The sequence below is a fragment of the Acipenser ruthenus genome, chromosome 32, assembly GCF_902713425.1.
Source record: "Acipenser ruthenus chromosome 32, fAciRut3.2 maternal haplotype, whole genome shotgun sequence".
Taxonomy (NCBI): domain Eukaryota; kingdom Metazoa; phylum Chordata; class Actinopteri; order Acipenseriformes; family Acipenseridae; genus Acipenser; species Acipenser ruthenus.
This window is the reverse complement of record NC_081220.1, coordinates 10193727-10316604: the sequence shown is the minus strand read 5'-3', so window position 1 is coordinate 10316604 and position 122878 is coordinate 10193727. Positions and strand designations below refer to the sequence as shown.

General features: G+C 40.9%; 3 protein-coding genes, 2 long non-coding RNA genes, 38 other non-coding genes and 1 pseudogene across 43 annotated transcripts; 20 read left to right on the top strand and 24 right to left on the bottom strand.

Moving 5' to 3' along the window:
- Positions 1-8375: 8375 nt before the first annotated feature.
- On the bottom strand, positions 8376-11848 carry LOC117395300 (uncharacterized). The gene is made up of 12 exons (XM_059006025.1): positions 11755-11848; positions 11615-11673; positions 11435-11524; positions 10871-10998; positions 10647-10793; positions 10452-10532; positions 9627-9797; positions 9426-9522; positions 9114-9332; positions 8888-9038; positions 8586-8794; positions 8376-8487 (listed from the first exon to the last, which is right to left on the bottom strand). The coding sequence occupies exons 1-9, from the start codon at positions 11778-11780 to the stop codon at positions 9181-9183; spliced, it is 951 nt and encodes a 316-aa protein (XP_058862008.1). The 5' UTR covers positions 11781-11848; the 3' UTR covers positions 8376-8487; positions 8586-8794; positions 8888-9038; positions 9114-9180.
- Positions 11849-22516: 10668 nt separating this feature from the next.
- LOC131703136 (reticulon-4 receptor-like 2) lies at positions 22517-24810 on the top strand (annotated as a pseudogene).
- Positions 24811-32068: 7258 nt separating this feature from the next.
- trnas-uga (transfer RNA serine (anticodon UGA)) lies at positions 32069-32150 on the top strand. The gene has a single exon. It is a non-coding gene; the product is annotated as a tRNA-Ser (tRNA).
- A 488-nt stretch (positions 32151-32638) lies between these two features.
- On the bottom strand, positions 32639-32720 carry trnal-cag (transfer RNA leucine (anticodon CAG)). The gene has a single exon. It is a non-coding gene; the product is annotated as a tRNA-Leu (tRNA).
- A 677-nt stretch (positions 32721-33397) lies between these two features.
- On the bottom strand, positions 33398-33613 carry LOC131703307 (small nucleolar RNA U3). The gene has a single exon (XR_009309772.1). It is a non-coding gene; the product is annotated as a small nucleolar RNA U3 (small nucleolar RNA).
- A 2176-nt stretch (positions 33614-35789) lies between these two features.
- On the top strand, positions 35790-35871 carry trnas-uga (transfer RNA serine (anticodon UGA)). Its single transcript has one exon. It is a non-coding gene; the product is annotated as a tRNA-Ser (tRNA).
- A 170-nt stretch (positions 35872-36041) lies between these two features.
- On the bottom strand, positions 36042-36115 carry trnai-aau (transfer RNA isoleucine (anticodon AAU)). The gene has a single exon. It is a non-coding gene; the product is annotated as a tRNA-Ile (tRNA).
- Positions 36116-37175: 1060 nt separating this feature from the next.
- LOC131703319 (small nucleolar RNA U3) lies at positions 37176-37391 on the bottom strand. The gene has a single exon (XR_009309783.1). It is a non-coding gene; the product is annotated as a small nucleolar RNA U3 (small nucleolar RNA).
- Positions 37392-39567: 2176 nt separating this feature from the next.
- On the top strand, positions 39568-39649 carry trnas-uga (transfer RNA serine (anticodon UGA)). Its single transcript has one exon. It is a non-coding gene; the product is annotated as a tRNA-Ser (tRNA).
- Positions 39650-39819: 170 nt separating this feature from the next.
- trnai-aau (transfer RNA isoleucine (anticodon AAU)) lies at positions 39820-39893 on the bottom strand. Its single transcript has one exon. It is a non-coding gene; the product is annotated as a tRNA-Ile (tRNA).
- A 298-nt stretch (positions 39894-40191) lies between these two features.
- On the bottom strand, positions 40192-40273 carry trnal-cag (transfer RNA leucine (anticodon CAG)). Its single transcript has one exon. It is a non-coding gene; the product is annotated as a tRNA-Leu (tRNA).
- A 680-nt stretch (positions 40274-40953) lies between these two features.
- On the bottom strand, positions 40954-41170 carry LOC131703401 (small nucleolar RNA U3). Its single transcript, XR_009309862.1, has one exon. It is a non-coding gene; the product is annotated as a small nucleolar RNA U3 (small nucleolar RNA).
- A 3237-nt stretch (positions 41171-44407) lies between these two features.
- Positions 44408-44480, top strand: trnak-cuu (transfer RNA lysine (anticodon CUU)). The gene has a single exon. It is a non-coding gene; the product is annotated as a tRNA-Lys (tRNA).
- Positions 44481-44827: 347 nt separating this feature from the next.
- On the top strand, positions 44828-44938 carry trnal-caa (transfer RNA leucine (anticodon CAA)). The gene is made up of 2 exons: positions 44828-44865; positions 44893-44938. It is a non-coding gene; the product is annotated as a tRNA-Leu (tRNA).
- A 715-nt stretch (positions 44939-45653) lies between these two features.
- LOC117969636 (small nucleolar RNA U3) lies at positions 45654-45859 on the bottom strand. Its single transcript, XR_004662623.2, has one exon. It is a non-coding gene; the product is annotated as a small nucleolar RNA U3 (small nucleolar RNA).
- A 2153-nt stretch (positions 45860-48012) lies between these two features.
- trnak-cuu (transfer RNA lysine (anticodon CUU)) lies at positions 48013-48085 on the top strand. Its single transcript has one exon. It is a non-coding gene; the product is annotated as a tRNA-Lys (tRNA).
- Positions 48086-48432: 347 nt separating this feature from the next.
- trnal-caa (transfer RNA leucine (anticodon CAA)) lies at positions 48433-48543 on the top strand. Its single transcript has 2 exons — positions 48433-48470; positions 48498-48543. It is a non-coding gene; the product is annotated as a tRNA-Leu (tRNA).
- Positions 48544-49259: 716 nt separating this feature from the next.
- On the bottom strand, positions 49260-49465 carry LOC117969634 (small nucleolar RNA U3). The gene has a single exon (XR_004662621.2). It is a non-coding gene; the product is annotated as a small nucleolar RNA U3 (small nucleolar RNA).
- Positions 49466-51607: 2142 nt separating this feature from the next.
- trnak-cuu (transfer RNA lysine (anticodon CUU)) lies at positions 51608-51680 on the top strand. Its single transcript has one exon. It is a non-coding gene; the product is annotated as a tRNA-Lys (tRNA).
- Positions 51681-52027: 347 nt separating this feature from the next.
- trnal-caa (transfer RNA leucine (anticodon CAA)) lies at positions 52028-52138 on the top strand. Its single transcript has 2 exons — positions 52028-52065; positions 52093-52138. It is a non-coding gene; the product is annotated as a tRNA-Leu (tRNA).
- A 716-nt stretch (positions 52139-52854) lies between these two features.
- On the bottom strand, positions 52855-53060 carry LOC117969635 (small nucleolar RNA U3). The gene has a single exon (XR_004662622.2). It is a non-coding gene; the product is annotated as a small nucleolar RNA U3 (small nucleolar RNA).
- Positions 53061-55208: 2148 nt separating this feature from the next.
- On the top strand, positions 55209-55281 carry trnak-cuu (transfer RNA lysine (anticodon CUU)). Its single transcript has one exon. It is a non-coding gene; the product is annotated as a tRNA-Lys (tRNA).
- A 347-nt stretch (positions 55282-55628) lies between these two features.
- Positions 55629-55739, top strand: trnal-caa (transfer RNA leucine (anticodon CAA)). The gene is made up of 2 exons: positions 55629-55666; positions 55694-55739. It is a non-coding gene; the product is annotated as a tRNA-Leu (tRNA).
- A 716-nt stretch (positions 55740-56455) lies between these two features.
- LOC117395780 (small nucleolar RNA U3) lies at positions 56456-56661 on the bottom strand. The gene has a single exon (XR_004662620.2). It is a non-coding gene; the product is annotated as a small nucleolar RNA U3 (small nucleolar RNA).
- A 2153-nt stretch (positions 56662-58814) lies between these two features.
- Positions 58815-58887, top strand: trnak-cuu (transfer RNA lysine (anticodon CUU)). Its single transcript has one exon. It is a non-coding gene; the product is annotated as a tRNA-Lys (tRNA).
- Positions 58888-59234: 347 nt separating this feature from the next.
- On the top strand, positions 59235-59345 carry trnal-caa (transfer RNA leucine (anticodon CAA)). The gene is made up of 2 exons: positions 59235-59272; positions 59300-59345. It is a non-coding gene; the product is annotated as a tRNA-Leu (tRNA).
- A 1647-nt stretch (positions 59346-60992) lies between these two features.
- trnaw-cca (transfer RNA tryptophan (anticodon CCA)) lies at positions 60993-61064 on the top strand. The gene has a single exon. It is a non-coding gene; the product is annotated as a tRNA-Trp (tRNA).
- Positions 61065-62783: 1719 nt separating this feature from the next.
- Positions 62784-62856, top strand: trnav-uac (transfer RNA valine (anticodon UAC)). The gene has a single exon. It is a non-coding gene; the product is annotated as a tRNA-Val (tRNA).
- Positions 62857-63364: 508 nt separating this feature from the next.
- trnaw-cca (transfer RNA tryptophan (anticodon CCA)) lies at positions 63365-63436 on the top strand. The gene has a single exon. It is a non-coding gene; the product is annotated as a tRNA-Trp (tRNA).
- A 1716-nt stretch (positions 63437-65152) lies between these two features.
- On the top strand, positions 65153-65225 carry trnav-uac (transfer RNA valine (anticodon UAC)). The gene has a single exon. It is a non-coding gene; the product is annotated as a tRNA-Val (tRNA).
- Positions 65226-74809: 9584 nt separating this feature from the next.
- On the top strand, positions 74810-74881 carry trnae-uuc (transfer RNA glutamic acid (anticodon UUC)). Its single transcript has one exon. It is a non-coding gene; the product is annotated as a tRNA-Glu (tRNA).
- Positions 74882-77060: 2179 nt separating this feature from the next.
- Positions 77061-77132, bottom strand: trnaw-cca (transfer RNA tryptophan (anticodon CCA)). The gene has a single exon. It is a non-coding gene; the product is annotated as a tRNA-Trp (tRNA).
- Positions 77133-77531: 399 nt separating this feature from the next.
- trnae-uuc (transfer RNA glutamic acid (anticodon UUC)) lies at positions 77532-77603 on the bottom strand. Its single transcript has one exon. It is a non-coding gene; the product is annotated as a tRNA-Glu (tRNA).
- Positions 77604-79411: 1808 nt separating this feature from the next.
- Positions 79412-79484, bottom strand: trnak-cuu (transfer RNA lysine (anticodon CUU)). Its single transcript has one exon. It is a non-coding gene; the product is annotated as a tRNA-Lys (tRNA).
- Positions 79485-80108: 624 nt separating this feature from the next.
- trnaf-gaa (transfer RNA phenylalanine (anticodon GAA)) lies at positions 80109-80181 on the bottom strand. Its single transcript has one exon. It is a non-coding gene; the product is annotated as a tRNA-Phe (tRNA).
- A 1264-nt stretch (positions 80182-81445) lies between these two features.
- Positions 81446-81517, bottom strand: trnal-caa (transfer RNA leucine (anticodon CAA)). The gene has a single exon. It is a non-coding gene; the product is annotated as a tRNA-Leu (tRNA).
- Positions 81518-81993: 476 nt separating this feature from the next.
- trnae-uuc (transfer RNA glutamic acid (anticodon UUC)) lies at positions 81994-82065 on the bottom strand. The gene has a single exon. It is a non-coding gene; the product is annotated as a tRNA-Glu (tRNA).
- Positions 82066-84110: 2045 nt separating this feature from the next.
- trnak-uuu (transfer RNA lysine (anticodon UUU)) lies at positions 84111-84183 on the bottom strand. The gene has a single exon. It is a non-coding gene; the product is annotated as a tRNA-Lys (tRNA).
- A 623-nt stretch (positions 84184-84806) lies between these two features.
- On the bottom strand, positions 84807-84879 carry trnaf-gaa (transfer RNA phenylalanine (anticodon GAA)). The gene has a single exon. It is a non-coding gene; the product is annotated as a tRNA-Phe (tRNA).
- Positions 84880-85777: 898 nt separating this feature from the next.
- On the bottom strand, positions 85778-85849 carry trnaw-cca (transfer RNA tryptophan (anticodon CCA)). Its single transcript has one exon. It is a non-coding gene; the product is annotated as a tRNA-Trp (tRNA).
- Positions 85850-93940: 8091 nt separating this feature from the next.
- On the top strand, positions 93941-97135 carry LOC131703137 (uncharacterized). Its single transcript, XR_009309676.1, has 5 exons — positions 93941-94518; positions 95418-95483; positions 95834-95902; positions 96122-96151; positions 96918-97135. It is a non-coding gene; the product is annotated as an uncharacterized LOC131703137 (long non-coding RNA).
- A 10591-nt stretch (positions 97136-107726) lies between these two features.
- Positions 107727-108409, bottom strand: LOC131703135 (uncharacterized). Its single transcript, XR_009309675.1, has 3 exons — positions 108272-108409; positions 107935-108028; positions 107727-107848 (listed from the first exon to the last, which is right to left on the bottom strand). It is a non-coding gene; the product is annotated as an uncharacterized LOC131703135 (long non-coding RNA).
- A 33-nt stretch (positions 108410-108442) lies between these two features.
- LOC117965094 (zona pellucida sperm-binding protein 4-like) lies at positions 108443-110329 on the bottom strand. Its single transcript, XM_059005991.1, has 7 exons — positions 110195-110329; positions 110003-110117; positions 109709-109878; positions 108972-109024; positions 108769-108896; positions 108508-108691; positions 108443-108461 (listed from the first exon to the last, which is right to left on the bottom strand). The coding sequence occupies exons 1-7, from the start codon at positions 110327-110329 to the stop codon at positions 108443-108445; spliced, it is 804 nt and encodes a 267-aa protein (XP_058861974.1).
- LOC117965226 (uncharacterized) lies at positions 110306-113965 on the bottom strand. Its single transcript, XM_059006024.1, has 13 exons — positions 113893-113965; positions 113752-113810; positions 113575-113661; positions 113008-113135; positions 112784-112930; positions 112589-112669; positions 111757-111927; positions 111556-111652; positions 111242-111462; positions 111016-111166; positions 110714-110922; positions 110481-110598; positions 110306-110394 (listed from the first exon to the last, which is right to left on the bottom strand). The coding sequence occupies exons 1-13, from the start codon at positions 113916-113918 to the stop codon at positions 110351-110353; spliced, it is 1539 nt and encodes a 512-aa protein (XP_058862007.1). The 5' UTR covers positions 113919-113965; the 3' UTR covers positions 110306-110350.
- Between the last annotated feature and the right edge of the window lie 8913 nt (positions 113966-122878).

Sequence of the window (122878 nt, the reverse complement as noted above, 5' to 3'; positions counted from 1 at the left end):
ATTTAATATATTTGCTATTTTTTTATTTTTTCATCTATGATTTTGCCATTTGTATCTCTTAGACATTTAACCTCCTCTTTGAATGTTCTCTTGCTGTTATAATATTGGAAAAACATTTTGGAATTGGTTTTAGCCCCCTTAGCAATGTTCATTTATATCTATCTCTCTTGGCATTTCTAACTTCCTTTTTGACTTGTGTTTGCAGTTCCAAATAGGAGGAGTGGCAAACACTGTTGCAGCAGCAGAGGACATTCAAAGTGATCTAGACAGCTTTCAGAACTGGGCAGACACATTTCAAATGACATTTAATAGAGAAAAGTGTAAGGTACTGCACACAGGCAATACATTTCTCCCCCCTTCCTTTCTATATTGGTTAATTGTGGGCTCTATTTTCTTTTTTTTAACATCACTGAGTCCCTTGTCCCTGTGCAACCACAATGTAGAAACATATAGAGAATGTATGGGAATGGACAATAAACATCACTGCTGTTTCTCTTAAAGCGTGTTTATTTATTTATAATACTGGACCCTGTCAATACTGTATTACATTATGAATATGAATATAGGTGAATTATTAATTGTAGATAATACTTAGAATACCAGATACATATTTAGCATTAAAAAGCAATACATGTGATTTATTTAACAGTCGTTCGTTATTTTGTGTATCAGCCACCACACAAAGCTGAGCGCAGTGCGGTATACTGTAATGATGCTCCAATCAGTCTGTCCGGACTGCACCTGAACCATCTTAAAAACACGAAGCCTCTAATAAGCTAAATTGAAAAAATTAGGAAAAAATTGCGCAGATATAACGAAGCTAAATTTGAACCCCTAGCTGGAGCAACGAGAGAAGACGAGAGGGCGGGGCAGAGAAGGAGGGGGAGACGCTGCTAGGCAACCGGCTCGTGAACTTTCCACTCAGCTGAGCAGAGACCGTTAGGATTTAAAAATGCGAACGTTCCGAGCAGCGTTAGGCGCTTCGTTAAATTAACACACCGTTGCTGGTATTTTAATTTTGAAGAAAACAATATTTTAACTCAAACAGCACTCTATTAAAATAATACTTTACTAGAAGTTCCAGACCGTTTTCCAACAAATAAAAGGTGATACGTATTTATAATAAGTATATTTGTTATGATATTAAGACTAAAGAAATGTGCTACAGTTTGGTGTATTATTTATTTATTTATTTATTTATTAAATGTTGTATTTCTTTTTTAATATTGTATTGTTTTCACAAAATAACATCCATACATTATCAGTTCATCTGCTAGAGTAATCAAATCACAAATATTACTCGTCAGTAATTCATACACAGACACACTGTGGTAACTTCAAGAAGTTAAAATCTAAGGCTGGATTAAAGTTTAACCAAATAAATAAGTAAATACATGTTTATCTCTTGCTGGTGCCACGGCTTGTCTCTGTATCAATTCAGTGATATTTGAGGTTTTGTTTAGTACACACTAGCAGGTGATCTGATAATCTTATTGATGTTATTTTGTGAAAACAATAACACGTTAATACTGTGCTACAAAAAATGACTCGCCGTGTTGTAACTTGTGCGGGTGATGTCACGGGTTGTCATGGCAGCGCCGATCATCACGGGAGGGGTTATCAGTGGTTGTCGGAGAAACGCTGGAGTTCCGCTGGCTTCTGAGGTATCCAACCCGAATATCTAAATCATATCTAAACATTTGATTTTAAACCGTTTTGTATAATATTTTCTTTTTCGGGGCTTCGCTAATAGTTTCTTGTTTAGTCTTTGTAGATATTGAACTGGATCATTGTTTTAATGTGCATGTCTGGGTTTTGTCCAGTAGATGGTGCTGCTGCTGCTGTTGTGATGTTTTGTTTAGCAGAATGCAGTTCACGTACCGTGTTACAAACGGGACGGCGCTGCACAGAGCGGTACAAACTGTGCAATTAAAATCTCCGGTAGTACTACAGACGGGCCGCCGATAGTCATCTCTGATTAACCCAACATGAATATAAATACGAACTCAGTCTGTTTCAAAGAGCACTCAGAGTGACGGCGCCGGAAAGTCTGATAGCAGGTTTAATAATATGAATGTGCCTGTGTCTGATCGAGTCTTGCATCAAACTCAGCGTCCTCTGTATAATATAAACACATTACACCCCCCCCCCCCCCCGTACTACACACGGGGTTTCCAGTGTAGTGAATTCAGTTTCAATAACTCACACACTCAAACATGAAGAGAACAACATGTTGTTAAGTAGCACTTTTTTGTGATGCTAGAACAAGGTATATATAAGGAGTGTTGATAATTTCACCCTAAACTTGCATATTGAAAGTAGCATGTCAAAGCAAGAAGGAATCTAATAAGTAGATTATGCCTGTGTAATCACAACTCATCACTACAGATGTCAGGACTGCCCAGTCCCTGACCACATTCCGGCGCCTCCTTAAGACTCACCTCTTCAAAGAGCACCTGTAGAACTCCTCTGTTTGTATCCTGGGACACTATCACCCTTCATGTAAATGTGCTTTATTTTGCTCTTATCTGCCCACTATTTTACTGCATTTAATCCTGTACTTCAGAATACTGTAATCTGCCAAGTTTTTAACCTGTAGTACTTTGTATTTAATCACATCCTGATGTAACTATCACTATTTAATCATATCCTGATGTAAGTATCACTATTACCTGCTGTATTATTGAATTGTGGTTTGTCAAACTTGTACTTTACTTGATCAAAAGTTATTGTATTTCTTGCTCTTATTGTATTACTTGTATTGTAACGCTTGAAATGTTTTTGCTTACGATTGTAAGTCGCCCTGGATAAGGGCGTCTGCTAAGAAATAAATAATAATAATAATAATAATAACTCAGAGGCAGCCAGACCTATGGCATCACACACGGGACTACAGAAACTGGCAAGGGATTCTGGGAATTGTAGTTTGTTTGCAGTTTTACCGTTTTGTGGCTGAACGCTGGAGGCTGCATTAGCCACTGTATTCGATTTTTTTTTTTATCTAACGGGAGTAATACAAACTACACTAAGCAAAAATGTAAGAGATATATTAATGTTTTATATTTTGCATGTATTTGGATTAATACTTAATATACTTAGTTTTTGTGAACACGATCACCCACAGAACTGTATAATAAAGTTTGTTTCTAGAATTCTGTTCTTTGCATGTGTGTGTTTTATAATATGTACACCTGTCAGCACTGAGCTTTCAAAATAAGGGAGACTGCATGGGGCAGAACTCTGAAACAGACCTTCACGGGCAGGGTTACCATATGACTTCATGCACACTAGAACACACTAGGATAGTTTAGGCTCTTCAACTCACACGCCAAAAGATTGTGGGAAGTGTAGTCCTGCTTTGAACAGTGCCCAAGAGGTGTAGAATGTACCACAATGCATTGCAATTGGAAAAGCCTGAATTGTCCCAATGAACAAGGAGTCACATGGTAACCAGAATGCATGCCTGCCACAGGCTTCCCAAGGGCCCTAAAGTATGACCAATACAGACAGGAAGGAACTGCACTGCTGGAAATAGTGATTTTAGAACCCAAAATGTTAGCAAAAATAATTGCTTTTGCAAAAACGTATGTAGGAGCTGAACTGGAATTTTGATTATTAAAAAAAAAGGAATTGTCACGGATAGCAGAGTTGGGTGGAGGTGTAAAAATAATCAAGTCCAGACAATGGTATGATGTGACAAGTTGTTTTCTTTTACTTTATTAGTGTCTGCAAACAGTGGTAATCAGGACAACAAAGAAAAGAAAATGTCCAAACAAAAGAAAATGTCCAAACAAAAGAGAAACGCTAACTGAAATGTGGAGAGACAAAACAAACAAACAAAGTAAAATTATCCAGACTCTGGGTGGCTGTCCTTGCCTTTCTGGTGTCCACCCTCCTGGTTGGCTGTCTCTCTTTTGAATTAGTTTGTTTATGTCTGTCAAAAAAGTCACAGTGAGCATTTGTTTGGTTTTATCCCTCAGTACCTCTCCCACACTCCTTTGTGCTTTCAGATACCACCCTCGACTGCTACAACACTGCCCCCTTTTATGTGCCGCGGAACGCCCCCTAATCAGCAGAACACCAATCAGCAATTGGCATTTTAATCTCCTCCCAATTCTGGGACTTTGCAGGACATTCCGTGTTGTTGCCCTCAACAAAGATGGTGACCGTCCTTTCGGGACTTCTGCCCCAAAGGTAGAACTGCCACGTCACACCATCTCTGTTGGGGCCTTCTAGGCTGGCTCACAGCCCCCTGGCGGCTGGGAGGATGGCTTACAGCACGGGATCACTTTATCTCGTCACAGGAATGTATTCTTATTTTAGTTTATTTAGGTATGTATAATTATTATGGTTTATGGATTGGTATGTGCTCCTTTTCTATGCACTGCACCCTCAAGTGGTAGTTTTCTTTATAGCTAATGAATTATAGAATTCAGTGTGGAAAGTAAACAATAAAGAACACAGATGACACAGTGAGGAGGAGCAGCAGCAGCAAATACAGTTCAACTGAAGACAATTAGTTTCTACTTTTGAAAGGAGTTCCTGGTATGGAATATATTGCTGTAGTGGAAGGATTTTCCACTAGTTTTATTATTGGATGTAAGTTAATAAAAGTTTACTGTATTCTGAAGATTGGGAAGTTTACACACCTGGAATTATTCTAGAAGTTAAGAGCTGGAAGTGATGTGAAGCACAGTGACTGTATGATGAGTCGTAATGTAGAGGATACCTAGTCTACAAAAACTAAACAAGTGGGAAAATTATTTATGAAGCCACCACAATGTAAATTTAAAAGAGACAAGAGAATCTGGTCAGGGAGAAGGGCCCAACATAAGGGAAAGTGGACAAGCCTGGCTTTGGTGGACAGCTTTTAACTTTACACCAGCTTTTGTTTTCAAATGAACCCCCCTCCTCCATTACTATTTCAACACACGAGGCTTCAAAATAATTAACAGTTAAACATATATTCTTAAATCAGTGAAGCCGGGTTCTAGTTTATTTCTTGTTGATGCCTGGTTCAAGACAATGTATAAATTGTATACTGAAATAGAATTTATATGAAAATTGTTACCCAATACATATTTAATAAAAGGGACAAATGAGGGGGTGGGGGGGGGGTTCTTCCTTAAATTGTATCATGCTAAATAACTGAAGGTATAGTAAATTGCCCTGTTAAATATAAAAATAGGGTTACAGCTCAATGGAGGAGGAAAGTCTTTGCCCCCGGGTTCACACAGTGAATTAGTGAAGGGTCCTTGAGTAACACACCATATTGAGAATTTCCCTGATCAGGGCAAAACAAAGCATTTGATACAGCAAGGAGGAGGAAATCCCATTGACATGGCCATTCTGACAAATCAAGTGTAGAATTAGTCAAGCACAAAAAAAATAAGCTTTTACAAGCAAGATTTTTATTTATCAATACACACTTTTTGGCAGTTTCCAGAAAGATACAACTCCAGCTATGAAGATAACCACTGAACACACACCCATTGCAGCTCCCAGAAGGGACCACACATTGAATTTGCCTGCAAGAGAAGAAAGAAATAGTTAGAGGAATAAAAAGGAGATAGTTATATAATTTTACTTTAACTGCAATTGTGTTCACATCATGCATATTACCACTTCTAGGCATAAAGTGAAGTGATCCATCTCTCTTCAGCTCAATTGGGCCAGAAGACACAAACACCTTTACTGCACCACCATCCATCCCTTCAGCACTGCGACCTACAGGAGGAATTAGGAGTCCATCAAAACAAATGGACAAAAATGCATGCAAAATGTCCCCCCCTCCCCCCCCCCCCCCCAACAGACAGAGCTCTTACCAAGCCTCTGTTTCCCTGGAATGCACCGTCTGCTACAGAGGCTGTCTGATGGCCGGTTTGAATCACATATCACAACACCGCAGTGGAAGTAAATCTGAAAGACAGCACACCTTGTCAAGCAAAACTAGCATCAATAGATCAGGCAGGACCATCATCCAATGAGGATTACTGAATTGAACAACAAATATATTGCATCATAAGTGTTTCTTGCAAAAGTTTAGTTACATGTTTTCATTCCAACTCACTAAAGATTTGAGAACAGCGACTATTTGCTGCTTGCAAAGCAATCCAAACCATGCATTGTGGTACAAAATCCCCATCCCAACACTCCACTGTACCTGTCCTTTCAGTGCATCCCGGCCGCTTGTGAAGGAAAACATTTTCACTTCAAACCTCTTCAGATGGTATGGGAACAGCACTCTTGCATTGCTGGACACTGGGTGAAAGATGGTCAAGTACTCATCTGCAGAGTTCTCACAGCTAGAAAGAGAAAGTAGGTCAGGAGCACGTCAGCCACAACTCCAATTCCTAGGTTTTGTAGCAACAATATCATATTCCAGCATCTACCTGTCCACAACAACATCCCACTTTGGAGAGCTATTCCTGTCAGCAGAATAGGTTGCCCAGCAGTTCTCCAAAAACAATTCAGCCTGTGGATCCCTGCTGTACAGGAGCTCTACCTCAAAATACAAGGGTCTTCGCAAGTACTTCACAACAGGGTAATCCCGAGCGCCATAGAAGTCATTGTAGGTTGAATCTGCAGAGATGCAAGGGATAATTTTATAGGTGGAAACACGCTACTAGAGCATCTATATTATTTCAATTGCCAAGTCCTACCCAATGCAAGCCGCATGATGACTGCAAGGTCCCCCAAGCCAGGCTGGACTACAGGTGCAGGATTATTCTGGTACAAGAACTGTACTACCTTGGTGTCATTGACCAGGTAGTGACAGGCAACTCTCAACCTGGAAAGAGGAGATGGGGTTAGGAGAGTTTCAGGCTCAACCACAAGGATACTAAATTTGATTGCAATCCTTACCGGTAAGATGTGAACAGCACTTCATTCTCATAAGTCAGGAGGTTGTTGTCAAACTGGAAGAGAAAATCACAAAAGGCTCAGGTTGCAATGAACTTGTAGATTTAGTATGGAGCTGCATACCAAGTTGCAGACTAGCTAATATGGTACTCAGGATCATCCCCAGCTGTGTACTAACTTTGTACCAATTTAAAAATAAAGTGTTGATTATGAATATTGCAATTTCATAATTGAACACTTTATTGGGACCTCATGTTTGTTACAGTTAGTATGATACCACAAGTCTGTCTACAGAAACTGCTAGACTAATTTAGTATTGTTTTAGTAACCTCTAGGAGGGCAACAGCAGTTATTTTGGATTTGTTGCAAATACACAGCTGGCAACTTTTGAGTTGCAATTGTCATTAACTCGTGTACTAGTTTAGTCCCATCCTACATACTAACCACGGGATCTTCCCCAATTAGTACGCTCCTTCCAGTTCACTGCCATTGACCCAAAAGGTCTCTAGGCAGCACATGCAATGCCATAACCAAGAGTCATGTGTCGCAGCACCTTTGTCAACTGGACAAGCAGTTCAATACAAGGTGGCATCCTTCAGGATGTACACAATTCATGCAAGTAATTCAGCCGATAGAAACACCGGTCACCATGGCTCCCCAGATTGATCCAGGGGTGTTGTGGCCAACTTGTCAATATGTTGAACCTCCTCAAAATATGGTTTTAAAATGTGTCAATACTAACCCTTCTAGTTGTGCCACAGGAGTTGACATTGAAGTAGAAAACCGCATTGATAGCATCAGACTGAAGAGGCCGGCAACTCGGATCCCTTAGGGTTAGTTGACTTGGAGACAAGCTGGGGACAGATTCCACTTTCACAGCAAGAGCTGCCATAGTTCCATTGGTGAAGCAATCTGAAACACAGCATTTGGATCCAGGTTAAGGAAACAGATTATAGCTTCAATACCACTCCATGCAACCTTTGGCCAATCTCAAAAGCAGCTATTCTAAATAATGTTTGCAGGAGAGTTACCAATCATCTTTGTAGGGAAACTGCAGGACAGAGAAAAGTCAGCCACCACAACCATGGTGCCAACATCCTTCAAGGTCAAGTCAAGCCTGCTTCTGATGCCCGAAGAACTGATCACCTACAGAGACAATACATCAGGTCAGTAATGTGTTGAACCCAAGACAACTAAAAACACATTAAAGTTCCATCACTTACTTCATATGTGGCATCAACTGAATTGTATGGCACAGTCATCCAGAAATTGGTAGCATTGGCATTATACTTGTACAGGGCAAGCAGACTTCCACCAAGTTCTCTTGAGCCCACAAAAGGAACCCAGTTGCGACCCATGTTGCCATATGTTACCATGGTATAGAATGCAGCACCATCACAGTAGCCAGTTACTGTAGGTAGAACTGCAAGAGGAAGAGCAGTTGTCAGGGCAATGGACTGGATTGTCAGAAAAGGGTAGTTGTAGACCACAAATAGTAAGGCACTTACCAATGTCTTTGAGAATGGCTTCAACTACAGCAGGATGAGTAAAGGGTGTATTCTCTGGCACTATATTCAGCAAGTAGGTCAGGGGCAGAATGTAGGTTCTGGTATCTGGAGGAGTTACCTGAAAAGAGCAAGGGTTTGTAGGATTAAACCCAAAGTCAGACAGCAAGCAACACGTCCACAGGAAGCAAGTGTTTTCAAAGGGCAATTGGATGTTACCTTTTGCTTCACATTGGGGTCCTCAAATGGCACCTGGAGAGTGTAGGCCTTGGATCCATTGGGAAAGACATGCTCCTGGACATTATAACCTTTTAGGTTGGCTTCTGGCACAGTTAACGTCTCTGATCCAACTATAATTTTGACCAGCTCCACATCAGGCAGGAATGTCCCCAGGGTCACATTGAACACTCTGGCTTTAGGAACAGTGTCTGAAATTAAAGCATGCAGTTAAATGAAGGCTATGAAGTGGAGCACTGCAACAAATCCCTTTGATTTACTGCATGTGGACAAGTTCTACATACTGTTTGTGACAACTGGTGGCCGAGGCATGAAAGGAGTGGTTATTGGATGAAGTACGGTGTACTTGGTCTTCTCAGGCCCATCTTGCCAGGTATGCTCCAGCATTGGTTCAATAGAGTAAGAGATCACATAGGTGTTGTCTAATACATGGCTCTGAAAGCACAGAAGCATCTTAGGAAGCAAGCTTTAAAATGAGAAGGATTTAGAAGATGTTGAACTTCTACATACCTTGTAATATCCACCATCAGCTCCCACAGGAATTTTTACAGTGATTATCTGGGGACCGACATCCAGTTTATAATCTATTATGAATCGTTGCAGGGTCAAGCTTGCGGCCATCAACTCCCATTTGAACATCAAGGGTAGTAATTTGTGGTGTTGGAACAAGAGAAGGTAGAACACGGGGAACATTCCATGTAATCATCTGTTCTGTGAAGGCTGTTCCATCTGACAGAAAGGAACACCATAGACTTGGTATAGAAAATTCACTTGAACGTAGAACAGTTCTTGAGCACCATTACCCTCCATAAGCTTACTCACCAGTAGGACATGTAACTGCAGTGTCCACCATCATGACCATCCATCTTTGCTTATAAAAGGTGGTTGACCTTAGCACAGCCATTGGTACAGTTTGGATCTGTTAGAGGGGAGGGGGAATTTTACTAAAACAAAAGCAAGACTCGTCTACCTTCACAGTCTGTATATACTGTACTAGAGAACAATGAAGCCTAGACTACTTACCACCTGAGGCTGGCTTTCTGTGGAGTTGTATGCAGCTCTAACCAGAATTCGAGTTGGTGTAGTATTTATGCCATAGCCATTTGTCATGGCCTGAGCAACAGTCATAGTTGTCTTTCTATTTGCTGGGAGATGGAACACAATTTTCCAGATGCTGTTGTCAGCAGCAGTTGCCTAGCAAAGAAAAAAAAAAACATTAGAATAGGGAGTTTGAACACAAGGCATCCCCAGTCTAAAGGATTTGCCACAGCAGATGGCTTGTTTAATAAAACATGAACTAAAACTGAAGGGTGAAATTAACAATGTATCACTGAAACTGTTATATGATCACCAAACGTCTAATGGAACAGAGTAAATCCTCAAATACAACTGCGTACGAAAGAGCCTACGTGAAAGCATGTGGTCTTGATCGGATACAGGCAGAGTTTGTAGCCACTCATTTGTACTGGACCTTAATATATCAGTGTACCAAAACTTTAGGACAATACTTGAAATTGCTCCTATACAGCAGACTTCAAAAAGGTATATCATGAAGGGTTTTATAACCCTGCACACATGAAGCCACTACCTCAGTGGTTGAAATACAAGGCTTACACACTGACAAGAGATTGTTAACTTCACCACAATCATGTTTTACCAAAACAAATCACAGAATATATGTACACAAAGCCAATGCCTTAAATGTTACACAATTCCAATATGACCACCCTCTTGGGAGACAGGTTAAAGTTAAGGGGGCCGTTAGATTTTGCTTCAACTAGATGAGACCTCAATTAGGCAAGACCAAGGGGATGTGAATGAAGCAAATGAAAAGTCACATGATTCTACCTCAGGGTATGCAAGGGACCAATCAGGATCATCTTGAACAAAGTTTGGCTCAATAAGTGGCACACCTCTTCTCACAGAAACCTAAAGAGAATTCACATTAGTCATGAGTGAAGCACTTCTGTAATGACAATTAAAATACCCACACAACCCAACAAGTTATACTGAACAGCATTATCACATCCTGAAAGCCCTTACCTCCATGTAGTTTCTTTCACACAGAATCTCCCTCTCTGCCCATGGAGAATAGCGGCATGTCATGCTCTGAACATAGGAGGAAGCTGAAGTCATAGCACTGTTTGAGAAGACACTGATTTGTACTGTCAGCTTGTAGGTCTCATCATTCTGGAAACAAAGGCTAAAGTTAGTCCCAGCATGTCACCATTAGAAACAAGTTTACAAGAAATAAAATGATTACTCACTGTGTTCTGAGCAAAGCAGCTCAGCACAGAAGCAAGGAACTTGGCATTTCCCAAGAAGTCAACAGTTAAGCTATATCCACACTGTGCAGCCAGTCTTGGAGAGAGGGAGACAAGCGCCCCCTTATTGTCTATGGAAAGAAATTCAGTTGGCCTTTTAAGAAACTGTACACATGATCAAACAAAGCAGAGATATAACAAAGTGAACACCCCCACCACCCCGTCCCATCTACTTTTCGCGATTTTTTTAAAAAACTATTTATATTTGTAGAATTATACGCCCATTCAGAACAATAGGTTTAGAGTAAATTATTTCTAATTCTGCACACTTGCAGTCAACAAATCTGACTAAGGTTGTAGCAGCACAGGTCTATTATTTAGTGTGATCAGCAACACACTTTTAAAGCCAACGCAAGAGTTTCATACCCTGTATTTGAAAAAAAAAAACGAAGCCTGGTTGATGCCATACAGCGCAGGAGTGCTCTGTACTTAATTCAGGTTATTACATTACGAGTCAACAGGCTTGAGACATCAAAAGCTTTCCATTCAAGAAAAATGATCACTCACCAATCACATTGATACGAAAATACTTTCCAACAAAAGACTTATCCAACATCATCATCATAACACTCCCTTGACATTCTGTCCTCACCGAGCCTGCAGAAGACAACGATACATGAAAACACACAACCGGCAAATAAACAGCAAGCTAAAAGAACAGATGTGCTGAAGCGACCGTTATCGTACCTAGAGGCGGGTTCTGCGTCCAAACTTCAGTGACTAACACTGCTAACAGCAATGTTATTCTGCATTGAAAAAAAAACACGCAAGTGAGAAACACACAATAAAATGAACGTTTCTAAAGTAGAGAAAAGATCAACAATTACCCAAATCTAAGACAACACGGCATCATTAAATCCAAGGCAGTCACAACCGTGCACTTCTTTCTCCGTTATAAAGAAACAATAATAAAAACAAACCCGTCTGTAGTTGAGTTTGGTGTTTCTTAGAGCGCAATGGGTTTATAAAGACGTTCAGGTGCTAATGGGAGCTGATTAGCTGCAATTGATGCGCGCACCTCTTTCATATTAGTCCTCTAATTTTCAATCAGTACGTTAATTAAAATAAATAAATAAATAAATAAATAAATAAATAAATAAATAATAATAATAATAATAATAATAATAATAATAATAATAATAATAATAATAATAATAATAATAATAATAACCCATTTAGAAGATTGTACTTTGAATTAAAGTTTGGCAGAAGTACGTGCGGAACAAACTGGACTGTCACCGACAAGGACTGTCTGATTAAAGTCTCAGCTATGGAGGCATGTAGTAAACAAACCCCAATGAATAATAAAAAGCAGGCCGCGCAAATGAAGAAACACATTTATATCATGCAGGAATCCAGGCAGATGTGTTGCCTGCGCCAGTTTGAGGGGACGAGAATGACAGCTCGAGTTCTGATGTGAACATCCACAAGTCAATTACCCATTTTTACAATATCCCCAGACTGATAGGTAGGCTATGCAGATATTAAAGTAGACAATTTATTTGAGGCCACTTGATTTAAGAAACAGTGCAAAGCATCTCTTTAGCATATCAGATTTGCCATGACAGGGGCAGTCCCGGGGAATAGAATGACCAAGTGGCAAATGGAAAGCACAGCGCTTAACCTGAAATACAACGCGCAGTATTGATTTAGAACAGACTAAACACAAATCGGAGGGCGTGCTGGAAATTTGAATTGTAATCAATTTATTTAAGATTTGAAGTTCCCATTTCAATTATTGAGCTTAATTACATTCATTATTTTATGTATAATTAATTCAATTAGTGTGTTGAACATTTTCAATTTGATATATTATCTTCGAGTGTTGAGCTTTGTCTATTTGACAGCTGTTATTTCAATTCAAATGTTGAACCTTGTCGTTGATGTTTGACGCTCCGGCTTTTGCAGTGAACATTTTTGTTACATTCCACCTCTCATAGGGTTGAACACAGACGCGTTTATTTGGGAAATTGTCAGATTGTTTATAGTGTATCCAGCGATCTTCTGAACTAACTGGTTCAGTAGTCTGTTCCCGTGAATAGACAGCACATGCCTGAGGGGGTGTGTTCTGTGCAGCTGTGCATTTGAGTAAAGTTTGTCGCGGAGTTTAAAACGTTCCCATGGCAACTGAGTCAACAAAACCAACATCATCACGCATTGAGACGCAAGCTAAGGGCTAAGAAGTAAATGGTAAAAAGTGAAAGCAGTGTGAGTCAGTGGAATTTTTTCATTTTTTGATTTTATCAAATGTTCACGATAATCATGTATGTTCTGAAAATGCGGAATGCAATTAGTTGATATGTAAAAGCATGAATAAATGAATGGTGTCTATTCCTAACGCATCGGTAAAGTTCAGTATAGTGCCGCTTTTGTAGCAGCAAGCAGGCTTGTTCCGTCGTCTTGATATCACTATGTAACACCATTTTTGTTCCTGGGTAGTAGGTGTTATTTCCTAATTGCTTATGCCTCAAAAGTATAGAAAATGGCTACTATGCCCCACAAACTTTGCTTTTGTGACCAGGACAGTGATATTTTGAAATTTACCTTTTTCCAATGAGAAAACGGACGAATTTGTGTCTTTTGGTTCACATAAAGTCAGAAAAAAACAACATATGAATCCAAATTAACATGTATTTATACTAAAGTAATACAAAAATGACTACAAAAGATTTAGAAGTGAGTAGTTTTTCGAGATTTACAAAGTCCATTATATCCTGGTGGAAGCGCTCGCCTTGCTCCTCCGAGTACGCTCCCATGTTCTCCTTAAATTTATCAAGATGAGCATCAAGGATATGGACTTTGAGGGACATCCTACAGCCCATTGTGCCGTAGTTCTTCACCAGAGTCTCAACCAGCTCCACATAGTTTTCGGCCTTGTGATTGCCCAGGAAGCCCCGAACCACTGCGACAAAGCTGTTCCATGCCGCTTTCTCCTTACTAGTGAGCTTCTTGGGGAATTCATTGCACTCCAGGATCTTTTTTATCTGTGGTCCGACGAAGACACCGGCTTTGACCTTTGCCTCAGACAGCTTAGGGAAGAAGTCTTGAAGGTACCTGAAAGACCCTTCTCTTTACTTCTAAAGACGGCTGCTCTCTCTCCGGAGGAGTGGGTACGGGGAGCTCATGGCAGTGTGGCACCGGGGCGATGGATGAAGGAAGGTCCGGATACGTGATAGCAGGTGCATTCTTGCCAGTCCGACATTTGGAAGGGTCCACCATGCAGAAGTAGCAGTTGCTTGAGTGGTCAGTGGGTTCCCGCCAAATTCTTGGGATAGCGAACTTCATGGCTCTCTTTTCCCCTCTGTACCATCCTACAAAAAAACATTTATTTCACCCATGACTAATGTGTAAGAGATTCTCGCAACATTTTTCATATATGATATATTTATTCAATAACATTGAAAATTGTAAAACATTTTAAAATTAAAAACTTTTACAATTTTAAAAATTTTAACAAATTTTATAACATAAAATTCCGAGCAATAATTGTCCATCTTACCTTCCAGAGTTTTTTTGCAGTGCTCGCAGGTGAAATGAGGTGCCCAGGGTTTTTCTTGATCCCCGACAGGCATGCCTAAATATGCCTTGTAGGTCTCACACATCTTAGCAGATGCTTCCACGGAGTACTTTTTCACTCTTGTCTTGATAAATTGGCCACAGACATAGCAAAATGCGTCTGCCGGTTGCTTGCTGCCTCTTGATGCCATCTCAGAAAAATGCAGATATGTATCCACTTAGGCAGCTGGAACTAAACTGAACTGGTGGGCTTAAGGCCCCTGTATTGATACTACTATTTATATTACTGGAAAGTTCTAGAAAGTTCTAGAAGTTACTCCAAGTTTACTCAGCACTGAATCTATCTGGAATGTTCTGGAAAATAGGTACATTTCAAAATATCACTGTCCTGGTCACAAAAGCAAAGTTTGTGGGGAATAATAGCCATTTTCTATACTTTTGAGGCATAAGCAATTAGAAAATAACACTTACTACCCAGGAACCAAAAAAAAAAAAAAAAAAAAAAAAATGTTACACGGTGATATCTGCCTCCGGTGGCTTCTTTGAGGATTGCGAACAAATTATGACTGAAAAAAGATCAAGAATGTACCAATCTGGCGCGAAGAAGCATAAAAACTGAGGAAGAAAAACAACATGAGAAAGGTATTGTATTATTTGATTTAGCTCCGTTTTTATTGCTGTAGCTTGCTTGCATGCTGGCTGTGCCCAGGCGCGTAGTCACAGTGTACACATTGAGGCAGCCGAGGCCCTCGGTAAAAATCGACTCAATTCTTAATTGTGAAGACCAAAATAATAAAAAAAAAATGTACTCACTTTCTTTTTTAAGAGTGTAAAATTGATATATATATATATATAATGTTATTTTTAATTTCTTCACATTACTATAATCTCGGGTTGTGTATTTGCATCTATAGTGACCCGTCCTGTGCGCCAGGCAGCACCGGGACCTCTGCGACCGGTTTCCCCCGCCTGAAGTACTGTACTACTTCCTATCATCGATTTATACAGACAAAAGAATATTAGAATTGAGTGAGAAACTGTGTGCTAAACTCGTTCAAAGCACGAGTCACAGTGTCAGCACCAGTCCCAGTGTCAGCACCAGTCCCAGCAGTATCAGCACCAGTCTTACCGGTCAGCAGCAGTTACCAGTCCCAGCAGTGTAAGGCAACTTAAGTAGCAGTGAACCAAATGCAAGTCAATAAAGGTATGAACCCATCTACTTATTAATAGTGATGTTATATTTTTGTCCTTTTAAAATCACATATTTCTGACAGTGTGAATATGGTCATTGTAGGTTGCTGTGGTTTTGCTGGGAGACAATTAGTTTTAATCTTTGAAATAATATGGGTCATCAAATTTTAACATTAACATCATCATCCAAGAGACTTAATATTGCTTTGCAGTTTACATGAACAGTCTCCAGGCTTTGTAAGATGATAACTTTTACCTTTGTAACATGAACAGGATCTGCAAGAGGTTTGTTCAACTTTTTTTTTTTTTTTTTTGCCTCAGTAAAAATCTAAATGTTTATTTGTACATTGTATGTTTGCTTGTACATATGTGTGCTCATACAAACCAAATCCTGCTTAGGGCCCCCAAAAGGCTAGAAACAGTCCTGTCTATTACCAGTACAAAACACACACACACACACACACACACACACACACACACACACACACACACACACACACACACACACACACACACACACAGAGGCAGCAGTTGTACAGTGTTATACAAGGAAAATAACAAGATATACTCATGACACGTTAAGTGTTGAGATGACGATATCACATTATTTTTACATTAGTAGCCTATTATTTATTTTACAGTTGTCACACACAACCTACATAAAATAATAATAATAATAATACACATTTCAAGAATCACAAATGTATACACATTCTGCCACCCTTTTATACAGTTGGGTTTTTACTGGAACAATCTAGGAGGTAAAGTAGTTGCTTGCTAGCTGTCTGTCTGTCCATCCATCTAGTGCAGGAGTTGTTAACCCATGGTCCTAAAGAGAGCCTCAATCCTGCAGCGGCTCCCCTATAACTTTCCTGCCGTATCGGAGCGCCTGTCAGTCTGCGAGTGAACGGCGGTGTGAGCCGTGTCTTAGAACGCAGAACCTTCAAAGTAAAAAAAAATAAGATTCGTATTAATTTGGAAAAGCATTAAAAAATGGACGCAGACGTCATCTTTTCATCCTTTCTTCATTCATCCCTTCCTCTTTTCTTTTGATATTTAGCGGAGAAATTGAACTTTTTATAGACCTCCTCGGAGTCTCCTCCCCACTCCCTCCCTCGCTTCTGAGCTCCGTCAGCGGGCACAGTGCCGGGTTTTGTCCCACGCCTTTGGCGCACAATGCCCCGGCTTGGCCCGTGTGGGTTTCCCGTCGCAGCCCCCAAGTGCTTCGTAGGCAGTTGCCCTCTATAATAGGCGCAGTCGAGCCGAAAGAGAGCACCAGACTCCAGCGGAGAGATAGCAGCAGAATAGAATACACCCGGCACAGAGTAGAAATGGGGACTCGGTCGAATTTACGAAGCGGTTCCCGTGCTCGAAATGTCAAAGGTAAGTAAAAATAAATACTGAATCTTATAGCAGTATGGATTTACATTGACAATGATGTGTTTTATTTATTTATTTTTTGCCATTTATTTTAAGTCTTTGTTAAGTTTAACACGCAGTGAGGAGCAACTAATGACATAAATGAGCAGATAGACTTCGTTTGTTTATTTTTTCATCTCTTTTCAAATATTCATTTATGTACTTTGAAATGTTATATATTTGATCATTCACATATATATATTCAACAAAATCTATATTATATTATTAAATATACGGGTTTAGTCTATGTATGTATTTCTTTGTATCGCTTGTTTTGAGTTTGCGAACATGGTCCTTTTAGTATTCCTTATTTTTAGTCGTTTTTCCGTTTGATAGAAATGTCAGAAATGCTCAATCCATATCAGTATCTGCTGCTGTGTATTATAAAGAGATTTCAGATGTCAATCAATATCAGGGTCTGCTGCTGTGTATTATAAAGAGATTTCAGACATGCTCAATCAATATCAGTATCTGCTGCTGTGTATTATAAAGAGATTTCAGATGTCAATCAATATCAGGGTCTGCTGCTGTGTATTATAAAGAGATTTCAGATGTCAATCAATATCCGGGTCTGTTGCTGTGTATTATAAAGAGATTTCAGACATGCTCAATCAATATCAGTATCTGCTGCTGTGTATTATAAAGAGATTTCAGATGTCAATCAATATCAGGGTCTGCTGCTATGTATTATAAAGAGATTTCAGATGTCAATCAATATCCGGGTCTGTTGCTGTGTATTATAAAGAGATTTCAGACATGCTCAATCAATATCAGGGTCTGCTGCTGTGTATTATAAAGAGATTTCAGACATGCTTAATCAATATAAGGGTCTGCTGCTGTGTATTATAAAGAGATTTCAGACATGCTCAATCAATATCAGGGTCTGCTGCTGTGTATTATAAAGAGATTTCAGACATGCTCAATCAATATCAGTATCTGCTGCTGTGTATTATAAAGAGATTTCAGACATGCTCAATCAATATCAGGGTCTGCTGCTGCGTATTATAAAGAGATTTCAGACATGCTCAATCAATATCAGGGTCTGCTGCTGTGTATTATAAAGAGATTTCAGACATGCTCAATCAATATCAGGGTCTGCTGCTGTGTATTATAAAGAGATTTCAGACATGGTTAATCAATATAAGGGTCTGCTGCTGTGTATTATAAAGAGATTTCAGACATGCTCAATCAATATCAGGGTCTGCTGCTGTGTATTATAAAGATATTTCAGACATGCTCAATCAATATCAGGGTCTGCTGCTGTGTATTATAAAGAGATTTCAGACATGCTCAATCAATATCAGGGTCTGCTGCTGTGTATTATAAAGATATTTCAGACATGCTCAATCAATATCAGGGTCTGCTGCTGTGTATTATAAAGAGATTTCAGACATGCTCAATCAATATCAGTATCTGCTGCTGTGTATTATAAAGAGATTTCAGACATGCTCAATCAATATCAGGGTCTGCTGCTGTGTATTATAAAGAGATTTCAGACATGCTCAATCAATATCAGTATCTGCTGCTGTGTATTATAAAGAGATTTCAGACATGCTCAATCAATATCAGGGTCTGCTGCTGTGTATTATAAAGAGATTTCAGACATGCTCAATCAATATCAGGGTCTGCTGCTATGTATTATAAAGAGATTTCAGACATGCTCAATCAATATCAGTATCTGCTGCTGTGTATTATAAAGAGATTTCAGACATGCTCAATCAATATCAGGGTCTGCTGCTGCGTATTATAAAGAGATTTCAGACATGCTCAATCAATATCAGTATCTGCTGCTGCGTATTATAAAGAGATTTCAGACATGTTCAATCAATATCAGTATCTGCTGCTGTGTATTATAAAGAGATTTCAGACATGTTCAATCAATATCAGGGTCTGCTGCTGTGTATTATAAAGAGATTTCAGACATGCTCAATCAATATCAGTATCTGCTGCTGTGTATTATAAAGAGATTTCAGACATGCTCAATCAATATCAGGGTCTGCTGCTGCGTATTATAAAGAGATTTCAGACATGCTCAATCAATATCAGGGTCTGCTGCTGTGTATTATAAAGAGATTTCAGACATGCTCAATCAATATCAGGGTCTGCTGCTGTGTATTATAAAGAGATTTCAGACATGCTTAATCAATATAAGGGTCTGCTGCTGTGTATTATAAAGAGATTTCAGACATGCTCAATCAATATCAGTATCTGCTGCTGTGTATTATAAAGAGATCTCAGATGTCTCAATCAATATCTGGAGCAGCAGTGTGGAGTAGTGGTCAGGGGGGCTCTGTACTCTTGACCGGAGGCTCTTGTGTGGGTTCAGTCCCAGGTGGGGACACACACACTGCTGCTGTACCCTTGAGCAAGCAGGTACTTTACCTAGATTGCTCCATTAAAAAACCCAACTGTATAAATGGGTAATTGTATGTAAATAATAATATCACAATTGTAAGTCACCCTGGATACGGGTGTCTGCTAAAAAATAAAATATCAGAGTCTGCTAAACAGTAGAATGTATGCTGTGCCATAGGAGTCTCATTGAAACTGCTGTGCCTTAGGAGTCTCATTGAAACTGGCAGAGTCTTTTTTTACTGAAGTTTTGCCATAGGAGGGAGTCTCATTGAAACTGCTGTGCGATAGGGAGTCTCATTGAAACTGCTGTGCAATAGGGAGTCTCATTGAAACTGCTGTGCAATAGGGAGTCTTATTGAAACTGGCATATTCTTTTTTAACTGAAGTTTATGCCATAGGGCTTCATCAGCAGGTTACGAGCTGACAATCTAATTAAGTTGTATACCCTCTGTGTGTGTGAGTGTGTGTGTGTGTGTGTTTCCCTGTGTGTACGCGTGTTCATGTCTCTCTGTGTGTCAGTGTGCGTATTTCTCTGTGCATGTGTCACTGTGTGCGTGTTTCAGAATGTGCACCTGTGTCTCTGCGTGTCTATGATGTAAACGAATCATTCTGGTTTTCAAACAGCTTGCAGGGCAATAGTGAATCACTCAAATTGTGAATGAATGTGTAAATAAATAAATTAAACAAACTAATGAGAGAGTGGGAGGGAGAGGGAGGGAGGAAAAGGAAGTGAGAGAAAGCGAGAACGAGTGACTCGTTTGGAAGTGTAAAGGGATGAACTAATGAATGAATCAACAAATTAATCACTGGAATTCTGGAGACTGAAAGATAGATAGAAGTTTATAACCGTTTGTCTGAGGGATGCTGTGACAGGAAATGACCGAGGTTGAGACTCAGATACAGTTTAAACGTTCAAAAATAAAGTTTTTAATAAACAAAAATACAAAATAAACCGACACAAGGGCCAAACAAAAAGGTTTTAAACTTAAAATAAACACAAAACAAAAAAAGCAAAACTTACAAAAATAAAGGTTTCCAGGCTGGGCATTGCCTTCACTGGAATCAAAAACAAACAAACAGAAAAACAGCACACACAAAACACTCTTGTTTCTTCTCCTTCTAGAACACTCCCCCTAGCCAGGGCCTCTCCCCTGGCTTTTATCCCCTGTGGCTGGAGCCCAATTAATCAATAATTGCTGATTATTCAATTAGGGCTCCAGCCACATTCTCACATGTTTTCCTGGCACGGAGGAATTTAACCCCCTCCCTGCCAGTCCCAACCACGTTCTTAAAGACGGGGCAGTCCCCCGTCACAGATGCCTTTTCAAGCAGTCACCCCCTCAAATGTTAACATCAAAGCATATCAAAGTTTAGTTTCTTTTTTTTTTTTGGAATCCTCAATTATTTTTACCCCGTGATTTCTCCCCAATTTGGAATGCCCAATTGTTTTTAAGACAGCCCCTGTCTCACTGCTTCTACAACCCCCCCCCCACCTCCACACCTCCCACACTCACTGGAACACACACACATTGAGAGAGAAACACACCAATACACACATTGAGACACACACACACATTGAGAGAGACACACACTGAGACACACACATTGAGAGAGAGAGACACACACACACACATTGAGAGAGACACACACTGAGACACACACACACATTGAGAGAGAAACACACTGAGACACACACACATTGAGAGAGAAAAACACACTGAGACACACACACACATTGAGAGAGAAACACACTGAGACACTGTGGCAAAGTGCCCCCCCTGTGTATGTTATATGTTACGTGTTGTGTGTAAATGTGGGTGTATAGGCATTGGTACACGGGATATAAGCGGTCTGTGTTTCACGTGTGTGTAAATTGTATATTTGTATTTAGGCACGGGGATGGCACATCACATCACGTGCAAGTAAAAAGTAATATGTGAGCACGGGGAATTGCACTTTAATTAATTCACGTGCAGTTGTACCGAGATTCCAATTGAATGATTGACTAGCAATCGAATCTCGGTACAACTGCATAAAAGCTGCATGTTTTCACTCACTGGGGGTTGGTGTTCGGTGAGTGGAGAACGGGTTAGGAGACGGAGGGTAGTATAAAGTAAAATAATAGTAAAAGAAGCTCACCGTGTTTGTCTGTGTAGTTCGTTTTGTCTGTCTGGTTATTTTGGCGTGTAGTGCCGTGTCCTGTTTTGTGTTCTGTTTGTTAAACCTTTTTATTTTTTTGTTAATAAACGCTGAGTGCAGCCATTGCACTCAGCTCAGCATCACCACCGTCTCTGTCTGTGTGTTTCTCTCTCTGGTCTGAGTTCCTCCCTGCAGCCATCTTTGTCACAGACACACACACACATTGAGAGAGAAACACACTGAGACACACACACACTGAGAGAGAAACACACCAAGACACACATTGAGATACACACACACATTGAGAGAGACACACACTGAGACACACACATTGAGAGAGACACACACACACACACACACACATTGAGAGAGACACACACTGAGACACACACACACACACAGAAACACACCGAGACACACACACACATTGAGAGACACACACACACACATTGAGAGAGACACACACTGAGACACACACACACACACATATACACACACATTGAGATAGAAACACACCGAGACACAGACACACATTGAGAGACATACACACACACACACACACACACATTGACAGTGTTCTCCTCTATTCATTGTCTTCCCTGAATTATAGAAGGCGTTCCTGTTTTTCCGAGTTTTCGGGTTCCTCTATAAATGTCACCAAAGTTTCCGTGCCTCTCTCTGAGTGACTGTTCGCCCAGTCAGTTCTGTTATGTGCTGAGAATATTATATCATTGGGTCACTCGGGGTCAGGGGTCACTCTTAGAGAGATCTATGACAGACAACTGAATAAATGTTCATTGAGACATGACTTCAAATCTGTCTGTATATTGGTTTATCTGCCTTTCTGTCTTGTCTGTCATTCTGTTTATCTATCAGTCTATCTCTCTCCCCTCCCTTCTCCTCTCTCACACTCTCTCCTCTCTCTCCCCACGCAGACTCGGTGTCTGTCTGGCTGTCTGCTCCCCTAGCCCTGCCTATTCCTGCCCCAGGCTGTGTGTCTGTTACCCCTCCCCGATGATGGTCAGCTGCCAGTCTCAGAACTTCTCGGCGGTGCCGGCCGGCATTCCCTACGACAGCCAGAGAGTGTTCCTCCAAAACAACCGCATCACAGAGCTGCGGGCGCAGTCCTTTTGCTTCCAGACACAGGTACCGTCTTGCCCTGTTCACACTTCACAATTATTTGTAACCCCCTTTTCTCCCCCAATTTATAAATTGTTTTTAAGACTATGTCTGCCTCACCACTGCTGCTGCTGCTGCGATCTCCCCCGCAGTGACTCCTTCTCGGCTGGGAGAGGCTGGAGATAGACAAACACACTCAAGCTTTTGTCCTCCGAAACAACAATGTGCAAGCCCACACAATAATCTAAATGTAATTCAATTCCAGTACTTATTTTGTTCATATATGTAGTCTTTTACAGAGTTTTTTAAACATACATATATAATTACAGGAAGGTAGGATGTCGGAGACAAATAGAAAATGTATGGGGGGGTCCCTCTTTTAAGAGACACTATTTGACTGTCCCTTGAGTGCAGGTCTCTTAATACAGGTTTGACTGTAACTCGAAATTGAGCTTGAAAATGATCTTCCTCTCCCTCCCCCACCTCTCTCTCTCCCTCTCATCAGGTCCTGTGGCTCTACTCCAACAACATCAGCTCCATCAAACCCGATTCCTTCAGTGACATGCGAGACCTGGAGGAGCTGGACCTGGGGGATAACCCCTCCCTGCGCACCCTCCATCCTGACTCCTTCCGGGGACTGGACAAGCTGCAGAGCTGCACATATACCGCTGCCAGCTGGGGACCCTGCCCGGAAACATCTTCAAAAAACTCTACAGCCTGCAGTTCCTTTACCTGCAGGACAACCTGCTGCAACACATCAAGGTGAGAGAGAGAGAGAGAGAGAGAGAGAGAGAGAGAGAGAGAGAGAGAGAGAGAGAGAGAGACCTCCTATCTAATACAGTGTGTCTCCAACCCTGCTCCTGGAGAGCCCCCTCTATCCTATCTAATACAGTGTGTCTCAACCCTGCTCCTGGAGAGCCCCCTCTATCCTATCTAATACAGTGTGTCTCAACCCTGCTCCTGGAGAGCCCCCTCTATCCTATCTAATACAGTGTGTCTCAACCCTGCTCCTGGAGAGCCCCCTCTATCCTATCTAATACAGTGTGTCTCAACCCTGCTCCTGGGGGGGAAGGGGTGACAGGAGGCAGATACATACAGGAGAGCTATAACACAAATAATTTTAATTTCATAATTTAACATACAACTTTTTGGTAGTACTGAATTTTCATGTGCCAAATATCAATCTCTGTCCCTCCCCTTCCCCCTCCCTCTCTCTCCCCCTCTCAGGACAATCTCTTCTCAGACCTGGTGAATCTCACTCACCTCTTCCTCCACGGCAACCGAATCCGAGTCCTGTCTGAAAATGTCTTCAGAGGGCTGGGCAACCTGGACAGGCTCCTCCTCCACGAGAACCGAGTGCGACAGGTCAACCGCAAAGCCTTCAGGGACCTGGGTCACCTCACCACCCTCTTCCTCTTCAACAACGCCCTAACAGACCTCCCTGCTTCGGCCCTCTCCGATCTCTCGTCCCTGCAGTTCCTCAGACTCAACGGAAACCCCTGGAGCTGCGCCTGCCAGGCCCGTCCTCTCTGGGAATGGTTCCGTCAGGTCCGGATCTCCAGCTCCAAGCTCCTCTGCGCCGGTCCCGAGGAGAGGAAAGGTCTAGATTTGAGGTTCTTGAGAGAAATCGATTTCGCTCCCTGCCCCATGATGCCTTACTATCCGAGAGCCCGCGTCACTTACACCTTTAGCACCAGAACGAGATGGTGGTTCCCCAAATCGGGCAAGGCAAGCGGGGGGAATTCGGACAAATCTAAAGGCTTGGATGGAAAGAAAGGACAACAGCAAGACAACAGTTACATCAGTCCAGATAAAAGTCAAACCAAAAGTTACGAAGCTGAGTCCACATTGATGAAAGTTAAAGAGCAAGACTACTGGGAGAAATATGAAAACGAAGACTCCACTATTCGTTGTTACAAGTTGGATTGTTTGAAAGAAGCAAACGGGAAATCCAGAGGCGTTTGTCCAGACGTGTCCCTCTTTCTCCTCTCTCTCTCCCTCACTCTCACCCTCTCCCTCTCTCTCACCCTTCACTTTCTTTTTCCTGAAACCATGTGAAGAGCATTTGTGAATTTCCCCTTAAAGTCTATATTGAAAAGATATTACGATTCAATTACTGCTCTGCAGTGTTGAGTTTCCTATAGACCAGCTCTGCTCTGTGCGATAATGAGTCTTATTGAAACTACTGTGCGATAATGAGTCTTATTGAAACTGCTGTGCAATAGGGAGTCTTATTGAAACTGCTGTGCATTAGGGAGTCTTATTGAAACTGCTGTGCAATAGGGAGTCTCATTGAAACTGATGTGTGATAGGGAGTCTCATTGAAACTGCTGTGCGATAGGGAGTCTCATTAAAACTGCTGTGTGATAGGGAGTCTCATTGAAACTGCTGTGTGATAGGGAGTCTTATTGAAACTGCTGTGCAATAGGGAGTCTCATCGAAACTGCTGTGCGATAATGAGTCTTATTAAAACTGCTGTGTGATAATGAGTCTCATTGAAAGTGTTTGAGAGAGACCCAGGGAAATCACTGTTTTAAAAGGAACCAATCTAAAAAGTTATAAAAAAAAAATGAAATTATGTCTTTCCTATAGACTCGCTCTGTACAGCTCTGCAGTGTTGATCTCTCTTTCCTTTTAACCTGCTCTGTGCAGCTCTGCAGTGTTGAGTTTCCTATAGACCTGCTCTGTGCAGCTCTGTTGATAATGAATTACAAATTACACTTCTTTTAAAGTGTTTTGCCATTTTTTTCCCAGTTATGTCTCTCTCTCTCTTTGACTTTCTTAATTGCTACGAAAATCCCTACAAAATATTCTGCAACTGTTTTAAGATGTTTAAGGGAGTCTTATTGAAACTGCTGTGCAATAGGGAGTCTCGTTGAAACTGCTGTGCGACAGGGAGTCTTATTGAAACTGCTGTGTAATAGGGAGTCTCATTGAAACTGCTGTGTGACAGGGAGTCTTATTGAAACTGCTGTGCAATAGGGAGTCTCATTGAAACTGCTGTGCGATAGGGAGTCTTATTGAAACTGCTGTGAAATGGGATGTGTCTCATTGAAACTGCTGTGCGATAATGAGTCTTATTGAAACTACTGTGCGATAATGAGTCTTATTGAAACTGCTGTGCGATAATGAGTCTTATTTAAACTGCTGTGCAATAGGGAGTCTTATTGAAACTGCTGTGCATTAGGGAGTCTTATTGAAACTGCTGTGCAATAGGGAGTCTCATTGAAACTGATGTGTGATAGGGAGTCTCATTTAAACTGCTGTGCAATAGGGAGTCTCATTAAAACTGCTGTGTGATAGGGAGTCTCATTGAAACTGCTGTGTGATAGGGAGTCTTATTGAAACTGCAGTGCAATAGGGAGTCTCATCGAAACTGCTGTGCGATAATGAGTCTTATTAAAACTGCTGTGTGATAATGAGTCTTATTGAAACTGCTGTGCAATAGGGAGTCTTATTGAAACTGCTGTGCAATAGGGAGTCTCATTGAAACTGCTGTGCGACAGGGAGTCTTATTGAAACTGCTGTGCGATAGGGAGTCTTATTGAAACTGCTGTGAAATAGGATGAGTCTCATTGAAACTGCTGTGTGACAGGGAGTCTTATTGAAACTGCTGTGTAATAGTGAGTCTTATTGAAACTGCTGTGCAATAGGGAGTCTCATTGAAACTGCTGTGCGACAGGGAGTCTTATTGAAACTGCTGTGTAATAGGGAGTCTTATTGAAACTGCTGTGTGATAGGGAGTCTCATTGAAACTGCTGTGCAATAGGGAGTCTCATTCAAACTGCTGTGAAATAGGATGAGTCTCATTGAAACTGCTGTGTGACAGGGAGTCTTATTGAAACTGCTGTGTAATAGGGAGTCTCATTGAAACTGCTGTGTGACAGGGAGTCTTATTGAAACTGCTGTGCAATAGGGAGTCTCATTGAAACTGCTGTGCGACAGGGAGTCTTATTGAAACTGCTGTGTGATAGGGAGTCTCATTGAAACTGCTCTGCAATAGGGAGTCTCATTGAAACTGCTGTGCAATAGGGAGTCTCATTGAAACTGCTGTGAAATAGGATGAGTCTCATTGAAACTGCTGTGTGACAGGGAGTCTTATTGAAACTGCTGTGTGATAGGGAGTCTCATTGAAACTGCTCTGCAATAGGGAGTCTCATTGAAACTGCTGTGAAATAGGATGAGTCTCATTGAAACTGCTGTGTGACAGGGAGTCTTATTGAAACTGCTGTGTGATAGGGAGTCTTATTGAAACTGCTGTGCAATAGGGAGTCTCATTGAAACTGCTGTGTGATAGGGAGTCTTATTGAAACTGCTGTGTGATAGGGAGTCTTATTGAAATTGCTGTGTAATAGGGAGTCTCATTGAAACTGCTGTGTGATAGGGAGTCTCATTGAAACTGCTGTGCGATAGGGAGTCTCATTGAAAGTGTTTGAGAGAGACCCAGGGAAAGCACTGTTTTAAAAGGAACCAATCTAAAAAGTTATATAAAAAAAATGAAATTATGTCTTTCCTATAGACTCGCTCTGTACAGCTCTGCAGTGTTGATCTCTCTTTCCCTTTAACCTGCTCTGTGCAGCTCTGCAGTGTTGAGTTTCCTATAGACCTGCTCTGTGCAGCTCTGTTCATAATGAATTACAAATTACACTTCTTTTAAAGTGTTTTGCCATTTTTTTCCCAGTTATGTCTCTCTCTCTCTTTGACTTTCTTAATTGCTACGAAAATCCCTACAAAATATTCTGCAACTGTTTTGAGATGTTTAAAGATTATATAAACACAAAATATATATATATACACAAAATGTGTTTCAGGTGTTACAATTTGAAACTGTTTTCTTTTTAGTTTGAAATTGCGTGTATTTTATTTAATTTCAGTGGAAAATGACTTTTTTTTTTTTTTTTTTTTTTTTAAGGGACTGGTCCATTTAGGTGCAGTCAAAGAGAGGGGTGAGGGAGTTTGGACTAGTAATAATACTAAAATAATAATAATAATAATAATAATAATAATAATAATAATAATAATAATAATAATAATAATATGCACAATAGCCTTAGACCAATCACCCCCTATACTAACTATAATGGACTGTTCCGTGTTACTTTGTACTTTTTTTTTTTTTTTTAAAGGTGTTGGATTGACTGAATTTGTGTAATTTTAGGAATTTGTTTATAAAGTTGTGTATTGATTTTTTTCATTTATGTATTTTTATTTGTTTATTTTGTTCATTCATTTTCATAAGTGTTAGATATCAGGAATTTAAGATTTTATGGATTTTAAAAACAGCACTGTACTGTACTGTGGATCTGAGAGCCAGCTAAATCAATACAATCCTGTCTAATCTAACAGCACGGTACTGTACTGGAGATATGAGAGCCAGCTAATTCAATACAGTCCAGTCTAATCTAACAGCACTGTACTGTACTGGTGATCTGAGAGCCAGCTAATGCAATACAGTCCAGTCTAATCTAACAGCACGGTACTGTACTGGTGATCTGAGTGCCAGCTAATTCAATACAGTCCAGTCTAATCTAACAGCACTGTACTGTACTGGGAATCTGAGAGCCAGCTAATTCAATACATTCCAGTCTAATCTAACAGCACTGTACTGTACTGGGGATCTGAGAGCCAGCTAATTCAATACAGTCCAGTCTAATCTAACAGCACGGTACTGTACTGGTGATCTGAGAGCCAGCTAATTCAATACAGTCCAGTCTAATGTAACAGCACTGTACTGTACTGGAGATATGAGAGCCAGCTAATGCAATACAGTCCAGTCTAATCTAACAGCACGGTACTGTACTGGTGATCTGAGTGCCAGCTAATTCAATACAGTCCAGTCTAATCTAACAGCACGGTACTGTACTGGGGATCTGAGAGCCAGCTAATTCAATACAGTCCAGTCTAATCTAACAGCACGGTACTGTTCTGGTGATCAGAGAGCCAGCTAATTCAATACAGTTCAGTCTAATCTAACAGCACGGTACTGTACTGGTGATCTGAGAGCCAGCTAATTCAATACAGTCCAGTCTAATCTAACAGCACGGTACTGTACTGGGAATCTGAGAGCCAGCTAATTCAATACAGTCCAGTCTAATCTAACAGCAATGTACTGTACTGGGGATCTGAGAGCCAGCTAATTCAATACAGTCCAGTCTAATCTAACAGCACGGTACTGTACTGGTGATCTGAGAGCCAGCTAATTCAATACAGTCCAGTCTAATCTAACAGCCCTGTACTGTACTGGTGATCTGAGAGCCAGCTAATGCAATACAGTCCAGTCTAATCTAACAGCACGGTACTGTACTGGTGATCTGAGTGCCAGCTAATTCAATACAGTCCAGTCTAATCTAACAGCACTGTACTTTACTGGGAATCTGAGAGCCAGCTAATTCAATACATTCCAGTCTAATCTAACAGCACTGTACTGTACTGGGGATCTGAGAGCCAGCTAATTCAATACAGTCCAGTCTAATCTAACAGCACGGTACTGTACTGGTGATCTGAGAGCCAGCTAATTCAATACAGTCCAGTCTAATGTAACAGCACTGTACTGTACTGGAGATATGAGAGCCAGCTAATGCAATACAGTCCAGTCTAATCTAACAGCACGGTACTGTACTGGTGATCTGAGTGCCAGCTAATTCAATACAGTCCAGTCTAATCTAACAGCACGGTACTGTACTGGGGATCTGAGAGCCAGCTAATTCAATACAGTCCAGTCTAATCTAACAGCACGGTACTGTTCTGGTGATCAGAGAGCCAGCTAATTCAATACAGTTCAGTCTAATCTAACAGCACGGTACTGTACTGGTGATCTGAGAGCCAGCTAATTCAATACAGTCCAGTCTAATCTAACAGCACGGTACTGTACTGGGAATCTGAGAGCCAGCTAATTCAATACATTCCAGTCTAATCTAACAGCACTGTACTGTACTGGGGATCTGAGAGCCAGCTAATTCAATACAGTCCAGTCTAATGTAACAGCACTGTACTGTACTGGAGATATGAGAGCCAGCTAATGCAATACAGTCCAGTCTAATCTAACAGCACGGTACTGTACTGGTGATCTGAGTGCCAGCTAATTCAATACAGTCCAGTCTAATCTAACAGCACGGTACTGTACTGGGGATCTGAGAGCCAGCTAATTCAATACAGTCCAGTCTAATCTAACAGCACGGTACTGTTCTGGTGATCAGAGAGCCAGCTAATTCAATACAGTTCAGTCTAATCTAACAGCACGGTACTGTACTGGGAATCTGAGAGCCAGCTAATTCAATACAGTCCAGTCTAATCTAACAGCAATGTACTGTACTGGGGATCTGAGAGCCAGCTAATTCAATACAGTCCAGTCTAATCTAACAGCACGGTACTGTACTGGTGATCTGAGAGCCAGCTTATTCAATACAGTCCAGTCTAATCTAACAGCACTGTACTGTACTGGGGATCTGAGAGCCAGCTAATTCAATACAGTCCAGTCTAATCTAACAGCACGGTACTGTACTGGGGATCTGAGAGCCAGCTAATTCAATACAGTCCAGTCTAATCTAACAGCACTGTACTGTACTGTACTGGACATTTTGGTAGGGAATGTGTTCACATGCCACAATTGACAAGCTGTTACCAAGATGGCAGCCCAACAACAAACAGAAAACAAAACGAAAAAATATTTTAACTTTTGTCATTTTTTTAACAAAAAAAAAAACATTCCGTGTTGTATTGTGTTGTATTTTTATGTATTTTTGTAAAAAAAAACAAACATGTTGAATAAATGCTTAATTAAAAAAAAAAAAAACCTAAAAAAACACCTTTTGTGTTTCCTCTTTTCAAGCAAAATCCAATGGGACTTTATTTGATTTCATGCCAAACACACATACATCAAATATATTTCTGTCAATAAAAACATAATTCTTAAAGGTTATTAAATTAGTTTTGTCTTTTCTTAATGAATGTCTTTTAAATTTGTAAAATTATAACCCATTAAAATAGAACAAATCGACAGAAATTAATGCATTTGTCGCTCGTTACCCTTTTTCATTTTTTTATTATTATAAAGTCCAGCCACTGTAAAATATCAGAAATTATCGCGATCGCTAAAACCCAGCCCATCACAGATGCATCATGGGAACAAAGAACAGTCGTTTGAAATTGAATACGAATATATTCAATATTTGACCAAAAAAGAGGGGATATGGCAGGAAGACAAGTAAGAGAATAATCTTTTTTTATTGTATTTTCTTAATTAAACAGGAAATAGGAAACTTTTTTTTTTCTCAGCGTCTTTTCTGTGTTTTCAACGTGTTGTGTTGTCAGGATACCGTACACACTTAACTCGCTCAGTCAAAAATAGATTTTTTGAAGCTTAACTATTTAATTTATTTTTTTGTAATATTTTTAAAAATTCTCCCAATTTGGAATATCCAATTGTTTTTTTTTATGGCGCTGCTGCAGCTTCCCGTATCGACTCGGGAGAACGAAGACTCATCATGCGCATCCTCTGAAACAAACGCCGTCAGCCACCCTCCTCTTGTCACACTGCAACAGCAAAGCCAGCCGCACCTGGCTGTAGCGGTGTTTGAGGAAACGCAGTTCTGCCCACAACTCGCAGGAGACCGGTCGCCACAGGAGTTGCTGGAGCTTGTTGAGACAATGATTACCAAGCTGACCTAAACCCTCCCAACCCGGGTGGCACTCTGCCAACTGTGCGCCGCCCCCTCGGCGTTCCTGTCGGCGATGGCATAGTCTGGATTGGAACCAGCGATCTCCAGGCTATAAGGCACACCTTGCAATTCAGATGAAGCGCCTCAGCTGGATGCGCCACGCTCCCCCCAACAATTCAGCAATTCAGTAGGCTACGTTTGACCCGTTCAGTTAATCAGTGCAGTGTTTTTCACTAGTTTTCTGTTAGGTTATCATCTGTTTTCTTTCTCAGTATTAGCCGTGATTTCCTGGAAAATGTGACAGTGGCGACCTGCAAGTTTGGTCCATCCATAATTAAATACTCTACTGCAGTTACTGCTTGCTCTTAAATATAACTCTATTTAATGTATTGCAGCTGCTCTTATTTAAACTGCCTTTACATTGATTTCCACATTCCATTTTGCACTCGTTATTCGTCCGATTTGATCTCCATTCTGCTTCCAAGCTGATGGCTGGGAAGCCTATTGTTTCTGTTAGGATTAAATAGCTACGTATTTTGAAATAAAGATGTATTCATTATTATGAACGTTAACAGAAAGTATATTGTATTTACTTTTCCCATGTGTGCTTGCCTTGTACAAATCTGACAGTTTCAACAAAGGCATTTGACTTGGGTTCATTAGTTAGCCTATACTGCCATCTACAGCATCACTGCGGGAGCCGTTTACTTCTTTTGGATATTTTCACAATTAACCGTGCGAGCATGTAGTCGTGGCCGAGTGGTTAAGGCGATGGACTTGAAATCCATTGGGGTTTCCCCGCGCAGGTTCGAATCCTGCCGACTACGTAAGCTTTGTTTTTAATTGATTGTATGTGTTCATTGTTAATACATGTTTAAAGCACAGGAAGTCTGAAATATTACTGGTTGTACTTCATATCGCTTCGGTTCATTTTGTTAAAGAATGTTCATTTTGGGGATCAAACCCGCAACCTTGGCGTTATTAGCACCATGCTCTAACCAACTGAGCTAACCGGCCACACACTCAAAACTTGATACTAGAACCCGAGGAAAATAAGTCCTGCGGACATTATGATTGTTCTACCAAGATGTTCTCATGTTAAACTGAACAATAACACATTCAAAGTATTGGAAAGGCATAATTAGAGGCCTCGTCATAATGAGGCAGTTTAACAGTGTGAAGGATGTGGTGAGGTGCAGGCTTGCGGTGACTTTCTCTCATTTAACGACCTTGTGATTTGAATACTAACAAGAAAAACAAATCAAATTACCAAGCATTCGGTGGACGTTTTAAGAAATAAATGAACAAAAAGGTTTGTCAGAAGTGGGATTCGAACCCACGCCTCCAGAGAGACTGCGACCTGAACGCAGCGCCTTAGACCGCTCGGCCATCCTGACTTACACCGACGACTTTGCACAACACTGCAGTACACTGTTGAACCTCCAATGTCTGACGCTACAGTAAATCACCTGGTGTGTGCGTGAACTTATTCTTTTTCTGTTTATATTAAGGAGGGCGACCTGTTTCGTCGCATTCTATATGGGATCACAAGGACACTCCTCTTACAGACAGAAAATTTACGGCAAACAGAGCGATCGCTTCACGGTTAGAAACAAATCAGAACAGTCTGTTAGCAAATTAACTTCATGAAAAAAACACACAGGACTTACATACATGTTACAGATATTTTCGTAGACACAAAAGTTGTAACATAATTGAGTACATTTGTAAACTATCCGCCAGTAACAGACATTATCTCACATTATCTCTAGTTTCAAACGCATTATCACAGGCGGCACAATTACGACATGGAAAAAATCCAGTATATTTGTCCAGTACACCGAGATCTCTCGAACGTTTCAATGAGTCAGCCCTTAATAAACACACTCCGTGTTCATTTCTGTGTATATGACATTGTCTATACACAATACCTGCCATGTAAGCCTATTGGTATCAAACCGATCACAATTAATGTGATCCGTGTTTTCAGTCAGAATGATAGTTTTAATCAATCGTCGAAAAAGCAGCAGTGCTTTGCAACTGTAGTTCGTCTTGCGTACCTTTAGGAAAGATACCCACTCAGAACGTGTCCGCTTCCTCCAGCCCCCTAAGGAACACTGGAGCGGTCATCAATAACAGGGAGCAGTTGGCCAAAAAACAACACTCACTGCCTCCTTCACGCTCAAAAGTGAACACTCTCACTCTTCCTCGTGGATAGCGAGTCCAAACACTTTAAAAACGCATTTCGCTAGCAAATCGCTATAGAAATGATCCCTGAAAGTATTGTTTTATGGGCAAGTGGCCGACCGTCTCCCTCCAACTCTGAGTGGCACCGGTAGCTGTGCCGCTGAGAAATTAACAGGAACTTTCATATAATGCAATTGCTGTTGCCCAGTGAGGTGTTACAACAACATTTCAAACTCATTCCAAACTGCAGGCGGTTAAAAGCTTAATTGGGTTCAAGTTTCTCGTATGATTTAAAAAGTAGGAGCCAGTTGCCTCATTTGCATTGTCTGCCTTCCTCCTTTGCACTGTGAAGTCTATCAAATTTGTGCTTAAAATCTGAATACGATTCCCATTTGAATCGTGTATATTTGGTTTCCATTTTAGCAATATGCATACACACTGTTCTGTTGAGACTCCCAGGGTGTTATCTAATAAAACACCATAATCGGTTAGCACGTTCGGCTGTTAATCGAAATTTTGGTGTTTCAAGCCCACGCAGAGATGATGCTTTTTGCATTTCTTTATCGCATTAGAAAATGGCACTATAATACGTTTTTATTTCCTCCAATTACACTAAAGAAAAAGTGTGCTGTTTTTTTAATTCAAAAAATTAATTAAGAACAAATAACCCTAGTCGTGCTGTTTACAAAAACCCGGTATCGAAGCAGGGACCGTTACAGTCTAACGCTCTCCCAACTGAGCTATTTCAGCTTGACGCGATTTTGCTATCGAGACAGCATTCTTTTCGTCAATCGCCTTTTTGTCAAGCCAGTAAACCTGCATGTAATGAGAAACGTTCAACAGTTCGGAAACACCACAATAGAATCCAATGCCTTTGCAAATGTGTTTCCAAACTGTTAGTTTTTCTCCCAAATGCGGTTTCTCAAAAAATGGTTTTGCCTACTTTTTATTATTATTATTACTTTTTCCAGAGTAAGACCAAAAGGCAAACATCCAGGAAATAGTTAAACACTGCTACAGCGCTTGAACTGTCTCAACAAACGTTTAGCTCTAAAACGTGTACATTAAAAGTCTATTAACATCTTTAACACAATCATCTGTGTTCCAATAGCGGTTAATCCACATGGTGATCAATAAAGTGAATGCTGGCTTTGTTCAGATATTCGCAAGACGTTTTCACGATTCACGCATATTCTGAACAAGCACACTAGAATATGGTAATGAAAGGACAGGAAAATAACTGCTTTATTGGCTCTGGTCTTGTATCGTCACCTTGATTACTGTCCGTAAGAAAGTGGCATTAATCAAAAACCTAATTATGTAAGGTTCCCAATGCGCAAATACGCAGCATACTTAAACTTCTTCACAATCTTAAATCTTCCCACATGAATGTCAAATACGTACTGACAAGTACGGCCCTTTCCCAGTGTAACACTCTGCTGTGTTTGAACACCAACGATGGCTTGGATATGATGTATTAAACCACGATACTATTGTTCCCACTTTCTTTATTACTACCAAATGTGCTTTTCGTGTCAGCCCTTGTGGCCTAATGGATAAGGCACTGGCTTTCTAAGCCATGGATTGTGGTTTCGAGTCCCATCTGGGGTGTGATTTTGTTATAGGAGGCTGTGTGGTCCAGTGGTTAAAGATAAAGGGCGTTTAACCAGGAGGTCCCCCGGTACAAATCCCACCTCAGCCACTGACTCATTGTGTGACCCTGAGCAAGTCACTTAACCTCCTTGTGCTCCGTTTTTCGGGTGAGATGTAAATGTAAGTGACTCTACAGCTGATGCATAGTTCACACACCCTAGTCTCTGTAAGTCGCCACGGATAAAGGCGTCTGCTAAATAAATAATAATAAAATGAACATAATTATGGTAAGTTTTATTGGCATGTGATATTTTGTAGATCTTGTTATCTGCTTAGTCCGCTCAAGCTAGCCAGAACGTTCTTGAGTGCTCTGGCAGCAGCCATGAAGCAAGTCAGTTTTTCAGTTGAAATAAATAACTACTTTGTTTTTGTGGATGGGGGTGGTTTGAAAAGATCAGTTAAATAGCTACGTATTTTGAAATAAAGATGTATTCATTATTATGAACGTTAACAGAAAGTATATTGTATTTACTTTTCCCACGTGTGCTTGCCTTGTACAAATCTGACAGAGTTTCAACAAAGGCATTTGACTTGGGTTCATTAGTTAGCCTATACTGCCATCTACAGCATTACTGCGGGAGCCGTTTACTTCTTTTGGATATTTTCACAACTAACCGTGCAAGCATGTAGTCGTGGCCGAGTGGTTAAGGCGATGGACTTGAAATCCATTGGGGTTTCCCCGCGCAGGTTCGAATCCTGCCGACTACATAAGCTTTGTTTTTAATTGATTGTATGTGTTCATTGTTAATACATGTTTAAAGCTCAGGAAGTCTGAAATATTACTGGTTGTACTTCATATCGCTTCGGTTCATTTTGTTAAAGAATGTTCATTTTGGCACCATTACAAATGCTGTGGTTTCTTTAAAGAAGAAGAGCCGTGGCCCGTACGGGGATCGAACCCGCGACCTTGGCGTTATTAGCACCACGCTCTAACCAACTGAGCTAACCGGCCACACGCTCAAAACTTGATACTAGAACCCGAGGAAAATAAGTCCTGCGGACATTATGATTGTTCTACCAAGATGTTCTCATGTTAAACTGAACAATAACACATTCAAAGTATCGGAAAGGCATAATTAGAGGCCTTGTCATAATGAGGCAGTTTAACAGTGTGAAGGATGTGGTGAGGTGCAGGCTTGCGGTGACTTTCTCTCATTTAACGACCTTGTGATTTGAATACTAACAAGAAAAGCAAATCAAATTACCAAGCATTCGGTGGACGTTTTAAGAAATAAATAAACAAACAGATTTGTCAGAAGTGGGATTCGAAGCCACGCCTCCAGAGAGACTGCGACCTGAACGCAGCGCCGTAGACCGCTCGGCCAGCCTGACTTACACTGACGACTTTGCACAACACTGCAGTACACTGCTGAACCTCCAATGTCTGACGCTACAGTAAATCACCTGGGGTGTGTGTGAACTTATTCTTTATCTGTTTATATTAAGGAGGGCGACCTGTTTCGTCGCATTCTATATGGGATCACAACGACACTCCTCTTACAGACAGAAAATATACGGCAAACAGAGCGATCGCTTCACGGTTAGAAACAAATCAGAACAGTCTGTTAGCAAATTAACTTCATGAAAAAAACCACACAGGCATTACATAAATGTTACAGATATGTTTCGTAGACACAAAAGTTGTAACATAATTGAGTACATTTGTAAACTATCCGCCAGTAACAGACATTATCTCACATTATCTCTAGTTTCAAACGCATTATCACAGGCGGCACAATTACGACATGGAAAAAATCCAGTATATTTGTCCAGTACACCTAGATCTCTCGAACATTAAAATGAGTCAGCCCTTAAAAAAACACTGTCCGTGTTCATTTCTATGTATATGACATTGTCTATACACAATAACTGTCATGTAAGCCTATTGGTATCAAACCGATCACAATTAATGTGATCCGTGTTTTCAGTCAGATTGATAGTTTTAATCAATCATCGAAAAAGCAGCAGTGCTTTGCAACTGTAGTTCGTCTTGCGTACCTTTTGGTAAGATATCCACTCAGAACGTGTCCGCTTCCTCCAGCCCCCTAAGGAACACTGGAGCGGTCATCAATAACAGGGAGCAGTTGGCCAAAAAAAAACACTTGCTGTCTCCTTCACGCTCAAAAACGAACACTCTCACTCTTCCTCGTGGATAGCGAGTCCAAACACTTTATAAACGCATTTCGCTGGCAAATCACTATAGAAATGATCCCGGAAAGTATTGTTTTATGGGCAAGTGGCCGACCGTCTCCCTCCAACTCTGAGTGGCACCGGTAGCTGTGCCGCTGACAAATAAACAGGAGCTTTCATATAATGCAATTGCTGTTGCCCAGTGAGGTGTTACAACAACATTTCAAACTCATTCCAAACTGCAGGCGGTTAAAAGCTTAATTGGGTTCAAGTTTCACGTATGATTTAAAAAGTAGGAGCCAGTTGCCTCATTTGCATTGTCTGCCTTCCTCCTTTGCACTGTGAAGTCTATCAGATTTGTGCTTAAAATCTGAATACGATTCCCATTTGAATCGTATATATTTGGTTTCCATTTTAGCTCTATGCATACACACTGTTCTGTCGAGCTCCCAGGGTGTTATCTAATAAAACACCATAATCGGTTAGCACGTTCGGCTGTTAATCGAAATTTTGGTGTTTCAAGCCCATGCAGAGATGATGCTTTTTGCATTTCTTTAACGCATTAGAAAATGGCACTATAATACGTTTTTATTTCCTCCAATTACACTGAAGAAAAAATGTGCTGTTTTTTTAATTCAAAAAATTAATTAAGAAAAAATAGCCCTAGTCGTGCTGTTTGCAAAAACCCGGGATCAAAGCAGGGACCGTTACAGTCTAACGCTCTCCCAACTGAGCTATTTCAGCTTGACGCGATTTTGCTATCGAGACAGCATTCTTTTCGTCAATCGCCTTTTTGTCAAGCCAGTAAACCTGCATGTAATGAGAAACATTCAACAGTTCGGAAACACCACAATAGAATCCAATGCCTTTGCAAATGTGTTTCCAAACTGTTAGTTTTTCTCCCAAATGCGGTTTCTCAGAAAATGGTTTTGCCTACTTTTTTATTATTATTATTACTTTTTCCAGAGTAAGACCAAAAGGCAAACATCCAGGAAATAGTTAAACACTGCTACAGCGCTTGAACTGTCTCAACAAACGTTTAGCTCTAAAATGTGTACATTAAAAGTCTATTAACATCTTTAACACAATCATCTGTGTTCCAATAGCGGTTAAACCACATGGTGAATAATAAAGTGAATGCTGGCTTTGTTCACATATTCGCAAGACGTTTTCACGATTCACGCATATTCTGAACAAGCACTCTAGAATATGGTAATGAAAGGACAGGAAAATAACTGCTTTATTGGCTCTGGTCTTGTATCGTCACCTTGATTACTGTCCGTAAGAAAGTGGCATTAATCAAAAACCTAATTATGTAAGGTTCCCAATGCGCAAATACGCAGCATACTTAAACTTCTTCACAATCTTAAATCTTCCCACATGAATGTCAAATACGTACTGACAAGTACGGCCCTTTCCCAGTGTAACACTCTGCTGTGTTTGAACACCAACGATGGCTTGGATATGATGTATTAAACCACGATACTATTGTTCCCACTTTCTTTATTACTACCAAATGTGCTTTTCGTGTCAGCCCTTGTGGCCTAATGGATAAGGCACTGGCTTTCTAAGCCATGGATTGTGGTTTCGAGTCCCATCTGGGGTGTGATTTTGTTATAGGAGGCTGTGTGGTCCAGTGGTTAAAGATAAAGGGCTTTTTACCAGGAGGTCCCCCGGTACAAATCCCACCTCAGCCACTGACTCATTGTGTGACCCTGAGCAAGTCACTTAACCTCCTTGTGCTCCGTTTTTCGGGTGAGATGTAAATGTAAGTGACTCTACAGCTGATGCATAGTTCACACACCCTAGTCTCTGTAAGTCGCCACGGATAAAGGCGTCTGCTAAATAAATAATAATAAAATGAACATAATTATGGTAAGTTTTATTGGCATGTGATATTTTGTAGATCTTGTTATCTGCTTAGTCCGCTCAAGCTAGCCAGAACGTTCTCGAGTGCTCTGGCAGCAGCCATGAAGCAAGTCAGTTTTTCAGTTGAAATAAATAACTACTTTGTTTTTGTGGATGGGGGTGGTTTGAAAAGATCAGTTAAATAGCTACGTATTTTGAAATAAAGATGTATTCATTATTATGAACGTTAACAGAAAGTATATTGTATTTACTTTTCCCACGTGTGCTTGCCTTGTACAAATCTGACAGAGTTTCAACAAAGGCATTTGACTTGGGTTCATTAGTTAGCCTATACTGCCATCTACAGCATTACTGCGGGAGCCGTTTACTTCTTTTGGATATTTTCACAACTAACCGTGCGAGCATGTAGTCGTGGCCGAGTGGTTAAGGCGATGGACTTGAAATCCATTGGGGTTTCCCCGCGCAGGTTCGAATCCTGCCGACTACGTAAGCTTTGTTTTTAATTGATTGTATGTGTTCATTGTTAATACATGTTTAAAGCTCAGGAAGTCTGAAATATTACTGGTTGTACTTCATATCGCTTCGGTTCATTTTGTTAAAGAATGTTCATTTTGGCACCATTACAAATGCTGTGGTTTCTTTAAAGAAGAAGAGCCGTGGCCCGTACGGGGATCGAACCAGCCACCTTGGCGTTATTAGCACCACGCTCTAACCAACTGAGCTAACCGGCCACACGCTCAAAACTTGATACTAGAACCCGAGGAAAATAAGTCCTGCGGACATTATGATTGTTCTACCAAGATGTTCTCATGTTAAACTGAACAATAACACATTCAAAGTATCGGAAAGGCATAATTAGAGGCCTCGTCATAATGAGGCAGTTTAACAGTGTGAAGGATGTGGTGAGGTGCAGGCTTGCGGTGACTTTCTCTCATTTAACGACCTTGTGATTTGAATACTAACAAGAAAAGCAAATCAAATTACCAAGCATTCGGTGGACGTTTTAAGAAATAAATAAACAAACAGATTTGTCAGAAGTGGGATTCGAACCCACGCCTCCAGAGAGACTGCGACCTGAACGCAGCGCCTTAGACCGCTCGGCCATCCTGACTTACACTGACCACTTTGCACAACACTGCAGTACACTGCTGAACCTCCAATGTCTGACGCTACAGTAAATCACCTGGTGTGTGTGTGAACTTATTCTTTATCTGTTTATATTAAGGAGGGCGACCTGTTTCGTCGCATTCTATATGGGATCACAACGACACTCCTCTTACAGACAGAAAATATACGGCAAACAGAGCGATCGCTTCACGGTTAGAAACAAATCAGAACAGTCTGTTAGCAAATTAACTTCATGAAAAAAACCACACAGGCATTACATAAATGTTACAGATATGTTTCGTAGACACAAAAGTTGTAACATAATTGAGTACATTTGTAAACTATCCGCCAGTAACAGACATTATCTCACATTATCTCTAGTTTCAAACGCATTATCACAGGCGGCACAATTACGACATGGAAAAAAATCCAGTATATTTGTCCAGTACACCTAGATCTCTCGAACATTAAAATGAGTCAGCCCTTAATAAACACTGTCCGTGTTCATTTCTATGTATATGACATTGTCTATACACAATAACTGTCATGTAAGCCTATTGGTATCAAACCGATCACAATTAATGTGATCCGTGTTTTCAGTCAGATTGATAGTTTTAATCAATCATCGAAAAAGCAGCAGTGCTTTGCAACTGTAGTTCGTCTTGAGTACCTTTTGGTAAGATACCCACTCAGAACGTGTCTGCTTCCTCCAGCCCCCTAAGGAACACTGGAGCGGTCATCAATAACAGGGAGCAGTTGGCCAAAAAAAAAACACTCGCTGTCTCCTTCAAGCTCAAAAACGAACACTCTCACTCTTCCTCGTGGATAGCGAGTCCAAACACTTTATAAACGCATTTCGCTGGCAAATCACTATAGAAATGATCCCGGAAAGTATTGTTTTATGGGCAAGTGGCCGACCGTCTCCCTCCAACTCTGAGTGGCACCGGTAGCTGTGCCGCTGACAAATAAACAGGAGCTTTCATATAATGCAATTGCTGTTGCCCTGTGAGGTGTTACAACAACATTTCAAACTCATTCCAAACTGCAGGCGGTTAAAAGCTTAATTGGGTTCAAGTTTCACGTATGATTTAAAAAGTAGGAGCCAGTTGCCTCATTTGCATTGTCTGCCTTCCTCCTTTGCACTGTGAAGTCTATCAGATTTGTGCTTAAAATCTGAATACGATTCCCATTTGAATCGTATATATTTGGTTTCCATTTTAGCTCTATGCATACACACTGTTCTGTCGAGCTCCCAGGGTGTTATCTAATAAAACACCATAATCGGTTAGCACGTTGGGCTGTTAATCGAAATTTTGGTGTTTCAAGCCCACGCAGAGATTATGCTTTTTGCATTTCTTTATCGCATTAGAAAATGGCACTATAATACGTTTTTATTTCCTCCAATTACACTGAAGAAAAAATGTGCTGTTTTTTTAATTCAAAAAATTAATTAAGAAAAAATAGCCCTAGTCGTGCTGTTTGCAAAACCCCGGTATCGAAGCAGGGACCGTTACAGTCTAACGCTCTCCCAACTGAGCTATTTCAGCTTGAAGCGATTTTGCTATCGAGACAGCATTCTTTTCGTCAATCGCCTTTTTGTCAAGCCAGTAAACCTGCATGTAATGAGAAACGTTCAACAGTTCGGAAACACCACAATAGAATCCAATGCCTTTGCAAATGTGTTTCCAAACTGTTAGTTTTTCTCCCAAATGCGGTTTCTCAAAAAATGGTTTTGCCTACTTTTTTATTATTATTATTACTTTTTCCAGAGTAAGACCAAAAGGCAAACATCCAGGAAATAGTTAAACACTGCTACAGCGCTTGAACTGTCTCAACAAACGTTTAGCTCTAAAATGTGTACATTAAAAGTCTATTAACATCTTTAACACAATCATCTGTGTTCCAATAGCGGTTAATCCACATGGTGATCAATAAAGTGAAAGCTGGCTTTGTTCACATATTCGCAAGATGTTTTCACGATTCACGCATATTCTGAACAAGCACACAAGAATATGGTAATGAAAGGACAGGAAAATAACTGCGTCACCTTGATTACTGTCCGTAAGAAAGTGGCATTAATCAAAAACCTAATTATGTAAGGTTCCCAATGCGCAAATACGCAGCATATTTAAACTTCTTCACAATCTTAAATCTTCCCACATGAATGTCAAATACGTACTGACAAGTACGGCCCTTTCCCAGTGTAACACTCTGCTGTGTTTGAACACCAACGATGGCTTGGATATGATGTATTAAACCACGATACTATTGTTCCCACTTTCTTTATTACTACCAAATGTGCATTTCGTGTCAGCCCTTGTGGCCTAATGGATAAGGCACTGGCTTTCTAAGCCATGGATTGTGGTTTCGAGTCCCATCTGGGGTGTGATTTTGTTATAGGAGGCTGTGTGGTCCAGTGGTTAAAGATAAAGGGCTTTTAACCAGGAGGTCCCCCGGTACAAATACCACCTCAGCCACTGACTCATTGTGTGACCCTGAGCAAGTCACTTAACCTCCTTGTGCTCCGTTTTTCGGGTGAGATGTAAATGTAAGTGACTCTACAGCTGATGCATAGTTCACACACCCTAGTCTCTGTAAGTCGCCACGGATAAAGGCGTCTGCTAAATAAATAATAATAAAATGAACATAATTATGGTAAGTTTTATTGGCATGTGATATTTTGTAGATCTTGTTATCTGCTTAGTCCGCTCACGCTAGCCAGAACGTGCTCGAGTGCTCTGGCAGCAGCCATGAAGCAAGTCAGTTTTTCAGCTGAAATAAATATCTACTTTGTTTTTGTGGATGGGGGTGTTTTGAAAAGATCAGTTAAATAGCTACGTATTTTGAAATAAAGATGTATTCATTATTATGAACGTTAACAGAAAGTATATTGTATTATTATTTCCCACGTGTGCTTGACTTGTACAAATCTGATAGAGTTTAAACAAAGGCATTTGACTTCGGTTCATTATTTAGCCTATACTGCCATCTGCAGCATTACTGCGGGTGTCGTTTGCTTCTTTTGACAATAATACGGCTGTTTTCACGGAAAACCATGAGAGCATGTAGCCGTGGCCGAGTGGTTAATGAACAAACAGAGCTGTCAGAAATGGAATTCGAAATCACGCTTCCAGGGTGACTGTGATCTGAACGCAGCGCCATAGCTCGCTCAACCATCCTGAATTACACACGTCTTTTTACAACATTGCAGTACACTGCTGAACCTCCGATGTCTGACGCTGCAGTAAATCAACTCGTGTGTGTGTGTGTACTTATTCTTTTTCTGTTTATATGAAGGAGGGCGACCTGTTTTGTCGCATTCTATATGGGATTGTAGCAGTCACACCCAGTGATGCCCAGTGAGAGTCCTAATACCGACACTACTAAAAACAAATTAAAAGGTTTGGAATAGGAATGACAACAGAATGACAAAGGCAGAATAACAATTCACAAAGCTATATTACAATGATCCAAGATTCACATAAATCAGTTCAAATAACTATACAATAAAATGTATTAAAGTTGTACTAAAAACAAGGAGGGGAAGTTGAATAAAGCCAGCCAATAGCCACATTTTAAAAGCATGGGGTATTAGACCAACATATAGCAGCGATTACACTTCTCATTAAGAGTGCTAGGTGATTGGAAACAGCTCTTCCCAGCAAGGGTTCAACAACAAAAGCCAGATTGTTAATACACACAAGTTTTAACAGTATTAGGGAACGTTAGCTGCAACATTGCAGGCTTAACTATATTAGAGCAATTCAACAGCAATACAAGTTTAGTTAAGATAATTAGCAGCAACGTTCAGGTTTAGCAGCGGTGTAGCATAAGTAAACAGAACCAAAAGGTGTGGGGACATTTACCTGCTGCTGGAACACTTTTAATCTAACAAAACAAAATTGATGAGAACGGGATTTAACCACACGTCTCAGAGCTTTATTCAACAGACTAGCTCTCGAATTATCCAACACTTTACTTTTGGAATATACTCACACGGCTGTAACACCGCAGACACAGAAACAGCGCGTCTCCAGAACACTCATCTACAGCAGCAGCACACCGAATCTCAGGTCCCACGCACCTGTCGGTACTTCCTCTCTCGCCCCGCCTGAAACAAAGAAACTTTCTCCTGTCAGCCCGGCTAGCTCAGTCGGTAGAGCATGAGACTCTTAATCTCAGGGTCGTGGGTTCGAGCCCCACGTTGGGCGTCCTTTTTAAATACAAATTGTAGATGTTTCTTCGAGGCAACGGAGCAATGTCTGATTCTGTTCACATTGTATAAAGTATTGCAACACAATTACTTATTGGTCATTGTCATATAGCAATTGCTATTGTAAAATGCGTGCATCCTTTAAAGCTATACCGATATTGAAATAAAGAATCTTTCTTTCGTGGGTTGGCTTCAATCTGTTTCTTTTTTTACACTTGTCATTACATCATTCATGGAGCAAGTTTGTATGTGCGTAATAAACCCAATCGGGCCTTGATACAATAGACAACCCTAGTCTGTGCTGAAATGAAATAATGCGGTTTTCTACTATCGCAAACGCAGCTTGTCAGAATGGCCGAGTGGTCTAAGGCGCCAGACTCAAGGACTCTATCTTTCCAAAGAATTGTGTGTTCTGGTCTCCGAATGGAGGCGTGGGTTCAAATCCCACTTCTGACAGTTCACTTTTACTTATTTTTTAAATGAATAAATATGTTCATTTTACTATAAAAGATTGTTTCAAGGAAATCAACAGCTGATACCAAACTCTTGTCAGCACTCAATACCATTTTAATTTCCATTTTAAATCGGACTAAAATAGCGTTCTAACACAGATTGCATTTTTGCTGTAAACTGGCTACTTGTTGAAGTCACTGAAAAATATTTTGTGTAGAAACATGTGTTATTTAACTAAAGATTGTTTTAATATTTCAAATAACACATTACTTTGAAAAACATCTCCGACTGCCACTGGATCGTGGTCTCAGTTTGGGATCCGGACCATTGAGAACAGTACAAACGATCTGTTAGTGGAAGTAGCTTACATGAGAAATGCCCTCGTTTAACATGCTAGGATGATCGACTTCGGTATTCTCCAACTGCTGTTTACATTTTCTAACACGTTATGAGGACGAATACAAAGGTTGACAGCTTCCTTGTAAGTGGGGGTAAGCACAAGTTATTTTCAGATGTAATGTCTATTTTAAACTCAATCTAGTCCTGCGTAGTGCAAAAGACATTGCTATATTTTTATATTAGTCAAGCCCTATTTAAAATGTTCTTAAATTGTTTTAACATTAGCAATGATCAATTTAAATTTGGTTATTGATTTAAACAACTGAACAATTGTGGGCTTGATGGTTTCTTTTTTCTACGTTTCTACCGGAATGAGATACGCACTCAAAATGTGTCCCCTTCCTTCAACAATCCCCGACTGAAGATTGAAGTGGTCATTACTTGCAGCGAGTAGGTTCCCGATAACAACACTCATTGTCAGCTCGGTGCTGAGAAGAAAACACTGCCACTCCTCCTGGTGGATACCGAGACCAATCCCTTCAAAACATGTTTCATTCTAGAAATGATCCTTGCAAATATAGTCTTAACTTTTATTAGCAGACCTTCGCCCCCAACTGGCAAGCTCTACTTCATATGAAACAATGACTGGGCAACAACGAGGTGTTACATTAACAATACAAACTAACTCGAGACAGCCAAGCCGTTAAAGCATACCTTAAGTTTGTCGCGTGATACAAAAGCAAGTATTGGCATTTTTGCATTGTCTGCCTCGTCAAACAAGCTCGAGCCACAGCACACAACGCTGCTGCATCGGGACACAGATTGTGGATTTATAAGCGACTGAATAAACGAGCTGAGACTACTTTTTAAAGAAATTGAAAACATACCTCTAGTCGAAATATTTGCTATTTAGTTAATTCAATTATGTTTTAAATTTGCAAATCACAGACTACATTGCCAAAATAATAATAATAATAATAATAAAAAAAAAAAACTAATCTGATTTGCTCGTATCAAGCTGCGATGAAGCCAATGAGAATCGGAGGCTCCATTAAAGGGGAATTAGCTCAAATGGTAGAGCGCTCGCTTAGCATGCGAGAAGTAGCGGGATCGATGCCCGCATTCTCCAAATAATTTTAAAGTATCTGCGTATTTTGTCCAGGCGCATTATGGAGATAAATACAAAGTGTGACAATTCTTTGTAACAGTGACGCCCACCCTACATGTGTATTTTAATGCACAGTCTGCTAATTTGTAATAATCCACGGACTGAAAAACTGCAGCGCGTGATATTTTGTAGGTCTTCTTATCTCCTATGTCCGCTAACGCTAGGCACAACGTGCCCGAGTGCTGTAGCAGCAGCCATGAAGCAAGTTAGTTTTTCAGTAGAAATAAAGTTTTTGTGTATGGGTGTTTTGAAAAGCTCAGTTAAATAGCTACGTATTTTGAAATAAGGATGTATTCATTATTATGAACGTTGGCAGAAAGGATATTGTATTAATATTTCCCACGCGTGCTTGACTTGTACAAATCTGATAGAGTTTCAACAAAGGCATTTGACTTGGGTTCATTATTTAGCCTATACTGCCATCTACAGGATTACTGCGGGTGTCGTTTGCTTCTTTTGACAATAATACGGCTGTTTTCACGGAAAACCGTGAGAGCATGTAGTCGTGGCCGAGTGGTTAATGAACAAACAGAGCTGTCAGAAATGGAATTCGAACCCACGCTTCCAGGGTAACTGTGATCTGAACGCAGCGCCTTAGATCGCTCAACCATCCTGAATTACACACGTCTTTTTACAACATTGCAGTACACTGCTGAACCTCCGATGTCTGACGCTGCAGTAAATCAACTCGTGTGTGCGTGTACTTATTCTTTTTCTGTTTATATGAAGGAGGGCGACCTGTTTTGTCGCATTCTATATGGGATTGTAGCAGTCACACCCAGTGATGCCCAGTGAGAGTCCTAATACCGACACTACTAAAAACAAATTAAAAGGTTTGGAATAGGAATGACAACAGAATGACAAAGGCAGAATAACAATTCACAAAGCTATATTACAATGATCCAAGATTCACATAAATCAGTTCAAATAACTATACAATAAAATGTATTAAAGTTGTACTAAAAACAAGGAGGGGAAGTTGAATAAAGCCAGCCAATAGCCACATTTTAAAAGCATGGGGTATTAGACCAACATATAGCAGCGATTACACTTCTCATTAAGAGTGCTAGGTGATTGGAAACAGCTCTTCCCAGCAAGGGTTCAACAACAAAAGCCAGATTGTTAATACACACAAGTTTTAACAGTATTAGGGAACGTTAGCTGCAACATTGCAGGCTTAACAATATTAGAGCAATTCAACAGCAATACAAGTTTAGTTAAGATAATTAGCAGCAACGTTCAGGTTTAGCAGCGGTGTAGCATAAGTAAACAGAACCAAAAGGTGTGGGGACATTTACCTGCTGCTTGAACACTTTTAATCTAACAAAACAAAATTGATGAGACCGGGATTTAACCACACGTCTCAGAGCTTTATTCAACAGACTAGCTCTCGAATTATCCAACACTTTACTTTTGGAATATACTCACACGGCTGTAACACCGCAGACACAGAAACAGCGCGTCTCCAGAGCACTCATCTACAGCAGCAGCACACCGAATCTCAGGTCCCACGCACCTGTCGGTACTTCCTCTCTCGCCCCGCCTGAAACAAAGAAACTTTCCCCTGTCAGCTCGGCTAGCTCAGTCGGTAGAGCATGAGACTCTTAATCTCAGGGTCGTGGGTTCGAGCCCCACGTTGGGCGTCCTTTTTAAATACAAATTGTAGATGTTTCTTCGAGGCAACGGAGCAATGTCTGATTCTGTTCACGTTGTATAAAGTATTGCAACACAATTACTTATTGGTCATTGTCATTTAGCAATTGCTATTGTAAAATACGTGCATCCTTTAAAGCTATACCGATATTGAAATAAAGAATCTTTCTTTCGTGGGTTGGCTTCAATCTGTTTCTTTTTTTACACTTGTCATTACATCATTCGTGGAGCAAGTTTGTATGTGCGTAATAAACCCAATCGGGCCTTGATACAATAGACAACCCTAGTCTGTGCTGAAATGAAATAATGCGGTTTTCTACGATAGCAAACGCAGCTTGTCAGAATGGCCGAGTGGTCTAAGGCGCCAGACTCAAGGACTCTGTCTTTCCAAAGAATTGTGTGTTCTGGTCTCCGAATGGAGGCGTGGGTTCAAATCCCACTTCTGACAGTTCACTTTTACTTATTTTTTAAATGAATAAATATGTTCATTTTACTATAAAAGATTGTTTCAAGGAAATCAACAGCTGATACCAAACTCTTGTCAGCACTCAATACCATTTTAATTTCCATTTTAAATCGGACTAAAATAGCGTTCCTAACACAGATTGCATTTTTGCTGTAAACTGGCTACTTGTTGAAGTCACTGAAAAATATTTTGTGTAGAAACATGTGTTATTTAACTAAAGATTGTTTTAATATTTCAAATAACACATTACTTTGAAAAAAATCTCCGACTGCCACTGGATCGTGGTCTCAGGCTGGGATGCGGACCATTGAGAACAGTACAAACGATCTATTAGTGGAAGTAGCTTACATGAGAAATGCCCTCGTTTAACATGCTAGGATGATCGACTTCGGTATTCTCCAACTGCTGTTTACATTTTCTAACACGTTATGAGGACGAATACAAAGGTTGACAGCTTCCTTGTAAGTGGGGGTAAGCACAAGTTATTTTCAGATGTAATGTCTATTTTAAACTCAATCTAGTCCTGCGTAGTGCAAAAGACATTGCTATATTTTTATATTAGTCAAGCCCTATTTAAAGTGTTCATAAATTGTTTTAACATTAGCAATGATCAATTTAAATTTGGTTATTGATTTAAACAACTGAACAATTGTGGGCTTGATGGTTTCTTTTTTCTACGTTTCTACCGGAATGAGATACGCACTCAAAATGTGTCCCCTTCCTTCAACAATCCCCGACTGAAGATTGAAGTGGTCATTACTTGCAGCGAGTAGGTTCCCGATAACAACACTCATTGTCAGCTCGGTGCTGAGAAGAAAACACTGCCACTCCTCCTGGTGGATACCGAGACCAATCCCTTCAAAACATGTTTCATTCTAGAAATGATCCTTGCAAATATAGTCTTAACTTTTATTAGCAGACCTTCGCCCCCAACTGGCAAGCTCTACTTCATATGAAACAATGACTGTGCAACAATGAGGTGTTACATTAACAATACAAACTAACTCGAGACAGCCAAGCCGTTAAAGCATACCTTAAGTTTGTCGCGTGATACAAAAGCAAGTATTGGCATTTTTGCATTGTCTGCCTCGTCAAACAAGCTCGAGCCACAGCACACAACGCTGCTGCATCGGGACACAGATTGTGGATTTATAAGCGACTGAATAAACGAGCTGAGACTACTTTTTAAAGAAATTGAAAACATACCTCTAGTCGAAATATTTGCTATTTAGTTAATTAAATTATTTTTTAAATTTGCAAATCACAGACTACATTGCCAAAATAATAATAAAAAAAAAAAACCTAATCTGATTTGCTCGTATCAAGCTGCGATGAAGCCTATGAGAATCGGTGGCTCCATTAAAGGGGAATTAGCTCAAATGGTAGAGCGCTACCTTAGCATGCGAGAAGTAGCGGGATCGATGCCCGCTTTCTCCAAATAATTTTAAAGTATCTGCGTATTTTGTCCCGGCGCATTATGGAGATAAATACAAAGTGTGACAATTCTTTGTAACAGTGACGCCCACCCTACATGTGTATTTTAATGCACAGTCTGCTAATTTGTAATAATCCCCGGACTGAAAAACTGCAGCGCGTGATATTTTGTAGGTCTTCTTATCTCCTATGTCCGCTAACGCTAGGCACAACGTGCCCGAGTGCTGTAGCAGCAGCCATGAAGCAAGTTAGTTTTTCAGTAGAAATAAAGTTTTTGTGTATGGGTGTTTTGAAAAGCTCAGTTAAATAGCTACGTATTTTGAAATAAGGATGTATTCATTATTATGAACGTTGGCTGAAAGGATATTGTATTAATATTTCCCACGCGTGCTTGACTTGTACAAATCTGATAGAGTTTCAACAAAGGCATTTGACTTGGGTTCATTATTTAGCCTATACTGCCATCTACAGCATTACTGCGGGTGTCGTTTGCTTCTTTTGACAATAATACGGCTGTTTTCACGGAAAACCGTGAGAGCATGTAATCGTGGCCGAGTGGTTAATGAACAAACAGAGCTGTCAGAAATGGAATTCGAACCCACGCTTCCAGGGTAACTGTGATCTGAACGCAGCTCCTTAGATCGCTCAACCATCCTGAATTACACACGTCTTTTTACAACATTGCAGTACACTGCTGAACCTCCGATGTCTGACGCTGCAGTAAATCAACTCGTGTGTGCGTGTACTTATTCTTTTTCTGTTTATATGAAGGAGGGCGACCTGTTTTGTCGCATTCTATATGGGACTATAGCAGTCACACCCAGTGATGCCCAGTTACAGTCCTAATACCGACACTACTAAAAACAAATTAAAAGGTTTGGAATAGGAATGACAACAGAATGACAAAGGCAGAATAACAATTCACAAAGCTATATTACAATGATCCAAGATTCACATAAATCAGTTCAAATAACTATACAATAAAATGTATTAAAGTTGTACTAAAAACAAGGAGGGGAAATTGAATAAAGCCAGCCAATAGCCACATTTTAAAAGCATGGGGTATTAGACCAACATATAGCAGCGATTACACTTCTCATTAAGAGTGCTAGGTGATTGGAAACAGCTCTTCCCAGCAAGGGTTCAACAACAAAAGCCAGATTGTTAATACACACAAGTTTTAACAGTATTAGGGAACGTTAGCTGCAACATTGCAGGCTTAACTATATTAGAGCAATTCAACAGCAATACAAGTTTAGTTAAGATAATTAGCAGCAACGTTCAGGTTTAGCAGATGTGTAGCATAAGTAAACAGAACCAAAAGGTGTGGGGACATTTACCTGCTGCTTGAACACTTTTAATCTAACAAAACAAAATTGATGAGACCGGGATTTAACCACACGTCTCAGAGCTTTATTCAACAGACTAGCTCTCGAATTATCCAACACTTTACTTTTGGAATATACTCACACGGCTGTAACACCGCAGACACAGAAACAGCGCGTCTCCAGAACACTCATCTACAGCAGCAGCACACCGAATCTCAGGTCCCACGCACCTGTCGGTACTTCCTCTCTCGCCCCGCCTGAAACAAAGAAACTTTCTCCTGTCAGCCCGGCTAGCTCAGTCGGTAGAGCATGAGACTCTTAATCTCAGGGTCGTGGGTTCGAGCCCCACGTTGGGCGTCCTTTTTAAATACAAATTGTAGATGTTTCTTCGAGGCAACGGAGCAATGTCTGATTCTGTTCACATTGTATAAAGTATTGCAACACAATTACTTATTGGTCATTGTCATATAGCAATTGCTATTGTAAAATGCGTGCATCCTTTAAAGCTATACCGATATAGAAATAAAGAATCTTTCTTTCGTGGGTTGGCTTCAATCTGTTTCTTTTTTTAAACTTGTCATTACATCATTCATGGAGCAAGTTTGTATGTGCGTAATAAACCCAATCGGGCCTTGATACAATAGACAACCCTAGTCTGTGCTGAAATGAAATAATGCGGTTTTCTACGATAGCAAACGCAGCTTGTCAGAATGGCCGAGTGGTCTAAGGCACCAGACTCAAGGACCCTGTCTTTCCAAAGAATTGTGTGTTCTGGTCTCCGAATGGAGGCGTGGGTTCAAATCCCACTTCTGACAGTTCTCTTTTACTTATTTTTTAAATGAATAAATATGTTCATTTTACTATAAAAGATTGTTTCAAGGAAATCAACAGCTGATACCAAACTCTTGTCAGCACTCAATACCATTTTAATTTCCATTTTAAATCGGACTAAAATAGCGTTCCTAACACAGATTGCATTTTTGCTGTAAACTGGCTACTTGTTGAAGTCACTGAAAAATATTTTGTGTAGAAACATGTGTTATTTAACTAAAGATTGTTTTAATATTTCAAATAACACATTACTTTGAAAAAAATCTCCGACTGCCACTGGATCGTGGTCTCAGGCTGGGATGCGGACCATTGAGAACAGTACAAACGATCTATTAATGGAAGTAGCTTACATGAGAAATGCCCTCGTTTAACATGCTAGGATGATCGACTTCGGTATTCTCCAACTGCTGTTTACATTTTCTAACACGTTATGAGGACGAATACAAAGGTTGACAGCTTCCTTGTAAGTGGGGGTAAGCACAAGTTATTTTCAGATGTAATGTCTATTTTAAACTCAATCTAGTCCTGCGTAGTGCAAAAGACATTGCTATATTTTTATATTAGTCAAGCCCTATTTAAAGTGTTCATAAATTGTTTTAACATTAGCAACGATCAATGTAAATTTGGTTATTGATTTAAACAACTGAACAATTGTGGGCTTGATGGTTTCTTTTTTCTACGTTTCTACCGGAATGAGATACACACTCAAAATGTGTCCCCTTCCTTCAACAATCCCCGACTGAAGATTGAAGTGGTCATTACTTGCAGCGAGTAGGTTCCCGATAACAACACTCATTGTCAGCTCGGTGCTGAGAAGAAAACACTGCCACTCCTCCTGGTGGATACCGAGACCAATCCCTTCAAAACATGTTTCATTCTAGAAATGATCCTTGCAAATATAGTCTTAACTTTTATTAGCAGACCTTCGCCCCCAACTGGCAAGCTCTACTTCATATGAAACAATGACTGGGCAACAACGAGGTGTTACATTAACAATACAAACTAACTCGAGACAGCCAAGCCGTTAAAGCATACCTTCAGTTTGTCGCGTGATACAAAAGCAAGTATTGGCATTTTTGCATTGTCTGCCTCGTCAAACAAGCTCGAGCCACAGCACACAACGCTGCTGCATCGGGACACAGATTGTGGATTTATAAGCGACTGAATAAACGAGCTGAGACTACTTTTTAAAGAAATTGAAAACATACCTCTAGTCGAAATATTTGCTATTTAGTTAATTCAATTATTTTTTTAAATTTGCAAATCACAGACTACATTGCCAAAATAATAATAATAATAAAAAAAAAAAACTAATCTGATTTGCTCGTATCAAGCTGCGATGAAGCCTATGAGAATCGATGGCACCATTAAAGGGGAATTAGCTCAAATGGTAGAGCGCTCGCTTAGCATGCGCGAAGTAGCGGGATCGATGCCCGCATTCTCCAAATAATTTTAAAGTATCTGCGTATTTTGTCCCGGCGCATTATGGAGATAAATACAAAGTGTGACAATTCTTTGTAACAGTGACGCCCACCCTACATGTGTATTTTAATGCACAGTCTGCTAATTTGTAATAATCCCCGGACTGAAAAACTGCAGCGCGTGATATTTTGTAGGTCTTCTTATCTCCTATGTCCGCTATCGCTAGGCACAACGTGCCCGAGTGCTGTAGCAGCAGCCATGAAGCAAGTTAGTTTTTCAGTAGAAATAAAGTTTTTGTGTATGGGTGTTTTGAAAAGCTCAGTTAAATAGCTACGTATTTTGAAATAAGGATGTATTCATTATTATGAACGTTGGCAGAAAGGATATTGTATTAATATTTCCCACGCGTGCTTGACTTGTACAAATCTGATAGAGTTTCAACAAAGGCATTTGACTTGGGTTCATTATTTAGCCTATACTGCCATCTACAGCATTACTGCGGGTGTCGTTTGCTTCTTTTGACAATAATACGGCTGTTTTCACGGAAAACCGTGAGAGCATGTAGTCGTGGCCGAGTGGTTAATGAACAAACAGAGCTGTCAGAAATGGAATTCGAACCCACGCTTCCAGGGTAACTGTGATCTGAACGCAGCGCCTTAGATCGCTCAACCATCCTGAATTACACACGTCTTTTTACAACATTGCAGTACACTGCTGAACCTCCGATGTCTGACGCTGCAGTAAATCAACTCGTGTGTGCGTGTACTTATTCTTTTTCTGTTTATATGAAGGAGGGCGACCTGTTTTGTCGCATTCTATATGGGATTGTAGCAGTCACACCCAGTGATGCCCAGTGAGAGTCCTAATACCGACACTACTAAAAACAAATTAAAAGGTTTGGAATAGGAATGACAACAGAATGACAAAGGCAGAATAACAATTCACAAAGCTATATTACAATGATCCAAGATTCACATAAATCAGTTCAAATAACTATACAATAAAATGTATTAAAGTTGTACTAAAAACAAGGAGGGGAAGTTGAATAAAGCCAGCCAATAGCCACATTTTAAAAGCATGGGGTATTAGACCAACATATAGCAGCGATTACACTTCTCATTAAGAGTGCTAGGTGATTGGAAACAGCTCTTCCCAGCAAGGGTTCAACAACAAAAGCCAGATTGTTAATACACACAAGTTTTAACAGTATTAGGGAACGTTAGCTGCAACATTGCAGGCTTAACTATATTAGAGCAATTCAACAGCAATACAAGTTTAGTTAAGATAATTAGCAGCAACGTTCAGGTTTAGCAGCGGTGTAGCATAAGTAAACAGAACCAAAAGGTGTGGGGACATTTACCTGCTGCTTGAACACTTTTAATCTAACAAAACAAAATTGATGAGACCGGGATTTAACCACACGTCTCAGAGCTTTATTCAACAGACTAGCTCTCGAATTATCCAACACTTTACTTTTGGAATATACTCACACGGCTGTAACACCGCAGACACAGAAACAGCGCGTCTCCAGAACACTCATCTACAGCAGCAGCACACCGAATCTCAGGTCCCACGCACGTGTCGGTACTTCCTCTCTCGCCCCGCCTGAAACAAAGAAACTTTCTCCTGTCAGCCCGGCTAGCTCAGTCGGTAGAGCATGAGACTCTTAATCTCAGGGTCGTGGGTTCGAGCCCCACGTTGGGCGTCCTTTTTAAATACAAATTGTAGATGTTTCTTCGAGGCAACGGAGCAATGTCTGATTCTGTTCACATTGTATAAAGTATTGCAACACAATTACTTATTGGTCATTGTCATATAGCAATTGCTATTGTAAAATGCGTGCATCCTTTAAAGCTATACCGATATTGAAATAAAGAATCTTTCTTTCGTGGGTTGGCTTCAATCTCTTTCTTTTTTTACACTTGTCATTACATCATTCATGGAGCAAGTTTGTATGTGCGTAATAAACCCAATCGGGCCTTGATACAATAGACAACCCTAGTCTGTGCTAAAATGAAATAATGCGGTTTTCTACTATCGCAAACGCAGCTTGTCAGAATGGCCGAGTGGTCTAAGGCGCCAGACTCAAGGACTCTGTCTTTCCAATGAATTGTGTGTTCTGGTCTCCGAATGGAGGCGTGGGTTCAAATCCCACTTCTGACAGTTCACTTTTACTTATTTTTTAAATGAATAAATATGTTCATTTTACTATAAAAGATTGTTTCAAGGAAATCAACAGCTGATACCAAACTCTTGTCAGCACTCAATACCATTTTAATTTCCATTTTAAATCGGACTAAAATTGCTTTCTAACACAGATTGCATTTTTGCTGTAAACTGGCTACTTGTTGAAGTCACTGAAAAATATTTTGTGTAGAAACATGTGTTATTTAACTAAAGATTGTTTTAATATTTCAAATAAAACATTACTTTGAAAAACATCTCCGACTGCCACTGGATCGTGGTCTCAGGCTGGGATCCGGACCATTGAGAACAGTACAAACGATCTATTAGTGGAAGTAGCTTACATGAGAAATGCCCTCGTTTAACATGCTAGGATGATCGACTTCGGTATTCTCCAACTGCTGTTTACATTTTCTAACACGTTATGAGGACGAATACAAAGGTTGACAGCTTCCTTGTAAGTGGGGGTAAGCACAAGTTATTTTCAGATGTAATGTCTATTTTAAACTCAATCTAGTCCTGCGTAGTGCAAAAGACATTGCTATATTTTTTATATTAGTCAAGCCCTATTTAAAGTGTTCTTAAATTGTTTTAACATTAGCAATGATCAATTTAAATTTGGTTATTGATTTAAACAACTGAACAATTGTGGGCTTGATGGTTACTTTTTTCTACGTTTCTACCGGAATGAGATACGCACTCAAAATGTGCCCCCTTCCTTCAACAATCCCCGACTGAAGATTGAAGTGGTCATTACTTGCAGCGAGTAGGTTCCCGATAACAACACTCATTGTCAGCTCGGTGCTGAGAAGAAAACACTGCCACTCCTCCTGGTGGATACCGAGACCAATCCCTTCAAAACATGTTTCATTCTAGAAATGATCCTTGCAAATATAGTCTTAACTTTTATTAGCAGACCTTCGCCCCCAACTGGCAAGCTCTACTTCATATGAAACAATGACTGGGCAACAACGAGGTGTTACATTAACAATACAAACTAACTCGAGACAGCCAAGCCGTTAAAGCATACCTTAAGTTTGTCGCGTGATACAAAAGCAAGTATTGGCATTTTTGCATTGTCTGCCTCGTCAAACAAGCTCGAGCCACAGCACACAACGCTGCTGCATCGGGACACAGATTGTGGGTTTATAAGCGACTGAATAAACGAGCTGAGACTACTTTTTAAAGAAATTGAAAACATACCTCTAGTCGAAATATTTGCTATTTAGTTAATTCAATTATTTTTTAAATTTGCAAATCACAGACTACATTGCCAAAATAATAATAATAATAATAAAAAAAAAAAAAAACTAATCTGATTTGCTCGTATCAAGCTGCGATGAAGCCTATGAGAATCGGTGGCACCATTAAAGGGGAATTAGCTTAAATGGTAGAGCGCTCGCTTAGCATGCGAGAAGTAGCGGGATCGATGCCCGCATTCTCCAAATAATTTTAAAGTATCTGCGTATTTTGTCCCGGCGCATTATGGAGATAAATACAAAGTGTGACAATTATTTGTAACAGTGACGCCCACCCTACATGTGTATTTTAATGCACAGTCTGCTAATTTGTAATAATCCCCGGACTGAAAAACTGCAGCGCGTGATATTTTGTAGGTCTTCTTATCTCCTATGTCCGCTAACGCTAGGCACAACGTGCCCGAGTGCTGTAGCAGCAGCCATGAAGCAAGTTAGTTTTTCAGTAGAAATAAAGTTTTTGTGTATGGGTGTTTTGAAAAGCTCAGTTAAATAGCTACGTATTTTGAAATAAGGATGTATTCATTATTATGAACGTTGGCAGAAAGGATATTGTATTAATATTTCCCACGCGTGCTTGACTTGTACAAATCTGATAGAGTTTCAACAAAGGCATTTGACTTGGGTTCATTATTTAGCCTATACTGCCATCTACAGCATTACTGCGGGTGTCGTTTGCTTCTTTTGACAATAATACGGCTGTTTTCACGGAAAACCGTGAGAGCATGTAGTCGTGGCCGAGTGGTTAATGAACAAACACAGCTGTCAGAAATGGAATTCGAACCCACGCTTCCAGGGTAACTGTGATCTGAACGCAGCGCCTTAGATCGCTCAACCATCCTGAATTACACACGTCTTTTTACAACATTGCAGTACACTGCTGAACCTCCGATGTCTGACGCTGCAGTAAATCAACTCTTGTGTGCGTGTACTTATTCTTTTTCTGTTTATATGAAGGAGGGCGACCTGTTTTGTCGCATTCTATATGGGATTGTAGCAGTCACACCCAGTGATGCCCAGTGAGAGTCCTAATACCGACACTACTAAAAACAAATTAAAAGGTTTGGAATAGGAATGACAACAGAATGACAAAGGCAGAATAACAATTCACAAAGCTATATTACAATGATCCAAGATTCACATAAATCAGTTCAAATAACTATACAATAAAATGTATTAAAGTTGTACTAAAAACAAGGAGGGGAAATTGAATAAAGCCAGCCAATAGCCGCATTTTAAAAGCATGGGGTATTAGACCAACATATAGCAGCGATTACACTTCTCATTAAGAGTGCTAGGTGATTGGAAACAGCTCTTCCCAGCAAGGGTTCAACAACAAAAGCCAGATTGTTAATACACACAAGTTTTAACAGTATTAGGGAACGTTAGCTGCAACATTGCAGGCTTAACTATATTAGAGCAATTCAACAGCAATACAAGTTTAGTTAAGATAATTAGCAGCAACGTTCAGGTTTAGCAGAGGTGTAGCATAAGTAAACAGAACCAAAAGGTGTGGGGACATTTACCTGCTGCTGGAACACTTTTAATCTAACAAAACAAAATTGATGAGACCGGGATTTAACCACACGTCTCAGAGCTTTATTCAACAGACTAGCTCTCGAATTATCCAACACTTTACTTTTGGAATATACTCACACGGCTGTAACACCGCAGACACAGAAACAGCGCGTCTCCAGAACACTCATCTACAGCAGCAGCACACCGAATCTCAGGTCCCACGCACCTGTCGGTACTTCCTCTCTCGCCCCGCCTGAAACAATGAAACTTTCTCCTGTCAGCCCGGCTAGCTCAGTCGGTAGAGCATGAGACTCTTAATCTCAGGGTCGTGGGTTCGAGCCCCACGTTGGGCGTCCTTTTTAAATACAAATTGTAGATGTTTCTTCGAGGCAACGGAGCAATGTCTGATTCTGTTCACATTGTATAAAGTATTGCAACACAATTACTTATTGGTCATTGTCATATAGCAATTGCTATTGTAAAATGCGTGTATCCTTTAAAGCTATACCGATATTGAAATAAAGAATCTTTCTTTCGTGGGTTGGCTTCAATCTGTTTCTTTTTTTAAACTTGTCATTACATCATTCATGGAGCAAGTTTGTATGTGCGTAATAAACCCAATCGGGCCTTGATACAATAGACAACCCTAGTCTGTGCTGAAATGAAATAATGCGGTTTTCTACGATAGCAAACGCAGCTTGTCAGAATGGCCGAGTGGTCTAAGGCGCCAGACTCAAGGACTCTGTCTTTCCAAAGAATTGTGTGTTCTGGTCTCCGAATGGAGGCGTGGGTTCAAATCCCACTTCTGACAGTTCACTTTTACTTATTTTTTAAATGAATAAATATGTTCATTTTACTATAAAAGATTGTTTCAAGGAAATCAACAGCTGATACCAAACTCTTGTCAGCACTCAATACCATTTTAATTTCCATTTTAAATCGGACTAAAATAGCGTTCCTAACACAGATTGCATTTTTGCTGTAAACTGGCTACTTGTTGAAGTCACTGAAAAATATTTTGAGTAGAAACATGTGTATTTTAACTAAAGATTGTTTTAATATTTCAAATAACACATTACTTTGAAAAACATCTCCGACTGCCACTGGATCGTGGTCTCAGGCTGGGATGCGGACCATTGAGAACAGTACAAACGATCTATTAGTGGAAGTAGCTTACATGAGAAATGCCCTCGTTTAACATGCTAGGATGATCGACTTCGGTATTCTCCAACTGCTGTTTACATTTTCTAACACGTTATGATGATGAATGCAAAGTTTGACAGTTTCCTTGTAAGTGGGGGGAAGCACAAGTTATTTTCAGATGTAATGTTTTTATTTAAGCTCAATCTAGTCCTGCGTAGTGTAAATCACATTACTATATTTTTATATTAGTCAAGCCCTATTTAAAGTGTTCTTAAATTGCTTTAGCATTAGCATTGACCAATTTGAAATTTGCTTATTGATTTTAACAACTGAGCAATTGTAGGCTTGATGTTGTCTTTTTTCTGAGTTTCTACCAGTATGAGACCAAACTTTCTAGCCGGGGGAGGTTTCAGTCCCCGCCCACCTACATAGTATTCAGGAGGAGGAAGGCTCTGGTGATTTCAAGAGTTTTGCTGCAAATGTCTTTCGTACCCGTTAAGTGCCATTGTCCTAATCTTAGACTACTTTGTCATTTTTGGCGCATTTTTAACTGGCATGTTATTTGAATTTTCTTTTAACTCTATTGTTATGATAACTTACTCTAATTTTGTTAACCGATACAGTTAAGTCTATATGTAAGGTATCAGATTAAATAAACACACCTTGTGTTCAGATTTTTTTTGTTTTAATAAATGTATTGGTCCTCTATGGGTAGAGGCAGGTAAACTGCATACCTGCCGTTTCTACACCTTAACATTTACAAAATACACACACTAAATTGAAAAGTAATAACACAAAGTCTTGCCTTCAGTTAATATTTTAGAAAATCTATTTTGCTAACAGAAGACAAAGTCTCTCTGGGGTTGGCCTGTCATTAGATTGCCGATGTAAGATCCCTGGTCCCATCGTAGAAGCAGGATAGTTTATTCACAAATAAATACATACACGTTTGTTTATGTTTCTTTTGTTGGTAAATTAACCCAATACATTATTGCATTCTGCCACGTAATTAGACGATCAAAGCCCATTTGTGCCAGTGCGCATTCAAAGGAGACGCGCTGAGAGAATCCTAGTTAAATACTAGTTTTACTGATTTAAACTAGTTGTTTAATGTTTTCTTTACTTTTAAAGCTGAGAATCAAACACACTTGCGACAACTTCATAGCCCTGCTGGCTACGAACACGTATCGAGTCGGCTGTTTCCTATAACCCTGGTGATACCGAGTGTTTTCCAAGTATCAGCATCGGCATTACCATGCGTTTGGCATGCTTGCTGTGCACTCTAGAATTGCATAACAAGCATGTAGTATGGCCGGACTTCGTGGCACAACGGTAGCGCGTCTGACTCCAGATCAGAAGGTTGCGTGTTCAAATCACGTCGAGGTCAAAGCCTTCTTTGTTTCTATTCCGCACTATTTTGTTTTTTAACGTGTTTGGATTTGAATTTTTCCGTGCATTTATTTAAACAATTTAGCCTACACAACATATCGATTGTATAGCGATCAAACAGAGATTTATTGTATTGTGATTCTTTTTTATGTTTCATTTGATACTGCACAATAAATTAAAGTGACTCCCAAATTAATGTTGGCCAGTCTTCAATGACATAGTTGGGTAATAAAGTCATATTAACACTTCCTTGCATGTTATATTGAAAACAGCTCTACAAATACTAGTTTTGAAGAAACTTAAAGTACAGCAAGTAATGATTGATGCCTTAAAGCTTAACAGACCTTTACAAATTAACAAAGAAAACATAAAAAAGGGGCACATAGTCGGCAGGATGTGAACATGAGCTGGGAAACTCCAACATCTTTTAAGTCCATCACCTTAACTACTTGGCCAAAACTACTTTGTGTAAAGTACCAATTTCTATAAACATATCACAGACCAAGAACAAATACACACAGTTTGTTTTTAATAAAACATTGACGAAACCACAATCCCTGGTTTAGGAGGCTAGTGCCTTATCCTTTAGTTGACTGCGGCACTTTCATTTGGATAGTAGTCAGCGTGACAAAATACGACCAGAGGGAAAAAAGCAGTGGTTTCCCTGTCATTCCATTGCCATATTACATTGTGCATGTTCAGAATATGCGGGAATCCTGAAAACAGCATTGTAATATGTGAACAAATCAATAACTGAATTTAATTAACGCATGGATTAAACGCTATTGAGTGTTACGGTTGTTAATTAACTTGCAAAGCAAACGTTTTAGAGCTCAATTTTTAAGAGAGTTCAAGAGCTGACATATGCAGGAGCTGGCAATATTGACGTATTCCCAAGGGCTTTATCTTTTGGTCTTTCTGGGAACAATTTAAAAAGAAAAGAAAGCAATGTCATTTGTAAAGAAACGAATTTGATAGAAAACCTAACGTTTTCGAGGTCAGTTGTCGATTTAAATGTGTCCAGTAATGTGCACATTTCCCTGATTGCGAATATAATACGAAGTCTTGCCTTCAGTTAATATTTTAGAAAAACTGCTTTGCAAACAGAAGAAAAACAAGCTAGCAGAGGATGGTTTCGATCCATCGACCTCTGGGTTATGGGCCCAGCACGCTTCCGCTGCGCCACTCTGCTGCTGTTGCAGCATAACTGAATTACCAAGCAGCAGAAAAAAAAACTGAACTCATCGTTTTAACCAGCCACACGGCAGTGGCCGGGCCAAACCATGGAAACGTCGTAAATCAGAGATGATCCGTTTTCTTTTCTCCCAAATACGTTATGCAAAGTATGCAACTTTTCTGCCCACTTTGATCACAGGCAGTTTTATTCCCCAGTTTCGGCGGCCAATTCCAATATTCTGTCTCTCGAAAGCATCTTAAATCGTGGAAAGCGCTCTCTTTGTTTAAAATTACACAGAAGACTTCTTTTGTTCGACCAGGCTTACAATTAGATATTTTCTTGTTTTCAAATAGATTTTTTGAAGCGCATATGGGGCGCTATAGAAAATATATATGATTCATTGATTGAATGTTGGCCTGCGTTCGGTCTGGCAGGGTTAATTCTTAAAAAGACAACGCCGAAGGGTCTGATAAATGATTGCAATTATTTGAGATGCTGCATGTAGACAATAATGTAGGAGCACCACCACAGTTCCGACAAGGTTCCATAGTGTAGAGGTTATCACGTCTGCTTTACACGCAGAAGGCCCTGGGTTCGATCCCCAGTGGAACCACTGCAGTTTGTTTTTAAATTATATCAATCCCTGGTCAAGACAAAGTCTCTCTGGGGTTGGCCTGTCATTAGATTGCCGATGTAAGATCCCTGGTCCCATCGTAGAAGCAGGATAGTTTATTCACAAATAAATACATACACATTTGTTTACGTTTCTTTTGTTGGTAAATTAACCCAATACATTATTGCATTCTGCCACGTAATTAGACGATCAAAGCCCATTTGTGCCAGTGCGCATTCAAAGGAGACGCGCTGAGAGAATCCTAGTTAAATACTAGTTTTACTGATTTAAACTAGTTGTTTAATGTTTTCTTTACTTTTAAAGCTGAGAATCAAACACACTTGCGACAACTTCATAGCCCTGCTGGCTACGAACACGTATCGAGTCGGCTGTTTCCTATAACCCTGGTGATACCGAGTGTTTTCCAAGTATCAGCATCGGCATTACCATGCGTTTGGCATGCTTGCTGTGCACTCTAGCATTGCATAACAAGCATGTAGTATGCCGGGACTTCGTGCCGCAACGGTAGCGCGTCTGACTCCAGATCAGAAGGTTGCGTGTTCAAATCACGTCGAGGTCAAAGCCTTCTTTGTTTCTATTCCGCACTATTTTGTTTTTTAACGTGTTTGGATTTGAATGTTTCCGTGCATTTATTTAAACAATTTAGCCTACACAACATGTCGATTGTATAGCGATCAAACAGAGATTTATTGTATTGTGATTCTTTTTTATGTTTCATTTGATACTGCACAATAAATTAAAGTGACTCCCAAATTAATGTTGGCCAGTCTTCAATGACATAGTTGGGTAATAAAGTCATATTAACACTTCCTTGCATGTTATATTGAAAACAGCTCTACAAATACTAGTTTTGAAGAAACTTAAAGTACAGCAAGTAATGATTGATGCCTTAAAGCTTAACAGACCTTTACAAATTAACAAAGAAAACATAAAAAAGGGGCACATAGTCGGCAGGATGTGAACATGAGCGGGGAAACTCCAACATCTTTTAAGTCCATCACCTTAACTACTTGGCCAAAACTACTTTGTGTAAAGTACCAAGTTCTATAAACATATCACAGACCAAGAACAAATACACACAGTTTGTTTTTAATAAAACATTGACGAAACCACAATCCCTGGTTTAGGAGGCTAGTGCCTTATCCTTTAGGTGACTGCGGCACTTTCATATGGATAGTAGTCAGCGTGACAAAATACGACCAGAGGGAAAAAAGCAGTGGTTTCCCTGTCATTCCATTGCCATATTACATTGTGCATGTTCAGAATATGCGGGAATCCTGAAAACAGCATTGTAATATGTGAACAAATCAATAACTGAATTTAATTAATGCATGGATTAAACGATATTGAGTGTTACGGTTGTTAATTAACTTGCAAAGCAAACGTTTTAGAGCTCAATTTTTAAGAGAGTTCAAGAGCTGACATATGCAGGAGCTCGATATATTGACGTATTCCCAATTGCTTTATCTTTTGGTCTTTCTGGGAACAATTTAAAAAGAAAAGAAAGCAATGTCATTTGTAAAGAAACGAATGTGATAGAAAACCTAACGTTTTTGAGGTCAGTTGTCGATTTAAATTTGTCCAGTAATGTGCACATTTCCCTGATTGCGAATATAATACGAAGTCTTGCCTTCAGTTAATATTTTAGAAAAACTGCTTTGCAAACAGAAGAAAAACAATCTAGCAGAGGATGGTTTCGATCCATCGACCTCTGGGTTATGGGCCCAGCACGCTTCCGCTGCGCCACTCTGCTGCTGTTGCCGCATAACTGAATTACCAAGCAGCAGAAAAAAAACTGAACTCATTGTTTTAACCAGCCACACGGCAGTGGCCGGGCCAAACCATGGAAACGTCGTAAATCAGAGATGATCCGTTTTCTTTTCTCCCAAATACGTTATGCAAAGTATGCAACTTTTCTGCCCACTTTGATCACAGGCAGTTTTATTCCCCAGTTTCGGCGGCCAATTCCAATATTCTGTCTCTCGAAAGCATCTTAAATCGTGGAAAGCGCTCTTTGTTTAAAATTACACAGAAGACTTCTTTTGTTCGACCAGGCTTACAATTAGATATTTTCTTCTTTTCAAATAGATTTTTTGAAGCGCATATGGGGCGCTATAGAAAATATATATGATTCATTGATTGAATGTTGGCCTGCGTTCAGTCTGGCAGGGTTAATTCTTAAAAAGACAACGCTGAAGGGTCTGATAAATGATTGCAATTATTTGAGATGCTGCATGTAGACAATAATGTAGGAGCACCACCACAGTTCCGACAAGGTTCCATAGTGTAGTGGTTATCACGTCTGCTTTACACGCAGAAGGCCCTGGGTTCGATCCCCAGTGGAACCACTGCAGTTTGTTTTTAAATTATATCAATCCCTGGTCAAGACAAAGTCTCTCTGGGGTTGGCCTGTCATTAGATTGCCGGTGTAAGATCCCTGGTCCCATCGTAGAAGCAGGATAGTTTATTCACAAATAAATACATACACGTTTGTTTATGTTTCTTTTGTTGGTAAATTAACCCAATACATTATTGCATTCTGCCACGTAATTAGACGATCAAAGCCCATTTGTGCCAGTGCGCATTCAAAGGAGACGCGCTGAGAGAATCCTAGTTAAATACTAGTTTTACTGATTTAAACTAGTTGTTTAATGTTTTCTTTACTTTTAAAGCTGAGAATCAAACACACTTGCGACAACTTCATAGCCCTGCTGGCTACGAACACGTATCGAGTCGGCTGTTTCCTATAACCCTGGTGATACCGGGTGTTTTCCAAGTATCAGCATCGGCATTACCATGCATTTGGCATGCTTGCTGTGCACTCTAGCATTGCATAACAGGCAAGTAGTATGCCCGGACTTCGTGGTGCAACGGTAGCGCGTCTGACTCCAGATCAGAAGGTTGCATGTTCAAATCACGTCGAGGTCAAAGCCTTCTTTGTTTCTATTCCGCACTATTTTGTTTTTTAACGTGTTTGGATTTGAATGTTTCCGTGCATTTATTTAAACAATTTAGCCTACACAACATATCGATTGTATAGCGATCAAACAGAGATTTATTGTATTGTGATTCTTTTTTATGTTTCATTTGATACTGCACAATAAATTAAAGTGACTCCCAAATTAATGTTGGCCAGTCTTCAATGACATAGTTGGGTAATAAAGTCATATTAACACTTCCTTGCATGTTATATTGAAAATAGCTCTACAAATACTAGTTTTGAAGAAACTTAAAGTACAGCAAGTAATGATTGATGCCTTAAAGCTTAACAGACCTTTACAAATTAACAAAGAAAACATAAAAAAGGGGCACATAGTCGGCAGGATGTGAACATGAGCGGGGAAACTCCAACATCTTTTAAGTCCATCACCTTAACTACTTGGCCAAAACTACTTTGTGTAAAGTACCAAGTTCTATAAACATATCACAGACCAAGAACAAATACACACAGTTTGTTTTTAATAAAACATTGACCAAACCACAATCCCTGGTTTAGGAGGCTAGTGCCTTATCCTTTAGCTGACTGCGGCACTTTCATATGGATAGTAGTCAGCGTGACAAAATACGACCAGAGGGAAAAAAGCAGTGGTTTCCCTGTCATTCCATTGCCATATTACATTGTGCATGTTCAGAATATGCGGGAATCCTGAAAACAGCATTGTAATATGTGAACAAATCAATAACCAAATTTAATTAACGCATGGATTAAACGCTATTGATTGTTACTGTTGTTTATTAACTTGCAAAGCAAACGTTTTAGAGCTCAATTTTTAAGAGAGTTCAAGAGCTGACATATGCAGGAGCAGGCAATATTGACGTATTCCCAAGGGCTTTATCTTTTGGTCTTTCTGGGAACAATTTAAAAAGAAAAGAAAGCAATGTCATTTGTAAAGAAACGAATTTGATAGAAAACCTAACGTTTTTGAGGTCAGTTGTCGATTTAAATTTGTCCAGTTATGTGCACATTTCCCTGATTGCGAATATAATACGAAGTCTTGCCTTCAGTTAATATTTTAGAAAAACTGCTTTGCAAACAGAAGAAAAACAATCTAGCAGAGGATGGTTTCGAGGTCAGTTGTCGATATAAATGTCTCCAGTAATGTGCACATTTCCCTGATTGCGAATATAATACAAAGTCTTGCCTTCAGTTAATATTTTAGAAAAACTGCTTTGCAAACAGAAGAAAAACAAGCTAGCAGAGGATGGTTTCGATCCATCGACCTCTGGGTTATGGGCCCAGCACGCTTCCGCTGCGCCACTCTGCTGCTGTTGCAGCATAACTCAATTACCAAGCAGCAGAAAAAAAAAACTGAACTCATCGTTTTAACCAGCCACACGGCAGTGGCCGGGCCAAACCATGGAAACGTCGTAAATCAGAGATGATCCGTTTTCTTTTCTCCCAAATACGTTATGCAAAGTATGCAACTTTTCTGCCCACTTTGATCACAGGCAGTTTTATTCCCCAGTTTTGGCAGCCAATTCCAATATTCTGTCTCTCGAAAGCATCTTAAATCGTGGAAAGCGCTCTTTGTTTAAAATTACACAGAAGACTTCTTTTGTTCGACCAGGATTACAATTAGATATTTTCTTGTTTTCAAATAGATTTTTTGAAACGCATATGGGGCGCTATAGAAAATATATATGATTAATTGATTGAATGTTCGCCTGCGTTCGAATTGGCAGGGTTAATTCTTAAAAAGACAACACCGAAGGGTCTGATAAATGATTGCAATTATTTGAGCACCACCACAGTTCTGACAAGGTTCCATAGTGTAGTGGTTATCACGTCTGCTTTACACGCAGAAGACCCTGGGTTCATATTAACACTTCCTTGCATGTTATATTGAAAACAGCTCTACAAATACTGGTTTTGAAGAAACTTAAAGTACAGCAAGTAATGATTGATGCCTTAAAGCTTAACAGACCTTTACAAATTAACAAAGAAAACATAAAAAAGGGGCACATAGTCGGCAGGATGTGAACATGAGCGGGGAAATTCCAACATCTTTTAAGTCCATCACCTTAACTACTTGGCCAAAACGATAGGTTGCGGATGCAACTCCGGTTCCCTGAAAGAGAAAATAACCATCAAGGTATGGGACATTGCCGTCAGGCAGTAGGGATTGGCTGAGCTTTATGTCAAAGCTGCCGATAGGCCTCCGCGCAAGCTGGCGTGTAAGCCCGCCCCCCTGGGAGCTTACTATACGCAGCGCGCAGAGAGTCACTTCCTCTTTTGCCCTTCAGGCCGTGAAGGCCTCCAGAGCGACCTCACGGCTTGATGGTTATTTTCTCTTTCAGGGAACCGGGGTTGCATCCGCAACCTATCGTTCCCTTTCAAGTCGAAAATAACCATCAAGGTATGGGAACAGTGTACCCAAGCCGTCGCGAGGGAGGATTCTCGGCAGTAGGACAGCCTTACGTCATAACGCAACTGCGTAGGCAGTACATCTACATATATGCGGAGCTGCGCCTCAGCGTCTATGCTCGCAAAGACACCTGTCCCAAGGTGGAATAGTCAGTCACACCATATTGTCAACCACTCTAGACGTCCGCAACCTGAGGTGTCATAGAGTGCAACACAGATGCTCCAAATGACGGAGCAGAGGATTCCAGTACATTTAACCGGTAGAACCTCGTAAATGTATGCGGTGTAACCCAACTGGCTGCAGCGCAAATGTCAGACATCGGCACCCCTCTAAAGAGGGCCCAGGATGTTGCCATACCCCTAGTGGAATGTGCCTTCAACTGCCCTGGTGGCGGAAGGCCCATAGTATCATATGCTAACTGAATAGCATCCACTATCCAATGAGAAAGGCGTTGCTTAGACAACGGCTGACCCAAAGTTTTAGAACCATGGCATATGAACAGCTGTTCTGTTTGCCTCACAGTCTTTGTGCGATCAATATAACACCTCAATGCCCGCACAGGGCAGAGCATGTGTAACCGCTCTTCCTCTGGGGAAGAAAAAGGAGGAGGATGGAACGCCATCAACTCGACTGGTTGGTTCATGTGAAACGGGGATATGACCTTGGGTAAAAAGGCCGTATTTGGACGCATGGAGACCTTAGAACCGTCTCCTGCGAAACGAGTACATGATGGATGCACCGAGAGTGCATGTAACTCACCCACACGTTTTGCTGATACCACTGACAGCAAAAATGCAGTCTTAATAGACACGAACTTCATATCCACACTGTGGAGAGGCTCGAACGGTGCCTTGGTAAGGGCTTCTAGCACCACATCAAGGCTCCAAGACGGTAAACTGGTCGACCTTGAGGCCGCAAGCGTCTTGCGCCCTTTAGGAACTGAGATGCCAGGAAATGGCAACCAGGTGATAACCCGTCAATGCGTACATGGCAAGCCGAAATAGCGGCCAAATACACTTTCAGTGTAGAGGGAGACTTACCCTCATCTTACAGCTTCTGCAGAAACTGTAATATCACTGCCATAGGGCAGGAGACCGGGTCATGGCCCTCAGCCAGACACCAACTCTGAAACAATTGCCACTTATACGCATATTGCGACCGAGTAGAGGGCACTCTCGCACTCTGAATGGTGGATATAACCGCCGTCGAAAGCCCTAAGGCTGACAGGCGCTCCCGCTCAGGGGCCAAGCCCATAGCTGCATGAGCTTGGGGTTCGGGTGCCATAGCCCTCCTTGGGCTTGGGACAACAGGTCCGCTCGCAGAGGGAGCTCCCTCGGGCGACCGTGCAACAACTGCACTAGACTCGGGAACCATATCCTCCGAGGCCACCGAGGAGCGATCAGGATCACTGTCGCTTGCTCTACCCTGACCTTCTCCAAGAAGGCGGGGAGCATCGAAATCGGTGGAAATGCGTACAGGAGCCCTGGCGGCCATTCGTGAGCCAGTGCATCGACTCCTAGGGGGCTGTCGAGGTCCTTCACCGAGAACCATAGGGGGCAGTGCGTGGTCTCTCGCGAAGCGAAGAGATCGACTTGCGCTGTGCCGAACCAGTCCCAAATGCGCTCTACCACCCGAGGGTGAAGACGCCATTCGCCTGCAAGAGGACCTCCACTGGACAGGAGATCCGCTGCGTAATTGACTCTGCCCGGTAGGTGAACCGCCCGCAGAGAGGCTAAACGCGGTTGAGCCCAAAGCAACAGCCGTGTTACCAACCGGTGAAGACCGGGGGACCGCAAGCCGCCCTGGCGGTTGATATACGCCACTACCGTGGTGTTGTCTGACCGCACTAACAGGTGCTTGCCTAGAAGCACTGGCAAGAAGTGCCGCAGGGCAAGGTCCACCGCTCTGAGTTCCAGAGCATTGATGTGGGCCGACCTCCAGGGTCCTGACCACACTACGCGAGTCCCCGACCCGTTCCAGACTGCTCCCCAACCTTGGTTGGAAGCGTCGGTCGTAATAACCTCCCTTCGGAATATGGGACCCAAGCGTACGCCCTGGCGGATGTTCGACAGAACTTTCCACAAGCGCAGTGCTTCCCAGCAGGTTTGGGATACCCTCAACCTGCAGTGTTTGTCTCTCCGCGGATGCAACGCGAAGGCATTGAACCAGGCCTGCAGAGGTCTCTGGTGTAGTAAGCCCAAAGGAAGGGCTTGCGAGGCGGCAGCCATCAACCCCAGCATGCGCTCACACAGCTCCATGCTGACTGTTTCTCTCAACCTGAATAGGGAGAGACACCGCTCCAGTGAGGCAACTCTTTGTGTCGACAGGGTCGCTTCCATGGACACAGAGTCCAGATGCAGACCCAAGAATTCGGTCTGTTGGCTCGGCACGAGGCGGCTCTTTTCTGAATTGACCTTCAGACCTAGCCGCTGAAGATGGTCTGTAACCATCACTGTGTGCTGTGCCAACTGCTCCTTTGACTGCGCGCAGACGAGCCAGTCGTCCAGATAGTTCAGCAGTCGGATGCCTTGAGCCCGCAAGGGGGCTAAAATGGCGTCCATACACTTCGAAAAGGTTCGAGGAGCTAGAGACAGGCCGAATGGCAGGACACAAAACTCGTAGACCCTGCTCTGAAATGCGAAACGTAGGTACTTCCTGTGACCCGGACAGATGGGAACGTGAAAGTATGCATCTGTGAGGTCTACGGTGGTAAACCAGTCGCCCTGCCGGACAGACTGGACAATGTGCCTGTGCGTAAGCATCTTGAACGACAACACCCGTAGGTATTTGTTCAGTAGTCGCAGATCTAAAATAGGGCGGAGCCCGCCGTCCTTTTTTTGGCACTAGGAAGTACTTGGAGTAGAACCCCTGGTCGGTCAGAGCAGGGTCTACTAGTTGAATGGCACGCTTCTTGAGCAATGCCTGTATTTCTGCATTTAGAGCTGAGGACTGAACCGAGTACTTCACTGCAGTTACCACCACTCCCCTGAAGGGGGGGGGGGGTTTAACCGGAATTGAAGGGTGTACCCGGTGAGTATAGTCTTGCGCACCCAGATGTCGTTGGTGCATTGTTGGCAGAACAGAAGCTGTGGAACAGTGTAGGGGTGGGTTAATGGCTGCCGGGGTTTCTCAGGGCTGCTTAGGCTGCGCTCGCTCACGAGGGGCCTGACCAGAGCCACGAGGGCATGGTCTGCTACCTCCTCTGGGGCGCCACCCTCCGCGCTGCGGTCTTGCAAACGCGGGTTGGCTGCGTGCTGAAACCCCCAAAGGGGCGGTTTTACTGCCCTGTGGGTGCGCTTGCTGCTGCGGCGGCGCCCTGCGCCATTGGCGCTCCTGCGGCCGCCTTGGCTGGAAAGGCTTGCTTGGCCACATCTTAGCCAACTGCTGCGATGCCTCACGCGCCTTGACGGAGCGTTGCAGCATCTCCTCCACCGCTGGGCCAAACGTGTGCCCCGGGGATATAGGAGCATCTAGCAACGGGGCCTTATCAGGCTCCTGTACCCTGGCCTGTGAGAGCCAGAGCTGCCTCCTTGCCACTACAAGGGAAGCAATGCTCCTGCCCTGTGCTCGCGCATTCAGCTGAGCCAGCTTAACCAAAAGCTGTGCAACTGCACCCAGCTCGGTTCTAATTCCGACGGATGGGGACTCAGGCAGGTCGCGAATCAGCGCCGCCTGGTAGACTGTCAGGAGGCTGGCCACGTTGGACAGTCTAACTGCCTCTGTAGCCGCGGCATAACCCTTTTTTAGGTGGGCCTCCGTAATCCTACACTGCCTGTTAGGGCAGGAAGGGTCCTTAGCCAGCCCCGATAATGTCGGCGCCTTTACTAGCACGGCGAACGCGGCGCCCACTGGCGGAAAGGACGCTAATCCAGCTTCGCTCGCCCCGTGCATGGTAAAAGCCGAAGCCTTGCGAGAAGTCGCCGGGGCGGAGGCCGGGGCTCCCCAGGTGGACTGCACCTCCTTAATAAAATCCGGGAACGCCGGGAGCATCCTGGACTGAAGGGGCGGAGCCGATGGCAACTCAAATAAAGAGCGTCGTGTTGGCTCTCACGCAGGCCAGTCCACGCCTGAGTGACGGGCTGCCCTCTCCACCACTGACCAGATAGGGTCATTAGTATCCAGCACTTGAGGGTCGTCCTGCCCAGAGTGCTGGGATGCCACCTCAGGCTCTGTGTCCTCAAAGAGCGGGTCTGCATCAGATGCGTCCCTTGAGAAAGCATCGGCGTCCCACTCTACTTCCTGGGGCACTGGTGGAGGAACCGTCAGCTGACTAGTGCTGGGTCCGGTTACTAGCTCTGGGGCCCGAGGCGCCACATTTGCTAGGGTCATAAGGAGGGATTGTTGTCCCATTATGAGCTCCTAAATTGTGACATCTTGGAGGTGAGCTCAGCCACCCCAGATGTGTCCTGGTAACGCCTACCCCTCCGAGGGGAGCGAGAGTGCCTTCTCCGGCGAGGCGATCGAGACCTGGATCGAGACTCCCGACGGGGGCGAGCCCCGCGAGAGGAGGGACTGCGGGAACGTTCCCGAGCACGCCTGGCTGGAGATCTCTGACCAGCTGTAAGCTGGGAAGATGGGCTCAGAGGGAGCTGAGACGTCGCCAGCAGCGACACGATCGATGACGACCGAGCGCCGAAGCGTCGAGCGTCGAGCACTGAGCCCCAAGTGCAGAAGCACTAAGCACCAAGCGCAGAAGCGCTGCACAAAGCGCCGAAGCGCTGCACCAAGCGCACAAGCGCTGACACCAAAAGCGCCGGAGCGCGAGCGCCGAAGCGCGAGTACCGAGCGTGGAACGCTAGCACAGACGCCTAAGCGTCAGCTGACCCGCCAAGCGGAGACGCTAAGTGCTGGTACAGTGTCTGATGCTGTGCAATACCTACCTGAAAGGTGCTGGGGATTTTGCACGTTGGTGGTTGTCTTCCTCTGTATAGTGAAGGGAAATTTTTTTTTTTTTTTTTTTGTGGACGCTGCAGAAGGTAAGGGAGTGTAGTGCAATACCACGTGGCAGGAACGCGCCGCGGGGGGGGGGAACACTGCAGAGCAGACTACCCGCACACACACACGGTCTAGCCTAAGCTAGACCGAGGATGCAAAATGCGCGTGGGCCAAGGCCAACGCAACACGCGTCCGAACACACAATATACAATATATATAACAAAATATATATATACAATAAAATATAAATATATATACAAAATATATATATATACAAAAAACCCACACAATAATAATTAAGAATAGAGGAAAGACGGGGAGACCACGAAGAACGTGATGCCGAAGCAAAGCGAAAAGGAATATATAATGTTAAACAATATATAATCCTAAATAATAATACAATAACAATAATAATAAACAATAATAACTCCGGAGAGTATAGCTGAAATAAACTCGGAGAAGGGGATAAACCAGCTTCTCAAGCCTAAGCTTTAGTGAGTACAATCAGTTAAATAGCTCTAAGTCCTACCGCTACTGATGCTGAAGGCAAAAGAGGAAGTGACTCTCCGCGCGCTGCGTATAGTAAGCTCCCAGGGGGGCGGGCTTACACGGCAGCTTGCGCGGAGGCCTATCGGCAGCTTTGACATAAAGCTCAGCCAATCCCTACTGCCTGACGGCAATGTCCCATATCTTGATGGTTATTTTCGACTTGAAAGGGAACTAACTTGCTGCAGCACTCTAGCACAAGCAAGGACTTTGTAAAGAATTGTGTGTTTTGGTTTCCAAATGGAGGCGTGGGTGCAAATCTCACTTCTGACAGTTGACTTTTACTTATTTTTAAAATGAATAAATGTGTTCATTTTATTATAAAAGATTTTCAAGGAAATCAACAGCTGATACCAAACTCTTGTCAGCACTCAATACCATTTTAATTTCTGCCTCGTCAAACAAGCTCGAGCCACAGCACACAGTGCTGCTGCATCGGGACACAGAGGTGGATTTTAAAGCGACTGAATCAACGAGCTGAGACTACTTTTTGAAGAAATTGAAAACATACCTCTAGTCGAAATATTTGCTATTTAGTTAATCCATTTATTTTTTGAATTTGCATATGGCAGACTACATTGCCAAAAATCTGACAATCTGAATTGCTCATATCAAGCTGCGATGTAGCCTATGAGAATCACTGGCATAATTCGAGGGGAATTAGCTCAAATGGTAGCGCGCTCGCTTCGCATGCGAGACGTAGCGGGATCGATGCCCGCATTCTCCAAATAGTTTTAATATATCTGCGTATTTAGTCCCAACGCATTATGGAGATACATACAGTGTGACAATTCTTTGTAACAGAGTCGCCCGCCCTACATGTGTATTTTAAAGCAGTCTGCTAATTTGTAATATTCCCGCAGACTGAAAAACTGCAGTGAGCCCTCCATCGTATGCCTTGCGAGAAGCACAAAGGGAGATTTTTTATATTTTTTAGCAATTGAAGAGTTTGTGTTAATTGAGAATAAATATAAATGGCTTGAAGTTTGCTTTAATTTATAACGTGTTTGTAATGAATTAGTGTTTTACTATCATTGTACTGTATACTAGCTACTGTTGCATGTCCAGGAGCTTGTTACTCAGCTTCCCATATGGTCTAGCGGTTAGGATTCCTGGTATTCATCCAGGTGGCCCGGGTTCGACTCCTGGTATGGGAACTTCTTTGTTATTGTCATTTTGTTACAGAACTGTGGTCATGTGTAATGTTTTTTCATTATGATGATAAACCTACAGTTACTTTAAATTATATATATATATATATATATATATATATATATATATATATATATATATATATATATATATATATATATATATATATATACACAGAATGATGCAATGTATTTGACTCTATTCACATCACCTCACATTTCACTGGTTGCCTACGAGGGCTTGAGAGGGGTGACGTAAAAGTGAGAGAGAAAGAGCAAAGTTTAAACACATAACATACAACAATCTGACACTCGCTCCCGACGGGTCAGGCAGCATCCTCTGGCTGCTGGGCATTTAGTGGAACAAGAGACAGGAAGGGGACCAACAGGACAAAAGGACAGATCCTTCGCAACTCAGTGCAGCATCCTCAGGCAGCTAAGCTGTCAGCTGGGCAGCGTGGAGAGCTTAGGAAATGTGTCTCGGGTCCGTTTAGGAGAGACAAAAACAGAGAACCCCCTCCGTTTAGGACAGACGGAAACAGAGAAACGATGGAATGCTGTCAGTAGTGTGCAGTCGCCTGCTATGGAGAGCAGAGAGCTGCTGAATGCAGTGGAAATTGGTATTTGAGAGTTAAGGCGTTTAAGATGATGTCGGAGATGGGTCTGCCTTTGGGCAGAGATGAATAATGCGTAGATCTGAGGCCTCTGCACAACCTGAGAGGATGAGAATGCGTTGCTCGGAGGCTGCTGCAAAACCTATTGATTTGATCAGGAGCAGTCTAAGAGTGTATTGTCTATTGCGGTGTTGGAGGACTCTTGACTGAAATGTTGATAATTGTAGGACATAGTTTCCGTATGTGCCTGGAAGCTCAAATTGAATGAAATGGACTTTGAAAGTTGTATTAAGTGCCTTGATGAAGTTGGGGACAAATGACGAAGTGCAAATCCGGGAGCAAGAAGGTTGCAGGAATGGCCTGATGCAAGGAAGCTGGAAAATTAATGTGACAGTGGATTCTTAACATCTCAGAAAGCTGATAAGCATGGCTTCGTGACCAGAACCTCGAAGGGAGGGGTTTTGATTTGAAATAATCAAGTTAATATATGAAGCAAAAGAGGTTGAGGCAGGACGGGACTGAGAATCCCTCGGAAAGACAACGAACTGCAGGAATTGATAGAAAGTTTGGAGTGTGCGAGATTCGCAGCGATAGCAAATCAGTTTAAATTATGTAGTTTGTGGTGTTATGCTGCCATCTCGAGGTTGCGATTGGAATTGAAACTACTGGCTTCAGTGAAGCAGGGTACCATATATTTGGTTATTGCGATTAAAATCCTTGTCTATGGATAAAACGTTTGCTTTAGAACAGTTAGTGATGATATAAGTAAGTTAATGTAGGTCTAGAAGAGGAGCCTGCAGTATTTAGATGTCATAATTCGGCGAGTTGAAGCTCTCATGTTGCAAAAGCGCAGCAGCAGGAGCCAGAAGATTGCAGTAGTGAGGCACAGGCTCGCATTGCCTGTTAAAGCTGCCTGGACGCCATGGCAACTTACCACTCCCAGTAGTCACTCGATGAGGCGTTGCCGTGGTAACCATGGTCTGTGAGGCGCCGGTGTGAAAGAGTTGCAGTGCAGCGGTGACGTCGGAACAGTCTTTCTGATGAGAACGCAGAGCAAGCTGAGAATGACGCTGCGCTTTGAACGGCGCTGTAGCTGTGCTGGAGACTGGAGGGAGCAGAGAAGACTAACGATGGAGCTCCTGCAGAAAAATACAAAAGCTGAATAATGAAAAGAATCACCTGAGCAGGTAGGGAAATAGCTGATATTGTCTACCAGCGCTGAGCAGAGAAATGACCTGCAGTGAAAGGAGCGAACAACAAAAAAACAAACACAGACCAAAAACAAACACAGACGAAGGGCGGAAGCAGTGCTGGGTGTATAAATAGAAAAGAAGGAGAGATTGACATGCAAGCTACCTAACGGGATTGCCCATACCGCTCTGGTCACGCCCTTTTTACCTGAACAAACACAGCAGCGCAAGATAATGGCGGAGAGACTGGAACTTGATTGAAATTTGTTTGTCGCTATATAATCAATAAATTGTATAAATTGTATAAATAAATGTCCGGAGACATTCAAATCCAGGCACGTTAAAAAATGAAATATAGTGGAATAGAAATAAAGACGGCTTTGACCTCGACGTGATTTGAACACGCAACCTTCTGATCTGGAGTCAGACGTGCTACCGTTGCGCCACGAAGTCCTGGCATAGTGCATGCTTGTTATGCAATGCTAGAGTGCACAGCGTGACGTGACAGAATGCAATAATGTGTTAATTTACCAAAAAAAGAAACATAAATAAATGTGTAGGTATTTATTTGTGAATAAACTATCTTGCTTCTATGATGGGACCGGAGACCTTACATCCGCAATCTAATGATCGTCCCACCCCAGAGAGACTTTGTCTTGACCAGGGATTAATATAATTTAAAAACAAACTGCAATGGTTCCACGCGATGGGAATGTGAATAGAGTCAAATACATTTGCATCATTCTGTATATATATATAATATATATTTCGAGTAACTGTAGCTTTATTATCATATTTAAGACATATTACACATTACCACAGTTCTGTAACAAAATGACAATAACTAGAACGTCCCCATACCGGGAGTCGAACCCGGGCCGCCTGGGTGAAAACCAGGAATCCTAACCGCTAGACCATATGGGAAGCTGAGGAACACACTCATGGACATGCAACAGTAGCTAGTATACAATACAATGATTGGTAAAAACACAAGAACCGATATTTCATTATAAACACGTTACAAATGAAAGCAAACTTCAAGCCATTTATTTTTAATCTCAATTAACACAAACTCTTTAATTGCTAATAAATAAATGAATAAATAAATAAATAAATAAATAAATAAATAATCTCCGTTTGTGCTTCTCGGAAGACATACGATGGACGGCGCACTGCAGTTTTTCAGTCTGGGGAATATTACAAATTAATAGACTGTGCTTTAAAATACACATGTAGGGCGGGCGTCTCACACTTTGTATTTATCTCCATAATGCGTTGGGACTAAATACGCAGATACGTTAAAACTATTTGGAGAATGCGGGCATCGATCCCGCTACTTCTCGCATGCGAAGCGAGCGCTCTACCATTTGAGCTAATTCCCCTCGAATTCTGCCAGAGATTCTCATACGCTACATCGCAGCTTGATATGAGCAATTCAGATTGTCCTTTTTTTTGTGGGGGGGGGGGGGGGGGGGGCAAGGCAATGTAGTCTGCCATTTGCAAATTCAAAACATTTTTTTAATTAAATAGCAAATATTTCGACAAGAGGCATGTTTTCAATTTCTTCAAAAAGTAGTCTCAGCTCGTTGATTCAGTTGCTTTACACTCCACCTCTGTGTCCCGATGCAGCAGCGCTGTGTGTTGTGGCTCGAGCTTGTTTGACGAGGCAGGCAATGCAAAAATGCCAAAACTTGCTTTTGTATCTCATGACAAACTTAAGGTCTGCTTTAACGGCTTGGCTGTCTCAAGTTAGTTTGTATTGTTAATGGAACACCTCGTTGTTGCCCAGTCATTGTATCAGATGAAGAAGAGCTTGCCAGGTGGGGGTGACGGTCTGCCAATAAAAGTTAAGACTATATTTGCAAGGATCATTTCTAGAGTGAAACTGTTTAGTAGGGATTGGTCTCGGTATCCACCAGGAGGAGTGGGAGTGTTTTCTTCTCAGCACCGAGCTGACAGTAAGTTCAGTTTTTTAAATCATTAAGCAAATTTCAAATGGATCACTGCTAATGTTAAAACAATTTAAGAACACTTTAAACAGTAATGTGATTTGCACTACGCAGGACTAGATTGAGCTTAAATAAAGACATTACATCTGAAAATAACTTGTGCTTACCCCCACTTACAAGGAAAATGTCAAACTTTGTATTCGTCCTCATAACGTGTTAGAAAATGTAAACAGCAGTTGGAGAATGCCGAAGTCGATCATCCCAGCATGTTAAACGAGGGCATTTCTCCTGTAAGCTACGTCTAGGAATAGATCGTTCAAACTGTTCTCAATGGTCCGCATCCCAGCCTGAGATCACAATCTAGCGGCCGACGGAGATGTTTTTCAAACTAATGTGTTATTTGGAATATTAAAACAATCAAGTTAAATAACATGTTTGGACAAAATATTTTTCAGTGACGTTAACAAGTAGTCTGTTTACAACAAAAATGCAATTTGCGTTAGGAACACTATTTTAGTCCGATTTAAAATGGAAATTAAAATGGTATTGAGTGCTGACAAGAGTTTGGTATCAGCTGTTGATTTTCTTAAAACAATCTTTAATAGTAAAATAAAGAAATTTATTCTTTTTAAAAATAAGCAAAATTGAACTGTTAGAAGTGGGATTTGAACCCACGCCTCTATTCAATAAGTAATTTTGTTGCAATACTGTATACAATGTGAACAGAATCAGACATTGCTCCGTTGTCTCGAAGAAACATCTTCAATTTGTATTTAAAAAGGACGCCCAACGTGGGGCTCGAACCCACGACCCTGAGATTAAGAGTCTCATCCTCTACCGACTGAGCTAGCCGGGCTGACTGGTGCTCGTTTCTTTCACTGTAAACAACTGAGCTATTAATTTGCCATCTTATTTGAGAAAATAGTGAATGACAGAACCAAAGATTCCAAATATAATCCACTGAACTGTAGCTTTATTATCATAATGAAAACAGATTACACATGACCACAGTTCTGTATCAAAATTAAGTCGTAAGTATATGGTTTCCATTGTAGCTATTTACACACACTGCTCTGTTGTCTCCCAGGGTGTTATCTAACAAAAAAGACACATGCTGTGCTGCCATAATTGATTACATAGACTTTCCTGCCCCGTCTTGCTTTCATCTTAGATGTGATCTCAGGTTCTGCTGAGTTCTGCTCCATCGATCACGTTCTGCAGCATCTCGCCTTGTTAAACACTGCCGTATGCTTTGGCGGCTTAATAGGTTGGTCTCTGTGGCACAATCGGTTGGCGCGTTCGGCTGTTAACCGGAAGGTTGGTGGTTCAAGCCCACCCAGGGACGATGTTTTTTGCATTTCTTAATCACATTAGAAAATGGCACTCTGATACGCTGTTATTTCATCCAATTACGCTGAAGAATAAATGTGCTCTCTTTTTTTAGTTCAAAATAATACAAAACAAATATCGCCTTGCTGTTTGCCGAAACCCGGGATCGAACCAGGGACCTTTAAATCTTCAGTCTAACGCTCTCCCAACTGAGCTATTTCAGCTTGACGAGACTGATGTTTCGAGATAGCATTCTTTATGGCAATCCAGTAAACCTGTAATGAGAAACATTCAACAGCTCGGCAACACCATAATAGAATCCGATGCCTTTACAAATGTGTTTCGAAACTGTTAAGTTTTCTCCCAAATGCGGTTCTCAACAAATGTTTTTTTTTTTTTTTTTGTATTCTTTCCAGAGTAAGTCCAAAAGGCAAACACTGGAACTGGCTGCCTGAAAGTGCAGCGCTTGAACTGCCTCAACAAACGCTGAGCTCTAAAACGTGTACATTGAAAGTCTATTAACATCTTTAACACACTCATCTGTATTCCAATCCAAAGGGTGATCAATAAAGTGACTGCTGGCTTTGTTTAAATATTAACAAGATGTTTTCAGGATTCACGCGTATTCTGAGCAAGCACGATAGAATATGGTAGTGAAAAGACTATCAAATAACAGGTTTATTGGCTCTGGTCTTGTATCATCACCCTGACTACTGTCCGTAAGAAAGTGGTATTAATAAAAACGTCATTATGCAAAGTTCCCAATGCGCAAATACGCAGCATATTTAAACTTCTTCACAATCTTAAACCTTCCCACATGAATTTAAAATACTTACTGACAGGTACGGCCCTTTCCCAATGTAACACTCTGCTTTGTTTGAACACCAACGATGGGTGGGATATTATGTAGTAAACCACAATACTATTGTTCCCACTGTTCACGAGATGAGGCGTTGCCGTGGTAACCATGGTCTGTGAGGCGCCGGTGTGAAAGAGTTGCAGTGCAGCGGTGACGTCGGAACAGTCTTTCTGATGAAAACGCAGAGCAAGCTGAGAATGACGCTGCGCTTTGAACGGCGCTGAAGCTGCGCTGGAGACTGGATGGAGCAGAAAAGACTAACGATGGAGCTCCTGCAGAAAAATAGAAAAGCTGAATGATGAAAAGAATAGAAACAAACACAGACGAAGGGCGGAAGCAGTGCTGGGTATATAAATAGAAAAGAAGGAGAGATTGACATGCAAGCTACCTAATGGGATTGCCCATACCGCTCTGGTCACGCCCTTTTTACCGGACCAAACACAGCAGCGCAAGATAATGGCAGAGAGACTGGAACTTGATTGAAACTGAACTGCCCCCCCAGGAAGTAATTTGTTTGTCGCTATATAATCAATATGTTGTGTGGGCTAAATTGTATAAATAAATGTCCGGATTTCAAATTCAAACACGCTAAAAAATGATATAGAGTGGAATAGATATAAAGACGGTTTTGACATCGACGTGATATGAACACGCAACCTTCTGATCTTGAGTCAGACACGCTACCGTTGCGCCACGAAGTCTTGGTGTACTGTTGGCTTGTGATGCAATTTTAGAGTGCACAGCGTGATATGAACGCATGTGATAATGTGAATTTACCAACAGAAACATAAATAAAAGTGTATGTATTTATTTGTGAATACACTATCTTGCTTATACGATGGAACCAGAGACCTTACATCGGCAATCTAATGATAGGCCAACCCCTGAGAGACTTTGTCTTGACCAGGGACTAATATAATCTAAAAACAAACTGCGATGGGAATGTGAATAGAGTCAAATACATTTGTACCATTCTGTAAATTTTATATATATATATATATATATATATATATATATATATATATATATATATATATATATATATATATATATATACCTCAAGTAACTGTAGGTTTTTTTAAATACTTTTTTATTTTATAACTGTAGCTTTATTATCATAATGAAAACACATTACACATGACCACAGTTCTGTAACAAAATGACAAAAACAAAGACGTTTCCATACCGGGAGTCGAACCCGGGCCGCCTTGGTGAAAACCAGGAATCCTAACCGCTAGACCATATGGGAAGATGATTATCAAACTCATTTACATGCACCAGTAGCTACACTCTAAAACCATGTGTAAGTTTGGAACATTCATAAACACTTATCTGTAACACTTTTTAAACACGTCAAGGCGTTTACTTTATAAACATGTTTAGAATATAAACGCGTTAAGGTGTTTAAGTAATAAACACGTGAACATGTTTATTCGCTCTAACACTTTTTAAACACCTGAACACTTTTACAAATCTACAGGTGTTTAAGATCTAAACACGTAAAATGCTTTCTTATTTTTACAATACAAAAAGACAAAAATTAAACAACTTACTTTTATTTATTGCATATTTCAAAGTTAAGCCAAAAACTTTTTTAAACAAAAAATCTATTGCAATAGTAACAAGTATTTGAACTGTAATAAATATTTACAATTTGAAGAATAAAATCTGTTACACCTATATACATATTGTAGCGTGCATCGTGGAAGGCAGCAATAGGGCTGGTAGGTGTCTCGAACACCTAAACGAGTCAGCCCTTAATAAAGACCGTCCGTGTTCATTTCGGCGTTTATGACATTGTCTATACACAACAGCTCTTATGTAATCCTATTGGTATCGAATCGATCGCAATTAATGTGTTCCATGTTTCCAGTCAGTTTGATAGTTTTAATACTGTATTACATTCAGAATATGAATAGAGCTGAATTATTAATTGTAGATAATACTTAGAATACCAGATACATATTTAGCATTAAAAAGCAATAGATGTGATTTATTTAATAGTCGTTCATTATTTTGTGTATCACCCGCAACACAAAGCCGAGCGCAGTGTGGTATACTGTAATGATGCTCCAGTCAGTCTGTCCGGACTGCACCTGAACCAGCTCAAAAACACGAAGCTCCTAATAAGCTAATTTGTAAAAGTTAGTAAAGAGTTGCGCTAATATAACGAAGCTAAATTTGAACTCCTAGCTGGAGCAACGAGAGAGGGCGAGAGGGCGGGGCAGAGAAGGAGGGGGAGACGCTGCTAGGCAACCGGCTCGTGAACATTCCACTCAGCTGAGCAGAGACCGTTAGAATTTAAAAATGCGAACGTTCCGAGGGGCGTTAGGCGCTTCATTAAATTAACACACCTTTGCTGGCATTTGAATGTAACCATATTTTAAATACTCAAATAGGACTGTATTAAAAAATATATTGTTACCTCCTGCCCGTCCATCTCGGTCGGCTTACTCACTGGCTTACCCCGGGCAGGTCGCTGCGCGAGTCTCGCAGATCGTTGGAGGGTGGATGGAGACCAAAGGCTTGCTTTATCCGGCGGCAGAAAATAAGGCACTGACTCAGCCAGTTTAACTGAAACCAACCGTTTATTAAGAAAACAATGTAACAGTACAGAGGTTGTAATCAGCACTGCAAGGCAAACCGTGTAGTACACTCATACCGCAGCACAGTCCCGCAGTACAGTACCTCACCCTAACGCAGCTGGGAATCAGAGCGCGCCAATACTCCCGCTCCGAGTTTATATAACAAGGCTCCTTCCCGCCACACAAATGTAACAATTTCAGAGACAGAGGAGGGAGTGCTTGGGGGTTTCAATACATAAAACACAACCAATACATACAGTTGACAATACAAACACAGGAGATATTCACATACACTAGACCCCACTAGTATAATAATATTATGTTTTTCAAAGTAATATGTTATTTGGAATATTAAAACAATCAAGTTAAATAACATGTTTGGACACAAAATAAGTAGTCTGTTTACAACAAAAATGCAATTTGCGTTAGGAACACTATTTTAGTCAGATTTAAAATGGAAATTAAAATGGTATTGAGTGCTGACAAGAGTTTGGCATCAGCTGTTGATTTTCTTAAAACAATCTTTAATAGTAAAATAAAGAAATTAATTATTTTTAAAAATAAGTAAAATTGAACTGTTAGAAGTGGGATTTGAACCCACGCCTCTATTCAATAAGTAATTTTGTTGCAATACTGTATACAATGTGAACAGAATCAGACATTGCTCCGTTGTCTCGAAGAAAGATCTTCAATTTGTATTTAGAAAGGACGCCCAACGTGGGGCTCGAACCCACGACCCTGAGATTAAAAGTCTCATCCTCTACCGACTGAGCTAGCCGGGCTGACTGGTGCTCGTTTCTTTCACTGTAACCAACTGAGCTATTAATTTGCCATCTTATTTGAGAAAATAGTGAATGACAGAACCAAAGATTCCAAATATAATCCACTGAAATGTAGCTTTATTATCATAATGAAAACAGATTACACATGACCACAGTTCTGTATCAAAATTAAGTCGTAAGTATATGGTTTCCATTGTAGCTATTTACACACACTGCTCTGTTGTCTCCCAGGGTGTTATCTAACAAAACGACATATGCTGTGCTGCCATAATTGATTACATAGACTTTCCTGCCCCGTGTTGCTTTCTTCTTAGATGTGATCTCAGGTTCTGCTGAGTTCTGCTCCCTCGATCACGTTCTGCAGCATCTCGCCTTGCTAATCACTCCCGTATGCTTTGGCGGCTTAATAGGTTGGTCTCTGAGGCGCAATCGGTTAGCGCGTTCGGCTGTTAACCGAAAGGTTGGTGGTTCAAGCCCACCCAGGGACGATGCTTTTTGCTTTTTTTAATCACATTAGATAATGGCACTCTGATACGCTGTTATTTCATCCAATTACGCTGAAGAATAAATGTGCTCTCTTTTTTTAGTTCAAAATAATACAAAACAAATATCGCCTTGCTGTTTGCCGAAACCCGGGATCGAACCGGGGACCTTTAGATCTTCAGTCTAACGCTCTCCCAACTGAGCTATTTCAGCTTGACGAGACTGATGTTTCGAGATAGCATTCTTTTTGGCAATCCAGTAAACCTGTAATGAGAAACGTTCAACAGCTCGGCAACACCATAATAGAATCCGATGCCTTTACAAATGTGTTTCGAAACTGTTAAGTTTTCTCCCAAATGCGGTTCTCAACAAATGTTTTTTTTTTTTTTTTTGTATTCCTTCCAGAGTAAGTCCAAAAGGCAAACACTGGAACTGGCTGCCTGAAAGTGCAGCGCTTGAACTGCCTCAACAAACGCTTAGCTCTAAAACGTGTACATTGAAAGTCTATTAACATCTTTAACACAATCATCTGTATTCCAATCCACAGGGTGATCAATAAAGTGACTGCTGGCTTTGTTTAAATATTAACAAGAAGTTTTCAGGATTCACGCGTATTCTGAGCAAGCACGATAGAATATGGTAGTGAAAGGACAAGCAAATAACAGGTTTATTGGCTCTGGTCTTGTATCATCACCCTGACTACTGTCCGTAAGAAAGTGTCATTAATAAAAACGTCATTATGCAAAGTTCCCAATGCGCAAATACGCAGCATATTTAAACTTCTTCACAATCTTAAACCTTCCCAAATGAATTTAAAATACTTACTGAAAGGTTACACACATTTTCACTATCTCATGCAAGGAAGTGTTAATATGACTTTATTACCCAACTGTGTCAATGAAGACTGGTCAACAGTAATTTCGGATTCACTTTAGTTTATTGTGCTGTATCAAATGAAACATAAAAATAATCGCAATATAATAAATATCTGTTTGATCGCTATACAACCAATATGTTGTATAGGCTAAATTGTATAAATAAATGTCCGGAAACAGTCAAATTCAAACACGTTAAAAAATGAAATAGTGCGGAATAAAAACAAAGGCGGCTTTGACCTCGACGTGATTTGAACACGCAACCTTCTGATCTGGAGTCAGACGCGCTGCCGTTGCGCCACGAAGTCCAGCTGTAATGACAGCTTGTTATGCAATGCTAGAGTGTACAGCAAGCATGCCAAACATGGTAATGCCGACGCTGATACTAGGAAAACACGGGGTATCACCAGGGTCATGGGAAACAGCCGACTCAATACTTGTTCGTAGCCAGCAGGGCTATGAAGTTGTCGGAAGTGTGTTTGATTCTCAGCTTTAAAAGTAAAGAAAACATAAAACAATACGATTTGCTTTTAGAAATTTCATTATTTGAAACGTGGGCATAAACACAGTTGTATTGGCTGGGAATCATATGCCTGTGTTTATTTATTTATTTTCTGCACGTATTAATTAGTATTGTGTGAATATTTTATTTAGATCGTTTTTTTTCTTTTCATAATTTTCTGTTTGCTTTGCACTGTGTTTTTGCTGTGTTGATTATTATTTGTCTGTTCTGTTTGGTGCACGGGTGAAACGGAGTTCGTAATTAAAGTATTTTTTGTTTTGTTTATCAGAAGCACTGTGCACACGGACCTCAGGTCCCGCCCCAAACAATTGCAGGTACCTGTACACACCTGGAATTAGAAGGGCTTTGAGGTATAAAAAGGGTGAGGAACTAAGAGACTGGGAGCATGGAACTAGGAGATACCTAGTTGTTTGCCGACACCCGGGATCGAACCAGGGATCTTTAGATCTTCAGTCTAACGCTCTCCCAGCTGAGCAATTTCGGCTTGTCAAGCCTCCTTTTTCGAGATACCATTCTTTTTTAGAATAGTTGTAATATAATTACGTACATTTCTAAACAATCCGTTAGTAACATAATATCAAAGCGCTATAATTTATTTCAGCTCTTATGAGACAAGTATCTTTGCGCATTATATCATCCTTGATTACAATATGTAATATTAATTAATTGCTTCAGTTAATATTTAAAAAAACTACTTTGCTAACAGAAGAAAAACATGCTAGCAGAGGATGGTTTCGATCCATCGACCTCTGGGTTATGGGCCCAGCACGCTTCCGCTGCGCCACTCTGCTACAGCTGCCTCAGGACTGAATTACCAAGCAGCAGAAAAAAAAAAACGGAACATCATTTTAACCAGTCACACGGCAGTGGCCGGGCCGAACCATGGAAACGTTGCAAATCAGAGATGATCCGTTTTCTTTTCTCCCAAATACGTTATGACTTTGATCACAGGCAGTTTTATCCCCCAGTTTCGGCGGCCAATTCCAATATTCTGTCTCTCGAAAGCATCTTAAATCGTGGAAAGCGCTCTTTGTTTAAAATTACACTGAAGACTTATTTTGTTCGACCAGCCTTACAATTAGATATTTTCTTGTTTTGAAGTAGATTTTGTGAAGCGCATATCGGGCGCTATAGAAAATATATATGATTAATTAATTAATTAATTGATTGATTGATTGATTGATTGACTGTTAGCCTGCGTTCGGTCTGGCAGGTTTAATTCTTCAAAAGACAACGCCGAAGGGTCTGATAAATGACATTGTAATTATTTGAGATGATGCATGTAGACAATAATGTGAAAATGGTTGTTTTCGAATTTGTATCATTTAATTTCATTTTTCTTTTTAAATGTAGAGCTGTTTTATATTTATTAATGTATTATTATTAGGCTTGTAGTATTAATATTATTCATAATGTTCATTATTAACGTCGGTATTGTCGGTATTAAACACAGACAGATATGAGGTTCAGTCCAAACAGAGCGCCGAACTCAGCGAGGTCCAGCAGGGGACAGTAACTTCACACGGGGCCATTTCATCAACCATCACCTCACAAACACTAACAAGCAAATCATTATTATTCTCCATTTTTAAAAGTCGCTCAGCGCTCTCCTGTAGCAGAGCGTTAAGTCATTTAAATTCAGCTCCGTGTGCTTTCTGAGCGGCTCACTTACTTAACGCGCCTGAATGCATCGCATTGAACACAGCGCTGAAAGAGCCAACATGGCGAACTCTGACATCCAGTTTCATAACCGCCTCGACAGGGAGGCCAGCCAATCAGACTCACATGCTGGGGATAGAGTGTTTCTACAGCCAATCAGACTCACATGCTGGGGATAGAGTGTTTCTACAGCCAATCAGACTCACATGCTGGGGATAGAGTGTTTCTACAGCCAATAATACGCAATGACTCCAACCAGACCCGCCTTCTGCTGGTGACGCTTTCATTTCAGTACAGGAAATAGAGAGGTTTGTTTTGTTCATGTGTGGAGAGGAGGCTGCAGTCAGTGATGATTTTACAACACGCTGTCTCCTGCTGTTTAAAGTATTTAGGCTGGGATGAAATGTTTTCTAATAATTAGTGATTTTTGTGTTTGTTTATTACCTGCACGGAGTTCCGTGAAAAGGAAAGCATCCCTTTTCTGTGTTGAATTTCACACACAGAGTGGAGCGCGTCAGTCGCAGCTACAGACAAGTCGAGCTTTTCAATGAGATGATTTACTGAGAAACAAACGCGTTGAAGCTCCAGCAGAGCTCTGCGCGATTCTGAAAGACCAAAGTTACTCCTTGCAAAGCATGTTGTTTGTGTGCTTTCTTTATCACACCAGAAGAAGTGATGAATATATTTGAATGGGAAGGCTACAGTAAAAAATAAATATTACTAAATACAAACCGCAGGCGGCGTTTCTGATTGAAAAGAGGATTCCGCTAGACCAGTGTGAAACTCAAACCAGTGAAGATGGACGCGTCAGCGTGTCCGTGTCGCTCTTTCAAGACGAGCTCGCCTCTACCATCGAGCACGCAGTGAAAGCGGCTCTACACACCGTCTTGTGTGCGATTACTAAAACTGTCGGCAGCAAATTCACTGAATTCCAGGTGGAAATGGCTGGAAAGGAGAAAGAGAATGAAAGTCTGAAGCTGAGATTGGAAATATCAGAGAGCGAGCTGAAAGCTGTGCGAGGGTGTATAAACGCTGCAGATGAAGACATTAAACAACCTTTAATATTTCAAGGTAAGATTGATTTTATTGTGTGGTATTGCTTGGTCAATCAAACACCTTAAACCACCTTCTATTGGAAAGATCTTGGTTAGAATTTCTCTTTGGACACGTTTTAAAGTGTTTGATTATAATAAGCGCTTTTAATAACACAGTTCTGTCCTGCCTGCACCAATCCGCTGTAAGATTTTGGACACGAGTGGTTCCACAAGTTCAATTAAGGGTTGAAGTTGGAGGAAGTAAATACAACACAGTAAGGTGTCAACTGAATTGTATCATTTTATTGAGTCTCTAGATTGAGTCTCTAAATAAAGTACTTTGTTCAGCTGATGGTAAGCAGAATTAGGAAACGATCGCTCATATTGCTTATAAACATTTACTAATCAAGGTTATTATTTAAGAGCAGAGATGAGTTTGCACGGGATACATACAATAGGGAGAGCAACACCATTACAAATGTATTTTAATACTACAAGGTATGTTATTGGATTTATATCTACAGGTCACGTGACGTTGCTCAAGTAAGCTTCCAGTGTTGTTGCTAATGATTATTACACAGGTGGAGTTTGAACAGAAAACATATGGCTGCACTTTAAAAAGTCTGAGTTGTGTAAATCACATGTTTAAATGAAACTGCTTTGAGAATAAGCAGGCTATCCTGCTGCAGTCGCTTGTCTGCTCATTGTATTTGACACATTGAAACTTGTATTCTGCGTTGACCGTTTCCTTCAAAACCGTTCTCACAATACAGGATCAGGTAACAAAAAGACATTCCTCAGACACTTTGCTAAGACTGCAAGTGTCCTGTCTTGGTGTCTAAGCATGTTTGCAGTAGAGAAATGGATGTTTGCATTAGAACAATGCAAAGGCAGAACGGCGGTCATGATGGTGATTGACAGGGAGGTAGAAGTGGATGCAATGCTCCAGTGTGAGGCTACAGGAGGTGAGAAAGACCAGCAGCACGGAGGCTTGTTTTGTACAGGACGTAGAATAAAAAGATGTTCATATGAAAATGCCTTTTCCTTCACTTTGTTCATAGGAACACAAACACAGTGTTAACCGATAATTGCAATGTAGAATAACAGGAATGGTATGAATGCCATCATGTACCTAAACCACCAAACTATTATACCGGCTCACCCCTATACGAAATAACTGAGGAACAGTAACTTTAAATCCCTGATCAAAGCAACTAACAAACCTAGCTGGTAAGTAAGAGATCTAATTGTATACAATTTTGTTTCCCACAGATCCCATAGAGAGCCACGCTATCCCTGAATCTGAAGCACAGGAAGGGCCAAAGATAGAAGCAGTTTACACACAAGAGGAGTCCTTTGAGCAGGAGTGGTGTGCAAGTCTAATGCAGGTTACAGAGCTGGCATGTGTTAAAGATGAAGAGGTCCCTCAACAGGAATGTTTTCCTATTAAAGAGGAATTCATAGAGCAGGAATGTGTCCCCATCGCAGAGGAACTTCCCCATGAAAATCATGTCTGTACACTTGAGGAGAACAACAAGCTGGGATCCAACCTGTATGATGACTCTCCATCTGAATGTGAACTGGGATTTAGAGGTAATCCTACAAAACAAGCAGCATTGAGCTGCCTATTCATCCTGCAGAACCTGGTACTGAACACCAGCAGTGTGCTTGAGATTCATATTTTAACCAAGGGGAGCTGCCCAACCACTATGTCAACAAGGACATCACTGTGCTTGCTCCTGAGGCACCTGCTAGATGTGCAGCCGCTGCCACGCCTCTTTAGAATGCTATGAGATCAGCGGTGTCCAATCATGCTCCTGGAGGCCATTCCACTCCACATTGAACAGGTTCAGTTATATAAAGTGATACTCCTGTGTCTGGATGGACACCCCTGTGTTAGATCTTTGCCTTTCCTCATCCCTGGTAGACTGTTTGCAGTTGTGCTGCTCCCACAGCTTTACAGAGCTGCAGGGATCACATGTCCCATCACTGGGTGATGCCAAATCCAGTCGGGTTGCTCAGCGTCACCAGAAGAAACATTTCAGTAGAGAGTTTCTGTGGAGAATGTATGCAGCAGGATCGCCAACATGAGAGTCTTATTTTATTTCTTACACTTTATTCAAATACAATATCATTTTTAAAAGCTCATCTCATGGCAACTATCCCGAGGACTGTAATGTTTGCTCCACATTTCACTTTTGTGTGTCTCACAGTAAGCATTGCTGTGTTGTTCTTGTCACAGTACAGTAAGTACGTGTGTGGAGGTGTTTTGTACAGCAGACCAGCGAATCAGTTTCAGCTGGGAGGGGATTCTGGGAATTGTAGTTTTACAGGATCTTTGCTCTACAGATATTTTACACAACATTTGATTAATAAAAAATTGTGGAAAAACCAAACCACTCCAGCCTTACATAGTTCTGCATGTCGTGTGTCTTCAATACAGCTAGAATAAAAAGACACGGTGCAGTGTGTGGGATTGCAAATGGAATTTCTATATGAATTATTATCAAAAAAAATAAATATATATTAGATAAATTGCTGTGACAGAAACTTGCGGGACACTAACTGGTAAATTAATCCGCCTCATCTCAAGCAACCAGTCACTGAACTGCTCATTCACTTGTGTTCAGAACAGTGCATGTGGAAGAATGCTGTACAATAACCTTTGTCTCTCTTCTCTTTCTTTCTTTAGCTTCTAAAGTAGATGAATGAGAACACGACTCCACTCTATCACCCCAGTGCAAAAACGCTTCTAGAGGCAAACCACAGTGCAAGAAACACAGAGAAACGACACCCCAAGAAGAAAATGTGAAGACATTGAGAACTCACTCAGTTACAATCCCTTCTTTACAAGACAGACACCCACTTACTGTGGAGAGTACAGAGATGACACATTCTGTGTGTTTTAACAATTCTGAAACCCAGGGCAGCTTGAAGACCTTACCTCATTCTATTAAAGGTGGGAAGAGTTCCTGTCAATTAGATGTTCCTAAAACTCACAAGGGAAATCCCACAGGAGGGACTACGTTTTCCTGGGCTGATTGTGGGAAGAGTTTCAATCATATATCACTGCTTAAAAGACACCAGCACATTCACACAGGAGAGAAACCTTCCCACATACAGACCAGTGATAAGAGTTTCAAACAGTTAGGAAATCTTCATTCACACCAGCGCATTCACATAAGAGAGAATCCTTATCACTGTACTGAGTGTGGGAAGAGATTAAGTAACTTAGGAAACCTTAAAATCCACCAGCGCATTCACACAGGAGAGAAACCTTATCACTGTGCTGTTTGTGGGAAGAGATTCAACCAGTTAGGACACCTTAAAAGACACCATAACATTCACATAGGTGTGTAATCCTATCCTTGCACTTAGTGTGAAGAAGTGAAGTCAGTTGCAGACTCTTACAGGACTAGAGAACATTCTCAGAAATGCAGACACTTGGGGACAACTAAACAACAGGAATGCATTTGACTAAATACAGAAATATTAACTGAAAACAGAAGTCGCTTGATAAATCTGGTCACCCCTAATCACAATTTGTTCAGATCAAAAACTCACCAAAATCTGTGTTCATCATGTTGAGCATTCTGATTGTGTTACATCACACTAGTAATATATTAAATAGATTGTTATTAGGAGTGCAAGTTTCTCTTTTTCCTCCTGCATTGCTCAGCCTCTCGCAGTGTGTTGTGTGGAATCTTCCCTGATACCATGGTGAATCTGCGGTACCTCAAGACGCAACACAGTATACCACAGTTATCATGTGGGCAGCTTGAAGTGGAAAATCAATACTGTGTCCAGCAGGGTGCACCAGAGAGCTTTTAGCACGTTAATGGGCTGCATACCATTGCTTCTTAACAAGGTGATTTCTGCTCCTGATGTGTTGAATACTCCCCTCTCTCTCTAGTCCTGGTCTCTCTGCTGTGCTTGAAAGAGTGACTACAGTTAACTTCAACTTTTTAAAACCTTTAGTCTCCTCTAGTATTTTTTTTTGTTCCAGACTGAATAGATTTAGTTCCCTCAACTGTTCTGTCAACATATTTATGGTTGGTTGAGTGTACAAGGAAAACAACTGACTCTGGAGAGGAGTTACCAATCAATGCCATCACACTGGAGATCCAGAATTCAGAACACAGAACCAGGGAGGACATTCGGCCCATCAGTGCAGCAGCTGATTGATCTCAAACCTGTTAAGTCGGGTCTTAAAGGATGCCAGCCCTAACAACATGACTTGGTAACCCATTCCATCCCCTCACCACACTCTGTGAGAAGGTGTCTCCTACCCTCTGTCCTATGGCTATCCACACTTAATTTCCAGCAGTGTCCTCTGGCCCTGGTGTCAGTGCTATGCTTGAGGTATTAGTTTGGGTTAACTTTAAGCCCTGGGATTAGTCTTCACCTTTATGATTGCTTCCCCATTGCTGGTAGAAATGAGTCTAACACAACACCAAGGTCTTTCTCTCACACCCACTGTGTATTTCAATCCTACTTTTTTCCTTCTAAAAAGAGACTTAGTAATACAACTGTGAAATGTTTCAATAAGAAACATGCACTCCACACCGTACAGCAGCTGACTGATTTGCTCATGAAAGAAGCAGCTCAACCACAACACCTGGTATAATGAACATGTTTGTGAGCCAGGTGTTTGCAGTACTGTACTGTAGATATGAAATTCCAGAGAATGCTTCATTTTGCATGACTGATAACTAACCATTCTATTGCCTTTAATACTGTATATGGGGCCATCTGTCTGCACCTGCTGATCCCAGCACTGATCCTGCTCTGTGTTAAGAGAACAATGGAGATCACTGACACTGTGTCAATAGATTTGGATCATAGGGTATAGAGGAAATAGTTTTCAAGTGAAGTATGGAAATTTGGAAGAGGAGGGCATCACACAATATCACAGTGTAGAGAAAGAAAGGGTCCTTGATGAGGGTTTAGTGGTGAAGGAGTGCATTTGTCTGGGAGAGGGTATAAAACAGAGCAGGGTGGAGGGACCAGAGCAGCTGAAGAGTGGAAAAGCAGCATCAGCACCTTGTCAAAATGAAACCCCGGACTACAAGAGCCATTCTCCTCTCGGTCCTGACAGCATGGCTTCTGTCAGGGGCTGGTAAGACTGCCTTTATCCTGAGTAACATGGGGAGGGAGGGAGGGATTGCATTGATTGCCTTCAACCTAAAATAAATGGGGGAAGAGATGGCATTGACTGACTTTCATCAGAATAACAGAAGGGTAGGGAGATAGCAGACAGTCTTCCATGAGATAACATAGTGGAGAAGGCAGGCTTTTCCTCAATGCTGCATCATTGAATAATCAACTTACCATAAGAATATCCTTCTTTGTTCTTAATTTGTACATTGCCATTTAAAATAATGATTCCACCCCCTCCATTTCCTCTGTGTGCAGATGCAAGGAGCCTCCTTGAGGACTCTGAAGAGCTGGGAGATGATTATTATTATTATTTATTTCTTAGCAGACGCCCTTATCCAGGGCGACTTACAATTGTTACAAGATATCACATTATACATTATTTCACATTATACAGATATCACATTTTTTTTACATACAATTACCCATTTATACAGTTGGGTTTTTACTGGAGCAATCTAGGTAAAGTACCTTGCTCAAGGGTACAACAGCAGTGTCCCCCACTGGGGATTGAACCCACAACCCTCCGGTCAAGAGTCCAGAGCCCTAACCACTACTCCACACTGCTGCAATGATGATTACCAGGCCAGCAAGAGAGAACTGGGTAAGATCCATTCTTCCAGAACTCAATCCTATATTCTCAACACAGAGGTTTGTCTACTTGTCTTGGGGATTGATTTGATGAGCCTGTACTCCACTAGAATAAGACACAGCATTTAAAGAACTTGAAAACTCCCATGTGTTGCATCAACCACCTCCCACCATGGGGACCCCTTATTAAGAGGCTGCTTCAGACCAGAAGGATTCCCTGGTACTGTAAAATGCAGCTGTGGCTTATCCATGTGAATAGCCAAATCAACTTGTCGTTTCTTATCATTTATAAGAACTTATTAGAAATGAAACAGTCATCAACAGTAAATATTTAAATATATTTTGGGGGGAAAACACAAATCAAGGTTTGCATTTGAAATTTCCCTTCCAGTCGCTCTTGCCTCCCGCTCATCTCTTCAATAAACCATTGCAAGGTGTGTATAAAATACACTTAGATTTTAAAATGTTCATTCAGTTTGATTTACCTTTTTCACAAAATATACATATCCTTGAAACATATAGACCTGCTCTTAATATTCAAACCACTTTTTATACAGCAGATTTAATATAATAATTTATTTAAGAGATATTAAAAATGCAAACTGTTTACTGCAAGTTGATTTATTACAATTCCTTGCCTTATATAATAGGTGGCACTTTAAAGTGGTTTATTTATATAATATTAATTCAACTATTCCACACTGTTGCAGTTATTAACAAAAGTGCAGAATTTTATGACCATAATTACATGTTTTCAAAACAGATGCAAAAATCTTAATAAAATAAAAAAAATCCCAGTTTTCCTAATCGGTCCGTTTGCATTCTCCATTCCATGCTGTAATTCCTTTCATAGCACTGGATACAACACAGGACTGCTCTCATTAAAAATGTAACCACAGCCTGTGTTTACAGATCTCAGCAACACTGTGGAAGACTCAGAGGAGCAGGAAGGAGCACTGGAGAACAAGAGAGCGCTGGGTAAGGAAAGAAAGAAAGAAAGAAAGAAAGAGAGAAAGAAAGAAAGAAAGAAAGAAAGAAAGAAAGAAAGTTTCTTATTTGCAGGATTTAAGTTAAGCAATGACAAAAAAGCACAGTCCTGGACAGACCACACAACTTGTTTAGAAACTCAACCTGACTAATCATCACTAATCATGCATAACATCAAGGGCTACTGTATATCCAGAGATCTCATGGTTAAACCTCACAGCTCTGCATTGTAATGTAATGGGGAACTCTCTGCCTCCCTGTGTTGAGTGTCCTATGAAGCTGTGCACTGCAGTCGAGGGACTCCTTCATTGCTTCATGAAGCTCTCTTCTCCCTGTTCCAGAGGCAGAGGATTCAGGCGACAGTGATGCTGAACTGGACAGTGATGGACTCAAAGGAGAGCGGGAGTTGGGTGAGTCCTTTGAAAAGCACGTCTGGGTAGTGTGTGGGTACAACGTTAAACCTTCAAGAGGAACACATTGTGAATTACAGATGATAGACTTAAGACCAAACCCCAGTGAATCTGAGCATATTTAGCTGCTGTTTCTCTATTGGCGCTAACACAAAGTGCCCAGATCTGTTTCCTAATGTACGTCTAAGTGTATAAACCTATTTCTGTTTTACCTGATAGGAGACAATATGATGGAGAAAAGAGCTGACAGTGAGTACAGATGGCCTATAGCTTCTTCTGTTGAGTGTGTTTCTGTCTGTCTGTCTGTCTGTCTGTCTGTCTGTCTGTCTGTTACACTGATGCGGAAGAGGAAAACACAAAGCTTGAGGGATATACACTTTGAAAATATTTCATCTGTTTGCATTTAACATGTGCATTTAAATGTGTTGATGCAGCACCTTTAATAAGACTTATTGTATTAATTGATCTCCTGACATGTCAGTAAAAAGGATCGCCCAACTGAGATATAATAACTTGACTAAAAGGTTGTCCTGTTCTCTTACCTTTTTATCAATCAATATTTATTTTATATAGCGCCTTTCACAGTTGACCACAGTTGTTTTGTGCGATTGTCCTGTGTGATTCTTTTCATATGTAATGCAGACTGAAATATCTTTCTGTTAGTAAGTGCCATCACCATCTAGTGCATAGCAGTGAATTGAAAGCAGAAGGAAGCGTGATCCAGTCACTGGCTCTTCTATAAAGACACTTTGACTGATCCAGCCTACATTACGTACATATATCTAAGACAGGCAATTAGAACTGAAGAGCAGCTCCTGAACTCAGGTGAAAACATCGTAACACACACTCTAACAAAATAAAATCTGAAGCTCCTTACTGTTCAGCAATCTTCTTTAATGTACATTGAAATCCTAATCCAAATTTGGAGAGTTCCTCAACATGGTCTGTGTTTAAATAGAAGGGATGCAACCTACTGTTTGTTTAATGATCTTCACGTGCTTTCTGTCTCCTGAAGTGGATTCTGAAGTGGTCCTGACACAGTCCATGGTAGTGAAGAAGGATGCCCTGTCCAAAAGATACTACAGAAGTAAGTGTGTGTCTCTCTGGAGCTGGCTCCTGGTTTGGGTGAACTGCATGGATTGTAGACTGCAGGTCAATTGATTGAAGACATTGAGAAACACTTCAGTATTACAGCATATTCTACCATGGAGTGGTTTCATAGTTCTGGACAAACTGGAGGAAACACTTTGAAATGTGCCCCTTGGTGTCTTCATTAAGCCTGTAACAGCTATCAAAATCAACCTATATTTTCAGAGGAACAGAAAACATTCCAGTAAATGGAACTCAAACATGAATATAAAGTGAACTATTAAATCCAATAACCACTGTTTCTGTTTTTCTTTTTCTTTGGAACAGCTTACTGTTGTAAGTATTTTATTTTATTATGGTACATTAATATGTAGAAATGAATTGTATATATATTTTTAAATTGTATTTAATGGTGTATGTTTATTTCATTTCCAGATTATAGCATCTGTGCTCGTGGTAAGTGTGAATCTGATATTTTAATAAAAATGTGACTGTACACTACAATACAATACACATGTACTGTGCGCGTCACAAGAAATGAATACATGTTAACAATGGGGCCTCCTACAGCTGATGTTGAGAATATGGAATGGGGTATTATTGTATAATAGTATGAATTAGCTGCTCTTAATATGAAATGCCATCTTTATTTAATACATACTCACATAGTGAGGTGTTCTGTATCCTGTGGGAGGGGATATAAAGAAGGAGCCCTGTCTTTGGATTTTGCCAATAATAGAAATGTACAAATAGAGAGACACTCCTTTGAAATATATAGCTCTCTAATACACTACTGAGGCCCCATTCTTGTACAAAGCAGCCACTGCAGTGACTTCAAATGGATTGAACTCAATATATCACTTGTATCTTTCACAGTAAGGTACAGATGCTACTATGGTAAGTAAATGGATTCTACTTTATTTTATGCAGCAATCAGTGGGTTTTATTTATTATTTTCAATCAGGGTATGAATTGTTTATCAGTGTAGCTTTGCTGAGAGGCTTCAGTGACACAGTGACTAGAGTGCAGAGCTGCAGTGTGGAAGGTAGTGGGTTTGAGCAGTTTAGTGGTTAGTGCTGGGCTGTAGTATAGGAGTTAATGGGTTTGATAGCTCAGTGTTTAGAGAAAGTGGTGCCCTGCAGAGTGGAAGGCAATGTGCATGCTTGTGGATCTGAGTATTACTTTTTTATTCATTAGTCTTTTAGCAGTCGCTTTTCTCCAAAGTGCCTTCGAGACTAGGGGGTGTACTATGCATCAACAACTGCTGCTGCAGTCACTTACAATAGGACTCCAGTTTTACGTTTTGACTTGCTCAGGGTCACACACAGTGAGTGAGTGGCTGAGCCGGGATGTGAACCTCCTGGTATCAAGCCCTTTTCATTAACCACTGGGCCACTGTCCCTGGGTAGCTCAGGGGGTTGAGTTCTGGGCTACAGTGTGGAAGGCAGTGGGTTTAAGAAGCTCTGTGTTAAAAATAGACTGTTCCTAATTATCTTTTCTTTTTTTGTGTAGCTCATCACTATCACTACTATTTCTACTACCATCATGGGTACCGCTGCGCACGCTGTGAGTATGCTTTTGTCATTTCAGTGAAACAAAATATAAAAGCAGGGGTTAAAACAAAGGAGCTTTGATCTAGGATTGCTCTGAATAAAACCTCAGAAGCATGTTTGGCATTTGAACTAGTATAGAGGGTTTCCGTGTTTTTTATTGATAGGATTATATTGCGAGGTTGTGGTGGCTCCACAGTTTAGCAGTTGATTCCATACCCTTTGGGATTGTGAAATTGCATGCTGAATTACACAAAGCTTTACTCAAATTTGTAATTCAAAGGAGTGCAATACAAAGAGTGTGGAGGATGCTGTCTACACATGGGAGGGAGTTCAATTCTGCAGCTCAGTGTGACACTGATTGTCTATATTATTAGACAATGCTGACCATTACCACCCCACAATCCCATTACCTAGCTGTGCAATGCTCTGTAGGGTATGGATCAGAACAATAGCTTTTCTGCCCAGGTTGCTGATAATGTCTTCAATTGGTTTCAGACTGGCGTACCTACCACTGCAGGCGATGCCAGCACTACTGAGAAGCAGCAGCGCCCAGGGATCACAGTGCTGGAGTTTACCTGACAGCAGACCTGCAAGCAAAGCTTAAACACACCAGCAACCTTCTTTTGTAGCATGGCTGTAACCTTTCTGTTGTGGTCCCTCTCCAAACACACAGCTACAGCACCCATACTTATTTCTATCAGGCCATTCCCAGTTTGTTTAAAGCAGCTGCTCTCTGTTGTGCATTTGGTCAATCTCTTCAAGGATATATAATATGGAAAGTATGGAAAGGTGTCCTTATTTAACATGTAGTCTCAGATTCTCAGTGAGATCACATGCTCACACATGTTTGAATAGAAACACAGCTGCACATGGGCACATATGCACATATACTTGGAGATCGTGCTTGATTGATTTGCCCCAGCTCATAATCACTGCACCGAGTCAGGTTTGACCAGTAGACTCCTTTCTTCTCCCAGCTCCTCACAGCCACCCTGTGATGTCACAAGTGACCCGTGACAGGCCTTGTTCACAGACTGACAAAAACATTGTGTTTATATAGAGATTTTCTTCATCTCTCAATTATTTAAAAATCTCTTTATTTGCATTCATGACAACAAATGCTCCAACTGTTGACCAGTATAAATGCTGTCCTGCCAAAACAACACTATCTGCTGTTACATGAAACTGGGTAAAAGCCTGTCTCTTTCTGTAAAGCTTTTTAAGCAATAAAACTATTAGCATCAATGTCTCGTTTTGGACTGGTTTATTTCACATGACATGTATTCTTGTCAAACTGCCACCACTGAAATCATTCAAAAAGCACTTTTTTATTGACAACAAAGAACTCTTAACAGGCAAGGGAGGATTCATGTATTTCTTCTTTCTTCTGCATTGCATATTTAGTAAAGGAGAAAGTGCCTGATTGTTTCTATAATGTCATCGGTTTAGCCGTTCAGAAGCACGCTGCTCTTTCCCAGGTAATTGTTACTTGCATATTGTGGGTAAACCAAGAGGCATGATGAGATGCTGGAGGCGTTATGGCAAACCCTGCTTTTACTTTACTGTGTGCTCCCTACATTAAACTGGTTATTGAACCTGGACCATCTCTCATCTTTCACTTCTACTAATGAATTACTCTCCAACTCTGGGGAAACAAATCACAAATGTGTGTATTGTATTATCATGATGTGCTAGAATTGACCTTGCTCTAAAGACTCACTGTGCTGTCTGTATTAACTTGTATTATAACAAGGTCAAGTTTATCAATTAATGTCAGTGGGCTTGGACAGCATTTAAATACTCCCGCTTCTAGAACATAAGAAAGTTTACAAACAAGAGGAGGCCATTCGGCCCATCTTGCTTATTTGGTTGTTAGTAGCTTATTGATCCCAGAATCTCATCAAGCAGCTTCTTGAAGGATCCCAGGGTGTCAGCTTCAAAAATATTACTGGGGAGTTGGTTCCAGACCGTCACACTTCTCTGTGTAAAAAAGTGCCTCCTATTTACTGTTCTGAATGCTTCTTTATCTAATCTCCACGTGTGACCCCTGGTCCTTGTTTCTTTTTTCAGGCTGAAAAAGTCCCTTGAGTCGACATTGTCAATACCTTTAGGATTTTGAATGCTTGAATCAGATCGCCGCGTAGTCTTCTTTGTTCGACTGAATAGATTCAATTCTTTTAGCCTGTCTGCATACAACATGCCTTTTAAACCCGGGATAATTTTGGTCACTCTTCTTTGCACTCTTTCTAGAGCAGCAATATCCTTTTTGTAATGTGGTGACCAGAAATGAACACAATATTCTAGGTGAGGTCTTACTAATGCATTGTAAAGTTTCAACATTACTTCCCTTGATTTAAATTCAACACTTCTCACAATATATCCGAGCATCTTGTTGGCCTTTTTTATAGCTTCCCCACATTGTCTAGATGAAGACATTTCTGAGTCAACATAAACTCCTTGGTATTTTTCATAAATTCCTTCTTCATTTTCAGTATTGCTCATATACAGACACAGACCACACTGTAGTGTTTAGATGACTGGATGTGAGGAGCTTTGTGTTAACAATGGGAGAACTGGGCTGACTGGGGAGGTAACTGATGCCTATGTCAATTGTCTTATTACTGTGTTATTACATTATGGACAACAGTGGTGCTCTGGCTCCCTCTTGTGGTCAGTGTGAATGATGGCAGTGTGTGCAGCTATGCAAGGCACTGATGCCTGTTTCCAGGCTATACAAACACAGAGATGGATTCAATCAAACACTAAGTTCACAGTTTAATAGAAGAGTGGATTAGTTCTATTTGTATATATGTTCTAAGCGCTGCACTTGTGTTTCAATAGGTGTCATATTATGATATTTATAATGCACATTTTTATTGCCTGCGTGCAGTACCTTACACTTTTCTGTATTAAATGTCAGTTGCCATGTGTTTGCCCAGTTCTGAATGCTGTCTAGATCATTTTGAATGACCTTTGCTGCTGCAACAGTGTTTGCCACTCCTCCTATTTTTTGTGTTGTTTGTAAATTTAACAAGTTTGCTTACTATACCAGAATCTAAATCATTAATGTAGATTAGTAGTAGCAGAGAACTCAATAATGATCCCTGTGGTACACCACTGGTTACCTCGCCCCATTTTGAGTTTCTCCTCTAATCTGTTTTCTACATGTTAACCACTCCCTAATCCATGTGCATGCATTTCCTTGAATCCCACCTGCATTCAATTTGAGAATTAATCTTTTATGCAGGACTTTGTCTAAAGCTTTCTGAAAATCTAAATAAACCATGGCAAATGCTTTGCAATTATCCATTGTCGATGTTGCATCCTCAAAAAAATTCAAGCAGGTTAGTTAGACACGATCTCCCTTTCCTAAAACCATGCTGACTGTCTCCCAGGATACTTTTACCATATAGGTAATTTTCCATTTTGGATCTTATTATAGTTTCCATAAGTTTACATATAATAGAAGTCAGACTTATTGGTCTGTAGTTACCTGGCTCGGTTTTGTCTCCCTTTTTGTGGATCGGTATTATGTTTGCAATTTTCCAGTCTGTCAGTACAACCCCTGTGTCAAGAGACTGTTGCATGATCTTGGTTAGTGATTTGTAAATAACATCTTTCATTTCTTTGAGTACTATTTGTTTATTTTAAGAGCTCCTAGTCCCTTTAACACTTCTGCCTCTGTTATGCTAAAGTTATTTAAAACTGGATAGGAACAGGTTGACATGTGGGGCATGTTGTCTGTATCCTCCTTTGTAAAAACCTGTGAAAAGTAATCATTTAATATATTTGCTATTTTTTATTTTTTCATCTATGATTTTGCCATTTGTATCACTTAGACATTTAACCTCCTCTTTGAATGTTCTCTTGCTGTTATAATATTGGAAAAAAAAAATTGGAATTGGTTTTAGCCCCCTTAGCAATGTTAATTTATATCTCTCTCTCTTGGCCTTTCTAACTTCCTTTTTGACTTGTGTTTGCAGTTCAAAATAGGAGGAGTGGCAAACACTGTTGCAGCAGCAGAGGACATTCAAAGTGATCTAGACAGCATTCAGAACTGGGCAGACACATTTCAAATGACATTTAATAGAGAAAAGTGTAAGGTACTGCACACAGGCAATACATTTCTCCCCCTTCCTTTCTATATTGGTTAATTGTGGGCTCTATTTTCTTTTTTTTAACATCACTGAGTCCCTTGTCCCTGTGCAACCACGATGTAGAAACATATAGAGAATGTATGGGAATGGTCAATAAACATCACTGCTGTTTCTCTTAAAGCGTGTTTATTTATTTATAATACTGGACCCTGTCAATACTGTATTACATTATGAATATGAATACAGCTGAATTATTCATTGTAGATAATACTTAGAATACCAAATACATATTTAGCATTAAAAAGCAATACATGTGATTTATTTAACAGTCGTTCATTATTTTGTGTATCAGCCGCCACACAAAGCTGAGCGCAGTGCGGTATACTGTAATGATGCTCCAGTCAGTCTGTCAGGACTGCACCTGAACCATCTTAAAAACACGAAGCCCCTAATAAGCTAAATTGAAAAAATTAGGAAAATATTGCGCAGATATAACGAAGCTAAATGTGAACTCCTAGCTGGAGCAACGAGAGAGGGCGAGAGGGCGGGGCAGAGAAGGAGGGGGAGACGCTGCTAGGCAACCGGATCGTGAACATTCCACTCAGCTGAGCAGAGACCGTTAGGATTTAAAAATGCGAACGTTCCGAGCGGCGTCAGGCGCTTCGTTAAATTAACACACCGTTGCTGATATTTTAATTTTGAAGAAAACAATATTTTAACTCAAATAACACTGTATTAAAAAAAATACTTTACTAGAAGTTCCAGACCGTTTTCCAACAAATAAAAGGTGATATGTATTTATAATAAGTATATTTGTTATGATATTAAGACTAAAGAAATGTGCTACAGTTTGGTGTATAATTTATTTATTTATTAAATGTTGTAGTATTTATTTTTTTAATATTGTATTGTTTTCACAAAATAACATCCATACATTATCAGTTCATCTGCTAGAGTAATCAAATCACAAATATTACTCGTCAGTAATTCATACATAGAAGTTCAAATGTAAGGCTGGATTAAAGTTTAACCAAATAAATAAGTAAATACATTAATAACGACATGAAACAAAAATACGTTTTGGTAGCTCATACGTAGGCCTATTTAAATTACAAAATGCGACCTGTTTTAGAAATTGATTTATATACTACCTGCCATTTAAATCTAAATTATATTTAAAACTGTTTGAGCGGCAGACTAGCATAGATGATTTCTAAAATCCATTAATATGTTAAAGTATAACACCACATTAGCACTCCGAGAAATATAGAAATTGATCATTTGTAAAGAATTAGCTCTGACATTATAATCAGAATTGTGGATGCATGGATTTTTGATTAAAATACACCCACATGTATTTTTGTTTCATGTCGTAATTTATTTATTAATTTCATTGTAACCCCTTGCTGGTGCCACGGCTTGTCTCTGTATCAATTCAGTGATATTTGAGGTTTTGTTTAGTACACACTAGCAGGTGATCTGATAATCTTATTGATGTTATTTTGTGAAAACAATAACACGTTAATACTGTGCTACAAAAAATGACTCGCCGTGTTGTAACTTGTGCGGGTGATGTCACGGGTTGTCATGGCAGCGCCGATCATCATGGGAGGGGTTATCAGTGGTTGTCAGAGAAACGCTGGAGTTCCACTGGCTTCCGAGGTATCCAACCCGAATATCTAAATCATATCTAAAACATTTGATTTTAAACCGTTTTGTATAATGTTTTCTTTTTCGGGGCTTCTAATAGCTTCTTGTTTAGTCTTTGTAGATATTGAACTGGATCATTGAATCAACGTGCATGTCTGGGTTTTGTCCAGTAGATGGCGCTGCTGCTGCTGTTGTGATGTTTTGTTTCGCAGAATGCAGTTCACGTACCGTGTTACAAATGGGACGGCGCTGCACAGAGCGGTACAAACTGTGCAGTTAAAATCTCCGGTAGTACTACAGACGGGACGCCGATAGTCATCTCTGATTAACCCAACATGAATATAAATACGAACTCAGTCTGTTTCAAAGAGCACTCAGAGTGACGACGCCGGAGAGTCTGATAGCAGGTTTAATAATATGAATGTGCCTGTGTCTGATCGAGTCTCACATCAAACTCTCCGTCCTCTTTATAATATAAACACATTACACCCCCCCGTACTACACACGGGGTTTCCAGTGTAGTGAATTCAGTTCCAATAACTCACACACTCAAACATGGAGAACAACATGTTGTTAAGTAGCACTTTTTTGTGATGCTAAAACAAGGTATATATATAAGGAGTGTTGATAATTTCACCCTAAACTTGCATATTGAAAGTAGCATGTCAAAGCAAGAAGGAATCTAATAAGTAGATTATGCCTGTGTAATCACAACTCAGAGGCAGCCAGACCTACGGCATCACACATGGGACTACAGAAACTGGTACGGGATTCTGGGAATTGTAGTTTGTTTGCAGTTTTACCGTTTTGTGGCTGAACGATGGAGGCTGCATTAGCCACTGTATTCGATTTTTTTTTTTTTATCTAACGGGAGTAATACAAACTACACTAAGCAAAAATGTAAGAGATATATTAATGTTTTATATTTTGCATGTATTTGGATTAATACTTAATATACTTAGTTTTTGTGAACACGATCACCCACAGAACTGTATAATAAAGTTTGTTTCTAGAATTCTGTTCTTTGCATGTGTGTGTTTTATAATATGTATACCTGTCAGCACTGAGCTTTCAAAATAAGGGAGACTGCATGGGGCAGGACTCTGAAACAGGCCTTCACAGGCAGAGTTACCATATGACTTCATGCACACTAGAACACACTGGGATAGTTTAGGCTCTTCAACTCACACCCCAATACATTATGGGAAGTGTAGTCCTGCTGTGAACAGTGACCAAGAGGTGTAGAATGTACCACAATGCATTGCAATTGGAAAAGCCTGAATTGTCCCAATGAACAAGGAGTCACATGGTAACCAGAATGCATTCCTGCCACAGGCTTCCCATGGGCCCTAAAGTATGACCAATACAGACAGGAAGGAACTGCACTGCTGGAAATAGTGATTTTAGAACCTGAAATGTTAGCAAAAATAATTGCTTTTGCAAAAACGTATGTAGGAGCTGAACTGGAATTTTGATTATTAAAAAAAGGAATTGTCACGGATAGCAGAGTTGGGTGGAGGTGTAAAAATAATCAAGTCCAGACAATGGTATGATATGACACAAGTTGTTTTCTTTTCCTTTATTAGTGTCTGCAAACAGTGGTAATCAGGACAACAAACAAAAGAAAATGTCCAAACAAAAGAGAAACGCTAACTGAAATGTGGAGAGACAAAACAAACAAACAACAAAGTAAAATTATCCAGACTGTGGGTGGCTGTCCTTGCCTTTCTGGTGTCCACCCTCCTGGTTGGCTGTCTCTCTTTTGAATTAGTTTGTTTATGTCTGTCAAAAAAGTCAGTGAGCATTTGTTTGGTTTTATCCCTCAGTATCTCTCCCACACTCCTTTGTGCTTTCAGATACCACCCTCGACTGCTACAACACGGCCCCTTTTTATGTGCCGCGGAACGCCCCCTAATCAGCAGAACACCAATCAGCAATTGGCATTCTAATCTCCTCCCAATTCTGGGACATTACAGGACATTCCGTGTTGTTGCCCTCAACAAAGATGGTGACCGTCCTTTCGGGACTTCCGCCCCAAAGGTATAACTGCCACGTCACACCATCTCTGTTGGGGCCTTCTAGGCTGGCTCACAGCCCGCTGGCGGCTGGGAGGATGGCTTACAGCACGGGATCACTTCATCTCGTCACAGGAATGTATTCTTATTTTAGTTTATTTAGGTATGTGTAATTATTATGGTTTATGGATTGGTATGTGCTCCTTTTCTATGCACTGCACCCTCAAGTGGTAGTTTTCTTTATAGCTAATGAACTATAGAACTCAGTGTGGAAAGTAAACACTAAAGAACACAGATGACACAGTGAGGAGGAGCAACAACACATACAGTTCAACTGAAGACAATTAGTTTGTACTTTTGAAAGGAGTTCCTGGTATGGAACATATTGCTGTATTGGAAGGATTTTCCACTAGTTTTATTATTGGATATAAGTTAATAAAAGCTTACTGTATTCTGAAGATTGGGAAGTTTACACACCTGGAATTATTCTAGAAGTTAAGAGCTGGAAGTGATGTGAAGCACAGTGACTGTATGATGAGTCGTAATGTAGAGGATACCTAGCCTACAAAAACCAACAAGTGGGAAAATCATTTATGAAGCCACCACAATGTAAATTTAAAAAAAGACAAGAGAATCCGTCAGGGAGAAGGGCCCAACCTAAGGGAAAGTGGACAAGCCTGGCTTTGGTGGACAGCTTTTAACTTTACACCAGCTTTTGTTTTCAAATGAACCCCCCTCCCCCTCCATTACTATTTCTACACACAAGGCTTCAAAATAATTAACAGTTAAACATATATTCTTAAATCAGTGAAGCGGGGCTCTAGTTTGTTTCTTGTTGAAGCCTGGTTCATGACACTATAAATTGTATACTGAAATAGAATTTATGTATGAAAATTGTTACCTAATACATATTTAATAAAAGGGACAAATGAAGGGGGGTTTCTTCCTTAAATTTTATCATGCTAAATATCTGAAGGTATAGTAATTGCCCTGTTACTGTTCAATATAAAAATAGGGTTACAGCTCAATGGAGGAGGAAAGTCTTTGCCCCCAGGTTCACACAGTGAATTAGTGAAGGGTCCTTGAGTAACACACCATATTGAGAATGGCCTGATCAGGGAAAATCAAAGCATTTGATACAGCAAGGAGGAGGAAATCCCATTGACATGGCCATTCTGACATCAAGTGTAGAATTAGTCAAGCACAAAAAAAATAAGCTTTTACAAGCAAGATTTTTATTTATCAATACACACTTTTTGGCAGTTTCCAGAAAGATACAACTCCAGCTATGAAGATAACCACTGAACACACACCCATTGCAGCTCCCAGAAGGGACCACACATTGAATTGGGCTGCAAGAGAAGAAAGAAATAGTTAGAGGAATAAAGGAGTTATATTTTACTTGAACTGCAATTGTGTTCACATCATGCATATTACCACTTCTAGGCATAAAGTGAAGGGATCCATCTCTCTTCAGCTCAATTGGGCCAGAAGACACAAACACCTTTACTGCACCACCATCCATCCCTTCAGCACTGCGACCTACAGGAGGAATTAGGAGGAGTCCATCAAAACAAATGGACAAAAAAGCATACAAAATGTCCCCTCCTCTCAAACAGAGCTCTTACCAAGCCTCTGTTTCCCTGGAATGCACCGTCTGCTACAGAGGCTGTCTGATGGCCGGGTTGAATCACATATCACAACACCGCAGTGGAAGTAAATCTGAAAGACAGCACACCTTGTCAAGCAAAACTAGCATCAATAGATCAGGCAGTACCATCATCCAATGAGGATTACTGAATTGAAAAAAACAAATATATTGCATCATAAGTGTTTCTTGCAAAAGTGCAGTTACATGTTTTCATTCCAACTCAAAGATTTGAGAACAGCGACTATTTACTGCTTGCAAAGCAATCCAAACCATGCATTGTGGTACAAGATCCCCATCCCAACACTCCACTTTACCTGTCCTTTCAGTGCATCCTGGCCGCTTGTGAAGGAAAACATTTTCACTTCAAACCTCTTCAGATGGGAAGGGAACAGCACTCTTGCATTGCTGGAGACTGGGTGAAAGATGGTCAAGTACTCATCTGCAGAGTTCTCACAACTAGAAAGAGAAAGTAGGTCAGGAGCACATCAACCACAACTCCATTTCCTAGGTTTTGTAGCAGCAATATCATATTCCTGCATCTTACCTGTCCACAACAACATCCCACTTTGGAGAGCTATTCCTGTCAACAGAATAGGTTGCCCAGCAGTTCTCCAAAAACAATTCAGCCTGTGGATCCCTGCTGTACAGGAGCTCTACCTCAAAATACAAGGGTCTTCGCAAGTACTTCACAACAGGGTAATCCCGAGCGCCATAGAAGTCATTGTAGGTTGAATCTGCAGAGATGCAAGGGAGAATTTTATAGGTGGAAACACACTAGAGCATCTATATTATTTCAATTGCCCAGTCCTACCCAATGCAAGCCGCATGATGACTGCAAGGTCCCCCAAGCCAGGCTGGACTACAGGTGCAGGATTATTCTGGTACAAGAACTGTACTACCTTGGTGTCATTGACCAGATAGTGACAGGCAACTCTCAACCTGGAAAGAGGAGATGGGGTTAAGAGAGTTTCAGGCTCAACCACAAAGGATACTCAATTTGATTGCAATCCTTACCGGTAAGATGTGAACAGCACTTCATTCTCATAAGTCAGGAGGTTGTTGTCAAACTGGAAGAGAATCACAAAAGGCTCAGGTTGCAATAAACTTGTAGATTTAGTATGGAGCTGCATACCAAGTTGCAGACTAGCTAATATGGTACTCAGGATCATCCCCAGCTGTGTACTAACTTTGTACCAATTTCACAATTTAAAAATAAAAAGCATTGATTATGAACACTTTTGGGACCTTATGTTTGTTACAGTTAGTATGATACCACAAGTCTGTCTACAGAAACTGCTAGACTAATTTGGTATTGTTTTAGTAACCGCTAAGAGGGCAACAGCAGTTATTTTGGATTTGTTGCAAATACACATTTGAATACACAGCTGGCGACTCTTGAGCTGCAATTGGTATCAACTCTTGTACTAGTTTAGTCCCATCCTACGTACTAACCACTGGATCTTCCCCAGTTAGTACGCTCCTTCCAGTTCACTGCCATTGACCCAAAAAGGTCTATAGGCAGCACATGCAATGCCATAAACCAAGAGTCATGTGTCGCAGCACCTTTGTCAACTGGACAAGCAGTTCAATACAAAGGTGGCATCCTTCAGATGTACACATTTCATGCAAGTAATCCAGCTGATGGAAACACCAGTCACCATGGCTCCCCAGATTGATCCATGGGTGTTGTGGCCAACTTGTCAATATGTTGAACCTCCTCAAAATATGGTTTTAAATGTGTCAATACTAACCCTTCTAGTGGTGCCACAGGAGTTGACATTGAAGTAGAAAACTGCATTGATAGCATCAGACTGAAGAGGCCGGCAACTAGGATCCCTTAGAGTTAGTTGACTTGGAGACAAGCTGGGGACAGATTCCACTTTCACAGCAAGAGCTGCCATAGTTCCATTGGTGAAGCAATCTGAAACACAGCATTTGGATCCAGGTTAAGGAAACAGATTATAGCTTCAATACCACTTCATGCATCCTTTGGCCAATCTCAAAAACAGCTATTCTAAAGAATGCTTGGTCTGCAGGAGAGTTACCAATCATCTTTGTAGGGAAACTGCAGGACAGGGAGAAGTCAGCCACCACAACCATGGTCCCAATATCCTTCAAGGTCAAGTCAAGTCTGCTTCTGATGCCTGAAGAACTGATCACCTACAGAGACAATACATCAGGTCAGTAATGTGTTGAACCCAAGACAACTAAAAACACATTAAAGCTCCATCACTTACTTCATATGTGGCATCAACTGAATTGTATGGCACAGTCATCCAGAAATTGGTAGCGTTGGCATTATACTTGTACAGGGCAAGCAGACTTCCACCAAGTTCTCTTGAGCCCACAAAAGGAACCCAGTTGCGACCCATGTTGCCATATGTTACCATGGTTTAGAATGCAGCACCATCACAGTAGCCAGTTACTATAGGTAGAACTGCAAGAGGAAGAGCAGTTGTCAGGGCAATGGACTGGATTGGTCAGAAAAGGGTAATTGTAGACCACAAACAGTCAGGCACTTACTGATGTCTTTGAGAATGGCTTCAACTACAGCAGGATGAGTAAAGGGTGTATTCTCTGGCACTATATTCAGCAAGTAGGTCAGGGGCAGAATGTAGGTTCTGGTATCTGGAGGAGTTACCTGAAAGAAACATGGGTTTGTAGGATTAAACCCAAAGTCAGACAGCAAGCAACACATCCACAGGAAGCAAGTGTTTTCAAAGGGCAATTGGATGGTTGAACAGGTGGGATGTTACCTTTTGCTTCACATTGGGGTCCTCAAATGGCACCTGGAGAGTGTAGGTCTTGGATCCATTGGGAAAGACATGCTCCTGGACATTGTAACCTTTTAGGTTGGCTTCTGGCACAGTTAACGTCTCTGATCCAACTATAATTTTGACCAGCTCCACATCAGGCAGGAATGTCCCCAGGGTCACATTGAACACTCTGGCTTTAGGAACAGTGTCTGAAATTAAAGCATGCAGTTAAATGAAGGCTATGAAGTGGAGCACTGCAACAAATCCCTTTGATTTACTGCATGTGGACAAGTTCTACATACCGTTTGTGACAACTGGAGGCCGAGGCATGAAAGGAGTGGTTATTGGATGAAGTACTGTGTACTTGGTCTTCTCAGGCCCATCTTGCCAGGTATGCTCCAGCATTGGTTCAATAGAGTAAGAGATCACATAGGTGTTGTCCAATACATGGCTCTGAAAGCACAGAAGCATCTTAGGAAGCAAGCTTTAAAATGAGAAGGATTTAGAAGTTGTTGAACTTCTACATACCTTGTAATATCCACCATCAGCTCCCACAGGAATTTTTACAGTGATTAGCTGGGGACCGACATCCAGTTTATAATCTCTATTATGAATCGTTGCAGGGTCAAGCTTGCGACCATCAACTCCCATTTGAACATCAAGGGTAGTAATTTGTGGTGTCGGAACAAGAGGAGGTAGAACACGGGGAACATTCCATGTAATCATCTGTTCTGTGAAGGCTGTTCCATCTGACAGAAAGTAACATAGACTTGGTATAGAAAATTCATACTTAAAACATAGAACAGTTCTTGAGCACCGTTACCCTCAATAAGCTTACTCACCAGTAGGACATGTAACTGCAGTGTCCACCATCATGACCATCCATCTTTGCTTATAAAAGGTGGTTGACCTTAGCACAGCCATTGGTACAGTTTGGATCTGTTAGAGGGAAGGGGGAATTTTACTAAAACAAAAGCAAGACTTTTCTACCTTCATAGTCTGGATATACTGTACTAGAGAACAATGAAGCCTAGACTACTTACCACCTGAGGCTGGCTTTCTGTGGAGTTGTAGGCAGCTCTAACCAGAATTCGACTTGGTGTAGTGTTTATGCCATAGCCATTTGTCATGGCCTGAGCAACAGTCATGGTTGTCTTTCTATTTGCTGGGAGATGGAACACAATTTTCCAGATGCTGTTGTCAGCAGCAGTTGCCTAGCAAAGAGAAAACCCCATTAGAATAGGGAGTTTGAACACAAAGCATCCCAGTCTAAAGGATTTGTCACAGCAGATGGCTTGTTTAATAAAACATGAACTAAAACTGAAGGGTGAAATTTTGACAATGTATCACTGAAACCGTTATATGATCACCAAACGTCTCTAAAGGAACAGAGTAAATCCTCAAATACAACTGCGTACGAAAGAGCCTACGTGAAAGCATGTGGTCTGGATCGGACACAGGCAGAGTTTGTAGCCATTCATTTGTACTGGACCTTAATATCCGTGTACCAATCTTTAGGACAATACTTGAAATTGCTCCTATACAACAGACTTCAAAAAGGTATATCATGAAGGGTTTGTAACCCTGCACATATGAAGCCACTACCTAAGTGGTTGAAATACAAAGCTTACACACTGACAAGAAAGTGTTAACTTCACCACAATCATGTTTTACCACAACAAATCACAGAATATGTATACAAAGCCAATGCCTTAAATGTTACACAATTCCAATATGACCACCCTCTTGGGAGACAGGTTAAAGTTAAGGGGGCCGTTAGATTTTGCTTCAACTAGATGAGACAGTAGATTAGACCTCAATTAGGCAAGACCAAGGGGATGTGAATGAAGCAAATGCAAAGTCACATGATTTTACCTCAGGGTATGCAAGGGACCAATCAGGATCATCTTGAACAAAGTTTGGCTCAATAAGTGGCACACCTCTTCTCACAGAAACCTAAAGAGAATTCACATTAGTCATGAGTGAAGCACTTCTGTAATGACAATTAAAATACCCACACAACACAACAAGTTATACTGAACAGCATTATCACATCCTGATAGCCCTTACCTCCATGTAGTTTCTTTCACACAGAATCTCCCTCTCCACCCATGGAGAATAGCGGCATGTCATGCTCTGAACATAGGAGGAAGCTGAAGTCATAGCACTGTTTGAGAAGACACTGATTTGTACTGTCAGCTTGTAGGTCTCATCATTCTGGAAACAAAGGCTAAAGTTAGTCCCAGCATGTCACCATTAGAAACAAGTTTACAAGAAATAAAATGATGACTCACTGTGTTCTGAGCAAAGCAGCTCAGCACAGAAGCAAGGAACTTGGCATTTCCAAAGAAGTCAACAGTTAAGCTATATCCACACTGTGCAGCCAGTCTTGGAGAGAGGGACACAAGCGCCCCCTTATTGTCTATAGAAAGAAATTCAGTTGGCCTTTTAAGAAACTGTACACATGATCAAACAATGTAGAGATATAACAACGTGAACACCCCCACCACCCCGTCCCATCTACTTTTCACAATTTTTAAAAAAAACTATTTATATTTGTAGAATTATACGCCCATTCGGAACAATAGGTTTAGAGTAAATTATTTCTAATTCTGCACACTTGCAGTCAACAAATCTGACTAAGGTTGTAGCAGCACAGGTCTATTTAGTGTGATCAGCAACATGCTTTTAAAGCCAACGCAAGAGTTTCATACCCTGTATTTGAAAAAAAAAAACGAAGCCTGGTTGATGCCATACAACGCAGGAGTGCTCTGTACTTAATTCAGGTTATTAAATTACGAGTCAACACGCTTCAAAAACATACATCAAAAGCTTTCCATTCAAGAAAATTGATCACTCACCAATCACATTGATACGAAAATACTTTCCAACAAAAGACTTATCCAACATCATCATCACACTCCCTTGACATTCTGTCCTCACCGAGCCTGCAGAAGACAACGATACTTGAAAACACACAACCGGCAAATAAACAGGAAGCTGAAAGAACAGCTCTGCTGAAGCGACCGTTATCGTACCTAGAGGGGGGTTCTGCGTCCAAACATCAGTGACTAACACTGCTAACAGCAATGTTATTCTGCATTGAAAAAAAAAACACGCAAGTGAGAAACACACAATAAAATGAACGTTTCTAAAGTAGAGAAAAGATCAACAATTACCCAAATCTAAGACAACACGGCATCATTAAATCCAAGGCAGCCCCGACCGTGCACTTCTTTCACCGTTCTAAAGAAACAATAATAAAAACAAACCCGTCAGTAGTTAAGTTTGGTGTTCCTTAGTGCGCAATGGGTTTATAAAGAGGTTCAGGTGCTAATGGGAGCTAATTAGCTGCAATTGATGCGCGCACCTCTTTCATATTAGTCCTCTAATTTTCAATCAGTACGTTAATTAAAATAAATAATAATAATAATAATAATAATAATAATAATAATAATAATAATAATAATAACCCATTTAGAAGATTGTACTTTGAATTTAAGTTTGGCAGAAGTACGTGCGGAACAAACTGGACTGTCACCGACAAGGACTGTCTGATTAAAGGCTCAGCTATGGAGGCATGTAGTAAACAAACCCCAATGAATAATAAAAAGCAGGCCGCGCAAATGAAGAAACACATTTATATCATGCAGGAATCCAGGCAGATGTGTTGCCTGCGCCAGTTTGAGGGGACGAGAATGACAGCTCGAGTTCTGATGTTAACATTCACAAGTCAATTACCCATTTTTACAATTTCCCCAGACTGATAGGTAGGCTAAGCATATATTAAAGTAGACAATTTATTTGAGGCCACTTGATTTAAGAAACAGTGCAAAGCATCTCTTTAGCATGTCAGATTTGCCATGACAGGGGCAGTCCCGGGGAATAGAATGACCAAGTGGCAAATGGAAAGCACAGCGCTTAACCTGAAATACAACGCGCAGTATTGATTTAGAACAGACTAAACACAAATCGGAGGGCGTGTTGGAAATTTGAATTGTAATCAATTTATTTAAGATTTGAAGTTCACATTTCAATTATTGAGCTTAATTACATTCATTATTTTATGTATAATTAATTCAATTAGTGTGTTGAGCATTTTCAATTTGGCATATTATCTTCGAATGTTGAGTTTTGTCTATTTGACAGCTGTTACTTCAATTCAAATGTTGAACTTTGTCGTTGATGTTTGACGCTCCGGCTTTTGCAGTTCACATTTTTGTTACATTCCACCTCTCATAGGTTTGAACACAAACGGGTTTATTTGTGAAATTGTCAGATTGTTTCTTGTGTATCCAGCGATCATCTGAACTAACTGGTTCAGTAGTCTGCTCCCGTGAATAGACAGCACATGCCTGAGGGGGTGTGTTCTGTACAGCTGTGCATTTGAGTAAAGTTTGTCGCGGAGTTTTAAACGTTCCCATGGCAACTGAGTCAACAAAACCAACATCATCACGCTTTGAGACGCAAGCTAAGGGCTAAGAAGTAAATGGTAAAAAGTGAAAGCAGTGTAAGTCAGTGGAATTTTTTGATTGTTTGATTTTATCAAATGTTCACGATAATCATGTATGTTCTGTAAATGCGGAATGCAATTAGTTGATATGTAAAAGCATGAATAAATGAATGGTGTCTATTCCTAACGCATCGGTAAAGTTCAGTATAGTGCCGCTTTTGTAGCAGCAAGCAGGCTTGTTCCGTCGTCTTGATATCACTATGTAACACAATTTTTGTTCCTGGGTAGTAGGTGTTATTTCCTAATTGCTTATGCCTCAAAAGTATAGAAAATGGCTACTATTCCCCACAAACTTTGCTTTTGTTACCAGGACAGTGATATTTTGAAATTTACCTTTTTCCAATGAGAAAACGGACGAATTTGTGTCTTTTGGTTCACATAAAGTCAGAATAAAACAACATATGAATCCAAATTAACATGTATTTATACTAAAGTAATACAAAAATGACTACAAAAGATTTAGAAGTGAGTAGTTTTTCGAGATTTAAGATTATACTGTAAATCACTTTCACGAATCAGCCCCCAAATGTAGTCTCCCATCATGTTCTCGTTATACTGTCCTTGGTAGCGGCGTTCAAAGTCCATTATATCCTGGTGGAAGCGCTCACCTTGCTCCTCCGAGTACGCTCCCATGTTCTCCTTGAATTTATCAAGATGAGCATCAAGGATATGGACTTTGAGGGACATCCTTCAGCCCATTGTGCCGTAGTTCTTCACCAGAGTCTCAACCAGCTCCACATAGTTTTCGGCCTTGTGATTGCCCAGGAAGCCCCGAACCACTGCGACAAAGCTGTTCCAAGCCGATTTCTCCTTACTAATGAGCTTCTTGGGGAATTCAATGCACTCCAGGATCTTCTTTATCTGTGGTACGACGAAGACACCGGCTTTGAACTTTGCCTCAGACAGCTTAGGGAAGAAGTCTTGAAGGTACCTGAAAGACCCTTCTCTTTACTTCTAAAGACGGCTGCTCTCTCTCTCTGCATTCTTGCCAGTCTGACATTTGGAAGGGTCCATCATGCAGAAGTAGCAGTTGCTTGAGTGGTCAGTGGGTTCCCGCCAAATTCTTGGGATAGCGAACTTCATGGCTCTCTTCATGGCTCTCTTTTCCCCTCTGTACCATCCTACAAAAATACATTTATTTCACCCATGACTAATGTGTAAGAGATTCTCGCAACATTTTTCATATATGATATATTTATTCAATAACATTGAAAATTCTAAAACATTTTAAAATTAAAAACTTTTACAATTTTAAAAATTTTAACAAATTTTATAACATAAAATTCCGAGCAATAATTGTCCATCTTACCTTCCAGAGTTTTTTTTGCAGTGCTCGCAGGTGAAATGAGGTGCCCAGGGTTTGTCTTGATCCCCGACAGGCATGCCAAAATATGCCTTGTAGGCCTCACACATCTTAGCAGATGCTTCCACGGAGTACTTTTTCACTCTTGTCTTGATAAATTTGCCGCAGACATAGCAAAATGCGTCTGCCGGATGCTTGCAGCCTCTTGATGCCATCTCAGAAAAATGCAGATATGTATCCACTTAGGCAGCTGGAACTAAACTGAACTGGTGGGCTTAAGGCCCCTGTATTTATACTACTATTTATATTACTGGAAAGTTCTAGAAAGTTCTAGAAGTTACTCCAAGTTTACTCAGCACTGAATCTATCTGGAATGTTCTGGAAAATAGGTAAATTTCAAAATATCACTGTCCTGGTCACAAAAGCAAAGTTTGTGGGGAATAATAGCCATTTTCTATACTTTTGAGGCATAAGCAATTAGAAAATAACACTTACTACCCAGGAACCAAAAAAAAAAAAAAAAAAAAAAAATTGTTACACGGTGATATCTGCCTCCGGTGGCTTCTTTGAGGATTGCGAACAAATTGTGACTGAAAAAAGATCAAGAATGTACCAATCTGGCGCGAAGAAGCGTAAAAAGAAAAAAACTGAGGAAGAAAAACAACATGAGAAAGGTATTGTATTATTTGATTTAGCTCCGTTTTTATTGCTGTAGCTTGCTTGCATGCTGGCTGTGCCCAGGCGCGTAGTCACAGTGTACACATTGAGGCAGCCGAGGCCCTCGGTAAAAATCGACTCAATTCTTAATTGTGAAGACCAAAATAATAATAAAAAATGTACCCACTTTCTTTTTTAAGAGTGTAAAATTGATATATATATATATATATATATATATATATATATATATATATATATATATATATATATATATATATATATATATATATATATAAAATGTTATTTTTTATTTCTTCACATTACTATAATCTCGGGCTGTGTATTTGCATCTATAGCGACCCGGCCTGTGCGCCAGGCAGCACCGGGACCTCTGCGACCGGTTTCTCCCGGCTGAAGTACTGTACTACTTCCTATCGTCGATTTATACTGACAAAAGAATATTAAAGTTGAGTGAGAAACTGTGTGCTAAACTCTTTCAAAGCAGGAGTCACAGTGTCAGCACCAGTCCCAGCAGTATCAGCACCAGTCTTACCGGTCAGCAGCAGTTACCAGTCCCAGCAGTGTAAGGCAACTTAAGTAGCAGTGAACCAAATGCAAGTCAATAAAGGTATGAACCCATCTACTTATTAATAGTGATGTTATATTTTTGTCCTTTTAAAATCACATATTTCTGACAGTGTGAATATGGTCATTGTAGGTTGCTGTGGTTTTGCTGGGAGACAATTAGTTTTGATCTTTGAAATAATATGGGTCATCAAATTTTAACATTAACATCATCATCCAAGAGACTTAATATTGCTTTGCAGTTTACACGAACAGTCTCCAGGCTTTGTAAGATGATAACTTTTACCTTTGTAACATGAACAGGATCTGCAAGAGGTTTGTTCAACTGTTTTTTTTTTTGGGGGGGGGTTCAAACCAAATCCTGCTTAGGGCCCCCAAAAGGCGAGAAACAGTCCTGTCTATTACCAGTAAAACACACACACACACACACACACACACACACACACACACACACACACACACACACACACACACAGACGCAGCAGTTGTACAGTGTTATACAAGGAAAATAACAAGATATACTCATGACACATTAAGTGTTGAGATGACGATATCACATTATTTTTACATTAGTAGCCTATTATTTATTTTACAGTTGTCACACACAGCCTACATAAAATAATAATAATAATAATAATAATACACATTTCAAGAATCACAAATGTATACAAATTCTGCCACCCTTTTACACAGTTGGGTTTTTACTGGAACAATCTAGGAGGTAAAGTACTTGCTAGCTGTCTGTCTGTCCATCCATCTATTGCAGGAGTTGTTAACCCATGGTCCTAAAGAGAGCCTCAATCCTGCAGCGGCTCCCCTATAACTTTCCTGCCGTATCGGAGCGCCTGTCAGTCTGCGAGTGAACGGCGGTGTGAGCCGTGTCTTAGAGCGCATAACCTTCAAAGTAAAAAAAAAAATAAGATCCGTATTAATTTGGAATAGCATTAAAAATTGACGCAGACGTCTTCTTTTCATCCTTTCTTCATTCATCCCTTCCTCTTTTCTTTTGATATTTAGCGGAGAAATTGAACTTTTTATAGACCTCCTCGGAGTCTCCTCCCCCCTCCCTCGCTTCTGAGCTCCGTCAGCGGGCACAGTGCCGGGTTTTGTCCCCCGCCTTTAGCGCACAATGCCCCGGCTTGGCCCGTGTGGGTTTCCCGTCGCAGCCCCCAAGTGCTTCGTAGGCAGTGGCCCTCTATAATAGGCGCAGTCGAGCCGAAAGAGAGCACCAGACTCCAGCGGAGAGATAGCAGCAGCAGCGCCGCACACGAATACACCCGGCACAGAGTAGAAATGGGGACTCGGTCGAATTTACGAAGCGGTTCCCGTGCTCGAAATGTCAAAGGTAAGTAAAAATAAATACTGAATCTTATAGCAGTATGGATTTACATTGACAATGACGTGTTTGATTTATTTATTTATTGTCATTTATTTTAAGTCTTTGTTAAGTTTAACACGCAGTGAGGGCAACTAATAACATAAATGAGCAGATAGACTTCGTTTGTTTATTTTTTTTTCATCTCTTTTCAAATATTCATTTATGTACTTTGAAATGTTATATATTTGATCATTCACATATATATTCAACACAATCTATATTATATTATTAAATATACGGGGTTAGTCTATGTATGTATTTCTTTGTATCGCTTGTTTTGAGTTTGCGAACATGGTCCTTTTAGTATTCCTTATTTTTAGTCGTTTTTCCGTTTGATAGAAATGTCAGACATGCTCAATCCATATCAGGGTCTGCTGCTGTGTATTATAAAGAGATTTCAGACATGCTCAATCAATATCAGGGTCTGCTGCTGTGTATTATAAAGAGATTAAAGACATGCTCAATCAATATCAGGGTCTGCTGCTGTGTATTAAATAGATTTCAGACATGCTCAATGAATATCAGGGTCTGCTGCTGTGTATTATAAAGATATTTCAGATGTCAATCAATATCAGGGTCTGCTGCTGTGTATTATAAAGAGATTTCAGACATGCTCAATGAATATCAGGGTCTGCTGCTGTGTATTATAAAGAGATTTCAGACATGCTCAATCAATATCAGTATCTGCTGCTGTGTATTATAAAGAGATTTCAGATGTCTCAATCAATATCTGGAGCAGCAGTGTGGAGTAGTGGTCAGGGGGGCTCTGTACTCTTGACCGGAGGCTCTTGTGTGGGTTCAGTCCCAGGTGGGGACACACACACTGCTGCTGTACCCTTGAGCAAGCAGGTACTTTACGTAGATTGCTCCATTAAAAAACCCAACTGTATAAATGGGTAATTGTATGTCACCCTGGATACGGGTGTCTGCTAAGAAATAAAATATCAGAGTCTGCTAAACAGTAGAATGTATGCTGTGCCATAGGAGTCTCATTGAAACTGCTGTGCCATATGAGTCTTATTGAAACTGCTGTGAAATATGGAGTCTCATTGAAACTGCTGTGTAATAGGGAGTCTTATTGAAACTGCTGTGAAATAGGGAGTCTCATTAAAACTGCTGTGCAATAGGGAGTCTTATTGAAACTGGCATAGTCTTTTTTAACTGAAGTTTATGCCATAGGGCTTCATCAGCAGGTTACGAGCTGACAAGCTAATTATTAAGTTGTATACCCTCTGTGTGTGGGTGTGTGTGTGTGTTCGTGTCTCAGTGAGTGTGTGTGTGTTTCCCTGTGTGTACGCGTGTTCATGTCTCTCTGTGTGTCAGTGTGCGTATTTCTCTGTGCATGTGTCACTGTGTGCGTGTTTCAGAATGTGCACCTGTGTCTCTGCGTGTCTATGATGTAAACCCATCATTCTGGTTTTCAAACAGCTTGCAGGGCAATAGTGAATCACTCAAATTGTGAATGAATGTGTAAATAAATAAATTAAACAAACTAATGAGAGAGTGGGAGGGAGAGGGAGGGAGGAAAAGGAAGTGAGAGAAAGAACAGCAAGAGGGAAAGCGAGAACGAGTGACTCGTTTGGAAGTGTAAAGGGATGAACTAATGAATGAATCAACAAATTAATCACTGGAATTCTGGAGACTGAAAGATAGATAGAAGTTTATAACCGTTTGTCTGAGGGATGCTGTGACAGGAAATGACCAAGGTTGAGACTCAGAGACAGTCTAAACGTTCAAAAATAAAGTTTTTAATAAACAAAAATACAAAATAAACCGGCACAAGGGCCAAACAAAAAGGTTTTAAACATAAAATAAACACAAACCAAAAAAAGCAAAACTTACAAAAATAAAGGTTTCCAGGCTGGGCGTTGCCTTCACTGGATTCAAAAACAAACAAACAGAAAAACAGCACACACAAAACACTCTTGTTTCTTCTCCTTCTAGAACACTCCCCCTAGCCAGGGCCTCTCCCCTGGCTTTTATCCCCTGTGGCTGGAGCCCAATTAATAAATAATTGCTGATTATTCAGTTAGGGCTCCAGCCACATTCTCACATGTTTTCCTGGCATGGAGGAATTTAACCCCCTCCCTGCCAGTCCCAACCACGTTCATAAAGACGGGGCAGTCCCCCGTCGCAGATGCCTTTTCAAGCAGTCACCCCCTCAAATGTTAACATCAAAGCATATCAAAGTTTCTTTTTTTTGGAATCGTCAATTATTTTTACCCCGTGATTTTTCCCTAATTTGGAATGCCCAATTGTTTTTAAGACAGCCCCTGTCTCACTGCTTCTACAACCCCCCCCCCCCCGGGTCTGTGTTTCACGTGTATTTAAAAAGTGTAGATTTGTATTTAGGCACGAGGAGAGCACAAATCACTTCATGTGCTGGTTAAATGTAATATGTGAGCACGGGGTTGCACAGAATTAATTCACGTGCTGGGATTCAAGTGAATAATTAATTAGTAATTGAATCCCAGCACAATAGTATATATAGACGCACATTTCTTGCACTCAGGGTTGGGTGTTCGGAAGAGGAGAACGGGTGAGAGAGAGAGGAGTAAAAGTAAAGTGAAGAAAGATCGTAAATATAATAGTTGTTTGTACTCACCGTGTTTGTTTGTCTCCGTGCACCGTTTGTTAAGTGTTTAGTCTGTTTTGTTTATATGTTTCTTTTGGCTACCAGTGCCGTGTCCTGTTTTGTGTTGTTTACAACCCTTTTATTTGTTAAATAAATGCTGAGTGCAGCCATTGCACTCAGCTCATCATCACCACCGTCTCTGTCTGTGTATTCCTGTCTGGTCTGACGCCACCCACTCTGGCCGTCTTTGTGACACGTGGTGTCATCGTGGGATAATAGCGCCTCCAAGCGTCAGACCAGGAGAGGGGGATTTGTGAAAAAAAAAAAAAAAATAGTAAAGCGAGGATGGGAAGAAAGAGCTGCAGGAAGCAGCAGAAGCAGCAGCAGCAACAACAACAGCTGCAGCCCTCATCCTGCATGCCGGGCTGGGAGGAGGACAGCCACAACGGGGCAGTAGCCACCCCTCTACCCCCACTGCCACCGGGTTCCCCACCGTCCCGGGAAATATGGGACTGGCTGGTGCACCCCGAGGGGAACTTCGCCAGTGACCTCCCCATGGTTATTCACGCACTGCAGATGCGAGATGGGAAACGATGGGAGGACTGGGAGCAACAGCACAACCCGGCATCCGTTCGTGACCTCACCATTGTGGTGCTGGGTTACCTAGCTGCAGACATGGGAGGGATGCCTTCCAGTGAGCAAGAGGGAGAGGAGCAGTCGCTGCCCTCTCCAGTACCTGAGCGGGAGGAGCCTGAGCGTCCACAGCCCGAGTGGGAGGAGCCTGAACGTCCACAGCCCGAGTGGGAGGAGCCTGAGCGTCCACAGCCCGAGTGGGAGGAGCCTGAGCGTCCACAGCCCGAGTGGGAGGAGCCTGAGCGGCCTACGCCTGAGTGGGAGGAACCCGAACGTCCTACGCCTGAGTGGGGGGAACCCGAGTGTCCACAGCCCAAAAGGGAGGAGTCGGGGCGTCCACAGCCCAAAAGGGAGGAGGTCGAGGATGATGGCTGGGAGGTTTTTTTAAAGAACCTCGCAGCAGAGTTATGCCCTGGCTGTGGGGCTTATGGGCACACGTTAGCCATATGCCCCACCCAGTATGAAGAGGAGGAACCAGCGCCCAGACGGGGGGACCGCGAGCGTCCAGCGCCCAGACGGGG

Coding starts and splice junctions, on each gene's coding strand:
- LOC117965094 (XM_059005991.1), bottom strand. CDS start 110,329: ATGGGTCGCAACTGGGTTCCTTTTGTGGGCTCAAGAGAACTTGGTGGA. Junction 110,118..110,194: donor CAGTTGATGCCACATATGAA/GTAAGTGATGGA, acceptor TTGTCTCTGTAG/GTGATCAGTTCTTCAGGCAT. Junction 109,025..109,708: donor CCTGTGGCACCACTAGAAGG/GTTAGTATTGAC, acceptor ATTCTCTTCCAG/TTTGACAACAACCTCCTGAC.
- LOC117965226 (XM_059006024.1), bottom strand. CDS start 113,918: ATGATGCCGTGTTGTCTTAGATTTGG. Junction 113,811..113,892: donor CCGTGTTGTCTTAGATTTGG/GTAATTGTTGAT, acceptor TTTTCAATGCAG/AATAACATTGCTGTTAGCAG. Junction 110,395..110,480: donor AGCCATTCTCAAAGACATCA/GTAAGTGCCTGA, acceptor TTCCTCTTGCAG/TTCTACCTATAGTAACTGGC.
- LOC117395300 (XM_059006025.1), bottom strand. CDS start 11,780: ATGATGCCGTGTTGTCTTAGATTTGG. Junction 10,533..10,646: donor GTGAAAGAAACTACATGGAG/GTAAGGGCTTTC, acceptor AATTCTCTTTAG/GTTTCTGTGAGAAGAGGTGT. Junction 9,523..9,626: donor CAGAAAGCCAGCCTCAGGTG/GTAAGTAGTCTA, acceptor CCCCTCTAACAG/ATCCAAACTGTACCAATGGC.